Below are 144,179 nucleotides of genomic sequence, written 5' to 3' on the forward strand. Positions count from 1 at the left end.
AAATGTTTGACGATTTCTTTAACTTCAAACTGATTCTGAATGTTTAATATGTCAGCTAATCACAATCAGTGCTCTGCCCACCACCAAAATTGCCCCCAAAAAACCTGTGAATGAGTAAAATATTAATATTTTCTCTACTTCTGTTTATTACGATCGTGTGTTTGTTATTGTCGTTCTTTCATAAAAAAGATTGTATATTCTTCCCTTTTCCCAGGTCTTTCTCTGTGATTCAAAGGGCTGCCTTACTCCGAGGACATCAAAGACACAGCAGCCGGACAAGGTTCAAAGGTCAGAGGTGAGACCAGGGATAGACAGGCATGCTGAGGTGCATGGCGTCTCTCCCATGGACGTACACTCTCACCACCTGCTTTCTGCTCTGTGATTGAACAGGCGTTATCAGTTGTTATCACTTCCATAGATACGAGGCGGTAGGGCCCTACTCTTCCTCCCAGTTGGCTCAGTAGGCCGTTATCATCCATTGGTAAACTGGATCACTCATCAGCGTCAATATTCAACGCTCAGAGCAACTGCTCGACGTGTAAAGTAGCATTACTTACTCAGGCCTTACTTAACGTTTTAAACCAACGCCACAAACATTAGTATTTTACCTAGGGCTGCACGATATGAGGAAAATACTGTATGCAATAACGCTGTTGAATATCAAGATAACGATATTACTTGCGCTAAATGAATAGATATTGAAGTGTACTCAGTTATGCATTTCTTCTGCTTTCAGTATTGTGCTCTACAAACTGCTTGTTGAGTTTAAAACAAATGAAAGGGAATTATTCCCAACCTTCTTTTATTGAACAAATTGAACATTGAATTGAATATTAAAGGCACCACTAAAAAAAGAATGACAGTTACATTATAAAGTGCAGTTTTCTACCGATATTTTCTTTCATCTAACACAAAAAGAAAATCTGAGTGTCTTTCACCATATGTCGCAGCCTTTCGCAATGTGTGAATTGGGGCCAGTTGATATTGCGACGACGATTAAAAAAAAAAAAAAAAACGATATATTGTGAAGCCCTAATTTGAACCCAAACCATGATCTTTTCCTAAACCTAACCAAGTGACATTTGTTATTGTTTGAATTCACAACGGGACTCCCAGAGCGTTTAAGTGACACCAAGGGGCCCTGCAGGGGCCGTTACCATGTGAATAGATGATGATGCCCATTAGAGCTGGGCAATATATCGATATTATATCGATAAAGTGATATGAGACTAGATATCGTCTTAGATTTTGGATATCCTGATATCGTAATATGGCATACGTAGGTGTTGTCTTTTCCTGGTTTTAAAGGCTGCATTACAGTAAAGTGATGTCATTTTCTGAACTTACCAGACTGTTGTAACTGTTCTATTATTTCCCTTTACCCACTTAGTCATTATATCCACATTACTGTGGTGACTGGCCACTGTGATGATTATTTTAGAATAATCTCATTGTGTAAATATTTTGTGAAATATCTGCATATTTTCTGCATATTGCCCAGCCCTAATGCCCATTTAATGGAGTGATCAAATTCAAAATGGTGCAGCTGCTGCTCCTCTTACTCGTGTATTCGGTGCCGTTAAAAGACTCTCATCCCACACAGAGGCAGCCGCTGCTGCGTATACTATAAAGATTATTACTATGATTAGGGTTTCTCAAACATGCTGATTGTCAATTCCTCTGGTTTAATTTTCCCAAACAATGTAACGTAGTAACTTGCTCCCTTCAGACGAAGCTATATGAGAACAGGTAGAGCAAACCTCAACTGCAGACGCTTTTCACAAAGTCTGTCAATCACGACATGCTCTCATGGAGACTTCCGCCGACACAGCTTTAAAATCTCCCATGCAGCCGGTCAAGGCATGACAAAACCCCTTAGTGTTTTTTTGTCTGATGTGGAACGACAGGTAACCAGCCACCCACAAGACACACAAGAGCTATGAGTAAGACAGCTGAGAGCAAAACGGGCTGTTTTTGGAACCAAAATGTTAGAAAACCTCTGCCCTCTCTCTGCTGCTGCTGCTGCTGCTGCGTGCATGTTTGAGTGCACAGCCCTGCATATTTGTCAGTCATGCATATCTCTGCAGGTTCAACTGAGTCCACGTGTGTGTTCTTTTTTGTGTGGCTGGCATGTAAACATGTCTCACTGCTCTCCAGATGGGTAGAATAGATAGCAGAGACAGTGATTCACATTAGCTCTTTCTATGCAAATAGCGCAACATTGGTTCTTTAAACGTAGCAGTGAAGGAATTACAATACTCAGCGAGAGTGAATTATGAAAGTGGTTGATTTATTTGACAACAGCAGCACAATATGTCTGAACAGAAACAAGCTTTTTCCACATTGTGATTATGACTTTTGTGCCGTCCAATTGGCTGAATACATTGTTAGAAATGTCAGAGGAAATCCACAGTTGTATGCAAATACATAAATAAATAAATAAGAACATTGTGAAATAAATAACCATAAATAATACTGATAAATACATAAATGGCATTTTTGAAAGTTTCTGAATTGGAAACTGCTTACAAATGTCTATCAAATACATTCAATTAAAATGAATCTAATCAGTAACAATTGTAGCAGCCCTACATGAAACGGTAAACCGCAGTCTTCATCTTTTCTTAGAGTTCAGTGTCATGAGGAAATTAATGTATGATTTAAAAGGGTATTTGCCGGGCGAATGTGTGTTGCTCAGCACCATTGGGCATTTGTGATCAGTCTGGAAGAGAAACAGAGAGAGGGTTCAGGATTATATCTCATCTGGATACCACTACTGATGCAGCGGTCACAAAGTAGACAGTAAGAACTCAGTATCATATTTCAAATCACACATTGTTGGCTAACCTGTGGATGTGGGAGAGCCTTCAGGTTTGCCTTGAGTTCTACGAGAATAGTCTCATTCTGTTTGGGTACCGTCATATTGTTAAGAAGGTGCTTCAGTTTCGTGGCAAAAACACTCACACAGGAAGACTACAATGGAAAAATGACAAGGCCTAGTCAGGTTATCGCGTCATACAAAACTCATGTATCATCGTGAAATAAGCTCCACGTAAAAAGAAGAACAACCAAGCTTGATCTAGACCATTCAGATTGCAGTCTTGAAGAGATGCAATACTTACCGCATTTTTGTGGTCATCAATCTTTGACAAACGCACCATTGGCTATAAGGACAGAAAATTAATTTATTAAGCACTGGATATTTTAAGTGTCAGATTGTGACATTAGCGGTCATTGAAACACATGACAGGGAAGCCATGGTAAGCAGCAAGTGTGATAATATTAAACCATTATACTTACTAATGGGATATGGACTTTTTTGCCTTTGTAGAGTATGTTGAGTTTCTCCAGTCTGCTTATCATCTCCCCATTCAATGCTGGTTTTACCTCGTAACTGGAGCAGAAATGCAACAGGACAACAAGGGCCAACACAAACTTCATCATACTGCAGCGTTGTCTTTCTCTGTTCCGTAACAGCTTCTCCTCGTTGTGTTAAGTGTGAGAACTGATGTGATCGATATCTGCACATGCTTTTTATATGAGGCTAGAGGGGAAGTTACTGATGTCACTGCATACTCCTACCTGGAAATGCAATTTTTTTTTATGTAATGTGATGTGCAAGCTGCATTTTAAAAGTTAGGCCAATTAAAAAAAACATTCTTGAAAAGAAACCTCTAATTGTATGGCAAAAGATTAAGAAACCCCCACTGGACTAGCTTCCATTGCAAGAAAAATCCTTTCACCTCTGTTGTGAATTTGTGGCAACAATCTTGTTTATCTGCCTTCTGTAAGAAGACAAGTACTTTGTTACCTTGCAAGTCCTTGCAAATCCTTTCTGGTCTAGACATAAAGAAAGAAAAAAATATGAGGGTCTTCAATATTCTGTTATGAGATATTAAACCTGTAAATTAAAATGTACTGAATACAACAGCCACAGATGGTGCCATTTTGAAGCTTATAATGTTCAATTGTGAGGTTATGTTTAGCAATATCCTACTGCGTTCATTTGTATGGCACAGTGAATTTAGTTTTTTTCAGGATGGAATATACAGTAGCCTCTTGAACAGTTCACATGGTCACTGACGAGACCAATGACTATTTCTTGATATAATGTAATGCAGAGAGAGCGCCCACCCTCTTACCACACAAACATTACGGCAAACTGATCAATCTGTGAACTTTCTACATGGGAGAATCCAGTTGACAAAAAAAAGTGTGAGTTTGTCAACAAGCTTGTTGGTGAGTGCAACCTACAGTACCACTGAATATTTATAGATACACTGCATGCATCACTTCTGGACCACGTGCAATAAACTAACAAGTACTTTGTTACCTTGCAAGTCCTTGCAAGTCCTTGCAAGTCCTTGCAGGTCTAGACATAAAGAAAGAAAAAAATATGAGGGTCTTCAATATTCTGTTATGAGATATTAAACCTGTAAATTAAAATGTACTGAATACAACAGCCACAGATGGTGCCATTTTGAAGCTTATAATGTTCAATTGTGAGGTTATGTTTAGCAATATCCTACTGCGTTCATTTGTATGGCACAGTGAATTTAGTTTTTTTCAGGATGGAATATACAGTAGCCTCTTGAACAGTTCACATGGTCACTGACGAGACCACTGACTATTTCTTGATATAATGTCATGCAGAGAGAGCGCCCACTCTCTTACCACACAAACCACACAAAAATTACGGCAAACTGATCAATCTGTGAACTTTCTACCTGGGAGAGTCCAGTTGACAAAAGAAAGTATGAGTTCGTCAACAAGTTTCTTGGTGAGTGCAACCTACAGTATCACTGAATATTTATAGATACACTGCATGCATCGCTTCTGGACCACATGCAATAACCCACAAAAAAAAACAAAAAAAAAACTAACCCTTACACCCATACAAATACAAAATATACTTCAGCTCATGTTCCTCATGTGGCAGAATAAAGGGAGTGAGTTATTTTGATAAAAGGACTACGACAGAAACTCAAATGACACATATTTCTTCATTCATGCAGGGAAATGGGTGATAAACTGATCACTGTATCTGTTGTCACCAAGAATGAAGAAGTGCAGCACAGTGATAGTGTTTGTGAAGATTTTCTGGTACATAAGACAAACACAAAATCCCAGGTAGAAAGTTCACAGATTGATCAGTTTGCCGTCATTTTTGTGTGGTAAGAGAGTGGGCGCTCTTTCTGCTGACATTAGATCAAGAAATAGTCAGTGATCTCGTCAGTGACCATGTGAACTGTTCAAGAGGCTACTGTATATTCCATCCTTTTCTCATTCACCAGCACTGGAGGTGATCCAATTCAATTCAATTCAATTCAATTTTATTTATAGTATCAAATCATAACAAGAGTTATCTCAATACACTTTACAGATAGAGTAGGTCTAGACCACACTCTATAATTTGCAAAGATCCAACAATTCTAGTAATTCCCCCATGAGCAAGCATTTAGTGCAACAGGGGCGAGGAAAAACTCCCTTTTAGGAAGAAACCTCAGGTGGTGAGGAAAACTTCCTTTTAGGGAGAAACCTCAGACAGATCTCAGGTTCTTGGTAGGCGGTGTCTGACTCTGCCAGTTGGGGGTGTGATGAACAGTGGCAAAATGTGGCCTTATGGCAACAGGAAGCTGTAATCGTATTGCATATGATACCTGCCCTTTACTACAACTGTTAAAAATGAGCTTGGTGAAGAAAAATATAGCACTCTCTTAGAGTAAAAGGAAGTACTTTCTTGAGAAGTAAAATAAACTGAGATAGGCTACCCTTCTGCTTCCGTCTCCAAATGCCTTCGCACACAGTTTCTGTGGTTAGAGATTGTTTTGATAATTATGTTTCAGACAACACTGTAACTATTTACTGTGGGTAATTTCATAGTTTCAGTTTGTCGTTCTCCATGTCCAGTGGATTAGAAATGCTAATGACGCATGATGGCAGGTATAGAACAGTGTTGTTAATATTGGTACAGTTTCACTGGGAAATGCCTTATTTTAATTTTTATATATATATATATATATATGGCCATTATTTATTTAGGGAGGGCCAATTGAGAGCAAGCTCCCATTTCCAATGACACCCTGATTACAGGACATATAAAATTACAATACATATAAAAATTACTGAACATAATTAATATACAGTATACAGTTGCAATACACAGTACACACATAAAACAATTACAGTATGTCAAACAACTCGCAGTACATTCAGTATACATGGCTTCACAAAGAAGACATTTAAGTGATTAAATGAAATCAGGCTGTTCAATTTCATTAGAAACGGCAGGTTATTCCATTTATATGGAGCATAATATTCAAATGCAGTTTTGCCTAATTCTGTCCTAACAAATGGAATATTTAGGACCAAGGAATCACTAGTGCGAGTGCCATAGTGATACAATTTAAAATTCAGCAAGCTTAAAAGATTTTTTGAGGTCAAAGGTCAATGTTAGTGTGACCTAACAAAACAGATTTTTGGCCATAACTCAAGAATTGATATGCTAATTACGACAACATTTCACACAGATATCTGGGATAAAATGATTAATTTTTTTATATCCAGAAGGTCAAAGGTCAACTTTACTGTGACATCATAATGTTCTTAAAAACTTTTATTGGCCATTATTCAACACCATAACTCAGGGAGAGAAAGACGGTGATATGGTCGGAAACTGAATTGGTGACACTAATCTTGGGTGCCCACCTTAAAACTGTAGTGATACATTTTTTTACACTTTTTTATTAGATAGTGTAGAGACAGATATTAAAGGTCCTATGACATGCTGCTTTTTGGATGATAATATAGGCCTTAGTGGTCCCCTAATACTGTATCTGAAGTCTATTTCCTGAAATTCAGCCTTGGTACAGAATAGTGTTAATTTCGCAGACGAGACGAGACTAAATATGTTCGCCAACCACTCTTTTCCATGACTAAGACGGGACGAAGACGAGACTGCGCCAATGTCCAAAAACGCTGACTAAGACTAAATTAAGTAAGGGTTAATGCCCGACGAGGTGTCCATTGTCAGGTATTAATGGATGACGGCGAGGCGGAACCGGCGTGAACCGGTTGCCTCCGGCCCGCCATTAATACCTGACAATGGACACCTCGAAGGGCATTAACCCGCTTATACCATGGTCACTTGCCAAATAACACATTTTTAAACATTAGTTCATATTTTAATTAGTTTTACAATCAAAATCTAAAGTTTATCCAAACAATAACTCCGTTTCCCTGGTTACGCCTGACGGTTTGACTAATACCTGGAACAATCATTCCCATCCATCAGGTTCTTATGCAATGCAAATGTTGTTCTCTCCACCGGAATTAGGAAGAACCTTAGATACGACTTGCTTCCCCTTAGCAACCGGAGATATTTATATAGTCCGCTCAGCTGGTAGAACCCTTCAGTTTAGCTACGAGCCAGAAAGCTAACGCCATGCTAGCAAGATCCAAAGTCAATAACATTGTGTACAGTTGGAAATCAGTAAAAAAACCTGTGTTTTAGCACCATCCTGTGGTGTTCAGAGGACGAGTTGGAAATAATAAATCCACATTTCCTTTTTGATTTAATGTAGCGCATTCATTTAGAACAGTAAACAGTCAGTTTCACCGAACTCCTTTACTAGGTGTCCTACATCACTTTTTAATGGACAACCTGCAGCCAATCAGAATCGAGTATTCACCCAGACCATGGTATAACATGCATTATTGTTGAAGAAAAAAGACGAGACTAAAATGTTTTGCATAAAATAAAAACTAAGATAAAATCTCTCTTCATTTTCATCTACAATCGTCTCTACTTTTTCATCATGAGATAGAATATTCAGCTGTTACTGAGACCCGGTGCTACGGCACCGACAGGTGCCCTAACGACCGTTATCTACCGGACCGAATAGCCTGCGCTTCTCTCTGATGCTCCTAAACGGACGTTAGAGTCAACCGAAACATCGCTGCACGGCAAAATGTGGCCTTATGGCAACAGGAAGCTGTAATCGTATTGCATATGATACCTCCCCTTTACTACAACTGTTAAAAATGAGCTTGGTGAAGAAAAATATAGCACTCTCTTAGAGTAAAAGGAAGTACTTTCTTGAGAAGTAAAATAAACTGAGATAGGCTACCCTTCTGCTCCGTCTCCAAATGCCTTCGCACACAGTTTCTGTGGTTAGAGATTGTTTTGATAATTATGTTTCAGACAACACTGTAACTATTTACTGTGGGTAATTTCATAGTTTCAGTTTGTCGTTCTCCATGTCCAGTGGATTAGAAATGCTAATGACGCATGATGGCAGGTATAGAACAGTGTTGTTAATATTGGTACAGTTTCACTGGGAAATGCCTTATTTTAATTTTTATATATATATATATATATATGGCCATTATTTATTTAGGGAGGGCCAATTGAGAGCAAGCTCCCATTTCCAATGACACCCTGATTACAGGACATATAAAATTACAATACATATAAAAATTACTGAACATAATTAATATACAGTATACAGTTGCAATACACAGTACACACATAAAACAATTACAGTATGTCAAACAACTCGCGTACATTCAGTATACATGGCTTCACAAAGAAGACATTTAAGTGATTAAATGAAATCAGGCTGTTCAATTTCATTAGAAACGGCAGGTTATTCCATTTATATGGAGCATAATATTCAAATGCAGTTTTGCCTAATTCTGTCCTAACAAATGGAATATTTAGGACCAAGGAATCACTAGTGCGAGTGCCATAGTGATACAATTTAAAATTCAGCAAGCTTAAAAGATTTTTTGAGGTCAAAGGTCAATGTTAGTGTGACCTAACAAAACAGATTTTTGGCCATAACTCAAGAATTGATATGCTAATTACGACAACATTTCACACAGATATCTGGGATAAAATGATTAATTTTTTTATATCCAGAAGGTCAAAGGTCAACTTTACTGTGACATCATAATGTTCTTAAAAACTTTTATTGGCCATTATTCAACACCATAACTCAGGGAGAGAAAGACGGTGATATGGTCGGAAACTGAATTGGTGACACTAATCTTGGGTGCCCACCTTAAAACTGTAGTGATACATTTTTTTACACTTTTTTATTAGATAGTGTAGAGACAGATATTAAAGGTCCTATGACATGCTGCTTTTTGGATGATAATATAGGCCTTAGTGGTCCCCTAATACTGTATCTGAAGTCTATTTCCTGAAATTCAGCCTTGGTACAGAATAGTGTTAATTTCGTCAGACGAGACGAGACTAAATATGTTCGTCAACGACCTCTTTTTCCATGACTAAGACGAGACGAAGACGAGACTGCGCCAATGTCCAAAAACGCTGACTAAGACTAAATTAAGTAAGGGTTAATGCCCGACGAGGTGTCCATTGTCAGGTATTAATGGATGACGGCGAGGCGTGAACCGGCGTGAACCGGTTGCCTCCGCCGAAGTCCATTAATACCTGACAATGGACACCTCGAAGGGCATTAACCCGCTTATACCATGGTCACTTGCCAAATAACACATTTTTAAAACATTAGTTCATATTTTAATTAGTTTTACAATCAAAATCTAAAGTTTATCCAAACAATAACTCCGTTTCCCTGGTTACGCCTGACGGTTTGACTAATACCTGGAACAATCATTCCCATCCATCAGGTTCTTATGCAATGCAAATGTTGTTCTCTCCACCAGGAATTAGGAAGAACCTTAGATACGACTTGCCTCCCTTAGCAACCGGAGATATTTATATAGTCCGCTCAGCTGGTAGAACCCTTCAGTTTAGCTACGAGCCAGAAAGCTAACGCCATGCTAGCAAGATCCAAAGTCAATAACATTGTGTACAGTTGGAAATCAGTAAAAAAACCTGTGTTTTAGCACCATCCTGTGGTGTTCAGAGGACGAGTTGGAAATAATAAATCCACATTTCCTTTTTGATTTAATGTAGCGCATTCATTTAGAACAGTAAACAGTCAGTTTCACCGAACTCCTTTACTAGGTGTCCTACATCACTTTTTAATGGACAACCTGCAGCCAATCAGAATCGAGTATTCACCCAGACCATGGTATAACATGCATTATTGTTGAAGAAAAAAGACGAGACTAAAATGTTTTGCATAAAATAAAAACTAAGATAAAATCTCTCTTCATTTTCATCTACAATCGTCTCTACTTTTTCATCATGAGATAGAATATTCAGCTGTTACTGAGACCGGTGCTACGGCCCGACCAGGTGCCCTAACGAATCGCATTCTACCGGAACGAATAGCCTGCGCTTCTCTCTGATGCTCCTAAACGGACGTTAGAGTCAACGCAAACATCGCTGCACGGGCGCTAGTTAACACTACACTTGGCAGCAGGTAACGTTAGCCCACCGTTGCTAGCAGTTGGATTTAACACAGTTAAAATGCTGACAGCTAAACGCTGTAAAGGTTTGTCTCTATTTCCAACACGAGACGGCACACACAGTCTGCAGCTGCCGTTGTCTGAAAAAACACAACATGTTGCGTTCACTTGAAATACCGCCGCCAGTTTCGGTGTCGTACTTATTTTATTGTAAAATATCCTTTCCCCATGCAGTGGTTGTTTTTGTCGTTTACTGGTGAAATAAGGAAGAGGCTCAATATTTATATAACTTTAAAGCATTTATTTATTTTTATAACTATTTGACTGAAATGGTTATCAGAAATAATTTATTTAAAAAAAGACTAAAATGTTTTGACTAAAACTTGACTAAAATGGCGAGACTTTTAGTCGACTAAAACTTGACTAAGATACCTTGAGTTCTCTTTTGACTAAAACTAGACTAAAATGATGAGACTTTTAGTCGACTAAAACTTGACTAAGATACCTTGAGTTCTCTTTTGACTAAAACTAGACTAAAATGATGAGACTTTTAGTCGACTAAAACTTGACTAACAAAAATTTTTGGCACAAGACTAAGACTAAGACTAAATTAAAAATAGGTGACAAAATTAACACTACTTGATGATTAACATGCACCCTTTAACAACAAATGATTTTCAAGTATAAGCTGCAATGTAACCAATTTCTCCTCAGTCTCATGTGCGTCTTCCCCGGTCGTTCCTGGAGACTCTTGTTTGCAAGCAATAAATCTGCTAAGGCAACCCGTTCTCATTCCAAACTCGTAAAACACGGACGCTTGGGCAGTGGCTGTCAGCGTCAGATACGACGCAAAAAGCACCCTCAAGCGTGTGTGTAGAACACACCGGGGAGAGCAGCAGCTACACGGCGCTTGAAGATGACGTAGCATTAAGAGCGACTACGGTAGCGAGTAGTAATTAGTAGTAAGTAGTAATCCGCAGAGGGAGGTTGGTTGAGGTGGTGGATGGGTCAAACAACACAACCCAGGAGAGCGGGGATCGTGTCCCGCGTGTCACGTTTCCTAAACCCAACTCTCGCTTTCTTCTTATCCTAAACCCAACCATCCCGTTATTCTTTTCCTGAACCCAACCGTCCCGTTCTTTTCCTGAACCCAACCGTCCTGTTCTTCTTTTCCTAAACAACCCAACCGTCCTGTTCTTCTTTTCCTGAACTCAACCATCCCGTTATTCTTTTCCTAAACCCAACCGTCCCGTTCTTCTTTTCCTAAACCAAACCGTGCCATTCTTCTTTTGATGAACCCAACTGTCCCGTTCTTGTCCCGCGTGTCATGGAAACGTACGTTTTTTATAAGCCCACCCACGACCTTTTCTTTAACCTAACTGCGTCAAAAGGTGACACGTCCCGACCTAGCGTGTTTAGATAAAGCGTATTTAGATATGACGCTAAAGGAGACTTTTAGTGTCAATAACAACGCCAAAAGGCACCTGACCAAGCATCCGTATTTTACGCGATGGGAGTGAGAATGTGTTGCCTAAGGACTTCTGTAAGACACACAAACAGATGTTGTGTTTAAGTGTTTAATCGCTTTAAATTTCAAATAGACGCAATGGGTTGTGTGTTTAAAATGACACAAGTGAAACCCAATTTAGCTATTTTAATTGTTTACTTTTATTTCCTAAATCAAAATGTGGGTCCAGACCCTCAAGACAAATCCCGTGATTTATCCAAAAGAATGGCTAATTGTTTGAATGAGTTTGAATTAATTTATTTGTTGTAGTGTTAATTTCGTCAGACGAGACGAGACTAAATATGTTCGTCAACGACCTTTTTTTCCACGACGAAGACGAGACGATGACGAGACTGCGCCAATGTCCAAAAACGCTGACTAAGACTAAATTAACATGCATTATTGTTGAAGAAAAAAGACGAGACTAAAATGTTTTGCATAAAATAAAAACTAAGATAAAATCTCTCTTCATTATCGTCTACAATCGTCTCTACTTTTTCATCATGAGATAGAATATTCAGCTGTTACTGAGACCCGGTGCTACGGCACCGACAGGTGCCCTAACGACCGTTATCTACCGGACCGAATAGCCTGCGCTTCTCTCTGATGCTCCTAATCGGACGTTAGAAACATCGCTGCACGGGGCGCTAGTTAACACTACACTTGGCAGCAGGAAACGTTAGCATACCGTTAGCTAGCAGTTGGATTTAACACAGTTAAAATGCTGACAGCTAAACGGTGTAAAGGTCTGTCTCTATTTCCAGCACGAGACGTACGACAGTCTGCAGCTGCCGTTGTCTGAAAAACAACACATGTTGCGTTCACTTGAAATACGCCTCGCCAGTTTCGTGCTGCATTTAATTTTATTGTAAAATATCCTTTCCCCATGCAGTGGTTGTTTTTGTCGTTTACTGGTGAAATAAGGAAGAGGCTCAATATTTATATAACTTTTTAGCATTTATTTATTTTTATAACTATTTGACTGAAATGGTTATCAGAAATAATTTATTTAAAAAAAGACTAAAATGTTTTGACTAAAACTTGACTAAAATGGTGAGACTTTTAGTCGACTAAAACTTGACTAAGATACCTTGAGTTCTCTTTTGACTAAAACTAGACTAAAATGGGGAGACTTTTAGTCAACTAAAACTTGACTAACTAAAAATAGGTGACAAAATTAACACTAATTTGTTGAGATGCGGATGACTGAGGCTTAAAAAAAGACTTAAAAAAATTCGTTCAGATAAGTTATGTTTTGTGCTGCTGTGATGAATAGAGTGATAACACAAGATATTATTAAAATGGAGGAAAACAATATTATGAATGGATTTCCCCTAAATACAGTATTACCTTTGTCATTTTTAGATCTTTGTGGAGATGCAACTTCATGACTCATACTCTATCTATTGTGGGGATGCTGTTGCAATAGCTATCATCTCATCATGGAAGTTGTTGGGGTGTTTTTTGTCTTTAACACGATCAGAGGATGAAGAATCAGATGAGTGTGCAGGTGTCAATTTGAGGAGGATTGAGGGGAACATCAGTGTTCTTCCGCGCACAAGAGGGAAATCTTTGCAGAGAGGGGAAGTATAGTGGCAGAAAAATGGCAGAAAAGATCTATCTCTCTATATGTATGGGTAAACGCTGTTTGCTTTAATGGTTAATATTGAGTTAGTAAGTCCACTCACAGACCTAGATAAAGCTTGGAGCCGGCTGCTCAATCTATCAGAGTTACAGATGTTGTGAGATAATTGGTACCTGGGCACTGATGCTTCAAAAGCCTCCCTTTGACCTCTTAACTAATCCATCCATGGTGATGGCTGTGGACAAACACAAATGCTTACGCAGTGCTTGTTACTGTAACACTGACCAGTGACCTCACCATCACAAATTGATCACGGATGATGTAGGTGGTTGGATTTCCTACTCATATGGGTAACATTTGCCCCAGTTTGCTCCTGTGTGTGGTAGAGATGTACAAAGGAAAACTGAGTTACCTTTGAAGGGATGTGTGCATTATAAGCTCATGGAAAGAAGTGTGTGTGTGTGTGTGTGTGTGTGTGTGTGTGTGTGTGTGTGTGTGTGTGTGTGTGTGTGTGTGTGTGTGTGTGTGTGTGTGTGTGTGTGTGTGTGTGTGTGTGTGTGTGTGTGTGTTGGACCTGTATGTTGCTACTAAATGTTAAGTAAGTGGGTGAACCTGAGACTGCTGACTATGAGAGCGGAAAAACTTTGGTCAACTCATGAGAGATTGTGTGCTGATAAAAATGTGAATCGTACGTTTCCGCTGAGATGACGTTTAACCTTGAGCTTACTCTCAAAACTTAACTTCTCATCATCAATTTCAAAGATAGAGATATGTATCTGGAAGCGCAGTTTTGTAAATGTGTTAATGGTAAAACATGATTCTTGTAAAGTCTGCTTCACACCTTACCTGTCTGCAGTGTCACAAAAGGGCATGATAGTAAGCTTACTTGCTGACAATGACAAAGCAATAACCTGAGAGTGTGTCTGTGTGTGTGCAGTGCATGTGCATGTGCATACCTTCAGAGAGTACTTTTCAGAAACAATTTAGCCTAACTTTTTTTTGTTCATGATAATGTCATTGATAGTGTCATTTTAAGGATAAAAACGCCAAAGGATTACTTTAATAATGAAGGAAAGGAGCATATGAGAGTATATTACATACAGTAAGTGATGATATAACAACGGGGTGTCCTTTCATGGGCGAAGGCCACATGGCGTTTCCTCTGCTAAGTTATTGTTTTCTATGTCAGGACTCCTTGGGGTGTATCATTGTACTTGAATGATTGTCCCTCTACATTGACTAAAGCTGTGTTTTAAATGGTTAAGCATTATTTAAAGTTTGCATGCTTGTTTGTGCAGTTGTTTCACTAGTGAAAGTCAAGGTAGCATGAATCAACGGTGCTTAATGAGGAGTTCAAATTTAGTCCGTACAGGGATAAAGGACTTTTTGCTTTTGATCTGGGACAAAAAAAACAGGAAAATTAGAAAAACAATGAAAGGAACCCTTCTTTTTTGTTACTAATGCTAGTAGAATTTAGGCTAGCTGAAAAACACGGTACAATAATAGTTTGTTACATCTCTTTAACTTTGATGAAACACGTTCAAGTTGTTTGGTTGAGTCAACAAGTAGCTCCAGTAAATCCACAATGGCCTTGTTTAACTATATTTGTGGGGTCCCAACAGCTTTGTGGGGCCAAAATGCTGGACCCCACAAGTTTAAAGGGCTGTTTGAGGGCTAATACTTGGTTTTAGGATTATGGTTATAATTAGGTTATTAAGGTTAGGGTAAGGGGCTAGGGAATGCATTATGTCAATGACGGGTCCCCACAAAGATAGTGCTACAAACCTGCGTGTGTGTGTGTGTGTGTGTGTGTGTGTGCGCGTGTGTGTGTGCGTGTGTGTGTGTGTGTGTGTGTGTGCATGCATGCGTGTGTGTGTAAAGCAATGAATAAAGTGATCAAAAACACAGAAAATGTAGCATCTAAGGCAAACCAATAATAAAAAAACTTTTACTTTAAAGTTCAGTTTGTATTTGTATTTAAGTTTCTAAATGTTTTCTTATTGTTGGTTTCTATCTTAATTGAACTGGTTAGGAAGGTCAGCTCTGTCCTGGGATGCCCCCTCCATCCAGTGGAGGTGGTGAAAGAAAGGGGAATGATAGCCAAGCTATCATTTCTATATTTATATTATGTCTTAACTGTTCACTGCTTCTTTTTTATTTTTTATTTACATATTTATTATTATATCTTGCATTTTGATTATTGATCTATTTACTATGCTACCGTTATACTGCAAATGTCCCCACTGTGGCACTAATAAAGGCTCGTCTTAGCTTAGCTTTACTCGTGTTTTAGGTGTTATCATACCATCTTTGTGGCAAGCTGCGTGTACTGCCACATACTTCCTTTGAAGGCATAATTGCATGGCAGATCGTGCTTTTATCTCATTTTAAGGCAAAGATAAACCCTTGTCTTATTTCAAACGTTGTGTGATAACATAACAAATAGAAAGAAGAAGAAGAAGAAGAAGAAGAAGAAGAAGAAGAAAAAGAATTAGGATCTGTAATACTGTAGATATGTCAACTGCCTTGGGCCTCATGCTGATGCTTTTAGATCTTTTTGAAAGTGTGACATGTTATATGTAGTCAAGACCCTGGCTACTGATTTTTACTGTAAGAATGAAATAATCCAAGTGATTCGAAATACTGTACAGGCTTGTGTTGAATATACAATTTGTTAAAAGAAAGTTCTATTTATAGAAAGGTCCAATCACTTTATTCATTCAACATTACCATTGCTCCATGACGCGAATCAGAAACCTCGTTCAGGAATATTAAGGTCACTGAACAGCTGCACTTGCAGCACACGCTGAGCAGGACTACATTCATTCTCTCTAGCCCCACCAAGTGTTTTAACATCTTATTTCAGCACTACGATGTCTCTCAAACATGGAAGGCCTGGTGTCCGTATTAACAGCAATTGCATAAATCGCTTCACGATCAAGGCACTTGTCAGATATGTAAGTGGTTCAGCTGCTTTGGTCCCTTTATTCACATTGTGGCCCATTGCAATGTAAGGTTTTTATGTTCGTTTTTAGCCCTTTTCCTTCAGTGCTTTCAGGGTGATTGTCAATCCTCCAGCATCGCAGAGCTGAAACTCCTCCTCCACTGCATCATCATGTGGCTGCGGAGGAGCAACTGTGTGAACTAAGGCCGCTTCATCCTCATACTCTTCTTCCTCAAAGTCATCTGGATACTCAACTTGTTCTAAGACATTAGGAGCCTCTGGAAGTACTGCAAGAGAGAAAGAGGGGTTGAAAGCTTTTGTTAAAGTTGTATAGTTTTGATGCTAGTAGGAAATGTTCAATCCCAGATTGATAGCACAATATTAAACAAGTCTTAAGATTTGGTTAAAAAGAAAAAAATGACTTTCTCGGTAGGACATTTTGAGGCATCCAATATTTGAATTCTACAAGATCATTTTGAGCATATCACAGCTAGCTGTTTATCATCAGCATGCACCTGAAATCTTCCAAAATGAGTAGCATATCAAATACATTATTTAAAGATATATTGTAAAATGTAAAGTGTGTGTACAAATGTACAGAATGAATTATTGATTTTAGGAAACAGTGCCCCCCCCACTATCATTGAGGCCAACCTGTTGAGACAGTACAAGAATATAAGTACCTTGGCACAATAATTGATAGCAAGCTACGTTCTGAACCACACACTGATGCTGTTTGTGCCAAAGCCCATCAGCGTATACACTTTTACCGAAAACGGAGGAATTTTAACATCGACCCCACTTTTATGAGAATGTTTTATTCCTGCTGCTTTGTTGAGTCTGTTTTAACCTTCTGTTTCATCTGCTGGTTTGGTTCTCTGTCCATAAAAAAAAACAAAAAAAACCGACTAGAGAGTAGCGTTAGGACATGTGGCAAGATTGCAGGCATCAACTTCCCCACTCTCTTCCACATCTACTCCAACAGAGCGGCAAAGAAGGCCCAATCCCTTGCTGCTGACCCTAGCCACCCTTTTGTCCTGCCAGTTTAAGTTACTTCCCTCAGGCCGTAGTACTCCGTGCCCAGATGCGGGTCCAATAGACTCAGAAACTCATTTATCCTGACTGCCATTTCCATTTTAAACAATTTGCCAGAGCTGTTTTAAATGTATGTATTTTATTCACTATTGTGTTTTAGATACTGTGGGTATTTTATGTTTTGCTGTATTGTTGTGTGTCTTGTCTTTATGTCTGTCTGCTGGCTGTACAAATAATTGCCCCTCGGGGACAATAAAGTTACCTTGACCTTGTAAAACTAGCTTCATCTCGACCAGTTGCAACAGTAAAATTACCCTTGTGCAGTGATGCATATGATAAAATAGCATGCTATTGGTCTGCAGAATGAGTCATTTATACCTTTACATAAGTAGGATTTTTGAACGAAGGACTTGAGTATTTTTACACAGTGTTGTGAGTACTCTTTACTGAAGTAAAGGCTCTATGTGCTTCTTTCAACACTGCTAAGAAGGTGTTTCACTTTACGTGAGTTACCAGTTGGCTCAGCAGAATCGCTGCTCATTGGCGACCCAGAGTGCTCACTGCACTCCTCAAGAGAGGACACACTTTCGTCTTCATCAAAGTCCTCAGGATAGTGCCAGTCACAGTGGTTTTGTCCTCCAACACACAAAGCACCATGATGTTCCTCCTCCGCATCACTGGAACACAGGTTGTGTTCGTTTTGTTGGGGCTGACTTAGAACATCTGGTTGAAGTGTGGTGTCTGTGATTTCTTCTTCCGTAATGTCACAGCTTTCCACAGGAACATGGTCGGTCTCTGTGTGTTTGGTAGACTCGAGGTGATGTTGCATATATGTGCTGTCCAGGATGCAGGCAGCCCTTGGCCTGTTTTCTGGGTTGAGGCAGAGCATTCTCTGGATCAAAGAGGAGACGTTGTCAGAGTAGATGCTGGGCACGGGGTCGTACTCTCCTTTGGTGATCTTGTAGAACAGACTCAGGAGGTTCCTGGCTGCAAACGGAGGCCTGAGAGCACAGATCTCATACAGCAGACAGCCAAGAGCCCAGATATCAGACTTGGTGCTGTACGGGACATCCCGGCACAGCTCAGGACTGAGGTAGCTCGGTGTCCCAACACATGTGGAGGCCATGTCAGCTGTGTTGGCCATTACTCTGGATATCCCAAAGTCCGCTAACTTCACCAGGCCTTGCTTTGTAAGCAGTACATTGGATGTTTTGATGTCCCTGTGTAGTATCTTAGCCACGTGTATGTAATTTAAAGCCACGGCGACCTGTACAAACCACCCCATCACAGTGTCCTCGGTGAAAAACTCCCCGGGGTTCCTCTGTTTCACCTTGTCATCCAATGTCCCTCCGTCGCAGTAGTCCATCACAATGTAAATGAATCCATCACAGTTCACAAAGGCGTCGCTGCACTGGACTACGTGAGGGTGCTCCAGCCTTCTGATGATCTTAGCCTCTTGGAGAATTGCGCTTTGGGTTTTGGTTGTCCTTGTGTCCTCTATTTTGATCCTCTTCACCGCGTGCAGGCTCTTGCTCTCTACGTGCCTCATCAGGAACACGTCCGCTGCCCCTCCCCGGCCCAAACACAACACCTTCTCGTACTTGTCCATGTTTTGGTCCGGAGCCGACGACAAAAAGGATCTTTTTAAATCAATAAAATAAAAAGAGAAATAACAACAAAAACAGTGTCAAGGTAAGGAGCGCACAAGACAGCTGTCATACAGGCTAACAGGCCACGTCACGGGAGCGTTTGTGTTCACTCTCGTTGCCATAGCAACCACACCGGCTCTGACGGAGTGAAATTTGTCAGGAGGAACAAGTTTGGACTTTCTTTTTTAAGGGTTAGTAGTAGCACTAGGGTTCAAAATGTAACTTTTTTGTCCAAATTTTACCAGCCACTTAATATAGGTACCATTGTTGTTGTTGTTTTGGCTGGTGTGTGATTTGGATTTGTACACTGAACTGAGCCACTTGTTAGAAGTGAAATGTGAAATCAAAGAAGTGAATTTTCTTAGTTGTGAAAAAACGTGTTTTACTTGATTACTTGTTTTAAGTATTTTCACCTAATACAGTTAAAATAAAACGAAATCAAGTATAGTTTTTAGCAAAAATGATATCAGCCTAAAAATAAATCGATTCTCTTGCTATCTGTTTATCTTACTTAAATTTTATAAGACCAATCATTTTTGAGTGACTCCAAAATCAAGTGACTGCAAACCTTTTATATGCTAGGCTACTTCAAAAACTTAAATGGAGCTGGTTGGTTTAAATAAACATTTCAAAACCGCACGTCAGAACAACCCTAAACAACCAAAAACTACCAAACGGGAACGTTGTGTTTCAGTAAGGTTTGTTCCCTTAACGTTTTTTGGTTTGGTTCGAACTAACCTTTAGTTTAACCATAAACTAACGTTCCCTAAACGTTCTGTGTTAGTGGGGTACCAGCCACTTGCACATTTTACCAGCATTTGGCTAGTGAACGGTGGTTACTAGGCTATAACATCAGTCCAGGGACTAACATAACAATTGAAGTCAATTACAGCGATGGATGGCCATTAATATCATGTCGCTGCTAAATAAATAACATGTTAAATAAGTCATTACAGAAATACACTTTAATGAGGTCTAGAATATGCTATGTGTGTGGGCAATATTATAGACTTAGCTAGATTGAACTTGGAAATGCCCGTAAAAGGAAGGAGAGCGAGAAAAGTAGGGCCCATTTCTCCTTTAAAAATAAATAAATACATGTAGATTAATAGCCTAACCGCAGCATTGTATCATTTGAGACTGCGCACTCTGGTACTTCCCACTGGGTGGCGGTATGGACGTTGAGTGGCTACAATCTGCCATTAACTAGCTAAAGAAGAAGAAACACTTGAGCAGTCGGCGCAGGGGTTTCTGCGCATGTTAACCACAACACAGCATGAGCGCATGCTATTGCCGTTTTCTCTTTTTCATCATTACTTCAACATTTCAGTAAACGTTCATCTAAAATGCCACCAAAGGGAAAAGGTGGCAAGGGTGGTAAAGGTCAGTGGTCCATCACTTGCCAGTTGTTAATCACGTGTTGTGAACTGTTAGCTTTAAAGTCAGCCACGTTAACTAACGTTAGCCTGTAGCAAACAACTGTTAACACACACTTCCATGTGATGATGATGATGATTTACTCGATTACATTATATATTGCTCGCTACGATGTCATTGTATGTTATGCTTTTTCATTGGTTTAACCATTGTTGTGATGTCATTGGTGCTTAACCTCGTCACTGTGTAGGAGCGGCTTCAGGAAGTGCAGACGCTGACAAAAAACAAGAGAAAGCCCCAAAGGGAGGCACTGCTGTCAAGGTAACCTTAATTACACTTATCCAAAGCTGCACTGCAAAAGTCAAATGTGACATATAACAGGGGGATTTTTACAACAACAGAAAACGTTGCCTGCCCTCGTCTCTCCCTCCTACCTCAAAGCCACTTTTGGATGAGTTGGCTGGAGGGAAATGATGAGTGGTTGAGTTGGTACTAGGGGTGGGGGGAAAAAATCGATACCATATAGTAGAGTTGGGCGGTAATATGGTATACCGCGGGGTCTTAAAAATAACAATGGTATCAGTTTCAATACCGTCATAAAAAAAAAATGCAATGCACTTATATAGGAGACAAGGATTAAATATTAAATATAATTTATGTAATTATGTGTGGTTGTCATCACGTGACAGTGTGGAGAAGAAAGTAGTTTTTTTGTAAGTTGTTATGTTATTATTGTTTCAGTATTAGTGTTTGGTATTCAGTTTCTGAACGGTGCACAAGCCAACAGTTTGGTGACGCCGTCTGAGCCTTACGTCATCATTTTTAATTAGTCACGTTAATACCGTATACCGCGGTAAAATAGGGAGGAGGTTTGACAGTATCAAAATTTGGATACCGCCCAATCCTACAGCATAGTATCGCGATATTTTTCGTGGCAATAGTGTATCAATACACAGATGCCAAGCATCGATCTTTTATGATATATGTGTTGGTCAGTCTGTCTGCTTGACAATCCCATATTGCAACATTTAAAATTGAAGTGAGATGAACAAACAGAGAAATGTATCTTTTTCGATGAAACTAAAATGACAACATTTTCCTTTGGGGACATCATTTGAAATTGGGAAAAATTTGAAGTTGGAAAAAAGGTAATACATTGCAATATATCGCAGAATATTGCAATATGTTTAAAATCACAATAATATCGTATCGTGGCATAAGTATCATGATGATATCGTATCGTGTGGCCTCTGGTGATTCCCACCCCTAGTTGGGACCATCTTTGTCACTAGAAATCTGTAACAGTTGAACAGTTGACATATGTGATGAGCATGGCATTCCAACTGGCAGTTGTGTGGAAAAAAGGTTTAATACTAATTTAGTTAAATTCAGAGCTACAGTTTGTTTTCATAAAATATTTCAAGCATCTTGTTTTATCTCTAGGCTATTACTGGTAATAAAAAAAAAAAATCTGCTTTATGGCTGCATAAACATCAGCTTTGGGTCACAGAGAAGAGGAAGCGCTAGTGCCGGAAAGCATCAAGGAATTTGGGAGCTTTTGGGACACATTTCATAACCTTTACAGTATAAATGACCTACTACTGGGATGCTTTATCTGTGTTCGCTAAGCACGGTGTCTGATACAGTGATTTTAAGTAGTTCTAGGCTGCATCCCAACCACTGTTTATTCCTTGAATTCTAACCGCCTTTATCATCTGTGCTTTTCACCAGGTTCGACACATCCTCTGTGAAAAACATGGGAAATGCATGGAGGCAATGGAGAAACTGAAGGCTGGAGTCCGTTTCAGTGAAGTAGCGTCACAATACAGTGAAGACAAAGCGAGACAAGGAGTAAGAACACGCACCCATGATCACTTACTGGAGCTGGGCAATATATCGATATTATATCGATATCGTGATATGAGAATAGATATTGTCTTAAATTTTGGATATCGTAATATGGCATAAGTGGTGTCTTTTCCTGGTTTTAAAGGCTGCATTACAGTAAAGTGATGTCATTTTCTGAACTTACCAGACTGTTGTAACTGTTCTATTATTTGCCTTTACCCACTTAGTCATTATATCCACATTACTGATGATTATTCATCAAAAATCTCATTGTGTAAATATTTTGTGAAAGCACCAATAGTCAACACTACAATATCGTTGCGGTATCGATATCGAGGTATTTGGTCAAAAATATCGTGATATCTGATTTTCTCCATATCGCCCAGCCCTATCAGTTACTCAGTACTTTTGTGCTGCCCTTTTCTTTTACTGACTCAACTGAATCAAGCTATAAAAAAAAGCCTGTGTTGGCTTCTATTGCTTGATTTGAATTATCCCATAGTATTGACTGTAAGCCCTAACTGTCTGTTTATGACTAATCCTTATGTGTGACCTCATTTTTAGTGAAGGTGAGATGAAGCTTCATGAAGCATTGACGCTTTTGAGCAGAACGGTTGATTTCTCGAGGACTCGTGCTCACAAAACCACCTGGTGGTCAAAGAGTGTAGAAAACAGTCAGATATTTTACAGATGATCTAAACCATCTGGTTTAGATCAAGCCAGTAAAGGCTTGGGAAAAATGACTGCCAACGACTGAACACTGAAAAAAACAATCATTTTCAATGTAAAGCATTTATAGTCAAAATAGTGTCTATTTTCTGATAAGTAGGCCTATGATTGTATAACTTAACTGTGTCTTGTGAGTAATAAAATAATGGCAGGAGGGGCAATATTAGTGTTCTAAAACTAGAAAGTGGCAGTGGTTTAACCGATCAGAGGGCAGTGGATTTGCTTATGTAACTAGGGAAATGGCGTAGAGGGGAGACTTTATTGATTTTATTCAGGAACAATAATTTCTCAGCTGTGTTAGGGCTTTGGGCGTCATCAATGATGTCATTTTTCTAAAATGATACAAGCCTCGACACGCCCTTTACAAACTCTGAAGCCTCAGCACACCACGTTACATCACTGCTAATTGCGCCTGGTAACTGAAGCCATACAAAAATAAGTGTTTCAAGTTCCTGCATTGCTCACAGTAGTTACTATTTTCAGTACAGTGAACCATTTTGCCTTTGTGTTGCTCACGTGCACTCACTCGTATTATTAGGTGTATATACTATGTGTTCTCTTCATGAAGTTTCTATTCGTGACAGGGTGATCTGGGGTGGATGACGCGAGGATCGATGGTTGGACCTTTCCAGGATGCAGCGTTCGCCCTACCTGTCAGTTCCATGGATAAACCAAACTACACAGACCCTCCTGTCAAGACCAAGTTTGGGTACCACATCATTATGGTAGAGGGGAAAAAGTGACGTGAGGTGGCTCACCACTTGGAATTAGGACCTACAAATTCTACAGTGTGCTATATTGTGAAACTGATTATTTCCTGATCTTACCGTTTTGATGCAACGTTTGCTTTTTATTCTACAAAATGTTTAAGAATAAGAAAATGAAATGATCCCTTTTGTTCAAATGTACACTACCTTACTGACAATTCAACCTGAGGGAATATTCTTACACGATTAACTTTCACATTTACATAATTCGCTGGATTTTCTTTTTGAGTTTGATAAAGATTGTGGGAATCAAACCACGAACGGCCAAATAAAAGAATTTCTTTTCACTAGTACAAAATGTGTAAGGTTTGTTTATGTGTGTATGGGAGAGTGACAGAGAAAAGATGTAATAGAAAAGGTGCTGGCCTCACTCCAAGAAACTTTGCTTTAAAGTCTTTCAGAAAGGGTTTTCCTTTCAGTGTTCAGCTTGTTTTCCTTAATTCCAGAAATATAACTTGTGTTTCTGGTGGCAAAACCAAAACTGTAAATATCAATTCAATCGGTGATAAGTTAGTGCTTCTGTTATTCTGTATTCTGTAGATAGGCAGCTGTTAGTGCTAACTGAAATAACTTTTTTTAGAGTTAGTAAATATGAATGGAGGACTAAAAATGACATAAGGAAAAATAAATAAATAAATGCAGAAATATAGTGAAAATAAATACATTTTGGTAACATAAATGGCTATTTCTGTATTTTTACATGTATTTATTTATTTATTTATGCATTTCTGTATGTATTTATACATTTATTTATATATTTATGTATTTATATATTTATTTATTTATTTATTTTTCCTTCTGTCATTTTTAGTCCTCCATAAATATGAGATAAAACACCAATGATATGAACAAAACTGACATTTACCAATTAGGTAACAATTCTTTCATTGTTTAGTTTCATTTTCATTACCAATGAAATCAATTGATTATTTTCGCAGTTAATTCTCTGGTCTATAAAATATAAGATTTTTTCAGATTGCTTGTTTGCATGCCATCCGCGGTTACAGTTAAGGGGGTCAAAGAAGATCCGTGCAAATAATACAATCAATTTGATAGATTATTGTGGACAATGACAATAACCCAGAGCTCTGACGTGCTCATACGGGTTACATCCAGAGAGCTAGGCGGCGGTAGCCCGCAGAGGCTCAGAGCACAGCCCGCATCAGGAAAAGACAGCTGACGTTGTTACGCCTTGCTAGATGATTGGCGAGGTAAGATGGCGGCGCCAGAGGAGCCAGAGTTGTCTCAGGCGCAGACTGAAAAACTCCTTCAGTTTCAGGTAGAAGGCCTAATCCACACTAACACGTGTCCATTTGAAACCTCATATTAATACACTATCGTTGATACAGAGTCACTGTACGTAGGTGGAATTGTCCGTGTTTAAACGCGTTTTGCACAGTCAACTTACCCCAGCCCCCTAACGCTAACGTCAACTTGAGTCAAAGCTAACGTAAGCAAAGCTAGCTAACGTTAGCTAAGATATCTAACTAGTTAGCAGACTTTTAGGGCTATGGGTGGACTGAAATAACCTAACGTTTGTTATATTTTAGTCAAAGGCTTATAACAAATACCACTTTGTTAACCAACATCACTTGTTTTTAATATAATAGTTTTGGCTTTACGGTAACTTGGCTAACAGAAGGTGTCAACTGACGGTCCCACTGAACACTTGCTGAGTTAGCTAGCATCATAGATCTTCGAGTTAGCATTAGCAAAGCAGTGATGATCGAACTGATGTTTCTCCGCGACACAACTGTTTCCAGCTATGCTGAATTAAATTGTTGGTTTTATGATGATACGAGTGATGCAACTTTCCTCCCCCTTTTAATATGTAGCCTGTTCCAGCTATCTTCACTTCTATAACGTTAGCTAGCTAGCTAGCTACAAATGGGGAGCTAGCTAACATGTAACGTCATCCTGCTTGGTATAACGTTGAACTGTGCATGTTGACGTTAATTTTGCTGCTCAACTCAATAGTATTGTTACTTTAATTATTTCATTCTAACTCTTTGACAGCCGAGACAGTTTAGTTTTGTACGATTAAGGGCTGCACAATATGAGGAAAATATGCGATAACGTTAACGTTTTTGAATATCGCGATAACTAGCTACATTACTTGAAATGAATAAACATACCAGAGCCATCTCTATCACTGACAAATACGTTACACACTTCTGCCTTTCTGTTGTACTGCCAAAGTACAACAAATTGCTTGTTGAAATAAAAAACATTTATAATTATTTCTTATTTCTAGCATTATTTTATTGAACAAACTACACAAAAGGCACCATTAAAAATGGGGTGATAGTTAAAAGTGCAGTTTTCGACTGATACTCTTATAACTAACAACAACAAAAAAATCCCTGATTATCTTTCGCGATGTGTTTATTTCGCTAGTTGATATTGTAATGACATTACAAAAAAATTGTGCAGCCCTAGTTCAATTCTTGCTAACTTTTCATGAAGAACTTGACACAGCAAACCAGTAGCCTGTAAGCTACTGAAGGAAACCCTGACTCTATACAAACTTGACTTTGTGCTTTTATGAGTAACGTGAGGCCTTTAGACTGACTTTCTTTTTATGTCTAACAGGACCTAACTGGTTTGGAATCAATGGACCAATGTCGTCGAACATTAGAACAGCACAACTGGAACATAGAGGTAAGACGGACATGTTTTTTTTTTTTTTTAACGTTTCAGAGGATTTTACAATTGGATTTTCATGGCTCTGTTTACATTTTTATTCCTATACAGATTCTGTGAACTGTGCTGTCTTTCTTTGAGTTATGTCATTGTTTTTCTTTTGGTTTATTGAAGGACTTGACACAAGTATGATGGGCTTAAATGTATGTTTCAGGCTGCAGTGCAAGACAGACTCAATGAGCAAGAAGGAGTGCCCAGTGTGTTTAACCCTCCACCATCCAGACCATTGCAGGTCAATACAGCAGACCATAGAGTATATAGTTACATCGTCTCAAGGCCACAACCCAGGGTAGGTCTGCAGGTTCTTTTAGTGTTTGTGTTTTAGGATGAAATGTCTGCAGAGATGTTAAATATTTTCACTGAAGCTCCAGTCTAAGAGGTTTTGTTTTTTAATTGATTTTGTCATTTTCAATTGTACTTTAATGACACAAAACATATCTTGGAATTTTCTACTGTTTAAATATAATAGACTGTTTTTGGTTCTTCTTTTCAGGGATTAATAGGATGGAGTTACTACTTGATAATGCTACCTATCAGATTTACATATTACACACTTCTGGACATATTCAGGTAATTCAAGCACGTTGACTTAAACTCTGAGCTGCTGGATAGCGCAAGGTAACTGATCGCCACAATGCTCCTTTTTTTTTTCTTCTTCAAGGTTTGCCCTGCGGTTCATCAGGCCAGATCCTCGTGGTCGTGTGACAGATCCTGTCGGAGATGTTGTGTCCTTCATTCATATTTTTGAGGAGAAGTATGGTCGGTCACACCCTGTATTTTACCAGGGAACATACAGCCAGGTGAGTTCAGACAGCAGATGGCCAATTACTAGCACATATTGTAATGCTTTAGTTGGTGGATAAGGTGAAATTGCAATATGTTGCTTTGCTTTTTGTTCACCCTGAAACATGTAGGCACTGAATGATGCCAAACGGGAGCTCCGCTACTTATTAGTGTATCTTCACGGGGAGGATCATCAAGACACTGACCAGTTTTGCCGGTATGATACTTGCCTACTTCACCAGAGACATAGCACCTGCTGTTGCTCAGTGACACTGAGCAACAGCAGGTGCTATGGAAGGACATGTGGTTGCTGTCCTTTCAATTCAATTTTATTTATACTATCAAATCATAACAGAGTTATCTTGAGACACTTTACAGATAGAGTAGGTCTAGACCACACTCTATAAATTCCAAAACCCCAACAATTACAGTAATTCCCTCAAGAGCAAGCATTAGCAGTGGCTATTGCGACAGTGGCAAGGAAAAACTCCCTTTTAGGAAGAAACCTCGGCAGACCCAGACTCTTGGTAAGCGGTGTCTGACGGGGCCGGTTGGGGGTGTGATGAACAGTGGCAAATAATAGTCACATTAAAGATAATGGAACAGTGACTTTGAAGGTCATCGTAGAAGTCCTTCAGTTGCTTGAGTTTGTCTTCACTCAAGCTGCAGTCTGGTTGTTATGTTATGAAGGCACATAAGCTCTAGTTTGATATTAGTATATTTATGTGTATTTTTATATCCATGTGCACATGAAAAATGTGTTCCCTTATAAGTTGTTTGTTTTGTGCTTCTGATTTGTCACTTCCTAGCTCCACGTTATGTACAGAAGAGGTCGTAACCTTCCTCAACACACGAATGCTCTTTTGGGCATGCTCAACCAGCAAACCTGAGGGCTACAGAGGTATGCAAATGTATTGTTATTTAACCCACTATTTTTTGTGTAAGCTGTTTAATGATTATGTAACATGGGTTGCTCTGATCATGAAAAATATCTGTTTAGTATCACTAACACATGTAAGCACACATGCATCCCCTGTAGGGTTGGGCCATATTGACCAAAAATCATATCTCGGTATTCTTAGGCTGAATGGCGATACGAAGCCCATATTAAATAAACACACTATCACTAAAAAGATTTCTTCAGTTGTTTTCTATAACAATAACGGAATACAATAACAGGTTTTAGTTTCCTGCTTAACAGTGAAACCTACACTGTACTGTGACAACTTTACTGTGAATTCCTCCTCTGCTCCGATAGCCAGCAGCTGTCTGCTCTCTCAGCACATCCACCATTTCTCTCTGGCTCTCTCTCTCACACACAGTAGGCTACACACTGAGCTATTCCTCAAAGGAGCTACGTTCCAACACGAGTCATCATTCTCAACCCAGTTGTGTTTTTCCTCCCAAGATGCAATGAATGTTATCTTGTGCTTCAACTTTTATGTTGTTTTAGGATTGAGCACCCGATCATCTATGAAGTAAACAAACCTATCTCTGTGTTCCTGCTGTAAGGAAGTCTTGGAGAGTATAGCAGACACATGCCTCTCTCTCACTTTTTTGAGCTCGGGCACAATGGGACAACTGTCTGATTGTATTTTCTGGTCCAATGTATGTTTTTACTGGCTCCAGGGCATCGGGCAATTCTTATTGTTCCCTGTTGTCAGCAAGTGAGCCGGGCAGACGCAGCGGGTGGTTACGAGAGAGATGCACTGGCATGGCTTTACAGAAGAAATTAGTCATTTAACGCAACATCAAACTATCTTGATAAAAATCAGAATGATCTCAGCTTATATCTCGTTATATAAATAATAAATATATTGATATAAATTTAAAAAAAAGTCGATATACAGCCCAGCCCTAATCCCCTGTATGAAAGACATATGAGACAAACTCAAACTGGTGGATTTGAAAGTTGGTAAAGTGCCCCTCCTTATGTTTAACCTGAGGGGATTGTTCTTTTTATTGGGTTTATAGTCCCAGGTTTTGAGTTCCTCATTGAGACTTCTGTCACCCTAATACAAGGAACTTAAGAGATATGTGTGTGCTGTGAAAATCATGAAAAAAAGGAAAGCAAGTCCTGTGGATTATACTTAGTAACTGGGAGATTGTTTCTGGAAATCTGGAAACTCAACATGCCCATCTAGACATGTTGAGAATGTCATGTCAAATGTAATTGGTTGGCAAACAAAATTCCATTTACCTTTTTGGGTGGCAATGGCAATTGAAGTCTCAGTGGAGAACTCAAATGTGTGTGTGTGGGTGGGGGTGGGGGTGGGTGGTAGCACCACTGTTGAAACAGGGAGATTTTGATGTGTAATATTTGGGTGTGCTTTAGTGTCCCAAGCATTGCGAGAGAACACCTACCCATTCCTGGCCATGATAATGCTGAAGGACCGCAAGATGACAGTGGTGGGCAGGCTCGAGGGTCTCATTCAGCCAGAGGACTTCATCAATCAGCTCACCTTCATCATGGATGCCAACCAAACCCATCTGATGTCAGAGCGCCTTGAACGGTAAATAAATTCATAGATAGATTGCTCAACATAAGACATCCCATCAACATTTCCATTGGTGTAGACTGGAAGTTCCATTCCATTGTTGAAGCTCAAAATGTTATGGCCTGGAGTTGGTGATTAAGCACTTCAATTCATTTTCACTCACAGTTACAGTCCAAAATATGTAAATATATATCAATAATGTTGAATTAAAAAAAGTTTACATTGATTCTTAGTTTAAAATGAGCATTCCACTTGTGATTAAAGTTAATATTTACTAATCAGATTACATTGTTTTTATAGGCAGAGGTCAACTGGTGTTTGGCTCAAAATTATTTTTTAGATTTAATGCAGAAACTATACATCTGTATGCAGACTAGTATCCTAGTTATAAACACTTACACCATGAAGGACACTTCCTAAACCCAGGCAAACACACTTGGCCAAAGCGCCAATGACAACAATCAATCAATGGCAGAAGCTCAGTCCGTAGGCAGTTCGATTGGGAATCGGAGGGGTCGCTGGTTCAAGTCCCCGTGTGGACTGAAGTACAGAAAGATGCCAGTCACCTCCTGGGCACCAACCGCTCAGGGCGCCTGCTTCAGCCCACTCACTCAGACATCTCTACCTTAGTGCATTTCAGGCCTGTGTGTAATAACGGAGTGTAAATTGGAATTTCCCCATTGGGGATCAATAGAGTATAAATTAAATTAAATCTTTCTCTGTTTAATGGCACACTCTGCTAGTATACCCGAACAGTTTCACAGTTCATAAGGACAGATCATACTTTGTTTCAGGGAGGAGAGGAACCAGACCCAAGTGCTGAGACAGCAGCAGGACGAGGCCTACCTGGCCTCCCTTCGTGCCGACCAGGAGAAGGACCGAAAGAAAAGGGAGGAGGAGGAGCAGCTGAGGCAAGAGGAGGAGAAGGTCCGGCAGAGTGTTCTTGCTGAGGAGCGGAGACGACAAGTGAGTCTTACTTTCCATTTTATTATGTTGTACATGCCCATCGATACATGGAGACCTTAACTAATAAATTACTTTAAAGAGACGGTCGTCTCTTTAACATATTTCTTAACACAATTCTTTATTTTTTGATCATGTTGTCAATTTTTGTTGTGACTCCAGACACTCGAAGAAGAGAAGGAGAGGAAGTCCGAATGTCTTCCCCCAGAGCCACCTGCAGATGATCCAGAAAGTGTCAAAATAGTGTTTAAGCTGCCCAATGATACACGAGTAGAGCGACGATTCCTCTTTGGGCAGTCTCTGACGGTAAGCGCCACTGTTTCAAGAACCTGTGTACACACCCGGTTGACCCTGACTGATTTACCTTACAGTGGTTTAGAGCAGATTTGACAGTGATATTTACTAGTTTGTTCAAATAAATTTAATCCACACGTTTCAAACAATGTGCTATGTACAGCTCCTCCTGCTGCCCCCAATTAGAAATGTGTTAATCTAATGCTACTTGGTCCACATATGAACAAAATATTTCTTTCAGATACTGTAATGGATCTCACATGAAGCACATCAAAAAAAAAAATTAAAGCTATATTTCAACTCTTTTTTTTCAGGCTGCTAATTAAAGCCATATTGTAACTCTTTTTCAGGCTGCTCTAAAAACATTATAATAAAAACTCATTATAAAGAATTTCTTCTCTATATCTACTACCACTCGTGGTTATTTAACAATTCACTTGACTACTTTTTTCTTTCACAGGTAATATACGACTTCCTCTTCTCTTTAAAAGAAAGCCCAGAGAAGTTTCAGATAATTACAAACTTCCCTCGCCGAGTCCTGCCCTGCCTTCCGACTGAAGAGCAGCCCAACCCTCCCACACTGAAAGAGGCAGGACTCAGCCGCTCCGAGGTCCTTTTTGTTCAGGACCTTACGGACGATTAATAGATGAAATACCTCCTGTACATGGAAACTCCTTTTACCTCCAATGCCCGCCCACCCCTGTTTTTTTCTTCTTTTTCTTATTTTGTTAAATGGCCATTATGCACAAGGGATCATTGAGATAAAATCCTAACCTGGAAAAATATACCACCCTGCATCCAGTCCAATCCTTGTTTGGTTGTGTTAACAGGGTTCCCAATAGCCTGGAAAGTCTTGAATTTTATCAAATAAATATTTCTTAAACTCAACTTTGTATCCATGTGGACAAAGAAGTTTGTTTTCCATTGTCTGTACTAGCTACCAGTTAATTATTGTCCTTCCTCACCAGTAACTGTTGCAGCAAATAATTTAATCATCTACTGAAATGTACTGAAACTGACATAGCTTTGTGCAAAACCAGAACCATATCCCAAATTACTTCTGAGGAAGGCAGGTTGTATTAATACCTATGGATGCAGCATGGAGAAGGTTGGATTTCTATGATGGTGTGAATGCCTTGGCTATTTTGATGTTAAAGACCTGATATTTGATCCATGTGTCCTAATTCAACATTGTTTTTGCCCTTATGTTTGCACGTTTCCTCCACTGATTGTCAAGCACAGTACTGGTTTAAAATGGGGGGGTTGACATTGCTACGATTGTGAAGTGTGGAAAGCAAATGGTGCAGGTTGGTGGATGTGGGCATAAAGGAATTATGGGATCCCTGTTTTAAATGAGCCATGACCTGTACATAAGTTAGATATTTAAAACCCCCAAATTTACCTTACAGTTTTTTTGACTCCCCTGTGTCATAAAATGACCAAATGCAGGTTGGTAACTATGTGAAGCAGACTGCCTCAAGCTCATGAAGTTTAAACATACAATATTTAACAGAGGCCACAGCTTTTCCATGTGGCGTTATCTAGTATAGTACGAGTCTGCCCATATTGTGCCTGTGGTTACTCATAGATGCCTGTTTTGCCTGTAACATCTAAATGGGCTCATGTAAAGATGTAATTTTCCAACTATAAATTAAAAACATTTTAAAAAATGTGGGTTTATTGAGAATGTACACTTGTAAAAGAATCACATAAGCAGCTCTTTACAGTGTGCCATGACTTGATGAGTGAGAAAACACGGAGAAACAAATTTTGTGGAGTTTGATATTTTAGGTGGTAGATAGTTTTTAGAAGGACATTATTTTTACTATGATGACATTAAAAGTACACTGAGGCACATCTGTAATCACCTATTTAACATGGTGCATTCTCAACCAGGTCATTCTGCATTCTCAACCCGGCCCTCCATTAAGTGCATTAGCTCAGTCCGTAGGGAGTTGGGTTGGGAACTGGAAGGTCACTGGTTCAAATCTCTGTACAGATCAAAGTACGTAGTTTGGACTGCATCCTGGCAATTCACCTTGTATAGCATGCTTAAAAAAGTCATAGTGTATTATGTAAAAAAAAAGTATAAAAAATCATAGCATAATATGTCAAAAAAACTAAATTGTCATAGTATGTCGAAAAAAGTCATAGTGTCGAAAAGTATAAAAAAGTTATAGTATAGTATGTCAAAAAAAGTAGTAGTGTATGTCGAAAAAAGTCATAGTATACTATGGCGAAAAAAGTCATAGTATAGTATGTCGAAAGAAAGTATAAAAAGTCATAGTATGTCAAAAAAAGTCATAATATAGTATGTTGAAAAAAGTGATAAAAAGTCGTAGTGTAGTATGCCGAAAAAAGTCATGGTATAGTATGTCGAAAAAAAGTCTTAAAAGTCATCGTATAGCATGTCAACAAAAGTCGTAGTATGTGAAAAAAAGTATAAAAAGTCATAGTATAGTATGTCGGAAAAAAGGTATAAATTGTCATAGTACAGTATGTCGGAAAAAAAAGTATAAAAAAGTCATAGTATAGTATGTTGAAAAAAGTGATAAAAAGTCGTACTGTAATACGTCGAAAAAAATTATAGTATGTCGAAAAAGTGATTAATAAGTCACAGTAAAGCATGTCGATAAGTCATAGTATACTATGGTGAAAAAAATTTAGTATAGTACATTGAAGAAAGTCATAGTATAGTATGTCGAAAAAAAAGTTAAAAAAGTCATAATATAGTTTGTTGAAAAATAGTGTAAAAAGTCATAGTATAGTCTGTCGAAAAAAGTCATAGTAAAGTAAAGCAGCACAGTGGCCCAATGGTTAGCACTGTTGCCTCAATAGTATGTCGAAAAAAAGTCATAGTATAGTATGTCGAAAAAAAACTCATAGTATAGAATGTCGAAAATTTGGAAAAAAACTCATAGTATAGTATGTCGAAAAAAGTCATAGTAAAGGAAAGCAGCACAGTGGCCCAATGGTTAGCACTGTTGCCTCAATAGTATGTCGAAAAAAAGCTTACAAAAAGCAAAGCCATGTATGTATGCCAAAAAAAGCCATAAAAATGCTCACAAAAATCCATAATGTAGTGTGTGAAAAAGTCATAGTATAGTATGTCGAAAAAGTCACAAAAAGGCATAGTATAGTATGTTGAAAAAGTCACAAAAACATCATAGTATAGCATGTCGAAAAAAAGTCATAGTATAGCAAGTCGAAAAAAAGTCATAGTACAGCATGTTGAAAATTTTGAAAAAAAGTCATAGTATAGTATGTCGAAAAAAGTCATAGTAAAGGAAAGCAGCACAGTGGCCCAATGGTTAGCACTGTTGCCTCAATAGTATGTCGAAAAAGTAAGAAAAACCCATCAGTGTAGTATGCCGAAAAAAGCCATAGTATAGGTAATATTGAAAAAATTTAAAAGTCATCGGTGGCACACAAAAGTCGTAGTATGTGAAAAAAAATTATAAAAAGTCATAGTTATGGAGTATGCGGAAAAAGGTTATAAATTGTCATAGTACAGTATGTCGTAAAAAAGTTATAAAAAGTTATAGTATGTTGAAAAAAGTGATAAAAAGTCGTACTATATCGTCGAAAAAATGATAGTATGTCGAAAAAGTGATTTATAAGTCACAGTAAAGCATGTCGATAAGTCATAGTATACTATGGTGAAAAACAATTTAGTATAGTACATTGAAGAAAGTCATAGTATAGTATGTCGAAAAAAGATTAAAAGTCATAATATAGTTTGTTGAAAAATAGTGTAAAAAGTCATAGTATAGTCTGCCGAAAAAAGTCATAGTAAAAGTAAAAGCAGCACAGTGCCATGATTAGTACTGTTGCCTCAATAGTATGTCGAAAAAAAGTCATAGTATAGTATGTCGAAAAAAAACTCATAGTATAGAATGTCGAAAATTTGGAAAAAAACTCATAGTATAGTATGTCGAAAAAAGTCATAGTAAAGGAAAGCAGCACAGTGGCCCAATGGTTAGCACTGTTGCCTCAATAGTATGTCGAAAAAAGTAAGAAAAAAGCCATAGTGTAGTATGCCGAAAAAAAGCCATAGTATAGTATGTCGAAAAATGTCACAAAAAGGCATAGTATAGTTATGTTGAAAAAGTCACAAAAAACATCATAGTTATAGCTGTAAAAAAAAAGTCATAGTTATAGCAAGTCGAAAAAAGTCACATAGTACAGCATGTTGAAAATTTTGAAAAAAAGTCATAGTATAGTATGTCGAAAAAAAGTCATAGTAAAGGGGAAAGCAGCACAGTGGCCCAATGGTTAGCACTGTTGCCTCAATAGTTATGTCGAAAAAAGTAACAAAAAGCCATAGTGTAGTATGCGCGAAAAAAGCCATAGTATAGTATGTCGAAAATTTGTAAAAAAGACATGAGTATAGTTGTCAAAAATTGTAAAAAAAGTCATGTTTTAAAAAGTAAGTACAAAAAGGCATAGGTATAGTATGTTAAAAAAGCCCCAAAACATCATAGGTATGTCTAAAAAGGGCATAGTATAGTGTGTCAAAAAAGTCACACAGTAAGGAAAAGCAGCACAGTTGCCCAATGTGTTAGCACTGTTGCCTCAATAATATATCGAAAAGAGTAACAAAAAGCCATAGTGTAGTATGCCGAAAAAAGGCCATAGGTATAGTATGTCGAAAATTTGTAAAAAAAACATAGTATAGTTATGTCGAAAATTTAAAAAAAGAGTCATAGTATGAGTATGTGGAAAAAAAAGGTTCTAAAAGGCATAGTATAGTATGTTGAAAAAAGTCCACAAAAAAACATATAGGTATGTAAAAAAGGCATAGTATAGTGTGTCAAAAAGTCATAGTAAAGATTAAAGGGCACAGTGGCCCAATGGTTAGCACTGTTGCCTCAATAGTTACGAAAAGATAATAAAAAAAAAAAAAGTAAAAGTTTTATGGTGCAAAATAATGAAAATGTATATAATGTATAGTATAAATTATATGAAAAATTAGTTCATGGTATGTTAAAAAAGTGAAAAAACATCATAAATATGTCTAAAAAAGGCATAGTATAGTGTGTCAAAAAAGTCATAGTAAAGGTAAAAGCAGCCCAATTGTGCCCAATCGTTAGCACTTGCCTTCATAGCATGTCGAAAATTTTGAGAAATAAATCATAGTATAGTATGTAAAAAAGTAATTATAGTATGTCGAAACAAAGTCATAGTATAGTATGTTGAAAAAGTCACAAAAACATCATAGTATAGCATGTCGAAAAAAAGTCATAGTATAGCATGTCGAAAATTTTGAAAAAATGTCATAGTATAGTATGTCGAAAAAAGTCATAGTAAAGGAAAGCAGCACAGTGGCCCAATGGTTAGCACTGTTCTCTCAATAGTATGTCGAAAAATGTCACAAAAAAGCCATGGCATAGTATGTCGAAAAAAAGCCATAGTATAGTATGTTGAATATTTGTAAAAAAAAAAAGTCATAGTATAGTATGTGGAAAAAAGTTACAAAAAGGCATAGTATAGTATGTTGAAAGAAGTCACATAAACATCATAGTATAGTATTGCTACAAAAAGTCATAGTAAAGGAAAGCAGCACAGTGGCCCAATGGTTAGCACTGTTGCCTCAATAGTATGTCGAAAAAAGTAACAAAAAAGCCATAGTGTAGTATGCCGAAAAAAAGCCATAGTATAGTATGTCGAAAATTTGTAAAAAAAAAGCCATAGTATAGTATGTCGAAAATTTGTAAAAAAAAAAGTCATAGTATAGTATGTTGAAAAAAGTCACAAAAACATCATAGTATGTCTAAAAAAAGGCATAGTATAGTGTGTCAAAAAAAGTCATAGTAAAGTAAAGCAGCACAGTGGCCCAATCGTTAGCACTATTGCCTTCATAGCATGTCGAAAATTTTGAGAAATAAATCATAGTATAGTATGTAAAAAAAAAGTAATTATAGTATGTCGAAACAAAGTCATAGTATAGTATGTTGAAAGAAGTCACAAAAACATCATAGTATAGCATGTCGAAAAAAAAGTCATAGTATAGCATGTCGAAAATTTTGAAAAAATGTCATAGTATACAGTGTTCGAACTATACCGTGACCTTCGGGAGCGGCCCACTTTTTTCCGCGCGAGCGGTGACAGCTTGCAACTTACAATGACTTACAAAGATACATAACAGCTAAAAGTGTATTCACTATACAGGATTTACCCTACCATACTTTATCGACAGGAATAGATAGGGCAAACAGCCACCCACAAATATATAAACAATAAGAAGAATACCAGAATTCCTCCGTTCAATTAGACCATAGCGACGCACCCCAAGCTTCCATCCTTAACAAACAGCCATGTATATGGGCTCTTCCAGGCTCTCCACTGCTGGCTGTTCCAATTTAACGGGAGAGAGGGGCGAGGGGTTAGGATCAACTTCAGCCAGAGAGGACATTATTTCTTCAGCTTCTTCTTGCGTTGTCACCCCGGTGGGAGGTGTGCTAACAGGGCTTGCAGCAGGTGAATTAGTCGTGCTATTAACGTCATCGCTACACAATTTCTTAGTAAAACCAAAATTAATTAAACTGCCTTGTTTACTTTTTGCCATGGCTATATGATGCTTACTGCAGAATGGATTTCAAGGACTTTGCGCACCGATTAATGGCCTCCAATGTTTATATTTTTTCTACGAATCTTTGAGTTAACATGTAGCCTACTAAACATGAGTTGGATTTGCACCGCGAACGCGCCGGCCTTTGATGCTCATAACAAGAATAACATGTATAGTTTTCTTTATTGAAGTGAATTGGGTTTAAATCACCATCACGCATGAATTATATTTTTGCAGTTTTACACATTATAATTCACGATGATCCCATTACACAAAACTGAAATTGCACGTCAAAATGACACATTGTCAATATTTTTAGAGACCCCCCAAAATTTCACAAATCACGTTTTCAGGGGAGCCCATGTCTTATTAAGGGGAGCCGAGCTCCCCCTAGCTCCCCCGTAGTTCGCACCCTGATAGTATAGTATGGCGAAAAAAGTCATAGTAAAGGAAAGCAGCACAGTGGCCCAATGGTTAGCACTGTTGTCTCAATAGTATGTCGAAAAATGTCACAAAAAAGCCATAGTATAGTATGTTGAAGAAATTCACAAAAAAGTCATAGTATAGTATGTTGAAGAAATTCACAAAAAAGTCATAGTATAGTATGTCGAAAAAGTCACAAAAAGGCATAGTATAGTATGTTGAAAAAGTCACAAAAAGGCATAGTATAGTATGTTGAAAAAGTCACAAAAACATCATAGTATAGCAAGTCGAAAAAAAGTCACAGTACAGCATGTTGAAAATTTTGAAAAAAAGTCATAGTATAGTATGTCGAAAAAAGTCATAGTAAAAGAAAGCAGCACAGTGGCCCAATGGTTAGCACTGTTGCCTCAATAGTATGTCGAAAAAAGTAACAAAAAAGCCATAGTGTAGTATGCCGAAAAAAAGCCATAGTATAGTATGTCGAAAATTTGTAAAAAAAAGCCATAGTATAGTATGTCGAAAATTTGTAAAAAAAAAAGTCATAGTATAGTATGTTGAAAAAAGTCACAAAAACATCATAGTATAGTATGTCTAAAAAAAGGCATAGTATAGTGTGTCAAAAAAAGTCATAGTAAAGTAAAGCAGCACAGTGGCCCAATCGTTAGCACTGTTGCCTTCATAGCATGTCGAAAATTTTGAAAAAATGTCATAGTATAGTATGTCGAAAAAAGTCATAGTAAAGGAAAGCAGCACAGTGGCCCAATGGTTAGCACTGTTGTCTCAATAGTATGTCGAAAAATGTCACAAAAAAGCAATAGTATAGTATGTCGAAAAAAAGCCATATGTCGAATATTTGTAAAAAAAAAAAAAAGCCATAGTATAGTATGTCAAAAATTTGTAAAAAAAAAAAGTCATAGTAAAGGAAAGCAGTACAGTGGCCCAATGGTTAGCACTGTTGCCTTCATAGTATGTCGAAAAAAAGCCATAGTATAGTATGCCGAGAATTTGTAAAAAAAAAAGTCATAGTATAGTATGTGGAAAAAAGTTACAAAAAGGCATAGTATAGTATGTTGAGAAAAGTCACATAAACATCATAGTATAGTATGTCTAACAAAAGTCATAGTAAAGGAAAACAGCACAGTGGCCCAATGGTTAGCACTGTTGCCTCAATAGAATGTCGAAAAAATTCATAGTATAGTATGTTGAAAAAAAGTCATAGTATAGTATGTCGAAAATTTGTACAAAAAAAAGTCATAGTAAAGGAAAGCAGTACAGTGGCCCAATGGTTAGCACTGTTGCCTTCATAGTATGTCGAAAAAAAGCCATAGTATAGTATGCCGAAAATTTGTAAAAAAAAGTCATAGTATAGTATGTTGAAGAAAGTTACAAAAAGGCATAGTATAGTATGCCGAAAATTTGTAAAAAAAAAGTCATAGTATAGTATGTGGAAAAAAGTTACAAAAAGGCATAGTATAGTATGTTGAAAAAAGTCACAAAAACATCATAGTATAGTATGTCTAAAAAAAGTCATAGTATAGTGTGTCAAAAAAAGTCATAGTAAAGTAAAGCAGCACAGTGGCCCAATCGTTAGCACTGTTGCCTTCATAGCATGTCGAAAATTTTTAGAAATAAATCATAGTATAGTATGTAAAAAAAAGTAATTATAGTATGTCGAAAAAAAGTCATAGTATAGTATGTTGAAAAAGTCACAAAAACATCATAGTATAGCATGTCGAAAATTTTGAAAAAATGTCATAGTATAGTATGTCGAAAAAAGTCATAGTAAAGTAAAGCAGCACAGTGGCCCAATGGTTAGCACTGTTGACTCAATAGTATGTCGAAAAAAGTCACAATAAAGCCATAGTATAGTATGTCGAAAAAATCATAGTTTAGTATGTTGAAAAAAGTCACAAAAAGTCAGAGTATAGTATGTCGAATAAAGTCACAGTGTAAGAAAGCAGCACAGTGGCCCAATGGTTAGCACTGTTGCCTCACAGCAAGAAGGTACAGGGTTTGAATCCATGAAGTATAGAACAATATAAAAATTTAAAAAAGTCACTAAACACATCATAGTATAGGATGTATACATTTTAGAAAAAAAGGCATAGTATGTCAAAAATGTTGATAAAAAAGTCATAGTATAGTATGTTGAAAAAAGTCATAGTAAAGTAAAGCAGCACAGTGGCCCAATGGTTAGCACTGTTGCCTCAATAGTATGTCGAAAAAAGTAACAAAAAAGCCATAGTGTAGTATGCCCAAAAAAAGCCATAGTATAGTATGTCGAAAATTTGTAAAAAAAAGTCATAGTATAGTATGTTGAAAAAAGTCATAAAAAAGTCCTAGAACAAGAAAGCAACACAGTGGCCCAGTGGTTAGCACTGTTGCGTCACAGTAAGAAGGTACAGTGTTCAAATCCATGAAATATAGTAAAATATAAAAAAAAAAGAAGTCACAAAAACATTATAGCATGTCGAAAATTTTGAAAAAAAGTCATAGTATAGTATGTCGAAAAAAGCCATAGTAAAGGAAAGCAGCACAGTGGCCCAATGGTTAGCACTGTTGCCTCAATAGTATGTCGAAAAAAGTAACAAAAAAGCCATAGTATAGTATGTCGAAAAAAGTTACAAAAAGTCATAGTATAGTATGTTGAAAAAAGTGACAAAAAAGCCATAGTATAGTATGTCGAAAAAAGTCTCAAAAACATCATAGTATAGTATGTCGAAAAAAGTCACAAAAAAGTCATAGTACAGTATGTCGAAAATTTGTAAAAAAAGGTCATAGTATAGTATGTCGAAAAAAGTCACAAAAAAGCCATAGTATAGTATGTTGAAGAAAGTCTCAAAAACATCATAGTATAGTATCGTCAGTCACAGAGAGACCAGTGAAGAGCCTTGGGAAGGTCTTCAACTGCAGCCTGAACGACAGAGACTCCATCAAGGCAACCGGTGCTGACCTGGAGGGATGGTTGAGAACAGTGGATAAGTCTGGGCTCCCTGGAAGATTCAAGGCTTGGGTTTACCAGCATGGAATCCTCCCAAGAATCCTCTGGCCTTTGCTTATCTAGGAGGTCCCCATGACTGTGGTGGAAGGTTTTGAGCAAAAGGTGAGCACCTATCTACACGGATGGCTGGGTCTGCCGCGTAGCCTAAGGAACACCAACAAGCTCAGACTCCCTTTAAGCTCAGTCAGGGAGGAGTTCATTTTTGCGAACGGCACGGAACACCTGCAGTACTCTGGATCCAGAGATGCCAAAGTGTCCGGCGCAGGGATTGTTGTGACAACAGGGAGGAAGTGGAAGGCCGCCGAGGCTTTCCATCAAGCAGAGACTCGGCTGAAACACAAGGCCATCCTTGGAACAGTGGCGCAAGGCAGAGCCGGACTTGGGAGCTTAACAGCGACCCGATATGACTCTGCCAGCGGAAAGGAGAGGCAGAGGCTGGTACAGGAGGAGGTGCGAGCTTCAGTCGAGGAAGAACGAACTAGCAGAGCAGTGGTCATGCGGCAGCAAGGCGCCTGGATGAAGTGGGAGCAGGCGATGGAGCGAAGTGTTACCTGGAAGGACATCTGGAAGGATCAAATTTTTGATTCAGGGGGTCTATGATGTCCTTCCAAGTCCATCCAACCTGTGCACATGGGGCAAAATAGAGACACCTGCATGCCCCCTTTGTTCCAAAATAGGAACATTAGAACACATCCTGAGCAGCTGCTCCAAGGCGCTGGGTGAGGGCCGGTATCGATGGAGGCATGACCAGGTCCTCAATTCCATCGCTGAGGCAATCAGCAAGGGGATCAAGGACAGCCGATACACCAAAGCTACAACCAATGCCATTCACTTCATCAGGGAAGGACAAAAGCCAGAGAAGACACCGAAAAAACTGCTCTGTAGGTTTGCTCTCCACGGCCCGAGACTGGGCGATGACAGCCGACCTGGAAAGGCAGCTGAAAATCCCGACACACATCGCCCAGTCCAAATTGAGACCTGACATCATCTTGGTCTCTGAGGCCACAAAACAACTAATCCTGTTAGAGCTGACAGTGCCCTGGGAGGAAAGGATGGAGGAGGCACAAGAGAGAAAGAGGGAGAAATATCAAGAACTGGAGGATTGTCGGAGGAACGCATGGAGGACCAGGTGTACGCCAGTAGAGGTGGGCAGTAGGGGGTTTGCCAGTCACTCCCTGAGCAAGGCCTACGGCATGCTGGGCATAACAGGTGCTAGCCGAAGAAGAGCCATAGGCAACAACGTGGAGGCAGCAGAAAAAGCATCCAGATGGCTCTGGTTAAAGAGGGGAGAGCAGTGGGGGCAGTAGAACGCCACTTGGACACAGGCCGGGGTCTGATCAGCCTTGGTCGGGTCGCCAGGACGAGGATGTCTGTTGCAACACCCGAAACACCCAGTGACTCCTGGAAACAACACTGATGATGTGTCCAAGGTTGTGCATCAGAAGATGTTTTTGTAACGGTCGAAAAAAAGTCATAGCATAGTGTGTCGAAAAAAGTCATAGTAAAGTAAAGCAGCACGGTGGCCCAATGGTTAGCACTGTTGCCTTCATAGTATGTCGAAAATTTTGAGAAAAAAATCATAGTATAGTATATCGAAAAAAAGTAATAGCATAGTATGTCGAAAAAAAGTCACAAAAAAGCCATAGTATAGTGTGTCGAAAATTTGTAAAAAAAAGCCATAGTATAGTATGTCAAAAATTTGTTAAAAAAAAGTCATAGTAAAGGAAAGCAGTACAGTGGCCCAATGGTTAGCACTGTTGCCTTCATAGTATGTCAAAAAAAGCCATGGTATAGTATGTCGAGAATTTGTAAAAAAAAGCCATAGTATAGTATGTGGAAAAAGGTTACAAAAAGGCATAGTATAGTATGTTGAAAGAAGTCACATAAACATCATAGTATAGTATGTCTAAAAAAAGTCATAGTAAAGGAAAACAGCACAGTGGCCCAATGGTTAGCACTGTTGCCTCAATAGTATGTCGAAAAATGTCACAAAAATGCCATAGTATAGTATGCCGAAAAAAAGCCATAGTATAGTATGTCGAAAATTTGTAAAAAAAAGTCATAGTATAGTATGTGGAAAAAAGTTACCAAAAGGCATAGTATAGTATGTTGAAAAAAGTCACAAAAACATCATAGTATAGTATGTCTAAAAAAAGTCATAGTATAGTGTGTCAAAAAAAGTCATAGTAAAGTAAAGCAGCACAGTGGCCCAATCGTTAGCACTGTTGCCTTCATAGCATGTCGAAAATTTTGAGAAATAAATCATAGTATAGTATGTAAAAAAAAAGTTATTATAGTATGTCGAAACAAAGTCATAGTATAGTATGTTGAAAAAGTCACAAAAACATCATAGTATAGCATGTCGAAAAAAAGTCATAGTATAGCATGTCGAAAATTTTGAAAAAAAGGCATAGTATAGTATGTTGAAAAAAGTCACAAAAACATCATAGTATAGTATGTCTAAAAAAATTCATAGTATAGTGTGTCAAAAAAAGTCATAGTAAAGTAAAGCAGCACAGTGGCCCAATCGTTAGCACTGTTGCCTTCATAGCATGTCGAAAATTTTGAAAAAATGTCATAGTATAGTATGTCGAAAAAAGTCATAGTAAAGGAAAGCAGCACAGTGGCCCAATGGTTAGCACTGTTGTCTCAATAGTATGTTGAAAAATGTCACAAAAAAGCCATAGTATAGTATGTCGAATATTTGTAAAAAAAAAAAGCTATAGTATAGTATGTCAAAAATTTGTAAAAAAAAAAGTCATAGTAAAGGAAAGCAGTACAGTGGCCCAATGGTTAACACTGTTGACTTCATAGTATGTCGAAAAAAAGACATAGTATAGTATCCCGAGAATTTGTAAAAAAAAAAAGTCATAGTATAGTATGTGGAAAAAAGTTACAAAAAGGCATAGTATAGTATGTTGAGAAAAGTCACATAAACATCATAGTATAGTATGTCTAACAAAAGTCATAGTAAAAGAAAACAGCACAGTGGCCCAATGGTTAGCACTGTTGCCTCAATAGTATGTCGAAAAAATTCATAGTATAGTATGTTGAAAAAAAGTCACAAAAACATCATAGTATAGTTTGTCTAAAAAAAGTCATAGCATAGTGTGTCAAAAGAAGTCATAGTAAATAAAGCAGCACAGTGGCCCAATCATTAGCACTGTTGCCTTCATAGCATGTCGAAAATTTTTAGAAATAAATCATAGTATAGTATGTAAAAAAAAAAGTAATTATAGTATGTCGAAAAAAAGTCATAGTATAGTATGTTGAAAAAGTCACAAAAACATCATAGTATAGCATGTCGAAAATTTTGAAAAAATGTCATAGTATAGTATGTCGAAAAAAGTCATAGTAAAGTAAAGCAGCACAGTGGCCCAATGGTTAGCACTGTTGACTCAATACTATGTCGAAAAAAGTCACAATAAAGCCATAGTATAGTATGTCAAAAAAATCATAGTTTAGTATGTTGAAAAAAGTCACAAAAAGTCAGAGTATAGTATGTCGTAAGTAACAGTGACAGTAAAGCAGCACAGTGGCCCTAATGGTTAGCACTGTTGCCTCACAGCAAGAAGGTACAGGGTTTGAATCCATGAAGTATAGAACAATATAAAAATTTTAAAAAGTCACTAAACACATCATAGTATAGGATGTAAACATTTTAGAAAAAAAGGCATAGTATGTCAAAAATGTTGATAAAAAAGTCATAGTATAGTATGTTGAAAAAAGTCATAGTAAAGTAAAGCAGCACAGTGGCCCAATGGTTAGCACTGTTGACTCAATAGTATGTCGAAAAAAGTAACAAAAAAGCCATAGTGTAGTATGCCCAAAAAAAGCCATAGTATAGTATGTCGAAAATTTGTAAAAAAAAGTCATAGTATAGTATGTTGAAAAAAGTCATAAAAAAGTCCTAGAACAAGAAAGCAACACAGTGGCCCAGTGGTTAGCACTGTTGCGTCACAGTAAGAAGGTACAGTGTTCAAATCCATGAAATATAGTAAAATATAAAAAAAAAGAAGTCACAAAAACATTATAGCATGTCGAAAATTTTGAAAAAAAGTCATAGTATAGTATGTCGAAAAAAGTCATAGTAAAGGAAAGCAGCACAGTGGCCCAATGGTTAGCACTGTTGCCTCAATAGTATGTCGAAAAAAGTAACAAAAAAGCCATAGTATAGTATGTCGAAAAAAGTTACAAAAAGTCATAGTATAGTATGTTGAAAAAAGTGACAAAAAAAGCCATAGTATGTTATGTCGAAAAAAAGTCATAGTATAGTGTATTGAAACTTTTGAAAAAAATCATAGTATAGTATGTCGAAAAAATTTGAAAAAAAGCCATAGTATAGTATGTTGAAAAGAGTCACAAAAAAAGTCCTAGAATAAGAAAGCTACATGATGGCCCAATGGTTAGAACTTCTGCCTCACAGCAATGGTACAAGGTTCCAATCCACAAAGTATAGTATAATAAAAAAAAAGTCTGAAAAACGTCATAGCTTAGTATGTCGAAAAGATGTTGTAGTATAGTATGTTGAAAAAAGTCATAGTAAAGGAAAGCAGCACAGTGGCCCAATGGTTAGCACTGTTACCTCAATAGTATGTCGAAAAAAGTCACAAAAAAGCCATAGTATAGTATGTTGAAAAAAGTCTGAAAAACATCATAGTATAGTATGTCTAAAAAAGTCACAAAAAAGCCATAGTATAGTATGTTGAAAATTTGTAAAAAAAGGTCATAGTATAGTATGTCGAAAAAAGTCACAAAAACGTCATAGTATAGTATGTGGAAAAAAGTTACAAAAAGGCATAGTATAGTATGTTGAAAAAAGTCACAAAAACATCATAGTATAGTATGTCTAAAAAAAGTCATAGTATTGTGTGTCAAAAAAAGTCATAGTAAAGTAAAGCAGCACAGTGGCCCAATCGTTAGCACTGTTGCCTCAATAGTATGTCGAAAATTTTGAGAAATAAATCATAGTATAGTATGTAAAAAAAAAGTAATTATAGTATGTCGAAAAAAAGTCATAGTATAGTATGTTGAAAAAGTCACAAAAACATCATAGTATAGCATGTCGAAAATTTTGAAAAAATGTCATAGTATAGTATGTCGAAAAAAGTCATAGTAAAGTAAAGCAGCACAGTGGCCCAATGGTTAGCACTGTTGACTCAATAGTATGTCGAAAAAAGTCACAATAAAGCCATAGTATAGTATGTCGAAAAAATCATAGTTTAGTATGTTGAAAAAAGTCACAAAAACATCATAGTATAGTATGTCGAAAAAAGGTCATAGTAAAGTAAAGCAGCACAGTGGCCCAATGGTTAGCACTGTTACCTCAATAGTATGTCGAAAAAAAGTCATAGTATAGTATGTTGAAAAAAGTCACAAAAAGTCAGAGTATAGTATGTCGAATAAAGTCACAGTGTAAGAAAGCAGCACAGTGGCCCAATGTTTAGCACTGTTGCCTCACAGCAAGAAGGTACAGGGTTTGAATCCATGAAGTATAGAACAATATAAAAATTTAAAAAAAGTCACTAAACACATCATAGTATAGGATGTATACATTTTAGAAAAAAAGTCATAGTATGTCAAAAATGTTGATAAAAAAGTCATAGTATAGTATGTTGAAAAAAGTCATAGTAAAGTAAAGCAGCACAGTGGCCCAACTGTTAGCATTGTTGCCTCAATAGTATGTCGAAAAATGTCACAAAAAAGCCATAGTGTAGTATGCCGAAAAAAAGCCATAGTATAGTATGTCGAAAATTTGTAAAAAAAAAGTCATAGTATAGTATGTTGAAAAAAGTCATAAAAAAGTCCTAGAACAAGAAAGCAACACAGTGGCCCAGTTGTTATCACTGTTGCGTCACAGTAAGAAGGTACAGTGTTCAAATCCATGAAATATAGTAAAATATAAAAAAAATGAAGACACAAAAACATTATAGCAAGTTGAAAATGTTGAAAAAATGTCAGTAAAGGAAAGCAGCACAGTGGCCCAATGGTTAGCCCTGTTGCCTCAATAGTATGTCGAAAAAAGTTACAAAAAGTCATAGTATAGTATGTTGAAAAAAGTGACAAAAAAAGCCATAGTATGTTATGTCGAAAAAAAGTCATAGTATAGTGTGTTGAAACTTTTGAAAAAAATCATAGTATAGTATGTCGAAAAAATTTGAAAAAAAGCCATAGTATAGTATGTTGAAAAGAGTCACAAAAAAAGTCCTAGAATAAGAAAGCTACATGATGGCCCAATGGTTAGAACTTCTGCCTCACAGCAATGGTACAAGGTTCCAATCCACAAAGTATAGTATAATAAAAAAAAAGTCTGAAAAACGTCATAGCTTAGTATGTCGAAAAGATGTTGTAGTATAGTATGTTGAAAAAAGTCATAGTAAAGGAAAGCAGCACAGTGGCCCAATGGTTAGCACTGTTACCTCAATAGTATGTCGACAAAAGTCTGAAAAACATCATAGTATAGTATGTCTAAAAAAGTCACAAAAAAGCCATAGTATAATATGTTGAAAATTTGTAAAAAAAAGGTCATAGTATAGTATGTCGAAAAAAGTCATAGTATAGTATGTCGAAAAAAGTCACAAAAAAGCCATAGTATAGTATGTTGAAGAAAGTCTCAAAAACATCATAGTATAGTATCGTCAGTCACAGAGAGACCAGTGAAGAGCCTTGGGAAGGTCTTCAACTGCAGCCTGAACGACAGAGACTCCATCAAGGCAACCGGTGCTGACCTGGAGGGATGGTTGAGAACAGTGGATAAGTCTGGGCTCCCTGGAAGATTCAAGGCTTGGGTTTACCAGCATGGAATCCTCCCAAGAATCCTCTGGCCTTTGCTTATCTAGGAGGTCCCCATGACTGTGGTGGAAGGTTTTGAGCAAAAGGTGAGCACCTATCTACACGGATGGCTGGGTCTGCCGCGTAGCCTAAGGAACACCAACAAGCTCAGACTCCCTTTTAGCTCAGTCAGGGAGGAGTTCATTGTTGCACGGGCACGGGAACACCTGCAGTACTCTGGATCCAGAGATGCCAAAGTGTCCGGCGCAGGGATTGTTGTGACAACAGGGAGGAAGTGGAAGGCCGCCGAGGCTTTCCACCAAGCAGAGACTCGGCTGAAACACAAGGCCATCCTTGGAACAGTGGCGCAAGGCAGAGCCGGACTTGGGAGCTTAACAGCGACCCGATATGACTCTGCCAGCGGAAAGGAGAGGCAGAGGCTGGTACAGGAGGAGGTGCGAGCTTCAGTCGAGGAAGAACGAACTAGCAGAGCAGTGGTCATGCGGCAGCAAGGCGCCTGGATGAAGTGGGAGCAGGCGATGGAGCGAAGTGTTACCTGGAAGGACATCTGGAAGGATCAAATTTTTGATTCAGGGGGTCTATGATGTCCTTCCAAGTCCATCCAACCTGTGCACATGGGGCAAAATAGAGACACCTGCATGCCCCCTTTGTTCCAAAATAGGAACATTAGAACACATGCTGAGCAGCTGCTCCAAAAGCGCTGGGTGAGGGCCGGTATCGATGGAGGCATGACCAGGTCTCAATTGCCTCGCTGAGGGCGGGGATCAAGGACAGCCGATACACCCAAGCTACAGCCAATGCCATTCACTTCATCGAGGAAGGACAAAAGCCAGAGAAGACACCGAAAAACTGCTCTGTAGGTTTGCTCTCCACGGCCCGAGACTGGGCGATGACAGCCGACCTGGAAAGGCAGCTGAAAATCCCGACACACATCGCCCAGTCCAAATTGAGACCTGACATCATCTTGGTCTCTGAGGCCACAAAACAACTAATCCTGTTAGAGCTGACAGTGCCCTGGGAGGAAAGGATGGAGGAGGCACAAGAGAGAAAGAGGGAGAAATATCAAGAACTGGAGGATTGTCGGAGGAACGCATGGAGGACCAGGTGTACGCCAGTAGAGGTGGGCAGTAGGGGGTTTGCCAGTCACTCCCTGAGCAAGGCCTACGGCATGCTGGGCATAACAGGTGCTAGCCGAAGAAGAGCCATAGGCAACAACGTGGAGGCAGCAGAAAAAGCATCCAGATGGCTCTGGTTAAAGAGGGGAGAGCAGTGGGGGCAGTAGAACGCCACTTGGACACAGGCCGGGGTCTGATCAGCCTTGGTCGGGTCGCCAGGACGAGGATGTCTGTTGCAACACCCGAAACACCCAGTGACTCCTGGAAACAACACTGATGATGTGTCCAAGGTTGTGCATCAGAAGATGTTTTTGTAACGGTCGAAAAAAAGTCATAGCATAGTGTGTCGAAAAAAGTCATAGTAAAGTAAAGCAGCACGGTGGCCCAATGGTTAGCACTGTTGCCTTCATAGTATGTCGAAAATTTTGAGAAAAAAATCATAGTATAGTATATCGAAAAAAAAGTAATAGCATAGTATGTCGAAAAAAAGTCACAAAAAAGACATAGTATACTATGTCGAAAAAAAGTCATAGGATAGTATGTTGAAAATTTTGAAAAAAATCATAGTATACTATATCGAAGAAATTTGAAAAAAAGTCATAGTATAGTATGTCGAAAAAAAGTCACAAAATGCAAAGTATAGTATGTTGAAAAAAGTCACAGTAAAGGAAAGCAGCACAGTGGCCCAATGGTTAGCACTGTTGCCTCAATAGTATGTCGAAAAAAGTCACAAAAAAGTCATTGAGTAGAGGTGTCAGAAAAAATGCCATAAAATGTCATAGTATGTCATAACAATCTCATTAAAAAGTCATATTATAGTATGTCAAAAAAATCGCATAAAAAGTCATAGTATGGCATAACAATCTCTCTCCTCTCTCTTTCCACCTGTGAGCATTCATGTCCCAGTAATGCTTGTTACTAACAGCTCAGGGGAGTTCTGCTCAGTGCCCTGCTATGCCCCGCTACAACTATTATATCTAGGCATAGTTCTATTATCTTTATTGTTACTATAATTGCCATTGTTCATCATGTTCACCAACTGCTATAATTATTATGAATCATATTTCTCAATATCTGTATATCTGTATCAGTGTCTCTGTGTCTCAACCGGCACTGGCAGATGCCCGGTGCCTAAAAGGACGTTTTTCCTTTTGCACTAAATGCTTGCTCTTGGGGGAAATGTTGGAATTTTTGTGTCTTTGTAAATTATAGAGTGTGGTCTAGACCTACTCTATCTGTAAAGTGTATTGAGTCAACTCATTATGATTTGATACTATAAATATAATTGAATTTTTTTTCAACAAGGCAGCGCGGTGGCTCAGCGGTTACTTCTGCCTCAGAGTAAGAAGGTTCTGGGATTGAACCCAGGTCGTCCCAGCCCTTTCTGTGTGGACACTTTTATCACTTTTTTAACATACTATACTATGACTTTTTTTAATCACTTTTTTGACATACTATACCATGACTTTTTTTTTTTTTTTTACTTTTTATCGAAATACTATACTTTGACTTTTTATCACTTTTTCGTTTACTTTTATGACAAAGTCATAGCATAGCATGTCGAAAAAGTCATACTATACTATGACTTTTTATACTTTTATTCGACATAATATACTATGACTTTTTTCTGCATACTATACTATTACTTTTTATATTTTTTTGACATACTATACTATGACTTTTTTGATCACTTTTTTTGACATACTATGACTTTTTTCGACATACTATGTTATGACTTTTTTTTATAGTTTTTTGACATATATGATGACTTTTTAAACTGTTTTTTCAACAATACTATGACATTTTTTCTAAATTTTAGACATGCTATACTATGATGTTTTTGTGACTTTTTTTTATATTGTACTATACTTCATGGATTCGAACCCTGTACCTTCTTGTTGTGAGGAAAGAGTGCTAACCATTGGGCCACTGTGCTGTTTTCCCTTACTATGACTTTTTTTCGACATACTATACTATGATGTTTTTGTGACTTTTTTCAACATACTATACTATGGCTTTTTTGTGACTTTTCTCGACATACTATTGAGGTAACAGTGCTAACCATTGGGCCACTGTGCTGCTTTCCTTTACTGTGACTTTTTTCAACATACTATACTTTGCATTTTGTGACTTTTTTCGACATACTATATTATGACTTCTTTTCAAATTTCTTCGATATACTATACTATGATTTTTTTCAAAATTTTCGACATACTATCCTATGACTTTTTTTCGACATAGTATACTATGTCTTTTTTGTGACTTTTTTTCGACATACTATGCTATTACTTTTTTTCCGATATACTATACTATGATTTTTTTCTCAAAATTTTCGACATACTATGAAGGCAACAGTGCTAACCATTGGGCCACCGTGCTGCTTTACTTTACTATGACTTTTTTTGACACACTATGCTATGACTTTTTTTCGACAGTTACAAAAACATCTTCTGATGCACAACCTTGGACACATCATCAGTGTTGTTTCCAGGAGTCACTGGGTGTTTCGGGTCTTGCAACAGACATCCTCGTCCTGGCGACCCGACCAAGGCTGATCAGACCCCGGCCTGTGTCCAAGTGGCGTTCTACTGCCCCCACTGCTCTCCCCTCTTTAACCAGAGCCATCTGGATGCTTTTTCTGCTGCCTCCACGTTGTTGCCTATGGCTCTTCTTCGGCTAGCACCCGTTATGCCCAGCATGCCGTAGGCCTTGCTCAGGGAGTGACTGGCAAAGTATAGTGGAACGTCATGGATATAGACTATAAAAAAGAGTTTAGAATAGCATAGTATGTTATAAAAAAGCATAGCAATGTCATAAGTCGTAGCATAGTATGTGATCAACAACGCCATAAAAACATTATAGCATGACTTTTTATGACATTGTTGATTACATACTATACTATGACTTTTTTACAGCATTTTTTATGACCTACACCATGACTTTTTTATGACACACTATACCACGACTTTTTACAACATACTATACTATGACTTTTTCATGGCATTTTTGGGGGTCGTGGTCGTGTGAATTTCTCGTGATAGCTTGAGATACGGGTGGAAGCTTGTGTCAGCAGTTAACTTCTATTCGCAGAGCATAGACCCCCCTCGGACCCAGCGTCACTTCACTGTTCAGCTCATATATTATTATACAAAAATAAGGTCACAGATTATGTTATCTATGATTCTAAGTATCAACTTTTATATTTAACTTTTAATAGTTTGAGTCAAATAAGTCAAATGTGATATTGGTATACGTCATACATTTATTAGTGAACAACCCTTTCAAATCAGCCACAACAGTTAAAAAAAAATATGATTGCACTACTTGGTAAAGCATAACTAGCAACTTTCATTTAAAAAAAGTACAAATCTTAAAAATTTCAAACAGTATACAGATGTATATATAATACAGTAACTAGTTATGTTAAATGCTACAAACAATATGATTCCAATGGAATGAAAAATTATAACATTAATAAGAACCATTTCCTATATATAATATATATTAGTTGTTTTCTCCCCCCACCCCACCCCCACCCCCAAATACAAACATGGAAAAAATGAGGTAACTGTAAATGTGCAAGTACCAAAGCAAAATATCTGCCTAACACAGAACACATGCCCCAGGCTCTGTTGGCGGGTGGGTAGTCTGGTGTTCAGGCAAGGACCCCTAGAGGCCAGGGAGAGTAAGAACAGTAAACCACTATCCCACCACAGCAAAAAGTCATTGGTAAACAATAAATGGCATCTACGGAGCAATCAATCACAAATCCTAAATAAATTTTAGCTGCTTATCGGAACACATTTTTGCACCACACAAGCTGTGAGATTATTCAATAACTCTTAACAGAAAGACTACAAGACTCTATTCTCAGTTGTCATTAAAAGTTACCTCATTACCTAGGCCTTAATGGGAGGTTCTTTTTTATTTAATAGGGTAGCTGGATATTGTTAAATATTAACTCCAAAATAAGAGTGCTAACATTAACATGAAGGTATCTATATGTGAACAATATATTTTAAGATATTGATACACAGAGCAAGAGCCTGATATGCAGGTACGATACTACACTGAAATAAGTATGACAACACTTGAGTCTTTTTTCATTTTTTTTTTTTTTTTTTTTAAATCCCTTAAACTATATTGATTTTCACGGACATTGTTTTAGGGGTATTAATATAACATGCTTTAAGAATACATGGGATCCATGACAAACTATTGCATTCACGCAAGTGAGTTTTCATACCTAAAAGCAGAACATCTAGCACCTTTTCACTATGGCTTTTGATAAACTACAGTAGTTTCAGAGCATGTCATTTTCAGTCGTTAGGGCAAGAACAGTAACACAATGTATGTAAGAATTTCTGGATTCAAGACCAGGTTTTTTTTTTCTCTCTATAAAATGAAGTTAGCGCAATAAAATCTTGTAGTCATTCAGTTCTATTACAAATGTGTGCAGTACAATGCATGGCAGTTATCAGCTGAGCATTACGATCCAGACCCCCAGAACCCAAAGCCAACTAGAGCTAAAAATCAGTTGGGATCTGGTTGACAAGCATGCATATTGTGCACCATTAAATAGGTCCCCACCAGATTTTGAGATATCCTCCACTACAACACACTTGTTTTACCCCCTTTTTTTTTTTTCTCCTTTTTTTTTTCCTTTTTTAAAGTCATGCAAAACACCTCTGAAGTAGATTTGGGAGTGAATTAGGTAGGATAGTGTGCCTCATGGCACATTTAGAAATGGGATCACAACCGCTATGTGAAACATATGGTTTGAGTAATATAACAAAAGTCAAACAGGTTTGAATAATACACTTGTAATGAGTTGCAGTGTACATTGCCTTGTTTCAGTGAATATTAATAACGTATTTACTCATCTTTTTTTCTTGCATGCCCGTCTTTAAATGATGTATTATCTACTATTTCCGACAAAACTGAATATTATAATTGATTACATTAAATCATTGGCGGTCTGAGGAAAACAATCACGCTAAATTCAGATATACCCTTTTGATGGCATCCTTTCCATTTGAAATGGACTGTTCTCCTTTATTTTTATATACCAAGAGGCCCTGAGTGATTTTTTTTTTTCTTTTTTAAAACTTACAATATATGCCAGCGAATAGATATGTACACATAGGTTAATTCTCAAAGCTGTGGGTTTAACTCATTAAATGGCTTCTTTTTTTCTTTTGAAGGTGGCACACACATCAAAGACTCACATTCACTTAAGAAACAGAAGTAAAGAAAAAGGCAAGAACCCTTTACACATCAAAGCAAAAGGTTACAAGGTTGCCTGTTAGTGCTTACTGGGCAGTTTAGGGACAAAGCAAAAATCCATTTGTTGCTCTTCTCCCTCCCATCCCAAATGTATCCTTTTTTTAGTGTGAATACAAGCAGGGAACTAGAAGTCTTAACAGTGTTTCTACACTCCTGAACACTCCGTCCGGACCACCGTGGGACACATTTAGCCTAAACGTGAGTGTCACCAGTGACTTCTACAAGGGTTTTCAACATTCGTCTGTCTTCAAACATTTATCTAAAAGCATTCACACTGAAGCTATACATACAGTTGCTCTTTTACAACACCATTACCATTACCATGACCTGACCAAGTTACCAGATTAAAACATACATTATACAAAGATGTTAGTGCTCCAACTGTTTCCTTCAATGTATTTTTTTCAAGAAGATAAAACCAATAAATAAACTTTTTTTCTTCTCTCTTTTTTTTTTTTTTTTAAACGCCATACTTTTAAAACAAGTGGAAATGATGAAGGTATTTTCAGGATTAGTAATAGGTTTGTGCTTGTCAAGGTCATAAGAAGGCAGATCTGAAATGTTGAACAGTGGGCTATGTGTGTATATTGGATTTGGCTCACAAACAATGAAATAAAAAGCCCAGTCTTCCTAAAAGTGGAAGAAATTTCATTTAAAACTCGCCACTCACTGCACATATTGCTTTCTGCACAGGCCTCCAGAGCTTTATGGCATTAGCACAGCCTTCAGATGAGGACTCCCATCCTAAAACGCAGTCAGGTTGGAACCACATGCTAGTCTTCCGTCATGGCGCTCTCTGAATAAGCAAGCAGTTCTCTATTAGTATGCTTCTTTGTCTATTCTTTTTCTTAACATTCGACAATTTTGGTGGCAATGCTTGATTAAAATATTGCTCGTCTGAATCAACAGTTCATGCAAATCCTAGCATGCTGCCCTGTATCCAGTGGTTACACAATGCATTGGCTCTGTGAACAGGACAAACACACACACACACTCACTCACACACACACACACTCACACACACACACACACACACACACACACACACACACACACACACACACACACACACACACACACACACACACACACACACACACACACACACACACACACACACACACACACACACACACACACACACACACACACACACACACTATGTACACACACATACACACTTGCCAGAGGAACAACGCTGACGTGGAGGGTGGATGTAGCACTTGTGCAGTTATGCCAGATGACCTCAAAAAAGACGCAGTCCATTAATCCATGACCGCTTTTGTACAGATCTGTGTTGCAGAGTGGATAATCTGGGGCAGAAGAAACTCCACAGTTGCATGTCCCATCGCTTGCAGTCCATAACCTCAGGCTCAACAGAATCTGCATTTAACCATAGCAAGTCACACTTTCACAACAGAATTGGCAAATCTAAAACAAATTACGGGGTAAAACTGTGAAATGATCAATACATTATTGCAGAACATACATTATTAACAAGTCACTTTGCCCAACACCTACAGAAGCATGCATCTATGATGGCCAGGCGTCGCCTCCAAACACAGATGCACATGTCGAAGTATTCCTATTATTTTTCTGCTAATTGCACAAGGCGTCCAGCCTATCATCCTCCAGGCTCCCGACTCAACTCTTCCGATGCAGGACTCCCACTAGTCATGAACACCACAACCAAATCCACTAAGTAAAAATGAAACCCTGTAAACAAAAGCAGCAAATAATGCATTGTTGGGGAAATCTTTGGAATCTGCAACGAGGGGGCAGAGAAAGAACTGGCTGGCGATCCCAGAACTCTGGCTATAGGCTGCGATAGGCAGTGGGTTTCATGAGACTCGGACAATGAAGCACAGCAGAGGTACAACAGGCTCCAGTAAACAATCCTGGATTGCTTATTATTTAGGAAGGGGCAGGAGTGGTGGGTTGGTAAGCTATATCTACTGGAGGACGCAGGTTAGGTGGCAGATGTCCCCAGTTTTGGGACAGACTCTGTCTGGCGTGTGCAAGCTTTCCAGTTCAGCACTCAGAGACAGTTCTCACTCCACCTCCCGGTGTACATCCGAGGCATCGGCTCGGCAGATGGGACAAGTGCGATTGGTCTGGAAGTCAAGCGGAAACGTGAAGACGTTAAGCGCAACATTTCAAAAACATTCACACAATCTATGAGGACACTATGACATCATGTTTTGTTCAAACTGGCATCAACTTACTTTTAACCATTTGTCCACACACTTTGCGTGGAATTCGTGGTTACAAGGTAATACCCGAAGTAGCTGCCTACACTCAAAGTCGCTAAAACAAACAACACACCTAAGGAGAAGAAAGGATTGAGTTACCAAGATATACATACATCTATATTGACTGAATATAAGCGACTTGTTTATTAAAAAGGGTGAGGAAAAGGCTTACAGCGTTTGTTCAGATAGATGATTCTCTGAGTTGAATCTGTAGGACGGAAGTTGCTCTATATCAGCTTTAGTGAGTCCACGTGGTTTCGCTTCACCCAACCTCTCCGCCAGATTCAGTAAAGCCTAGACAGACAGACAGACAGACAGATCACATTGAAAGCAAAATACTATACAGCCACCAAAAAATTGTAATCACACCTATAACCTTGGAGATATAATATAGTGAAAAAAGGAGTTAACCTTTCCCTAGCTTTTAGAATTCATGGCCACGTATACGTGACGTTTTACATGAATTCTGCAATGTCAGAATTCATATACGAGTAATTGTAGTACTTTTTGTACGGTTCTAAATACTTAAATATTTCAAATGATGGTAAACCATCAGTATCTTTATATGAAATAGTAATTTCCCAGTCAATTACAATGGATTGAACACTTATGACCACACTAATGGAAATGAAAAAAGCTCCAACCCATATATACCGTGTATTCAAAGTGTAAAGAAGAAAAGAAAAAAAAAGAAAAATGATTTGCTTTTCCATTAAGCATCACAGTAACCTCATAGTTCTCCATCTCCACATCATCCACATCTAGGTCTAGACTGATGGCTGGGCCCACTGCTGTTGGAGGCACAGGAAGCATCGACCTGAGCAGAGAGAGGAACATTCACTCGTTGAGTGTTCACACAATCACTGCAACTTCACTCCACTACAAGACGTTCAAAGTAGTCCGTTCGCTGTGCTGTTCACACTAATCGACTTGCCTTCACATTGACTGACTGGGTTATTAGATCTTTTACCAGTGGAAATCTCCAAGTCTGGTCTCCGAAGAAAACACAAACGAGAAATGACATGGGACATGATGTAATACCATACACAAGAGAGGATTTTGGGAAGTTATTAGTGACTGATTTGCAGCGATAAAAAAAAAAGTAATGGTTTAGGGGGTGTTGCTGTTGCACACCTGTTCACAAAATAGCCTGTTTGCCACACTTCTTTACTATTTATAGCTTGTTTTTTTCTAGGTGTAACAACTTTAGACCGTGTTGCATTTGCAACACGTAGAGTTTAAGTTTAATTCATTTATATAGCACTTTAAAAGCAAACAACTTTGCACAAAAGTGCTTCACAAAGTATACAACAATAGATATAATGGAAATACAACACTATTCAAGTAGAAATAAGTGAAGAAACAAATTGAAACTCGTGAAATCGCATAAACAGATAACATTTATACATATACTGTACATACAGTACAGGCCAAAAGTTCGGACACACCTCATTCAATCCGTTTCCTTTATTTTCATGACTATTTACATTGTAGATTCTCACTGAAGGCATCAAAACTATGAATGAACACATATGGAATTATGTACTTAACAAAAAAGTGTGAAACAACTGAAAACACATCTTATATTTTAGATTCCTTAAAGTAGCCACCCTTTGCTTTTTTGATCACTTCACAGGTGTGCCTTGTCAGGGTTAATTAGTGGGTTTTTTCCCCTTATTAATGGGGTTGGGACCATCAGTTGTGTTCAGTCAGGTTGATACACAGCCAACAGCCCTATTGGACAACTGTTAGAATTCATAATTATTGGCAAGAACCAATCAGCTAAGTAAAGAGAAAAGAGTGGCCATCATTACTTTAACAAATGAAGGTCAGTCAGTCTGGAAAATTGCGACAACTTTGAATGTGTCCCCAAGTGCAGTCGCAGCAAAAACCATCAAGCGCTACAATGAAACTGGCTCACATGAGGACCGCCCCAGGAAAGGAAGACCCAAGAGTCACCTCTGCTGCTGTGGATAAGTTCATCCGAGTCACCAGCCTCAGAAACCACAAGTTAACAGCAGCTCAGATTAGAGACCAGATGAATGCCACACAGAGTTCTAGCAGCAGACACATCTCTAGAACAACTGTTAAGAGGAGACTGTGCGAATCAGGCCTTCATGGTCAAATAGCTGCTAGGAAACCACTGCTAAGGAGAGACAACAAGCAGAAGAGATTCGTTTGGGCCAAGAAACACAAGGAATGGACATTAGACCAGTGGAAATCTGTGCTTTGGTCTGATGAGTCCAAATTTGAGATCTTTGGTTCCAACCGCCGTGTCTTTGTGCGATGCAGAAAAGGTGAACAGATGGATTCTACAGGCCTGGTTCCCACCGTGAAGCATGGAGGAGGAGGTGTGATGGTGTGGGGGTGCTTTGCTGGTGACACTGTTGGGGATTTATTCAAAATTGAAGGCATACTGAACCAGCATGGCTACCACAGCATCCTGCAGCGACATGCCATCCCATCCGGTTTGCGTTTAGTTGGACCATCATTTATTTTTCAACAGGACAATGACCCCAAACACACCTCCAGGCTGTGTAAGGGCTATTTGACCAAGAAGGAGAGTGATGGAGTGCTGCGCCAGATGACCTGGCCTCCACAGTCACCGGACCTGGACCCAATCGAGATGGTTTGGGGTGAGCTGGACCGCTGAGTGAAGGCAAAAGGGCCAACAAGTGCTAAGCATCTCTGGGAACTCCTTCAAGACTGTTGGAAAACCATTTCAGGTGACTACTGTTACTCCTAATAAACAACGTTTAATCAGTTCAGACTTTTATTAAGTGTCCAGCTAGCTAGGACACATATGTCTGCCATCTTCCACACAAACAACTACCCCCCGTCCCACGCATCTTCCGTAGTGAACAGTGTAGAGGGGGGAATAACATGTTAACAATCTCCCTATACTTTAAACAATTAGGAGAATACAAAGAAATGTTCCATTATTTATTTATTTAATTTATATTTATATATATATAAATAAATAAATAAATAAATATATATATATATATATAAATAAATAAATATATATATATATAAATAAATAAATAATGGCATATAACATGTTATTCCCCCCTTACACTGTTCACTACGGAAGATGCGGGACGGGGTAGTTATTTTGTGTGGATATATATATATATATATATATATATATATATATATATATATATATATATATATATATATATATAAAAACAATAGCCATAGTTACTACAACTTAAAATAAAACTGTTGTTACAAATGCAAATGCAATGTTCAGTTCTTTTAAATGTCCTTAGCTTTGTGTCCACAGTCCTTTAAATGAGTGCTTTCAATAGCACCACAGTCCCTCACTGAGAGCTTTTAACAACACCAGAGCTGACGCTCCCTTTTTGGTAAGACAGTCAGCGAGTTGAGTTTTTGTGTCTGACCAGAGCACTTTCTTTATTTTCTTACTCTGTACAAGCTCCTTGATGCTGCTTATTTCCAGCCTTAGTCGTTTTTCAGTGACCCGTTTTGTTGACTTGAGGGCATCAAACAGAGTGATTGTCCGTCACACAGACCAACGGAGGAGCATTAAGTTCAGCATTACCACTTGTGAGCTCAGAAAAGAGGGTAGCCAGAAAAATAGCATTGTCTATTCCATCTGACATGGCCAGAGTTTCGCCTGCCAGAGTACTCCTCACGACACATCTAATCCTCTTAGATTGCCAACAGAGAGGAGAAAACTTCCCTCCTTCTCCCATGAGTCCGATCAATGTACCCCCCTGCGTACCCCCATCAGGGAGATTTCCAAGAGAAGCATCACTGAATACAATAACGTGTAGAGCATCACTGTTTCCCAAATGGTGAAACCTGAGAGACACTTTTTCAGATTTAAGCTTTCTGAGGACCTTATTTGTCTCATGAATAGACTGGACTGTGGCATCTTTTATATTGGATGCTAGGTTGCTTGCATCAAACATAATGTCTGGTCTAGTTTGTTTTGCAACCCATAGTATCGGTCCTATTTTTGACCTAAGCTGCTCTTTTTCAGTTTCATTAAGAGAGGCATCTCTCTGCACTGCACGTGCTGCTTGCAGCTTGATAGGCTGTAGGTTTTCAACGCAACTATGCTGATGTACGTGAATTACACCATCATTACTAACAAAGTCCATTCCCACATAGCAGAAATTTTTATGTTCCTCACGCCCAACATGGAAAGCAGACTTAAGCGTAGTTGAGAAAGTGTCCAAGCCTGCCCAAAGAAAGTCATCAACATGACATGCGAGTACTCCAGTCACTTTACACTGTTCATCCAACCAATAAAAAACTGCTGGATCTACTTGAGACATTTTGGGGCCTGTACTAAGCATTATTTCTTTCACCTTGTTGTACCAATACAGTGATGCATCTGCAAGTCCATAGACACATTTGTTAAGTTTCCATAGAATATTTTCCTTTCCTGCTTCAGGAGGGGGCCGGACATAAATTTCTCTGGACAACTCCATGCCCTGTAAGAAAGCGGACTTTACGTCCATAGAATGGACTTGCCACTTGTTTTGACAGATGACTGCTAATAATAACCTGAGAGATTCAGAAGCACAGGTTGGGGAATCTTTCTGCAGCTCGTGAATATTAAGCTCTTCAAAACCCCTGGCTACGAGTCGTGCTTTTGGCACTATACCATTAGGAGTTTCTTTGAGAGTGCAGACCCACCTGGTAGAGACACACTTTTGACCTGCATTATTAACTTCCTCAAATACATTGTTTTTGTACCAACTCATTATTTCGTCCTGTTTGGCTGCATCAAATGAAATGTCTTTTGTTATGAGTACATCAGTCTCCATTTCAGATTCAATGTTAAGATTATCAACACTTGACATATCAACTGACTCCTTTGCCCATCACTGCCATCAGGTTCAACATGTTGTAGATTAAACCAGTTTTTGAGCCTTCCAGAAGCCTTGCCTGCTCTGCCTAAAACCTTGGCTCTCTGTAGGCGACTATCATCAGGTTTCTTAAATGTTACAGTCTGTCCTGTTTTTAACTTTACACCAGCAGAAGAGACAGAGTTACCACAAACATTGTGATCTGTTTCCGTTTGTGTTATTGTAGGATGAACCACTTCTCCTGTGTTCTTCCCCCTGTCACCGGTGTTGCCCTGTTTGCTGTCTGGGTTTTCTTCACTATCTGAGCTTTCTGCTACATTGTTTAAGCTGCCTATGTTGCTTGCTGTCTCTATGCTGTCTTGCACAGTTGGCTTATCCTGAGATTCCTGTGTGTTTACCTTACAGAGCCTGGATTGGTGCACTCTAACTAGAATCCCCCCATGTCTTACAAACACAACAGCTCCATCCTGACCAATAACTATACCTGGTCCCTTCCACTCAGGACAGTCTGCTCTTTTGTAATAAACCTTGTCTCCTGTCACATACATGTCATCTGTGGGCCTGAGCTGCTTCCTCATTGCCCTTCTTATCCGCTCAGAAGACTCGGCCTCTGTGAATGCTTTCCTAGAAGCATGTAAAGCTGAAATGTGTTCTCCTACTCTAGCACTCATGGTGGTACCCTCTAGAGCAGGTAGTTTATCAACTAATACAGATGGAAGGTTAGGATTCCGTCCAAACACTAATTGATATGGACTGTAACCCTGAACATTCAGCATACTGTTCTTAGCCACGAGGGCCCAGTCAAGGGCAGTGTGCCGGTCACATCCATTCTCTCGTTTGACCTTCTGGATGATCTCAGTCAGTGTTTGGTTATGTCTCTCGAGTAGTCCGTTGCTCCAGGGACTGTATCCTGCTGTAGTTTTTGTCTCAATGTTAAAGTTTTCAGCCATGTCTCTGATCTCTTCATTGTTGAATTCTCCACCGTTGTCACTGTACAGCCTCTGAGGGGCGCCATGGACACTAATCCAAGTATGAATGAAAGAGTTGACAATTTCAGATGACTTCTTTGTTTTCACAATGTTTCCTGCGCTGAAACGTGTGAAGTGGTCAATGATGTGAAGATACCATAAACCTGGTTCCAACTCATGCAGATCCATGGCCACCGTCTCGTTATATTCCGACGCCAAGGGCAGCCCCACAGCAGCATTCGGCTTTGTCTTTTTGTACTTCTGGCATACATCACAGTCATAAACTATTTGTTGTAAGACAGTAAAGCATTCTTTGTCTTTATTTCCTGAACTGTTAATGAGCTTCTGTAGTCTGTCTGCAGATGCGTGACCAAACTGTTTATGGAGCTTCAGAAGGAGTTTACATTTCTCATCTGGAGACATATTTTCTGTTAGGACTTTCTCTTCAGTTGAACCTTTTTCAGTTTCTCTGTCTCTGACGTCGACACAGTAATGTCCAGAACTAGTGAATTCAAGAGGTATGGATTGTTTGAACATCACTGCACTGTCCTTTTCCATGTCCAAAATGGTCCCTGCTTTTTTAAGAGACGTTTTACTCAGCAGGAGCGGAATGTCAACCTTGACAACTTCAGTTTCAATGTGGCATTTTGTCAGTCCTATCTTAGCTGGTAGTTTCACATTTCTTGTGGAATACACCAAATTGCCATCTCCAAACCGAAAAGGTCTGCAACTGGGAGTTTCTGTTTGCATCAGTCTGTTCACCTGATCTGGGGTGAGGTCATCAATATAGCTTTCCAGACATTTCTCCCCACATACAGTACGGGTACAGGCAGTGTCAATAATCGCAGATCCCAATGATTCAGTCATAAATATCTCAGCGTTTGCAAATAGCACATCTGGACCTCTTACCGAACTTATCCAGTGGATTAGTCCCCAGTAATGGCTGCTTCAGTTGTCCACTTTGCCATGTTGCGTTCCGTTTTCCTCTTCCTTGTGGTCTTTGTTCTGTGAAAAATGCCACGTCCTGATTCATTTGTATTACGTTTAATGAACCTGTCGTTTTCCCTCCTAAAATCCTTTTTAGAGCCGACTTCATGGAGGAGAACTTCAACTCCGTGCAGGCCGTCAGTGCTAGCTGTCTGCTTTTCTCATCGAGACAGGCCGTGTCTAAAAGCTTAAAAGCCAGCACAGCATCAGGAAGCGTCATATTATACTTTTTCATCCGTTGTATCGCTGTTCGAAGTCAATTATGTAGTCCGCCGCAAGAAGCGGCACTATCTTCGTTATGCCATCAAAATAAGAATAGGCTTCATATCGCGGTCCTTTTCCTCCTTTAGGAACACGCCGTCCAGCTTAGCAAGCAAGGTTTTCATACCGTCTTCACTGTCCAAATCTTCCGCGGGTATTTCCATCGCTGTTTCACGGGCTCTCCCCTCAATCCCCAAGGCAACAGCAAGGGCTTGTTTCTTTTTGTCGAGGTCGGTAACCCTCGTCCAGATACTGACTTCATTTTTCGTATGGCCTGGCTTCATCAAACTTTGGCGGAACTTTATAACTAGCTGCCATCTTATAACCATCCTCTGCTACCAATGTTACTCCTAATAAACACGGCGTTTAATCGGTTCAGACTTTTATTAAGTGTACAGCTAGCTAGGACACATATGTCTGCCATCTTCCACACAAACAACTACCCCCCGTCCCACGCATGCGCTAACCTCACAGCACACACACACACACACACACACACACACACACACACACACACACACACACACACACACACACACACACACACACACACACACACACACACACACACACACACACACACACACACACACACCTTCTGCCGTAGTGAACAGTGTAGAGGGGGAATAACATGTTAACAACTACCTCTTGAAGCTCATCAAGAGAATGCCAAGAGTGTGCAAAGCAGTAATCAGAGCAAAGGGTGGCTACTTTGAAGAAACTAAAATATAAGACATGTTTTCAGTTATTTCACACTTTTTTGTTAAGTACATAATTCCACGTGTTCATTCATAGTTTTGATGCCTTCAGTGAGAATCTACAATGTAAATAGTCATGACGTACGTACATACGTACATACATACATACATACAGAGAAAAGTAAAAGTGTGTCTTAGCAGGATATTCCAGAGCCGAGGAGCCGCTACAGAAAAGGCCAGTTAATTAACTGGCCTTTTTACAGTAAAATTCCAAGCAAGTTAGAGGCCGTGTCTTGCGCTCTCATTGGCTGTCCACGGCAGAGCTTCCGACAGGTCCAGATATTTATTTATATCTAAGGCCAGTAACTAAGTAGAATTAACCACATGATTAAAACCACTACACTTCATAAACTTTAAAGCAGGTACTCACAGGAAGTAAGGAAGGAAGCCTGGGTAGTAAGATGGAGGGGGAGGAGGAGGGGGGAGAGGTTGCTGCAAACGGTATCTTTGTCCACTCACTCGCCGGGGCAGCATGTGGGGATATGGCTGAGGAGAAACACACAGAGATTTAGGGAATTACGTAAAACAGAAGTCTGTGATTAAAGTGCACTTAAAAGTAATAAACACTTTATAAATGATAGAAAGTTTAAGATAACCGCATTAGAAGTACATTGTTTTCGAAAATAAGACAAGCTTCTTGGTGAGCCAAAAAAATCATAAGAGCAGCCCATGCAAGAACAGTTTTACAGTAATGTGACAATTGTCAGTCCCTCCAGGATTTTGCAATGTCGCGATTGAACAACAATTCACTGTTGCGCATCGCAAAATCCTGGAGGGACTGTCCAGTGTACTCATCCATTCCACAGAACAAACCCGACACAAGGGGACAACGTCTGTTGCTCTCATCCACCGCGCTGTTTTACACAACTACAGCATGCTACTCTGCAAATCGCGATGTTTTACAAACAATTTAAAATGAAAGCTTCCGGTTTGTAGTCTAGCTGTTTATTAGTTTGCTACTAATCTTGAAATTTGGACAATTTTTTGTAAACTTAGCTGCTGCCGGAGACAAACCAGCCCCTCCCCCCTGGGCGGTTAACCTCCTCATGGCTACTTAAAGCGCCCATATTATGCTCATTTTGAGGTTCATAACTGTATTTTAAGGTTGTACCAGAATAGGTTTACATGGTTTAATTTTCAAAAAACACCATATTTTTGTTGTACTGCACAGCTCTCTCTAACTGCTGTAGATCCTCTTTTCACCTGGTTTCTGTTTTAGCTACAGAGTGAGACCTCTTTTCTTCTTCTTCTGTACTATCTTTGATTGCACTCGCACATGCGCAGTAGCTCAGATGTAGATCATGTCAGCTAGCTAATTCTAGAGACAGTAAAACAAGTTACAAGGCAGGATTAGCTGGGAGACTTCTAAATGAGGGCGCACATGTAAGTAGTTCTTTTGTAGATTATGGTGAACTTGTGTGTGTTGTAGCGGTGCTTTGCTATTGAGAACGAGGTAGCATGCTAGCGTTAGCATGCTAACGCTAACGCTACGAGCTAACGGTTGTGGTTAGCCAGCTCGTGATGGATTTTTTTCAAAGTTTGTATGTGTGTGGAAGCACCAGAGACACAAATTAACACCCCAAATCCCAGAAAAAGTGTTTTTTTTTCATAATATGGGCACTTTAATATGCACGTGAATGACGTCATCGGACCAGGTGATGTCTGCATTCTTTATTCTTTCTCCTCACTCAGTATTGGGCTTCTTAAAATCTGTCCCCTTGAACAGTACAGTTGAATGGACCTGCTGTAAGCTTTGTACCGTCACATTTACCTGGGCTTAGTGAACTGCTCTTTTGCATATCCAGTGCAAAGAGCCAGAGGCGCTTAAAAATATTAGCATCTATCCCGGTTATTGTATGCAATTTGGCAATACATTTTTTTTGCTTTTTCTAAAAAAGGAAACCTCTTTTGTACATTTACTATTGCTGTTTTTAAGTATTTCTTATCAGATTACTCGATTAATCAATGGAATAATCGGTAGAATACTCGATTACCAAAAGAATCGATAGCTGCAGCCCTAAAGTCCAATAAGTACTTTATCAAACCGTATGAATGTGTGTCCCAGGCCAAGATAGGAAATTAACTAACAATGTAAAGATAAACAAGACTGACACATATGTTCAAATTTGATTCATTCAATAAATTATAATTTTTTTTCTTAAATCCACCAGCCATTTTCATATTATACCAACATTTGCAGCATCCTGAGCCTTTTTTGGGAAGGTTACTGGGAAAACTCTAGCCTGAAAACTGTCCTGATCTCGCAAGCTCCAGTGTTCCACTCGCAGATCAGCTACGTTGAGTTATACTGACATAAATGCTAGACTTTACCTAAACTGAGACTTCTCAGACAAGGATACTTTATATTATTATAACTATGTGCTATGCTAGAGCAAGATAAGCTTTTGCGTTTTTGGGATTTAACTGATGCGTTTGGTTTTTGAGCTAGCTTTTCTTTCTTTTTTTCCCCAGCAAAGGTTTGTCCATCTTAAACTCTAAATGAGATTTAGCTTTACGCATAAATCAGAACACTTTTTATTTCATTTCCAAAATTAATTAATTAGACCCATACACCTTTTACACTGACATTCGGACCGGAATCCATCAACAACACTACTAAAACACCCACATACATTGGTTTTCAGCTGGTTTAGGAGTTTAGGTACCAGAAAGCTCCATCTATTTTTTATGACGACATCACTTTTCCTTCCATTTAGGTCTGCACCACAGGCAGTCTAGTGTCACCAATGGGTCAAAGTTGGCGTTGCATCCATGCAATTAACTTTTTAACCGTATGCCCGATTTTGAACATTGAGATATAGTTGGAATCTTTGGATGACGCCAAACTCAACGCACCCCATGATGTCAATATCCGCCATATTGGATTTGATCCAAAACACTAAAAAGTTTTCACAGGTCACAAAATTTCTCCGATTTTTACGAAACTGGGCACAGATGATCTTCTGAACAAGCCGCACAAAAGTTATTCCATTGCGCACTGATATTCGAAAGCGTTTGCCCGTCACAGCCAATCGAAATAGACGGCGAAGCCGCTAAACAGGAAGTGAACTCATATCTCGGGGAGGCTTTCACGTATCAAACACCAATCTCAATACTCATGACCCAATTAGGAGGAGGCTCAAGAAATTTGGTGACTTTTGACTATTATGGGGGCGCTATAATCACAGGAAGTAGGCTCACATCTCAGCAACGCTTTCACGTATCGAAACGAAACTTGGTACATGGACTTGGGACCCCATCCTGAGGACGCACAATCAATTTGGAGTCTTTTGACCACTGGGGGAGCACTATAATCACAGGAAGTAGGCTCATATCTCAGCAATGCTTTTACGTATAGAAACCAAACTTAGTATGACTTAGTAGACTTGGGAGCCCATTCTAAGGACACACAATACATTTGGTGACCTTCAACCACTAGGGGGGCGCTAGAGTTACAGGAAATGAGCTCATAGCTCAGCAATGCTTTCACGTATCAAAACCAAACTTGGTACATGAACTTGGGACCGCATCCTGAGGACGCACAATCAATTTGGTGACCTTTGACCACTACGGGGGCGCTATAATCACAGGAAGTGAGCTAATATCTCAGCAATGTTTTGATGTATGAAGTCCAAACTTGGTACAGGGACTTGGCACTTGATTGTGAGAACACACAAGGACATTGGTGTAATTTGGCCTCTAGGGGCACTGTAACAAAGTAAATGAGCTGATATCTCAGCCATCCTTTATCCAATTGCCATCAAAGTTGCTGTGAGTGCTTGCTCATGCCATGGCAACGCCATTCCTGCTAGTGTACTGCTTGGCCCCCTCATTGCTGCTTGCAGCTACATTTTTTAAATGTCTCCTGACAGCCCTCAATTGGACACAAACATTTTATAACTAACATTACTGCTGAAGGCCGGCAAGAAAAAATATTTGACTTTTTTAAAAACCTTTTAATATCTCTAAGGCATTCTTTAAGGAAGCAAAGTTCAATGCTTTTGAAGACTTTTCAAGACCTGCAGATGCCCTGTGTGCTGGACAGCCACCAGCTGTGAATGTGTGAATATGTAACAGGTGTGAAGCAGGTCATGCTAAAAATAAGTCATAAGTGCACGGTCCATTTCCCAGGAAAATAAAGGACTGAAAATGTCTCAGAGGCTGTCTTACCACTCCAAAGGGAAGCTCCTGGTGCAAAGGCTCTTGAGGAAGATACTGTAGGGGCAGAGAAGGAGGCAGCGCTGGTGGGTGATGAGAGGGAGGGTAGGAGAAGGTACCTAATGGGTGCTGGTCCCCTCTTAGGTCAACTTCATTGTCTACCCTCTGTAGAGGCTGAGAGGAGAGAGAGATGTACAGAAAAGGGTTACGGTTTGACTAGACATACAGTATGTATGCAAATCAACAACTAGTGGTTAAATTCTACGTTCACTGTGCTGTGCGTTCATTAATGAACATGTGTATGTCATGGACTACTCACCATGCGTGGGTGCTGAGGCTGTAAAGGGACAAATTGGCTCAAAGGAGTAAGGTGCGGCGGCTGGTGGGGGGTTACAGATGGGGTTGGGTGCAATACAAAATGTTCGCTGGAGATCAGGGGTGGAAAGGCTTGATAAGACACTGGCATATGCTGCATGGTACATGCCTGTATGAGCTGAGGAGAGATTAAAAACACACAAGAGCAGACATTAATTTAAGTGTGTCAGTTTTATTTTTTAACTTTATTTATGTCAACAATAAAACGTAACACTTTGAAGCAGCCACCGCCTAACCACAGCAAATTTGCTCCTTATAGTCGCAGTAAGGTAGTTATAATGAAAGCATGTTGTAAGCGCGTCGTGAACAGAAGCGATGCATTACATAAAGTCACAGCACTGACAACACACTAATTATCATTTTAAAGTCTGTTTGTTTCCACACAAACCAAATATACAACAGAATCATATTTTATGTTGCTTAACGGTTTGTCAGAACTAAACCAAATATCCTGCACAGTAACAGCAGCAGCTTATTTGTTAGTCATGAACAGTGACAGATTGCATGGCTGGTATGGTGTGCTACATGGATGCCACTGACATTTGGGCTCTTCCTTTTCAAACTCACAGGAGGAGGAAGGCAGCAGAGCAGAGAGAGCTGTCCGCTGAACATTACCGAGCATGCTGGGAGCTGCTGAGTGTTGCACCCTGGAAGGGGCTGCCCGGTGTGGATGGGAAATCCGTGGGTCGTCACCGTTGTAACAGTGTATGATATTGGAACGGATCCCTGGTGCATCTTTTAAGAAAAGAAATGGGGGGGGGGGGAGAGACATGGGATGACTCCACAATCTGCCTGAAACAGAAGCCTGTCTGCAAAAAGGAACTCATTATATACTTATATACCAGACTAGACAGCAAATCATGTTTCATAAATGTTGTAACTTCTTTAGCCATCAACTTGTTCTTGTTTGGTTACCTGGTCATGTAGATCCACCATGATGGGGCTCTGCTGGGGCAGGTGAGCAGCAGGGTGAAGCATGCGTGGTGGTGTGCTGGTGTGGCTGTATTGTCTGGACTCATCTAAAGGAACCGGTTGGTGATGTTGGGAGAAAAGCAGATGATGGAAGTTCTCATCTTGGATCAGGGAAGTGTGCAGTACAGGTCTGTCTCGTCTCCCCCACTGGTGTCTCACTGGTGGGCTGAAACATCACACAGAAAGAAAAAAAATGCCACAGATAGTTCAATATATTGTACATCCAAATAAAAGAAGTTGCATATTTCTTATTTTATTGGCATTGATGTTAGGTATTTGGAGCATATGTCAGTAATTACAAGCATACACTTGATACACACAATGTAGCAATATTTTTTCCCTTTTACATTTTAAATATCTTAGGGGGTGGGTGAACCAAACAGGTCATACTTTTGAGGTTTTGTTTAGTGTATGTTGACATGCAATCCAGCGCTTTAAAATCAAGAGACAAAAAAAAGTCATCGCATGACCCTAACTGTCTGGATAATTTAGTCGAGGCAAATTTGAAAGGGTACGTAAACCCCTGGGTTTCTTTTCTTCTACTTTTGTGTTTATATACAATGTGGCGGTCTATTTATTCTGTCAAAATATAACATTATATGCCACATTTGCATGCAATAATATTTTTGTTGTAATGATAATATCTGATGACTCTCTGTCTTCAGTTCTAACAAGTGTGTTTATTTTAAAATTACATTGAGAGAAAACAAAAAGGGCATTTGACTTTTTTTCCGCCTGCGGGTACGGCAACATGAGTCACACACAAAGGTGACATTTCGTTGATGTTGAAATTATCTTAATACTTGTTAATAAATAAATACAATGTACTTTATAGGAAAATTGTCTTAAGGAAAGACCAGGCAGAATTTTTACCTTCTCCTGAGATACACTGGGGCGTTGCAGGGCTCTCCAAGGAACCTCCTCGGGTTTAAGGGGGCTGTTGGTGGCAGCCTATTTACTGCTATTTCCCATGGTCGCATTGGTGACGTCGTGCAGACGAGTCACGCTCTGGGAAAGGAAACTGTACAGTAGAGGCACTTCTATGTTGCCTCTGATTGTCCTAACCCTGCAAAAACACACCCATTGACAAAATCACAACCCTATTATGCTACAGAGCTTATATATATCCTTTGGCTATCACAGTCTGATCAATACAACAACAAAATGAGGTAAAATAGAATACTGATAAGCTAGTTTTACTTTTTACAACAGAAATATACCAGCTATCAAGTGAAATGTGTACAATGCCAGTCAATCAAATAAATAAATAAAATACACAAAGATTTTCAGATATGTGTGACACCACACACCCAAGTGGGATTAGATATTAAGTTGTAAAACCAAATTATACAATTAAATGTTCACAAAATAGGGGTTTAAATAATCGTAAATTTAAATTGGTCATTTCTCAGAGGACCACTCAAGGTATCTGGACCCCAAGTTGGTGGCAACTTCTCTACTTTGCAGTTTAGGTTAAATAAATAAAAAATCCATCTTTAAATTGACTGTGCTGTAAATCTCTTAAATTAGGAATGTGAGAAGTTGGTATGAATCATTTGAGAAAATGTGTGACTTCTTTATTTTACTGAGGCACATTTAAAGCTTTTGGGTAGGTGTTTTTGCTCAGGAAGTTCCCTGCTACATTTGGTTTCACTGACCTTGGTCAGCCCTCTCTTATATTTTATATATATTGGAATGGTCTAGATTACAATCACTGTAGTTAGGCACTATTTAAATCTTCTGGTTATTTATCAGGATCATATTTAATTCCACATTGCATTTTATCTCTTGTAAGATGGCATTTGCCTTTCATCATGACTGTTGGTTGTTTTAAATACCAAATGTATATTTACTATATTTCATATACACTTACTCCAATATCTCAGTAGCACTTTCAATTACGGCTTTATAAAATACACTTGAAAAAGTTCATGTTTAAAACACATAATTATAACAAATTATAAGACAAATAACATTATGATGTCCGCTACTGGTGCCTAATTAACTAGACTGATCAAGATTTATGCCATTTGTAACCAAATTCATGTAATTTCGAATAAAGAAATAAAGTCACAGGCGTACGTCAGTTTAGGTTATACACATTCTATAGTTACAATTTCAACTGTAGGGTATTTCTTGTACATGTGTATTTACTAAAATAGAGTAAATGCATAAGCTGGCTGTGGAATTAATGCAGTATATTCAGGGACAGAATAAATAGGGGTCGCTGTAGCCTGCCTGAACAAAAACACGGAAAGCCATGTGCTCAAAAGACAAAGCAACAACAAAAGATGTGGAAGGCAAACAGGACAGCTCGCTGCTATACACTTTAGAAGGCAACTGTGCCGTTATACAGTTTCTTACAAGTATAACGCAAAGCCCCACAAATGTCACTGCGAAAATTACAAACATTATCGTCGTGGCAACTGTCGGTCAGGGCAAATTCGACGTCCCCTATTGAAGGAGAGTAGCTAACTTTAGCCAAGCTAGGCTAACGCTTTGTCCAGAATCACCAGCTGCGTTTAATTGCTGTTAGCGAGATTTAGCCATCGTGCTACTAGCTACATGTCTCGGACATCTGCTCATTTATCAGTGGTTATTCTACCCATGTAACATGTTACACCATAGACCAGCATTGTATGGACAGGTTTAGCTAGCTAGCTATGTGAGTTGGCCAACAACATAGACCACATCTTACTTTCTTAGCTAGTTTGCTTGCTCGGTGAGAAGGGGAGATGGCAGGTGTTTCAGCCTCCGAAATGTCGTGTCCCATCAAGTTATCCTGGCACGTAACCGCCTTTAACGGAATAACGTTACCACCACCCGATAGAAACTAACGTTACAGACTGTTGTTTTCTCAGACAGATTTCTGACAATGTCGGACGGAGCTGTTAGCTTGCTAACGCTTGTCAGCTAACACAAGCTTCTAACTGCTGCATAGGGAATCCGTTTTCTCCAGAAACAGCAAAATGGTCTGTCCGTTAACGGCAGCGTTTACTTGAGCAGGAAATACCGTTAAACGTGTGAAAAGGTAACGTTAGCTACGACAGGAAACATTCCTTGGCGCGTGTATGTTCCTTGAAATGCATTGTTATGACGAAACCACGCCTCCTGTTCTGAGTAACCAATCAGCGCGCAGCAAATACAGACAACAGACAGCTTTGCTACAATGTATCAAAACAAACAGTTCCTGTTAATTGTAGCTGAGCCTTGAGAGGTTGCAGGGTCACCAAGGTCACCACTTGTGAAAAATATGATTTAACTAAATATCCCTAACCCTAATAGTATGCCCAATGACAGACCGAATAAATAATCTGACCTTCTTTCATCCCCTTTCCTTACTGTATTTTGCCATCTACAGCACAGCCAGCTATGCAGTGCTTTTTGAAATAATAGTGGTGGAAAGTAGCAAGGTACATTTACCCAAGCATTGCACTTTAGTTAATTTTGAGGTACTTGTACTTTATTTTCTTTGATATATAGATGCATTTTATAGCTAAAATTGCCCAACAGTATTTAATAATATTGTAGCTCCACCCAACATATTAATTACATGCATTAGTAATAATGATCCAGTAATATTTTTCATTCTGCATAATGAGTACAATAATTTAATTTTCTTCCCACAGGTTAAACTCTCTCCAAATGAAGAACCTGGTCTATTTACTCAATTGAGCATTGCTGACCATAAAAGTTTAGGAATTTCCCAAATATAGCATCTCTCTTGTGGCAACCTGTCTCACTTCAAAACATAAGTGATCATCAGTGTCGACCAAAAGTAAAATTGCATTTTAATTAAATAGCTTTGTAGGAGACATTGCCTTTGGGTCTAAAACTAATGGCCCACAGTCTGTTTTAACTCTCACTGGAGGCCACAGTGTCCTACTACACTACATAGCCAGTTATGTAATATTGCACTTGCATGATCAAGTGAGAAACCCCCCTTTATCAGCTTTTTGTACGAAATTTCTCAGTTTTTGTAGGTCAGCAAATGGAGCTGAAAAATACTTTATGTGATGCTGCACTTAAAGATTATCAAGCTTTATTGGGCCTAATAAACTACCTATCAGGCCCACTTTGTCCAGTAAGGCTTAATCTCTTGGTCTGTTTTGAATGCTCCACTGCAAAGCATTGAAGCGTATCTAGTCTTTTGAATGCATCCAAAAGTATGCACCTAATGAAGAGAGAGACTAAGGAGGGCAGCAGTGGTATGCAACATAGACTAAATGTAAACATTACAACATCGCACTCGGTAGCAGCAAAACAAGGAGGGGCTGGAGGTTGAGCAGGATGACAGCCCTAATAACCCGTTTAACAATCTCCCGTAAACACGCACCGTAAATCTCCAAAATACAACCGAGACAAAGCGATAACAAGAGCAGCAGTGTAGTTACCTGATTGTTAATATGCAAACTTCTGATCACTGATATTTCCCTTGTAATGTTCACATCTCGTTAGGCTAAGTGCGGCATCCTACGGTCAGCTGTTCCCGTGTGGAACATTCCGTGGATTTCACCACTGCTATAAAAAAAGGTGCTAAACATTAGACGGTCATTTTATCACCGCATTTTGTCTGTATGTTGTGCGGGTTTCTGGTTTTATAACCGCCGATATTTTTTTCCGTAATCGCCACTTTTTGGTTTTGGAAAAGGGAATCCAGCCCCACGGTTGCTTTGAATTTGTGCAGTTCCCTGTTACACCCCCATTTCTGCGCATTTCCAGAGCAGAGAGCACACGCCATGCTGCCATTTTTACCGTAATGAACAGAATAAAGTGTGTCAGTTTGACTCGAAAGTTCAGGGTCGCCTATGAAAAGCGTTCATTTGTATTCTGGGAGTGAAAGAGAGAGAGAGAGAGAGAGAGAGAGAGAGAGAGAATATAGGCTTAATTATAAGGTTACATATTTTCATAATATTGTTTTTTGTGTTCTGTCCGAATATTTGGAGAAATTTAAATTTGATGCTTTGGCAACATTGCTATTGAAGTAAAAGTTGTAATACTAAAATATAAATACTGTTACAAGTAAAAGTTACCTATTTGAAATCTTAATATGCAAACTATTAAGTATAGCTGTCAGATAAATGTAGTGGGGTCAAAGTCAAAAGCACAATATTTCCCCCAGAGTTGTAGTGGAAGTATAAAGTAGCAGGAAATTAAGGAAATAAAGTACTTCAAAATTGTACTTACAGTTTTGAGTATACATACACAGTTACTTTCACCACTGCTTCTCAGTTATGTCTGTGTGGAAGCCAATGCTAGTTGACTTTAGACACCATGCAGGATTAATATGATTGTCTATAGCTTTTTTTATACACAGGACATTCTCCTTTATTTTCTCACACCCGCTAAAAAACATGGAGCCATTAGAATAGATTGTCATTGTGTATTCTCTTCTTTTGACTGTGTGGTGAGAAATGTCTTTACTAGGAATCCGTTAACACACTGATTTAACCCATGTTAGATCTTGATGCAGTGCACTAGACTACATTTTTGTGAGCAGTTATTTATCAAATTTTTGGTATTAACACAACCAAGTAAAACAAAAAGATGTACACTAAGACACAATTATTTCCCCAAAAACCCAGAGAGACAAATGTCCTCAATCATAAGAAAGTGGTTAATATAGAAAAAAAAAATCATAATTCAGTATGATAAAGTTTCTTTACCGGGAAAACAAGGATAATGAGTCTGTGAACTGGAAGGAAAATAGAAAGACACTAAAGTGTAGAAAATACAGGGACTCCAAACAATTCTAACCTAAAAGAGAAAAAGGAGAGGAAGAAGGAAGGGTAAGCTAGATTTTATAAATTATATCAGACACAGTGATTTTATGTGAGACCTTCCAGCATGCTTATGTATTGGCACAAGTGCATTTTAATTACAGTCTCATGTCATTTTCATCAAAAAAGTTTCTTAATTAATGAGTGTGCCAGGATTTATTTTATCATCTAAGACAACACCCTGAATAACCCTTGGATCATTCAGTCATTCATTCATGGGTGGTGGCAGTAGCTCAGTCAGAGTCGGAGGGTTGTCAGTTAAAGTCCCCATACGGAAGTCCCCATACGGACCAAAGTATGGTGGTGGACTGGTAGCTGGAGAGGTGCCAGTTCACCTCCTGGGCACTGCCAAGGTGCTCTTGAGCAAGGCACCGAACCCCCAACTGCTCGGGGTGCCTTTCCATGGGCAGCTCCCTCACTCTGAAAACTCTCCATTAGTGCATGTAGGTACTGAGCATGTGTGTAATTCAGGCCTGTGTGTAATAACAACAGAGTGAAAACATTGTAATTTCCCCTTGCGAGATTAATAAAGTATACATTTTTATTATTTATTCAATTTAGTTTTTTACCAGATGTGACAGCGACAAATGACACAGCGACACTGTTTTCACTTTGTCAGTGTGTGTGTGTGTGTGTGTGTGTGTCTTCATGGCAAAATGTGGTCCTGGAGACACCTGTAGCGAGTTGTTGAGTACTTTGCCAGGTGTTTACATGTCTGTCAGATTTTGTCACTGTGATAGCATCACAACCGAGCGAGATTAAAATGAAGGCCAAATTCAAAGATGGGTGTGACCCCTTTGCAAGCTGGTCTCTTGTAAAGTGGTTTCTGTTTACTGGAATTGCTTTGGTGACGTTCCCACCTATTTCTATTTCTTTATTGCCTGGTCAAGAGTGCAAGTGTTGTGTTCAATACTGTAAATCATAAACCAAAGTCTAATTGGATTAGATTGTAGGAACAGATTTCTGGGATGTATGTCATCAAACCAAGTTGATTTTCCTTATGAACATGTAAATGATAATGTCCTGTGGTTTATTAGCACATGCCTTTGGTTGTTTACTTCTTTAGAAAATGTCACATATTCTGGCCAACTAACTGAGTGGTTTCATCATGCACGCTGATCTTCATCTCATAAGGTACTAATTAAAGCCTATTCAATAATCTGACCCACTTTGATACTTTTTCTGACATTTGAAACACAATAGGTAATTTAAACAAATTAGCATCATAATCCTGTTTTTAGATATGCTAGCAGTATTGGTACAGGCACTGCAGGCACTCATGTCACCCTAAAAATGAAATCTAATAACTTTGATTATCCATTCACATCTTTTACCTCTAGCAGTCAGGTCAAATTTTAATTTTGTCCAATACTAGCAAATATTTAAGACATTCCCAGCAGCCTCAGCTGTAGGCTACTTTGTGTTAACTGCTAATTAGTAAATGCTATGCTAACAAGTTAAACTAAGACAGTGAACATGGTGAACACTATACCTGCTAAGCATCAGCATGTAAACATTGCCATTCTCACCATGTTAGCAGGCTGACATTAGCATTTAGCTCTGTTTCTAAACCTGACAGAAATGCAAGTGTTGCAAGCGCCATTGTTAAAACATGTGTATCCCTATTAAAAAGGCAATTCTCTCTCTTCAGAGCAGTTAGTGTAACAGCTCAATATTTTACAATTAATAGCAAGTACCTTATGGTACCTATGCTTTTCATCTGTTTTATAACAGAAATAATTACTTTTGTAGGGAATCTTTCAAAAGGGAATCTTTCTAAAACCAAAGATTCCTGTCTGACTAAATAATAACCGTTTTGTTTGGAACGTGCACAACATTTATTGTATACATGCTTTCCAAACATGTTTTCATGTACCTCCATTCTAAAGACTTCAATGAATCCAGTGGGTAGAAGAGAAGATAATCCTTTGTGTGATGGCTTTTAATTAGGACAGGCCAAAAGGGTGGGATTACTGGGAAGAGCTCATTAGTGAGGAACATGGATCTGTGTTTTCTGTAAAAGGCATTGGTCCACTGATTGGTTCTCATGAGCCACGTTTTAGAAAGGCCCCTGGTCACATTGGGTTTTCTCAATGAAAGCAAAGAGACTGCTGTTGTTGCCATGATAACAGAAGCACCCATTCAAACAAAATAGCTCCTGGGTTGGGGTATGGGCACTGGTGACCCAGTATGGCATGATGCCATGTATTATCGGTGACAGGGCTGGCCAGCCAATGATGAGGTGAGGACTACCCAGGCTTACACAGCCATAATGTAGCCATGTGTGAGAGCAAGCAACAGGTGGATATTTAGATTAATTTCTCTTCAGTGAAATGCTTTTGGGTGTCTGTTTTGTTCTAACTAACACACACAGGGAGATTTAGTGCTGTGTTATTGGCTGTGCGTTTCTTTTTCATGTTAATCATTTATTTTTACAACTACAAGAAGATAATCACTAGGAGGAACCAGAGCCAAAGGTCTCATATCGACATCATTAAAGGAGAAGCTCCTCTGGGAATGTCATCCGGTAAGTCGGACTGCTGCGTTTTACATTCAATTTACATTTTTAAAGTGTTAGTGCGATGCTTTTAGTTACCACATTGTTGGTTAATAGTGGTAAAATGTGTTCTGCTCATAATGAATAGATAAGTAAGAGGAAATCTGGGCTGCTCTCTTTAATCTGACATAGTAAAATATATTGTACTGTAACCGTAGGGTACATTTATAACCTATATTTGTCTTTTGATAGATACATATTCAAATTAAACAATTCTCAGAAGCATGGAGATATTAAAGTGATTCATTCTCCGAAGTCCCAGCATTAAAAATCTGTTCTCATTTTATTAATGATTGATCGTTAATAACATCCAAAAATGCAGATTCAAATTCTTTTCAGTCTTCACACAAAGTAGAAACAGTGGCAAAACGCCATAGAAAGACTAATTAACATAAACTCGTTAAATCCTTAAAGTGTATTATTCCTTCATGAGGGTTAACAAATTTACGGCTATCATTAATGTAAAGAGCAGAGAGCAGTTTTCTGCCATTTTGAATATATCTGGTTACATCACGTTAATTAAATTAAATGATGTTGGTATTTTACCAAGAGAAATAAAATATGAATTAATATCAATAGGCTGGTCCACCACTTTGGGCCAAAACAAAATATATTTTCTCATGTTATTCAACTATTGAATGGATTCATCAACAATTCAATAGTTGTTATATTAGCCTTAAAAATTTGCTTAGACAATTTTCATTTTCTATCGCCAACATGGAGTTAACATTTCTGGTTTTTAGTGAACTGTCTTGACAACCATTACATGGATTGTTGCAAAATGTGGTACCAACAATCACAGATCCCTTTGTCTTTTATCTAGTGCTTCAGGTCAAAATGCTAATTTGTTATGACCAAATACTTGTAAAACTAATGACATTCCCATCACCCTCAGCTGTACTTTGTGTTTAATGCTACTTAGCAAATGTCAGCAGCCCTAACCATGCACACTAAACTAAGATGGTGAACAAGGTAAACATTATGCTGACCTTAGGATTTAGTTCAAAGCACCACTGTGCCAAAGTATAACTTTTACAAAACCACTAGCATGGCCGTAGACTCTTATTGTCTTGTTGCTCGATAATTGACAATTAATTGTTTGTCTATAGTTGCCCACTTGTTTTCTGTTGATTGACTTATTAATTAATAGACTAATTGTACCAGCTCTACTAAATAGATTGCTCTTTCTTTTTATTTGCAGACATGGAGGGGATCACAGGAAGTATATTACTGTTGTGCCTTATCGGCTTCGCTAATGGTGAGTATTCACTTCATTATATTGTAATTTTGTCATTATGACTTTACCTCACTACATAACATTCTACTTATACTGTGTTTCTACAGCAAATACCAGTCCTTCAATCATCCCTGGTGTTAAGGAAGTGTGTGAAGACACCCCCATAGGTATATATGTGCGCTTTTGTACTGTCACATTAAAACTCAACAAATACTGCACACATTTATGTATGTTCCTCTGATGTTATTTTCATAGGGGCCTACGCCTTTACTATAAATGCAACAGATGCAGAAAATGACCCATTGACTTATTCACTCCGTGAGCCCAATGCCCAATACTTCACTGTTGAAAGAAGCACTGGGAGAGTATCAGTCAAAAGGAAACTAGATAGAGAGGTATGGTGTGGTCAAAGTAGAGACTCTTCAGTATTTAACAGTATCATTTTGATTCTGTATGTTCTTTATTAATTTCACATTTTCTTTTTTAATGTTTTTATTCTAGGCTTGTGATAATTGTGATGTATTGCCTCTTGGAGTTAGTGTCTCTGATGGTCCCAATCCTGTAAGTGACCTTTAAGTTAGTGTTAATCATCCATTTCATATCAGTTTTTTCATGATGTTCAAAACGTACACCATGCAATGTCTTACAGGTAGACGGCGAATTAACTATCATATTAAGAGATGCCAATGACAACCGACCCATATTCCGGGATTCTTCATATGATATTGAGATCCCCGAAGTAAGTCAAACATATAATTATTTTAACATTTTGTTCATCAGTTTCTCTACTCCAGCATACATTTTCGTAATCCATCATCATTATATCCAAATTTACTTAAACAGTTGTTAACACTGAGAAACATTTTTGTGTCTCTGTTTTTTCCCCATCCAATTCATCAGAATACCACTGTAGGTACGTCTCTGTTTAGGGCGGTGGCCACTGATGCGGACACTTCAAACGCTGGTATTGTTCGATACAGCATTGATGAAGTAAGCTTCCTTTGTAAACCATGTAATTGATTAATATCATATTCTGATGTTCCATAAACCTCATTAAAGCATAATATACACTGTGTTGTATAGGTTACTCCAAATGCTGGATTCAGTCTTTTTAGCATTGTGCCCACAACTGGTGAAGTCAGATTAAATGGACGTCTGAATTTTACTGGATTAAGCACTTACTATCGGCTGAAGATCAACGCAACGGTAAGTATTATAATATATATATATATATATTACTACCCAGAAGTTATTGTAAATAAACACTGTGATTGGGTCTATACTTTGACTTTTTTGGAAATGCACTTATTTGCTTTAAGCTGTTTTCAAAGTCATAACCAGGAGGTTGCCAGGCAACCAGCAGAGATTCCAGGAAGTCACTGCTTCTGGCCAAGAAATAGTCCGACACATAACATATCTGTTTTTTTAGATCTTGGATTTGCAAGACGTAAACAAATTAGAGATACTGTTTTAAGTTGTGAGCTTTAGAGGTTTCTGTTTGGCTGATTTTGTTAGCCTACCTTTAGACAGAGCCAGGCTAGCTGTTTCCCTCTGCTTTCAGTCTTTATGCTAAGCTAAGCTAACCGTCTCTTGGCTCTAGCTTTATACTAAACAGACAAATATGAGAGCAGTGTCAATCTTCTCATTTATCTCTTTGCAAAATATTTAATTAGCATATTTCCCTAAATGTTTCAATTGTCCAATATATGGGACAGTTCACTTAATAAAGCATTCATGTATGCAATATTATTATCAATATTTTATTTGTGCATTATTTATTTTATGTGTATTCTGCGAGTACTGCATATTCAAATGTTTAGTCTGTTTACTTTTGCATCTACTGTTTACTGCTTTTTTGACTACTTTTTTTTTACTGTTTACGAATTTGATATTATATCTTGCACATGCATTATTCACTGATGCCTCTTGTTTTTGCACTATCCCCTTTGCAGCTGTTACACTGCAAACGGCCCCATTGTGGGAGCATTATCTTATTTTATCTTATCATAATAGATTGCAGACTGAGAAGCACTGTAACATTTAGTTGGTTCTTGGTCTGTTAGGTATTGAATTCATTTGTTTTTACCCACTACATTTATACCTTAACCATAACATAAAAAAATTAAGTGGCTTTAAAAAAGGGTTCTGTTCCTTTGTAAATGTAAGGCAAAACAGATCCCTGACGTGATTCATTTGATTAATTATGCATTTGACACAGTACAATTTTTTATTTTAACAAGCCAAAAATATTCATTCTGTGTCATACTCAGTGGTTATACCACTAAATGTGTAGATAGAGTTCCCTGATAATTTTTAAATGTTTGTTTTTCAAATATCACTTTATTTATTATATAATTTTTATGTAAAAAATCTCTCAAGGACAAGAGACCTAACATTTTTGTATTTCATCATCCTTGTGTGTCCCGTGACAGGATGGTGGAGGCCATTGCTATTTTAATGAATCCAACTACTTCTCAAGCGCTGTTTTTTCCTTCGTTACGGTTGTGGATGTCCCAGATCTCGACCCAATATTTATTGGTATTCCCTACGTGGGAAGAGTTGAAGAGAATTCTCGTAAGGTAAGTGCTGATGCATTTTATATGAGTGCCGCATCAAAAAAATTGCTCAACGGAAGGTTTTGCGTTAAAGAAAGTTTTACTGTCAAAATATCCAGTTTATTCCACCATTCAGTTACTACACACTTGTTGCACAGTTATGACATCTGCTTTTAACTCTGATGTACACATGTTCTTGTGTGAGTCCAGGCTGTATATTTTAGGTCATTTTCCTGACAAAGCTGCTGAAAATCATGCTGTAAATGACACAAATCTACAGACAATGAGCATGCTTTGAGTTGTGTGTAAATGAGGAGACTTTCAACTGCTTCTGTTTTTTTTTTTTTTTTTTGCCAGGGCACGTCTGTGTTCAAAGTGACCGCCATAGACCTGGACACAGGAATCGACGATGCTATGATCTATAGCATTGAAAGTGAGCCTAATCAACTAAGTAACAGTTTGTAGTTCGCACTAAGTGAATAAGTAAGAAATTATTTTGTTTCTTTCCATATTTTTTGACAGATTCCACAGTAGATGGCCTGTTTCATATCTCAAGAACTGATGGCGTCATAACTGTATCATCAGATATTGACAGAGAATTTATTGGTGACACAGTTAGCCTGACTGTAAAGGTACAGTTAGTACATCAATTTCATCCTCCAAATATAATTTTACTCTGTCTTGTATGCATTTACTGTAGATATACATTTCCATGGCGATTTTCGGTCCCTATAATTTTAGTTTTAACACATACGACCATGATTTAAAGGAATGTTTTAACATTTTGCAGAGAGTGAGATAAGAAGATTGATACCACTCTAATGTGGGATTAGCTTAGCTCACATAAATACTTGGAGCATGATATAATAGCTAGCCTGGCTCGGTTTCAAGGTTTAAAAAAAATCTTCTCATCTAACTATATTAGATGTATTTTCTAAAATTTTGATTTCGCCAATCCTCTCATTGTTCTTTGATTATCATTCACATCACAGAGAACAAAGCCCAAGCTAATACACCAACAGTTTTGTTTTGCATCAAAATTAGGCTACAAAGTAAAAGTATTTTTGTCACCTCAAAGAACACGACATCACCAGTTGTCAATGAGGGGATGAGTGCAGGTCGAATGGAGGTGTCTTGGTGAGGAACCAAGGGGTTAGACTCAGCGTGGCAGCAGTGTCTCGATGAGGCTTCATACTGTAGCTTCATCCTCCCTCCTGTGGCTCCTGTAACGAGAGAGAAGCGGGCGAGGAAGCAGAAAAGGGTTTGTGAGGGTTGTGAGAACAGGGTTAGACACACCTGTAAAGGTACACAGGAAATTAAACTAGGCATTTATTCCTGAACATAACTTAGGCTATAATAACTTCCTTCACGTTAGAACCAGCCCTCTCTCAATCACAGCCCATGAGCACCAAACCAAAGAAAGATGCCTGCTGCAGTCTGTGAAATATAACAGAAATTCAATTGGTTGTGTCTTGAGAACCTTGTTTAATTGAGAACCTTTATTTTGGAAAATGTTGAGACAGTGAAATTATTATATTTGGTTCTATTTTAGGCTACTGAGTCTAAACAAAACATCCACGGGGACTCTGCCAGCACCACAGCAAATGTCTTGATCAACATCATCGACACCAATGACAACCGGCCGGAGTTTTACAAGTGTGGACTCTCCTGTGTGATGGAGAGTCACTTCACAGGAGAAGTCGTGGAGCACTCACTCGGCTCTGTTTCCTTCAACATGACAGTCAGAGATCTGGATAAGGTGAGAAGAAATCCCCAAAGAAGAGAACATTCTTCAACTAAAAGATACAATTTTGCTGTATAACGAGTGAACTAATGATCAAGCATTAATCATCTTTCTTGGCTTTTCACAGATATCCAAAACGGAACTAACCCTGGAGGGAGAGGACAAGGATGTGTTTTCTTTGGAACCTGCATTTACCATGTCAGACAGCATCGTTCAGCTTCTGGTCAAGCAGCCCCAAAAACTGGATTTTGAAATAAAGCAGCAAATGATTCTACAAGTAAGAAAAATGAAAACCAGCTCATGAGTCTGTGATAATAAGTGTGTGTATCAGTGACATCTTTTGGTCATCTGTGATTCTTAAAGCACTCTACCAGTCTGAGGTGTTTCCTGTGCTTGTGTTATGGTGCAGGTTATTGCCACAGATGAAGAAAATAGCGCTTTCCACTCCACTGCTACAGTTACTATTAACATCAAGGACGCCAATGACAACAGCCCCAAGTTCCAAAAGGACACGTATAAGTTAAAGGTGGCTGAGCACTCTCCAGTTGGAACAGTATTGGCCAACATTACTGTAAGTCCTTTACTATCTTGATTGTTACTCAGACAATTTGAGCTTGCATGTAAGAAACACTGGTGGAGCACACATTGTTTTTTCTCCCCTCCAGGCAGAGGATCCTGACACGATGGATCAAGGCAACATCACCTATAAGCTTCTTCCAGAAAGCATGTATGCCAAACCAACTATTCTGCTTATTTGAATGCAGCCGCTGTGCAACTTTTTCTCTCATGCTAACAGCCTGTATCTGTGTTTCAGACTACTGTATTTTGATGTGGAGCCACAAACGGGCACAATTTACGTGAAAAACACAACTCTGTTGGATCGTGAGGTCAGGTCTCTGTATTCGGCTACGCTGCAGGCCAGAGACACAGACGACAAGCCAGGCACCACAGTACTGGAGATCACTGTGACTGACATCAACGACCACGCCCCAGTCATCAACAGAGACTATTACCAGGAGTTTGTTAAAGAGGGTGGAGAGCTTGAACTTAAGATAGAGGTAACTGGGAGAACAATAAGAGAACAGTATATTTCCATCTTTGTAGGTGTTGCTGCTATTTTTAACAAGATTTCTGATTTCTTTAATTCTAGTATCAATTCAATTTTATTCAACTTTATAGTATCACATCATAACAAGAGTTATCTCAAGACACTTTACAGATAGACCTAAGACCTATAAACCTAAGTCCACATATTTTGTTAATTGCAAATTTAAAAAAACACTCGGTTGTGTCTTTACTTTGGGAGGTAAAAATACTGAAAGTTGCAAAAAGCTATTTGAAAGCCAAAACTGTTGACTAATTTCCATACTTTTACGGATGGAGGATGTGGACACATTTTTGTTTTCTTTGAGACTTCAGATTTTTTTCACAGTATTTTTAATTAAGAAACCTTTTTAAGAAAGCACTTTACACTATAACATGGGGGACAGTTTTTATTAGAGATATACACTTTTTTAATTGCAAGCTTTCTTCCTTGTCAAAACCTGGGGCCTACCTACATTACCCACAATGCAACTTGACCGCCAGTAGTTTGGTTGAAGATTAGGTTGTGTTATGTTAGTAGTGGCTGCTAGCCTTGAGCCTGTAGCCTCAAACAGAGATGAGGAGTGTGCTACAGAAGCTCACTTATTTCCAACTCCACACTCCTAGTTTGGTGTGGAAGAACTTAACCGGCCTGCATAGAGTCTCAACCCTGTCTTACACCTTTAGGATAAACTAAACCAGCGAGCCAGGCCTTATCACCCCCCATCAGTGCTTGACCTCTCTAATGCCCCTGTGGCTAATTGGGAGCAAATCCTTACCAGATTCCAAAATCTTCGAAAGCCTTTCCAGAAGTGAGGAAGCTGTTATAGCAGCATAACAATGACCATAGTTTTGGACTGAGATGTTAAATAATCACATATGGGTGTCAACATATCTTATTCGGGTGTTCACATATTTTTGGCAATGCAGTGAACTTGCAATATTAAGAAAGAAATGTAGTTTCTTAACCATTTCTTCTAATATTTCTTATTTGGACAGGCAACTGATGCAGATGACTCTGATACGGAAAACAGTAAAATCGTGTTTGGAATTGAACCGAGCAGGTACAGTGATAACTTCACCATCGACCCTAACAATGGTGTGTTAAGAAACAAGGGTGAGCTCGATCGTGAGGCCCTGGACCCGAAGCTGAAAGGGAGGATCGAGCTCAACGTAACAGCTACTGACAAGGGTTCTCCCCCGTTGTCCACAATGGTTACAGTTATCATCATTGTAGAGGTAAGTCTTCGGCCGTTTGTAGCCAAATATCGTAGCTGTGTTGCGACTGAAGCTGCCACTCCTGTGAGGATGATAACGGTCAATGTTTTCTTTTGATGCATCCCAGGATGTCAATGACAACACACCACAGTTCGAAGCCTCCGCATACAACTTCTCTGTCAAAGAAGGAGAATTAGGTCAGTATTTAACTTGTCAAAGCACTTTCAAGTGTTCATACCTATGTGGATGAAGTTTAATTATATCATTCAATCCATTCAGGTGCCTTTGTGGGTTCTGTTCAGGCTGAGGATTTGGACCAAACGGCAGAATTTAACCGCATTTCTTTCAGAATCATTGAAGGAAGCTTTGGCAGCTTCATCATTCGCACCTTTGCAGAGGAGCGGGGTTACAAGGGGAACATCACCGTGGACCCCGACATTGAGCTGGACTACGAGAGCGCTCGCAAGCAGTTCTGCCTAAAGGTAGAGGCAACAGATCTGGAGCAGAAGATGGCTGTAGTGTGGGTGGAGGTGGACGTGTTGGACGTGAATGATGAGAGGCCCGAGTTCAAGCCAACAGCGCCTGTGACAGTAAAGGAGAACACCACCATCAGCGAGGCTGTTGGGCACTTTACAGCACAGGACAAAGATGGAAACCACTCGCTAGTATACGAGCTGGAGTCCATCAAATGCAGATGCAATGGCTCTCTGACACCCTGCAGCTGGTTCATCCTGGATCCAACGGGGGATGTCAGAGTCAACCCGGAGCAAACAATAGACTACGAACGATGTGACCAGGTGCTGATAGAAGCTCAGGTGGTGGACGAGTACACAGAGAAAGGAGAGAACAACAGTGTCACAACAGGTCAGCACTGGGTTGTTGTATAGATAACAAAAGCATAAAAGCATCAAGTAAAAGCAGTAAATGCATGAAGACATAGGTCAAATACAGACTTACAAACCCAGATATCACGTCACTTTACTTAATTTGTCTTTTAATTATTCCAGGACAAATGGTGATCAACATTGCAGACATCAACGACAACGCTCCCGAATTCATTTTCTCAGATTCTGTATTTGGTGAGTGTGGAAGCAAATTTGATCTAAATCTGTGGGTTTTTTTGCCATGTGACCCCTTGAACTAAATTCCATGCTGTCATACTCAACTAAAAACACACACAAGTCATTTAAATTAAAAAAATTAACTTTTGAGCAATTTGTTAAATCATTTTTGTCTGGTTGTCAACATTATAAAGTTTAAAATTGTTTCCTTTTTTGGATTTAGTTGTGGTGTCAGAAAGTGCAAGTAAGGGAACATCGGTAGCAGCAGTCACTGTGAGTATGAATGAAAAGCAAATAACTGACATGATTTCATCTTGGAAATAAGATATGTGACATGATGTTTTGACATTTTTGCTTGTGTCTCTCTCGCTGCTCTCAGGCCACAGACCGTGACTCTGGACTAAATAGGCAGATTGATTTTAAAGTAACAGCAGTCCAATTTAAAGACAACAACAATCAAATAACTGACATGAAGATTCTGTTCGATGCCGTCACCACACAGCAAAAGGACATTTATGTTGGAATTATTCAGTGAGTACAAAATCATTCTTCAGCATCATACTGCCATAGCTCATTCTGCTCTACATATGTGTTTGGGTTTTTTACTGCTGAACTCATTTTTGATTTTTGAACAGAACCTGGACCAGAGCCTTTCTTTAAATATTTCTTGTTGGAAAGTAAATTTAAACAGCTCAGAAATAACTACAAAGAGATGCAAAATGACTAGAAAGAGACACAAAACAACCGCAACAGACTCAAAACGGCTAGAAAGAGACTTAAAACAACGACAAAGAAACTCAAAACGGCTACAAAGAGACGCAGAATGACTACGAAGACACTCAAAACAACTGCAAAGAGGCTCAAAATAACTTTAGACTTAAAACAACTACAAAGAGATGCAAAATGACTATAAAGACACTCAGAACAAATACAAAGAGACTCAAAACAAGTGCAAAGAGGCTTGAAATAACTGAAGACTTAAAACAACTACAAAGAGACGCAAAATGACCACAAACAGAAACTAAAAAAATATACAAGGACTCATACAATGACCACAAAGAGACACAAAACAACTACAAAGACATGCAAATTGAACAAAAAGAGACACAAAATGACAACAGAGAACCAAAACAACCAAAAGAGACATATATATACGCGCTAACACAGACGCAAAAAACGACTACAAAAAGAAACAAAATTGCCACAAAGACACACACAAGCCAACCACAGATGAAAAATACAAAGAAACACAAAATGACTAGAAAGACGACTACAAAGAGATGGAAAAATGACAAAAAGAGACAAAATTACCACAACAGCACAATATGTCTGTGCCAAGGGGCCTGTTGTCTCATAATCTGTCCATGGCTGCACATTAATGACTTCCCAAACTTTCCACAGAACTTCGGAGACGCTTGATACATCACTGAAAGGGAAGTATCTGGTGACAGTAACCGCAAAGGACACCGGCGACCTCTCCACCAGCACCGTACTGGAGGTGGGCGACTCAAATCTTCCAGCTGGATTTTCATTCATGAAAACACCAGGCAGAGAGTAAGACGGCAGCCAGTGTTAACGCTTCTCTTCTTTTAATTTGGCAGATTTTCGCAGTTGATGACTCATATAAAGTAGAACTTGAATTTACAAGATCCCAAGCCTTCGTTGAAGAAAACCTCAATGAAATCATCAGGTACATTTCTCATGCTATACTGTGTTTTATAAAAAAATATATATATATATTTGAATCTGATCATTTGATCGAAGACTTCTTAACGTTTTTTTTAGTTAACACTTATATCTATCATGTTTCTATCGGGGACTTGATATTTTCTCTGATCCCTACATATCCAGGGCACTTATGACTGCCACCAAGGCTGCTGTTGAAATTGCTGCAATCAGGTCTGACACTCCTGAAGCATCCAGGCAAGTACCCTTTTCTCATCACCTCTAAATTTTAATCCCCATACATAAAAAATAAATGATGCGTTGTGTGAATACAGATACACATCATAAATCATTGCCTGGTGTCGACAGGAACTCCGAAATATGTTTACATACTTGCGTACACATAATGTTGTCCACTAGGTGGTGCCAGTGTTTCTGTAAACAACCATATTGATGAGGAGAGAGTGTTTTGCTGATAATTGTAGATGATAATTGCAGTGACAAAAAAGTGATTGATTTTAAATGTAAAACAGCTGAAATCATTAATTTAGGTTCATTATTTTAGGTCTGTAAGTTAAGTTGTATTCTTTTTTCAGGGCTTCGGGAAAAACGATCATAGTAGCATATTTTGTCTACTCCAACGGGACAGCTCTTACCTCTAATGAAGTGGAAAGGATGATTTCTGACCCTCAACACTCTCTTGTACTTATAGAGCTCGGCCTTGCGGATATTGTGAGTATGAGCAGTTTTAGAGTTGAAGTTTTATTTTCTGAAAGAGTCTCTTTTCTGTCATGTTATACTTTCTTTAACAAAAGCAGCATTACATGACCCTTGTACGTTTTTGGCGTAAGTTTCCTTTTTTTTTTTCTTCCACTCCTGTTGATGCATAACTTTACACTGTTCTAGGAGATACTTTATTTTATATGGGACAGTGAGTGAGTCCCTGAAAAAGAAATCATAGCAAGAAACATATCAGCACTACTGTCTGTGTTCTGTTTGCCAGCCTCGCCTCTGATTTACAACACAGAGAAGACAAAAATTCCAAATGTCAAAATCCCTGATCCAGATGAATTAGAGAAAGATTTTCCTATTAGAAAAATTTGCTGCAGGACACTAATGAGGAAATTGTTTTTTTGTTGTTGTTGCAAATGTGTAAAATACAGTATTAAGCTAAACTACAAAATATTGAGCTTCATTGGAAGCGTAGGTTAATAACAATTTCTTAAAACGTATTGCTGTGTAGTTATAAATTAATTGTATCTGAGAAGAAACCTAAAATAAAGATTAGTTTTATTATGACAGTACAGTATACTGTAATCATTGTATTTTGCGTCTAATATTTGTTACTGAACCGACTGTTAATCTGGAACATAGGTGCAGCCGGGTTAACGGGTTTCAGGTTGGAATCCCAAAATAATTATTACAGTTGTATGAATCATTACTATAATTTACTTTATTTTCAGAATTTAATGACAGAAGAGTGTAGTGCAGAATAGCAAGATGTCGCTGAACTGTCAGTTTGTTTCATTATAGTGTTTTTAATTTGACTTACAATTTAATGTAATTTATAATGGATTGTGTCCGACAATGAATGTGTAAATGGAACCTCATACGTCCACAGACACAATAATATACTGATATATATATATCTTACTTGTGTTTCAGGGGAAAGCTCCTGTGATCGAACCCGAAACTGACCCATTGAGGTACATCCTGCTGGGGATGGTGGCAGGCCTCGTCGTCGTGCTGGCTATCCTCACCACTTCACTGATGTGCACTCGCAGAAAGTAAGAAAAAGAGGATTTTGGAATAAAGTTAGGGACATGATAAGACCGGACAATTAACTATTCACCACCGTTCTGTTTGTCCAAGAAAAAAAGAATACACCACCGTTTGTTGAAATAAGGCTTATCACGGTCTCCCCTACCTTTAGATGGGTGGGCCAACGCATTTTTTTTAGTATGGTGCAACACCGGCAGCGCCACGGCTAGTTAGCTTAGCATAGTGAATGGAATCCTATGTTGCCGGTTAGCATGTTGTGAGTAAAAGTGACCCAACAAAAGACAAAAAAAACAACCTAATTACTTGCACTGAGACAAAAAATGCATTGGCCCACCTATCTACAGCTAGGGGAGACCGTGATAAGCCCTATTTCAACAAACGGTGGCGTATTCCTTTAAGTAGCCTACCATTGATCTAAAAACATCCATGCAAGGCAGGCTACTGTGTCTGTTTGTGCTAATCAACTCACTTCACACTACAGCTACAGGAGGAAGCTGAAGGCAGCTAAAGCCATGAACTCTGCATCCATGGTGACGTCCAACAACCAGAAAAGTGGCCCTGTGGTGCCTGGAACCAACAAGTACACCATGGAGGGGTGAGGAAACAAGCATTAACAAGATAAATGGCATGAAAATAACACACGTGTTCGTCATCCTATGTATGTCATTATTCTCAAACAGGGCTAATCCTGTTCTCAACCTCAACATCGACACAACCATGGTGCTGGACATGGACGAGGAGAGCTCAGATGTGGACAAAGTCAGGTAAAGAAAGCCTCTCCGTGACTATCTCCACCATCGTAGATAGCAGCGATTTGCTCGGGCCACAAGGTGGTGGCTCACAGTGACGCATGACCTCGCTCTCCATTCTGCAGCAGTGCTGGTTGATAAACTGGGAATGTTTCCAGGTGGACATTTTGTCACAGTGGGCTCTCGAGCGCACGTTGTGATGGAGAGCTGGCTTCCTTCTTTCCAACGTTGGCATGTGACCTTTATTTCAATCAAAAACCTGAACAGTGATTTAAGAAAAAAAAGCCATATTTCTGAAATGATTAAGGGGAGACTCTACAGATGAATAGGGAAAATATTTTAACTAATAGTTAATTTCACCATGAAACTTCCCCAGTTGATTACTTACATTAAGACAATAATTTTTTCTTGTTACAAGTTTTTGGAAATTGTATGTTTAAATATGCAAATATGAGGCATCATTTTGCCACGTTTTAGGTAGAAAATGTTACATAAATCAGGCTATAAATTATATGTAAACAAGCCCCCCGTTAACACCTACAAAATATACAGTAGATAGGAATGAAACTGCAAAGTTTGAAAAGTACTACTGAAGTGGAGATTTCTGGCTTAGAGTATGGGAAAAAAACATTTTGAGATAACGGCCTTTAAAGATATGTTTTGTAAAATTCATACACTATGCAAGATACTACAGGTGTATGGGGCGAAACATTTTAAACTAACAGATATCACCATGAACATTATCCAGTTGATTACTTACATTAAGACAATTCTTTTTTGTATTAGACATTTTCTGAAAAGTTGTGTGTTTAAATATTCAAATGAGGCATTATCGAAACTTTTGGTGAATTTAGGACAATCTACAGGCAAATTAGGTATTTTGGATGTTTTTTTCCCCCACTACTCTGAAAGAAGACATGTTAAACTGAATAAATGAATAGCGCAAAACCTCAAAATTTAATATGATGTTATGCCTGTAGTGTCTCTCTTATTTGTGCATAAGGAGATTGCTTTGATCACTCTGTTTTTCTTTTATCACAACAGCCTTGACTCGTTGGACGACAGTCAATACATGACCATGCCTGAAAATGATAGATCAATGGTGAGTATACAATGTAGAGTCCATCTTCTTGTGTAATTATATAGAATACTATACAAAACGTGTCTGCTCCTCCTTAGCAGATGATCCAGGAGGAGGACGAGGAGTATGACAGCCAGCTACCGGCGTACATTGAGCCTTTGGGTGCAGCACTGGCCCAGCGAGGACAGAAGAAAGGCTCTGACAATGCTCCCGTGGGTTTTAATAACCCTGCATTCAACACTACAGACCTGTGATGGAAATAATGAAGGGAGAGACACTTACCAGAGGTCTCAGATGGACGTTATGTCGCTTCTTTCTAATCAGGCTGACCAAAATTTCCAGTCAAACACATTGATGGTGTTGGATGTAGTCCTTGTGTCTTCAAGTAGCCTTCTGTTCTGATCAATAATAATGTATTATGCCTTATGCACAAGATCCATGGCATCTAAAGGGATGACCTTTCTTTGTCTAAACATTCAATTCAAAACCCAAATGGCAAACGTTAACAATATGAAGTCTTGATCTCATAGAATTTGGTTTGGTTATTGAATCGACTGTTTTGTTTTTCCAACAGTTACAGGAATAGTTTGACATTTTGGGAAATATGCTTATTTTGCTCTCTTGCAGAGATTCAGATGAGAAGATTACTGTCATATAAAGCTGCAGCCAGGAGACGGTTACCTTAGCTTAGCATTAAGATAGGAAACGGGAAAAACAGCTTTGCTCTGTTCAAAGTTTAAAAGCACCCCAAAAGCTCAGCGAGCTGTTTCCAGTCTTTATATGCTGAAGTAAGCTAATTGCCTGCTGGCTGTGGATTCACATTTAGTGCAAAGACATGAGAGTGCTATAAATAAATAAATTAACTCTCTCGCAAATAAGTGGATTTCCCCAAATGACCTCTTCCTTTTAAAGGTCCCATGGCATGAAAATGTCACTTTATGAGGTTTTCTTTTAATAGTAATATGTGTTCCCCCAGCCTGCCTATGGTCCCCTGGTGGCTAGAAATGGTGATAGGTGTAAACCGAGCCCTGGGTATCCTGCTCTGCCTTTGAGAAAATGAAAGCTCAGATGGGCCGATCTGGAATCTCCTCCTTATGAGGTCATAAGGAGCAAGGTTACCTCCCCTTTCTCTGCTTTGCCCCCCCAGAGAATTTGGCTCGCCCATTAGAGAGAGACATCATGGCTTGCAAACAAGCAAAGCATGGCAGTTGGTCAAGGCCACACCCCCACCCTCCACCTTGTCCCCCCCTCTCTCCTCCTCAATAGCATTTAAAGCTACAGACACAGAAATGGCACATCCTAAGGAAAGCTCATTGTGGGACTGGCTCTAGTGGCTGTAATTCTGCACCAAGGCTATTAGCATTAGGGGACCACTGAGGCCTATATAAAAGCATCCAATAAGCAGCATGTCATGGGACCTTTAAAATTGTCTTCACATTAACCTTATCTAGACAAAGGAAAATTGGACAGAAGCACAGGAAAAACAAGTGTTTGTTGCACATGTTGATCACTTTATTTTAGTTAATACTGTATATTAAGCGGCGGTTTAAAAACTGTTTGGTTTGCTTTGAAACAAACTGTATTATACATTATGTCAACATACAATGTTAATTTGTGTTGCAGCTGCTTCTATTAGAAATAACAAATTCAAAAAGAAGAAAATATTGCATAATATCAAAGTATGAATGAATTACTTATTTATGAACGCATGTCAGCCAAAAGGGTTAACCTTTTGCCTGTTTAATTTGTCATTGATTGCTTTGAGTTTGAGATACTTATTTAAAAAAAAAACTCATGCAGTGTGACTTCCTACAAGCAGTGGATTAAAAATAGTATTTCACTGTTTACTGACATATAAATGAATGTATCACAAGTGCAACGTGAATAAAAATCAATTTCTCCAAATGTGGATTTAAACCCGCTTTTATGAACTCAACGTATGAACACCAACACCACTGGCACTGTAACAACCTTTGAATTAAAACACAGTTAAAATAGGTTTCATCACATCTTTTACAACGGAATCACTAATCAAGGCATTAAAATACATTAAGTAGTAATGACTAAAAATATCCTCATCATATCAGGTGTTGATTGTGCTCGCCATTTGTACATTTTTTATACTTTCACAATACAAACAAGTCAAAGCATTGTGCCAAATCTAAAAGCAGAATACAATACAAAAGCCTGCACTAATGGTAGGGAGACACACACGCACACACGCACGCACGCACGCACGCACACACACACACACGCCAGGGATCAATTTTAACTTAATATACATTTGAAACAAAATCACATTATAAATCACAATCAAAAGCTGTCACTCCTCTCCCACAGTTAAAGCTGTGTTAAGCTTGTAAGCAACCAGCAGAAGGATTGCCATGGCTTCATATTGTCTGAGGTGCATTAAAAAAAAAAAAACAGAAAAACATCAACAGCTAAAATGACTCAGTGGACAATTGAATGGTCTTGGTGAAAAATATTAAAGGAGAAGAGCTAACGATGGCACTGATCGTTTTTCTGAACATGGAACTCCAAGAAAAGGAGAAAAAAACGATACCCCATCTTCTACGAGCTGGTTGATTCTTAATGCTCTTTTATAAAAGTTGGATATTAAATGCTTTTGTGCTTCTTTTTTTGTCTGTCTGGTGTGAGGTGATTTCCTTCTCACCATTTTGAAGTCTCGTTGAAGTAAATCACTCTATCGCAGACACGTGTGTCATGTGATCAGGTGTTCCTCCAACCAGCTGTTGTTTCCTCGACGGGATTCTCGTGTCACTCCGCGGTGTGAGCTCTGGAGCAGCAGTGAGGCTGCTGCATGTTCTCCATCAGCTGACGGAAGGGGTTTCTTCTGCGTCGGCTCACCTCCCCATCCCGCCCTCCCCTTTCCCCCGCCCGGCCCTTACCCGAACCAAAACCAGAACCCCCGCCCTGGATGCACTCGGGAGTGAGGGGCATGGCGGAGGGGTTGAGCGGAGGAGGGGGAGGCATGGAGGGCTTCTGCTTCTTCACCTGTTTCTCCAGGTGTTTCTGGATGGCCGAGCCCAACACTGCCACTTCCACCACCGCCCCGTACACCTCCCACGTCATCCCCTTTTCATCCCAGCTCACTTCCTGCACCGGCTCCTCGCAATCCGGTGCCTCCTTTGTGTCTTCTTCTTTTTTCTCTCCGCTTACTTTCTCCTCCTCTTTGTCCTCCGCCACCTGCGCCTGTGTGTCCTCCTCTTCCTCCTCCACTATCTTCTCCTCTGTGCTTGCGTCCTTCCTGATCTCAGGAAAAAACGTGACGGTGGGCGTCCTCGGGGTCATGGGCGCTGTAGCGACAGAGCGAAACTCCACCTGCTGACCCACCTGCAGCTCGGCGTCTTTGGTCTCCGTGCCGACCCCTCCACCTCCACCTCCACCCATCCCCAGAGAGCTGGGGAAGTAGAAGGCTTGGTCGCCCTCGGGAGGGGTCATAGGGCTGGTGGCCGCAGACTGACACTGCACCACCTCCAGGCTCACCTGAGTGCGGATGTTGTGGCAGCCGAAGGGGGCTGGAGATTCAGGGACGGGAGGCTTTGTCGCGTCTCTCAACTCTCCGCACGCACCTTTGGTTTCTCCCGCCTCTGAACTTTCAGCGTTCACGTTTGTCTTTGGTTCGTCACAAGCGGACACAGAGGATTCTTCACAGTTGGAGTTTGAGGCGTCTTGTACATCAGGGGCAACCGTTCCTGCGGAGATCATTTCCATTCCGTCCTCCCTCTTTACATCACCGCTGTTCTCTCTTAGTTCCTCATATTCGTCTATTTTGACCATCTCTGGCTCAATGGTAAAACAAGATGATTCCGACTTCTCTCCCTCTTCCTCCTCATTGTTGCCATAGTGGGTCACCAGAATGGTGATGTCTTGGTCCATACTCCCCATCCTCTGCTGTTTACACGGCTGATTGCCATCCCGCAGGGTTACAGGTGAAACTACTAACCCGGCAGCAGCGCAGCTGGCGGAGATCTCTGGAGACGCATTTGAGCTGAAGCCCTCACTCGGCTCCTTTGACGTGATACTTCCCAGAGCTCCAGTTATCTCGGGCTCGGCCTCTTGTAGACTTTTTGTCACGGGGAAACTCTCTTGTTTGTCACTCTCCCTCTGCGCGTCACTCTTTTTCACATTCTCCCCCTTCTGCTTCTGCGCCGCCTCTCTGTCGCTGAGCTCTGGGAAAGCTGTGGTCGAGGGCGTCTTAGGGGTCATGGGGGACGTGGCCACGGAGCAGAACTCCACCTGGTGACCCACCTGCAGCTCAGCGTCTTTAGTGACGGCACCCACGGCTCCTGGCTTCCCAAAAGAGCTCGGGAAGAAGAAGGAGTGGCCGCCCTCGGGAGGCGTCATGGGGCTGGTGGCCGCAGAGCGACACTGGACCACCTCCAGGCTGACCTGTGTGGGCATGTGGCGCTGGCCACAAGGAGCTGGGGATCGTGGATCTGAGGGGCCCGGACTTGCTGGCACAGGCACCAATATATTTTCAATGGCTGTCTTTTTTTCTATTTCATGAGCCACGTTTTTATCCCTAGACGTCTCTTCCTGAATTTCACCAACTCCAACTCCGTCACCCGGGGACTTATTCGAGCCCGCCGTGTCGTTATGTGTAGCTGCTGCTGCTGCTGCTGCTGCTGCTGCTGTTTCATCGTCTTCAGTGTGTTGTGTAAGAGGGACGGTGTCAGTCTGCGTAGACTCTTTAACGCAACCCTCTCCTGAAAGCTCTCGATCTTTGGATTTTTCACTCTGGTCTCTCTCTTCAACGTAGCCGGGGTTCATGTGAAGTTGTGGCTGACGAGTTGCTGACTCTTGACTCGTGTTTGTCTCAGGTCCCTCAGGCGCAGCGCTGCCGTCGGAGCCGCCCGGACGCTCTCCATCGTCCGTCTTCTCACAGGACTTGCGGTCCTCTCTGAGACCTCTCATCTTGTCCTTCAGACTTCCCATTTTGTCTCTGCATTTAAAGTGGTGGAAGCACCTGCAGGGCACAACACAGCGCTGACTGCTTAGTGCAAATTGTACGAACGTAATCAGTAACTATAACAACAAGCCCCAGCACGAGGATAAAATGAAGTCTTCGTCTTTTGTTGATAAAAAAAGACTCTGTCATGCGATATCGATATCAAGTATGCAAACACTGGCATGAAACCAAGTTACATCATTTCTACTATTTGATAGAAACTATCAACATGCCGATTTTGTATCATGGGACACTGAAATCAGGGATATTTAATATTATCAAACAAATGTTAGATTTTTTTTTTTTTGGAACATGTGACTGTTGGATTATATATCAAATTCCACCTTTCGACCTAAAAATGTATCCCCGTAGTTAATATTCAAGTTCTGTTTGAATCCATAATCACATAGGAAACAGTCACGCACAACCCAGAGCACTTAAAATTGTAACTATTGTATGAAAACAGACAGGATAAAACAAATTGCATGGAATCACGAGTAAGGTATACATACCTCAGCAGTCCAAGTCAGACTGAAGTCTCTTCACAACTCTCTCTCTCTCACATATGGGACAAACATCGCAAAATCTCACTGTTGACAGAGACCCACATCTGTCCGTACAGTTCCACTGTTGATTGATAGGGATTGCAGTGGCTGCAGGTTTGTCCCTAGAATAATCTATGTTAGGCAATCCTCGCTCTCTTAGCTGTGGCTGTGTCTATAGAAAAGCTTCACAATTTCCAGTTTCCCTGGAAACCACGGTCGGGTTCTGGCAGTGAGTGGTAATTTAATGGCAAAATCTCTGTTCAGCTCTCCAATCATCAGTAAATCACAGTAATTAACTCCAGCTTCTCATAGCAACAACAATGGCAAACTGTGTGCAGACAAATACACCTTTAAATTAGTGAAGTGGCTTGGGTGGACTTTTTTTTATTTGTTTTTTTAGAGGAGGCAAGATTTGGAGATAAAAGCTTTTATGTTACTACAGATGATCAGTGTGAGGGCTTCTGGAGGGAGGGTGAAGTCTGCAGAAGAGGGATTTCTCTTCTTTATAATGGATCGCTACTTTTAGGTAAGACGAAAAAGGCACTTCCTCTTAACCAAATTGTGTTTTGTCAAGGCAGCTCATCGCATGCTTATGATTGGACCAGAAAGGCAATTCAAACTCAGGTGTTATATGCAGAAGATTTGTGAAATATAAGTAGATGTGAGCGTTCTGCTGCAACAGTGAAAGCGCATGAAAGACAGCGGGGGATATCAGCTTAAGGAGCCTGGAGGAAGAAGAGCTACGCCTCCCACACAAGCACACACTTGTAAAACCCCCACATCTTTCATTCCCGTTCCTCCCTCCAAATCTCTCCAGTTTGCAACATATATTTCTCCTGAGCCTCGGTGTGGGACCGAGGGTGTTTAAATTTTCATTTTTAAGAATCTTCTTAGTTCTGCTGTAACGGTGTGCTGCAGCTTGGCCAGGACAATATGTACTGACAGTGGTACTCTCACCATTAATTCAAAGGCCTCCACCAATCCCCGGCCGCCACAGAGTGCTGTTGCCTAGCAACCACTTAGTGTGAAGCAGGGAGGTATGCTGCTGAGGGCCAAGGTAGACAGCCTTGATCGTATTCTCATCAGGACCCATCAGCTTGCCAAATGCCATCTTCTCAGCAATGTGTTGGCTAATAATGACCGTGATGATTCGTTAGTGAGCACCAACAGGATGCAGCACACACAGCTACTGACAGTGTTATCTCTAGCAGGATATCAAATTATTTAAAAACCTGACAAACAAGTTGGTATCAATTTTTATTTCCCAAAATAGTCACATATAATGAAATCTATATTAAAGCAAGAAACACAAATGGAAAAAGGTGAGAGGAGAATAAGAAATAAAAAGACAATTTATAAAGACTTCCTTTGGAATGTTAGCTGTGTATATATATATATATATATATATATATATATATATATATATATATATATATATATATATATATATATATATATATATATATAGAGAGAGATATATATATATATAGGAGATATATATATATATATATATATATATATATATATATATAGATATATATATATATAGATATATCTATATATATATATTCCTATATATCTATATATATATAATAGATATATATAGGCTATATATACCCTATATATCTTTTTTTAGGTTTTCTGATGCCATCATACTTCCATCCCAACATTATTACTTGTCTAATATGGATGATGAGACAAGTTGGCTCCAGTGCTTTAGCTAGAATTGTTCATTTTTTAGGGATCATTTGGTCTCCAATTTCTGTCCAAACTCCTTGATGGTGTCCGTGGCCTTGTCCGCAGCTTTCCCTATGGCTGCCTGAGTCTGTCTGCCAGCCTCTTGAGCAGCTTCAGAGTCAGAGTGAAGCAGAGGAGAAATATTTAGGATGTCATCTTAACTATTAAACTGAAGAAAGTTGTGCAGGGTTAAACCTTTGTTATCAACTCACATGCAAACGTACTAAGTGTAAGCATATACCTGTGCATATGAAAAGCTCATATCCAACAGATTTAATTTATTGTAACAATTTGAGGATTCAGTATATGAAACCAAATTCAACCATGCTAAGGTGGTGAGTGAATTTGTAGTCCTGTCTTAACACACAGTGTTAGGTTAAGTGAAATATGAGGTCATTTTAGGAGCTTATCTTACATCGACTAATGAACATTTCATTTGGGAGCAAAGTTTTTTCATCCCCTGCCCACTTGTTTGCTCAGAGTAATATATCTGTATGATTATAATGCTCCAAAGACAGAGGAGTGTGCACTTTACCTGTGTTGGCTGTTTCTTTGGAGGAGTCTGCCACCTGCTGCACAGCTTCCTGAGCTGCCTGCACTGGAAAACACACAGACAGGGACTTACAGTGACTGAAAAAAATATTGGTTAGAAAAATATCCTTGCTTTTTAAGAATTCATTTCATAGTAAATGATTTACTCTTCTACGATCTCAAAGTCATTTACATATAAAAGATCATTTTAAACAGAAAAAAAAGATTTCAACCAAGAAAGACAAACCATTGTGAAAAGAAAAAGCCTTTTCTGTCTACCAGACCTTACACCGGCCCTGCCTGCGGTGTCTTACAGCAGTAGTTTTGTACCTGCAGTGTCTGTGACTCCCTTCGCGGCCGAGTGGCTCGTGCCTTTCAGGCTCTCAAAGGATTTCTTGAACGAGGCCATGGCTCCTGTCTCTGTCCCTGCAGCGTCCACACATCCGTCTGAGCCGGCAGCAGCGGGAGAGGCTGTTTAATACTCTCCGTTTGAGCCCAACACCAGCGAGCCTGCACGTTCCAGCCGGATTAACCCAGACAAAACCCACCCAAAAGGGGCCCGATCAGACTGGCATCCCAACTATGGCAGCGTCCTGCCAATTGCCAGAGCCCGCTCAGCAGATTTTACACATCCTGTAATCACACCCCCAGACAAGAGTGAGCAAAAAGGAAAACATGTGAGGACGATGCATAATAGAGCCTCAATTAGATCAACTGGCAGAAAAAAAAACAAAAAACAGAATTGGTTACAAGAGGTTTAAAATCTAATAAGTGATCAATGCCAAAAGCGAGTATAAAATTATCAAACAACACTAACAAATGCTTTCTTTTTTTTTTACTTTTTATTTACAGAGGAATGTATGTCTGGCTTAACACATAAACCTTTATACTGACAAGTCCTGCAATTTAAAGCACATATTGATATGACAACCATTATGATTTCAAGACATAATATATTGACTTTAACTTGTTAAAATCTTCAGTACACACAAACACACGCACACACACACACAAACATGTATACTCTGTCAATTTCTAACAGATTTACTGGAATGATTTCACGAGCAACTATAAAGATACAATGTAAAAAAAAAACTCTTAATTGAAAAAAGTTCAAAGAAATTTCCAGAGAAATGCAGAAAAAAAAGGAAAGAATCCACAAACAGGCATTGTCGACACTCAGGAGGATATTATTGTTTTCATATCTGCTTGCAACCGGACATATTTATTTTTTCCCACTCCCAATGTCTCATTGGAAGAGGATGAACATCTATTGCACATTTCTTTTAAATACAGATACACACAAGCACAAAGTCACTAGCCCTGGCTCTGGTCTCATTTCATTGGGAGGGAGTCAAGGAAATGAGACAGAGAGGACAACTCCTACATCTCAATAAATACCTACACTCAACACATTACATTAATAACATGACATTTACAATATATAATAATAAAAGTTTTGTCTTGAAGGAAGAACATTTTTCAGTGGGAATGCTTGTCTTTTTGTTGTGTTTTTTTGCAACAGGGTATAATTGTAATGGTTTCAGCATTTGTCCTTTTTATTGTTAGAAATATTATTGTGCTGCTGGTTGGTTGGTGGCTTGGACTGGTGCTTTTATGCTTCTGGCTCGTAGTCCTGGCTCTCCTGGGGAAAAGAAGAACCGGTTTTAGGAGACAGGCGGGTCAAATCTGCAGCACAGAGAAGCTCAAGGTTAAATTCAACAGAAAGACTTTGATTTAGACTTAATCGCATTAAAATCGTCTTCTATCGGGTTAAGAAGAATATACATGACAGAGGCCTTATTGTAACGCATGATCTCGCTGTGCTGAAGGTAATGATGTCACTCCATCACCGCTGTAAGCTCCTCTGCTGCTTCAGTGCCTCTCTGCAGCCTGCAGAGGGCAGCACAATCCTATACCAGCTTCAAGGACGTGTCGTGATCACATTCCCAGCATCCTTGTAACCCTGCACACGCCTCCTCCACGCACATGATAATAATGAAAAAAAAACGCGGCCTCCAGGAATGTGCAATAGGCTTAGGTCATCTGATGTGTTCACAAAACCAAGAGTGATACTGGATGAGATGGATTTATATCTCCAAATCCTCCCTAAGAGGGCTTGGTTCACTCTGCAGCACTCAGACTCCATGTTCACAGCAATGCAAGAAGACCCTGACATTACCCACAATGCACGGAGGCATAGAGCGTCATCACCACACCCATTCCGACAGAGCTTGCACATCGCTGGTGTAGCAAAGGGTGGGGGGAGGGGAAAGCGATGCGGAGGAGAGAGAGATGCAGGAGGACATGGATGACACAAGCGATACTGCCTCTGAGAAATTCACTTTTAATTTGCATCTTAGGGAATTTCTTAGTTGTATTCCTTTAAACTGATGCAATAATCCACTGACTGAGGCTGCAAGTGGAAATGGAAAGAAAATCCAACTAAATGCACTAAATAAATTAAACATTATTAGAGATCATGCAAAATCTCTCATTAAATCTTTTAACTGAAGCAGAATATTGTAAAATTCTCTGACAATGTAACAATTTTCTGGCTAAAAACATATCTAACGCAGTATTTAAATCATATATACTAGTAAAATTATCTTTTTAACATTATGTGCATTGTGGGATATTTTTATTCACTCTTGGCTATTTAAAAACTGGTTACAAAGCAATAGGTTCTGCACATTTTGTCTCGCCCTGACGGCCAAATTCCAAAAATAACCATCTGTGTCAGACTAGCATCCTTCCTCCACAAACGCACACACCCAACGCTCAGTGTAGGTAGCCGGTGCTATATTTACTGTACTCGCTATGTGGCAATTGGCTTGTTAAGCGCTCTGTTTTCATTCCCAGAGAAAAGAAGGATTACCTCAGCGTATGCTGTAGTGTTTGAGTGGGACAGAAGTGGAGGGTAAGTGTGGAGTGCTATTGAAATGCAATACAGCTCAAATGTGTAGCTATACAATGCTGGTGAACACTGATGAACCTCCATCTACTTTAACTGTGACTGCAGTCCCCGACTTTACCGGTTTTTTTACAGGCTTTTCCCAAAACATACAAAAAGCTATTCACTAAATAATCAAATAGTTTGATTTGAACACGGAGACGTGAGCTACATTTTGTAGAGCCCAGACATGTATGACATGTGTGTCGTGTAGGCTGATTACCTGCTGGGACTCATCATATGTCTCCCCTTCTGGCTGCAGCATTGCATCTCCCTGGCCCTCCATGGCCTCCTGCCCGTACTCCTCAGGCTGCGGAGACAGAGAAAGGAAGATGGAGACGATGAAGAAAGAAAAAAAAAAGTAATAGAAGCAACTATACATATTCCTAGTACATCATCATTACATTCGAGTCACAGAGCTCAGCATCCTTTTTTCTGAAAAATACCTGATGATCTTTGTGGTACAGTACTACAATGTGATGTGCAACAATATGAACCCCTGGAATGCATTTTGAATGAATCATCACCCGATATCAATCTTTAAAACAACAAAACAGTTACCGCTTATTTTAACCCTAGAATCTATAAAGACTCTCACAGACTGTTGCACAACAAAAAAGGTTTTTTTTAACCCATTTCTTTAGTTGCAGGGGCAGTTCCAAATCCAGGAAACCTGTCATACAATATGTCCTTGCTCTTTTTGTACAACACGATAAAATTATGAATGCTTTATTTTGTATGAAAATATTAAATAATAGAAGGGAACATCAATAGCCACAAATGTAAGTGATAGAGTTCTTAAAGTCTGGTTCACATCGTAGAAATGAAGTGTGGAGCGTTTGGAGAAGGTAACAGATTTGCAATTTTTTTTTTGATTGTGCAGGGGACAGAATATTCTTTCATCTAGATGGTTAGAAGAAGATTATGGAAATATCTTCAGAACAATGGTAAGTGTTGATAAAAAACCTTGGGTTTTTAGTCATGCTAGCAGCACGTCAGTCCATCCACCGACAAAAACAACTGATAAAAGAAAGGCCAAAACTGGGGCTAGAGCCCAAAACCAACAAAGCCTTAGTCTGTCTCTCAGCATTTCTCTCACCTGTCCAGTCTGTGGCACTCTGCCCAAAGCACAGTGGCTTTAACTGAAGACATAAATCTTTAAAAATGGCTAACAAATATAACATTTCATGTCCCAAAAAGGAGAAACAGTTTCCTAAAACAGCTGGGCACTGTGATTTTCAGCCAACATTACTCAAGCAGGAGGAAATTGTGCATTTATCTGGGACTATTTTCAGCTGTGGACTAAAACACATTTGGTGCTCTGAGAGTATGTATTTACAGCAACCGAAAAATGTAGGTTAAATTAAAACTGACTTTATTGGCCTGTGTTAATTATAATAAAGGAACATGTCACCAAATGCAACAGTGTGGCTTAATGACATGTTTTTAAGCGTTTTTGGACTTGGACAACAATAGAGGCACAGAGAAGTATAGGTTTCATTGACAATGAGAGAAATATAGAGTACCACCAGCCTTATCTTTTAAAGGGTGCGCTATGCAGTTTTGGCCATTTCTTCGCTGTTTTCTCATTTTTTTTGCTGGCAGGTTTCTCTATAGAGCCCCCCCTACAGCTTCGGAATATATTTGGCAGCTCCGATGTTTACTTGTGTCTGACTCCTCGCTCGGTCAGTCTGCCGTTTCCTCTTTCTCTGTTCCTCCGACAATGCCTTCCTAGTTTTCTGCTCCTTTTTTGCCGGCTCAGCCATGACGATAGTGTAAAAAACTCCATCGCTACCTTGTTAGCCGGTTCCTGAATGGGCGTATGTGTGCAGTGCCATGAAGCAATTTGTTACATCGCGAGACCTGATATCATGCCGCCGGCCGAAAGTTGCAAGGGTGGTTTTTCTGCTCACAGGCGCTAGGGGGGGGGGTAGCGAGACGACCACCATTCAACTCGAAAAAAGTCATGTAACCATTCCAATGACTCCGAAGCTGTTCAGTTAAGGTAAAGTAAGCTAAACAAACTGCATAGTTCCCCTAAAGTGAAACTGATATTTATTGATTGATATATTGACACTCAGCCTTGACCTCAGCAGGTGTAAACAAACTGCATCTCCTTTTGAGAGCTTTGTGAAGCAGACAGCGCTCCATCATTGCTGCACCTGCTACTACGAGCCCTTAAAACAAAGCTAGTGGGTCACCACACATTTATTTTTAAACCCAGCACTAATCAAGTTAATTAGGTCAGCGAAGAACAGGCCATAATCCTATGGACTGTATCAAGCTGGTGTTATTGCTTTAAGCCCGCCAACACGATTAGCATGGCCTTAAACGCTGCACAATGGGAAACCACCATAAAGACACACCTTATCAGATGGATCATTGCCTGGGAAAAAGTGAACATGGAAAAGGCTCTTTAAGTGATTGTAAGAGAAGGAAAAAGGTCACATGTGAATTCAGTTGAGACTCAAGCACAACAGAAGCTGTTTAGGTCTCTCTTTAAGATTATTTGGTAACACTTGACTTGAAGGTGTCTACATAAGAGTGACATGACAAAAACCAAATGACACTTACTAAAAAAGGCATTATGTCATAAACGTTTATGACTTGTTTATAATGTTTATGACATGTTCATGACAGTGTCATGTCACTCTTATTTAGATACCTTCAAGTAAAGTGTAACCGATTATTTTAAGTATTCTAAGTGAAATATTGTATTCTATAAATGGATTATGTAAATGCAATTTTAATGTGCAGAATACTGGCAATTTTGTTCTTGAAAATATCTGCAGGATACAGTTAAACAGAGTGGATGTACCGCCCAGCATGTGCTAGTGAAGCTAAGCTACAACTGAACAAAAAGGGCATGTGTTAAAAATGTCAACAGTTTAACAATCTATTTTCAGGGTGTTGAAATGAGTAGTTTTATCACTCAGATAGTGGCTCCGAGAAGCCTATTAGAGTAGGCTGTCAGATTTATGAGATTAGCGAGTCACTGGAGAGGGTCCAACCCTGAGGGATGAAGGCTTCGGACCTCCCCGTGTCACTGACAGCGAAAGACAAAATGTTAACATACTGACAAGGCACGGACAGGTCAATTTAACAAGCCAAAAACAATGAATAAAATGTGTATCACTCAAATGTCCAAGCTTGGCTATATGTAGATTTTTCCATGTTCTGTGTTTGTGAAAGTCAAATCTGTTCCACCTCTCTCCTCAGATCGAAGTGTGTATAAACTGATATGAGAGGAGACAGTAAGTGGTGACATTAGCAGAGGTCTTCAGGGGTCAGATTGTGTTAAAGAAAGCTGATATTCCCACAGAGAGATTGGACAGTGAAATAGACTGGGAACTGAAGCTTTGTCAAAGAGTGAAAGCAGCTGCCTGTGTAAAACAACAATTCATCCTCAGGAACTCTCAAGTGTAAAGCTGTCAATCAGCAGTTTACCCATTTACATTTTACATTGTAAATGTTGAGGAAAGCTGAATCATGCTGTGGAGAGTTTTATTCTTGCAAGTGCTGAGAAACGTGTTTAGAACTTAAATACACAAGGAAACACTCGTTCTCAAAAATATTATTTTTCCTCTGGTTTGAGACATTCAAATACAGCAAAGTTCTGTGCACACAGCAGAGGCATAAAACAGATGCCGACCAGTAACTCTATATTGAAGTGACACGCAAATTCATCAGCCCGTGTTTATCCCTGCTGTCTAAATCTGGCTCCGCTACAACCACAATCCTGTACAGACTTTAATGAACACAACTTTTAGCAAGTTGCCAACTGTAAGTGAGGCTTGGATCTGGAACGGAGGTTTCTTTTTATCGGTCACGTTTTCTCATGCACATGTGCACAAACATAAGTAGACTCAATCAAGAATAACAGTAAACTGTTTGTTTACCATGCATATACAAGGCAGTTTTTAGTCATTTCATTATATGCATGCATTTAAAAAGGGGCACTCCATTGATTTTACATATTTAATTTCGTTGTCAGGAAGAGTGCTACTCAGCCTGTGAAAACACTCGTATAATATCTTTTGTGGCTCTGAAGGAAGTTTTGCAAATAACCCCAAAGACACTATTGGGTTGCATTTTGGGAAAAGTATGATTCAGTAATTTAGGGATTAAAGTCAGGATATATCAGGCTCAATGGGGTTTTAAGCCCACAACGTCTCCTTCCAGGCAGCGCTGCGACCGTTGACTTCAAGGCACCTAATCCTAACCCTAACCATTGCCTAATCAACTTCAAGGCAGCGCTGCGACCATTGACTTTAAGGTACCTAACCCTAACCACCCTAACTATCCAGCGGTTCTTTTAACCTTCTTTTAATATCTGGCAGTCTTTTAAACAGCCCCCTCTTTTATTATTTAACCGAACCCGTTTTTTTTAAGGAGTTTTTTAAAGTGTTTTATTCACACCAGTGGTCCCCTTGTGCCCATGCCCCTTGTAGCACCCTTTCTGGGTGCTGCGTTTTAACCCAAACCTAACCATTGCCTAATCCTAGTGCCTTCCAGGCAGCGCTGCCTGGAAGGAGACGTTGGGGGCTTAAAACACTGATAAACAAGTATCAGCCACCACTGCTTCAATTTTGGCCATTCTCTTTTAAATCTGTATAGTGTGAGTGCCAAAACTTTGTGGAAGTGAAATATTAAATTGGTGGAATATCTCTTTAAAAAATTTTTTTCAATTTGAAGTATAAAGGGTGTCATTCAATGCATTTTGTGTAAGGGCCAGGGGTTTTGGTAAAGGTGTAAAAATTATTTTGTACGGCATTACCTAATCCTACCCTCTGATCATAATCAAACTATTAATGAAACAATTACTCAAAAAATGTAATAGCTAATTAACAAAAAATATAAAAAATATTTGAGAGTGATTAGAGTTTTTATCAAGAATTAACAGGTTCCATCTCCTTAAATTGTGAGGATTTGCTGTTTTTCTGTGTTTAATATTATTGGAAATGTCATATCTTAAGGTTTCAGACAAAACAAACAACTTTCAAGACGGCATTTTGAGCTCTGGAAACGTATGATATAGATACTCTTATCATACATCATATAAAGCTTTTAAATGTGCATTGCAGTTTTCTTTCCAATCGGCTTTGATGTCATTTCACAGTTAAGGGCCAACTGACTGTATTACTGGAACACACTGAAGAAACTACAACAGTGTGTTACGCATCTCTATGTGTGCTAGCAGGGAGCTGATGGTGACTGTAATGGCGTACATACATTCATGTCAGCAGGAAACTCGTCCTTTTTCCCGAGGCCAGTGGCAGCGACAATGTTCCCGTAGGCTCCAGTGGTCTTCTCAGCCACTGTCGGTAAAGACACACAAACATCATGTACACACAACACACACACACAATGTAACAATATCTCAACTGATTCAGCAGACAGATTAAAAGCATGCACATGATGTCCGCCCTCTTTTGTTTCCTAATTGATTATTGTACAGTACACAGTGACCACTTACACATTCCCCCTGCAACGCACACCCCGCCCACCATCACCATAATGAATTTGCCATTTCCCATTTAGAAGTGAGTGTCTTGTCACTGTAATGAAACTGAGCGTGTTATTGCTACAGTAATGATGTTTCGGTTTGACTAACAGAAGGAAAACTCACCTGTGCCCACGCTGTCTTTGGCCTTGTTACCTGAATGAACAAAACCAAGAAAATTGTTAGAAAAGTTCCTTCAATTACCATTTCATATTTTGCCTTTCAAGTTAATGATCTTATGTGTATAGATATGGGAACTTTCAACTTGCTAGAGATGGTCCGATACCATTTTTTGCTTCCCGATTACGATTCCCGATCTTGTGTATCGGCCGATACCGAGTACCAATCCGATACCAGTGTGTCATATATTTTATTATGTCTTAACAGCTGTACAGTACGATCACCGTGTGTGAGTGTGTTATGATTTCTACCTTTGTTGTACAGCCTGGCTCAGGTTAAACTGTTTGTGAAACATGAACAAGCACAAACAATGAGCGCAATAGAACTTTCTTTTACCGTTCAGTTTGACAGGGAGTCAAACGGAAAAAGAACTACTTAAAAGGTAGATTTTCTTCATAAACTCCAGCACTTCCCGATACCAGCATTGTAGGCAGCATCGGAGGCTTTTCCGATACTGGTATCGGTATTGGAACATCACTAGTTAAAATGCACAATTTCTAAGCAACTTGCTCTTTCCCACCTTGACAGGTCAAATACCATCTACCTGACAGCATGATTCATGACACACTGATGCTGCAGACATGATGAAAAGTGGTATTAATTCAAAGACACAGCACTGCAGCGTCCTGTTCATCACTGCTTACATGATGACACACTGTCACTCACAACAAATCGGTTTTCACATGAGTGATGCCATATCAGTTTCTTTTTTATTCACAGTTTTTCACAGCTCCAGAGGCAATAGAGAGAAATCATGGCTGCAGCACTCGGGTTGCTTGGTACTTTTATTGTGAGGAGTTATTAAACTTTGTGGTCGGCTGAAATCAAAACTACCAATCAATTCTCTCACCTTTGGCAGACCTCATCCATCTACACTAAGGGTGTTATGATTTCGATTTGAAATCGACCAAAATTAAGTCACAATCTTGAATTTCGAGTAAAACAAAATTGAATCATCGATGCTGCCACGCCCCCATGTCACGTCCGGTCGGCTTGCCAAGCGGAAAAAAAACAAACCCGTGTAGCCTGCTCGAGGTAGTCCATTTCCTGATTGATTCTACCACCACTCCAGTGGAGGCGCTAATGAGCTAGATTACTACACACAGTAGCAGAAGAAGACAAGCTACACACAACGGAGCATACACCGGTCGCACTCAGCTTGAGCGAAGCGCTGCCAGCACGAATGAGGTAAAAAAAACAGGAGTGAGTCGTTCATTCTCCCGGTTCAGTAACACTACTCGGGTTAATTAACCGGCTCTTCGGTCAGTTCGTCAACACTAGTGTTGAAGTGCTGCGAGTCAGTCAACTTCCTCTAACTGAGCTACAGACAGTCAAAAGATAGCATGGCAACTGCAGATGCAGGAGACCCATCAACACTTCTTTCACTGAAGTGGAAAGTATTTTTGTATTTTCAGTGAGTTATGTTGACAACATTTGCGTTGTCGACAAAAAAGCCAAGGTGGAGGGTGGGGGTGTGGCCTTGACCAACTGCCACTTTGCTCATATGAAAGCCATGATGTCTCTCTTTCTCATGGGTGGGCCAAATTCTCTGGACGGGCAAAGCAGAGAAAAGGGAGGTAACCTTGCTCCTTATGAGGTCATAAGGAGCAAGGTTATCTCCCCTTCGACCCATCAGAGACCCTGTTTACACGTACATGGTTATTTTTACAAACGGAGACATTTCCCTTCTTTGTACCCTTCGTTTACACGCAAACGGAGAATTTGCCTCTGAAACCGAGTCTTTCTAAAAACTCTGGCCAGAGTGGATATTTCTGAAAACTTCGTTTGCACGATTGCATGTAAACTGAGACAAACGGAGGTTTAGACAGCCGAGAGAGAGAAAGAGGAAGTGATTGGTTGCTGTTGTTGCTATTTTCGGGATTCTGATTGGCTAACGTGGGCTTGAGCTTTTCGTTACACCGCCACCTACAGGTTTGGCATGCTCTTGGTTGCATTGACGGCATATATATACACGGGTACATGTAAACGAACACTTTTCTGAAAACTGACAGCTGTGCACGATGTTATTTTTGAAAACGGAGAGGAAATGTCCGTTTATGAAAATAGCCGGCCACGTGTAAACGTAGCATGAGCTTTCATTTTCTCAAAGGCAGAGCAGGATACCCAGGGCTCAGTTTACACCTATCGCCATTTCTAGCCACTAGGGGACCATAGGCAGGCTGGGGGAACTCATATTAATGTTAAAAAAATGTCATAAAGTGAAATTTTCATGCCATGGGACCTTTAACACACTTAATTGTTCAGAGAAGACTATGGACATGGCTGTTTTATTGTTTTTTGTTGTGAACTTGAATGTCATCTTCTGTGAAGAAGACTGCAGTTACAAAAGAGAAACTAGATGGCAAGTTATAGATATATAAGTTATTGTTACATTATGTTGTTAATAAATGTTTTAAATCTGACAATGTAGCGTGATACATTGTGAACAAAGGTCAGATAGTATATTGCATAAAAGTCTAGTCTAAAAAGGCATAGCAACCTGTGCTTTAAAAATAAATAAATGTAAAAATCTAACCGTGACCTTAGAATCGAAAATGTAATCGATTCGAGAATTTGGAGAATCGTGACAGCCGTAATCTACACTGTACTCCATCAAGCTATTTGGGCAATCTACAGTGTGCCCACGGGTCCTGATCACTCAGGCCTTTTCAACCTCTCTACTTTGCAGCAGTAGAGAGGCCTGTGCCTTATTGGTCCCTGAGGGCATTTAAAAGCCAACAGAGGAGAGAAGAAATGATGATGAAGTATAGAACAGTCACTACAAAAGGCGAGCCTCAAAGCAAAACATACATCTAAGATGGGCATCCATTTAAGAATCTGCTCTGGTGAAGTGCATGCTACCGCACTACGTCTACAGTAACACGAACGGATGATAGTCGTGGGTAAGAATTTAGAAATATTAATAATTACAAATGACTTGTGCTATTTTGAAGCTTATTATTCTGCAGGAAAAAAACCTTAGCGTCAAATGAGAAAATGTTTTCTGTAACAGTTTCCTTTAATGAACACAAATATATATATATATATATATATATATATATATATATATATATATATATATATATATATATATATATGATTTGATTATCATTTTTGGGAAATGTGTTTCAAGCCTGTGAAGTGAAAAGGATGTAAAAGATTACAGTCACCTTGGTAGTTATAAAATACCAGACTAAATCTTGTCGCAAATGAATGTGTCTTGAGGACAAAAAAATTAGTACATAAGGACAAAAAGACTTGATGAACCAACACAACACAAATTAAGTTAAGTTAAGTTAATTTCACATGTGAACTCTCCCTTAAATATATACAATTATTACCACCTAAAATTTGATAATGCATCAAACTAATGATATAATCGAAACAGATTACTAAGAGTGATAATATTTTATAATGCAGTTTCAGGCTGAAGCTATGATTTAGCAAATGCTGGTTACAGAGATAACTGTAGAAAGGAGCTGCCATATACTGAGACAGCCATAGTAGGATACAGCAATGCTCTATGAATGAGGCTATTAGTTGTGACATTAAATGGCATCTAGTACAGCAGAGTTTTTTTTCATTTCCGCCTCCCCTTCTTGCCTTACTCAGGCTGACTGCTCAGCTCAGCTGGGTGGGCGTGCTGCAGCAGCTGTCAAAAGGTGGGCCACAGGCCAATCGGATCGCTCTTACCCCTCCTCCAAGAGGGGCCTTCAAGCAAATCATACGCAGCTTTCTAGGGCACCGCTATGCTCAACAAGCAGCACGCAGAAGCACGGAGATGCCTTACTGTGTACCACAGGCAAAAGGCATGAAGGGACGCAGCATGGAGAAGACGGAAATGAGACTGCACGTGTTTTGACTGCAGATTGACATGTTTGGTTCTGGTGATGAGTGAGAGGGACACAGTGCTAAATGTAGGGTAATTGGATTCCATCTAAATCCAGACACATCTGACAACTTATCCTGGAATACCCAACGTCTCTTCAATGCACCCTAAACTGTCACCGAATCAATGGTACGAGCTGGGAGATTGTACAACTACCAGCAGGTGTGTCACGGGAAATTTGGGGCCCCCTGACAACAGCTCAGCAACTGACCGAATACATATCTGTACTGACTGGTGGGTTCCAGGGCCCGTGTCCAGCTCTGAGTCTCCTGAGTGATCTGGCCCTCCCCCCCCCCATTCACACCAACAGACCAACTGTAAGCTGACCAGCAGAGCTGGCCAATATGGTAGAAATTATTCATCTTAAACAACAACAACATGGGGTCTGTCAGTACAGATATACAGTTGGTGAAATATGTGAAATCACATTAAATATAATAAAACAAGTGATGTTTATTACACTTAAATGTGTGGAACATTACAGTAATTTTTCCAGCAAAAATGCCAAACTAAATTTCTAGATCCAGCCTCTCAATCATCGTTGTAGACAGTAAGTCTTTGGTTTTGAACTGTTGCTTGGACAAAACAAGCGGTCTAATGACAAACTACTTGACCAATTGTATGATCAAGAAAATAATATTCAGATGAATTGCTAATGAAAATAGTTTTGAGTTGCAGACCTAGACATGTTACAACCAAAATATACAACTCCAATAAGGTTCTGGAAAATATAGTTGGTATCATTTTGTTTAACGTTTGAATTCATTGAGCTTGGAATTATGATTTAAATGATGAATTATGGCCCACCAAGACAGATAATTAAATAATGTATAGCACTGCCTTTGCAAGTGAAGTGTAAAGCTGGAATGTGACAACTGTGAAAGTTGGCCTTTTTTAATGTTAATGTCATTTTGATCACAAGATGATCAAAGAGATCGAGACAATGTTTTTTTGTACCTTTGACCAGCTGCATGTGTCAACGCACCTCCATGTCACATGTGTTTATTTGAATAATGATCTAAAGCAAGTGAAACTGATTGCGCCAATAATCTAGGGAACATTTTTGGCAATTGCACTTTAAAATCAGGCAACGTTGGAACTGATCTGTGCAGATATCTGCAATGGTGTCCATTACAAATTAAAGGGCACTGTTAAAGACAAAATCAGAGGCCTTTAGTCTGTTTGTCTCCAGGAGGTGACCGCAGGGATGAGACTGTTTTGCAATCTGCTGCCGTCCAATGCACTGACATGTGGCAAGAGCTGCTCCCACCATCCTGCTGCCCCACCCCCACCCCTGTTCCCATCCCCTGCCTGGAGCCCAGTCAAGTCAGGCGAGAGGGCACGAGGACATTCAGATCCTCGTATAACATCATGCACCTCAAAATAACTCCTTATACCACTGCATCCTTTTTAAAAACTACTAGTAAATACTGGATAGTGTACAAAGGGTAAAATGGCTGATTATTTAAATACTGCATCAGCCTATATAAGTAAAACAAAGATATCGACAAACTGTCAGTCTGATTTATTTATTAAATTACTGCTGCCATCATTTTTTTCAAATTTCAAGGAGTGTATTCAGTTGTACTTATCATGCTATACACTTTAACATAACTTACACCAATAAAACAAGTGTATTTTAGCGTAAACTGTGAGGAAACCATGCCGTACAGGATGCATGCTATGTATTATTCAAATAAAGAACGTTATTGTATAATCTAACCATTTGTTTCAGGACATATGAGGATGCTGCAGGAGCTGAATGATCAAATATCCTCTCTGCTGATTTGTTGCTGCTCCTGGAGATAGGAGGAACATTAGCAGTCTCGATGGGCCTGTGTATGATTTCCGTGTAAATTCACCTGCGGACAGATTTGTGATTGTCTTACCTACAAACATAACTCCTTCTCTAGTCTTTTCAGCCGCCACCGCAACTCCTTCCTTGGTCTTCTCCGCGGCCACAGCCATCCCCTCTTTCGCTTTAGACAAACCCTTCATAAAGACATCCATCTTGGCCGAATAACTGTGGAGAGATGGACCATACCTGCTGTCATTCACCGTAATTGCTATCACTGGGTACAAATGTGAATTCCATCTTATTTATATGCATGTGTGCATAGCTCATATTAATAAGCAGTTTTTGGTATATTATTTCTATCTATTTCTACAAACCTCTATGGATATCAGTGTATTATAGCACCATATGTTTTTATTTAGTAAAATAATGCAGCACCGCCTCCTATGGTGGATCCTGACAGCTGCAGTCCAGCCATCAGGCTGTAGTAAAACCACTCTGTTCACTCATGCATTCAATCCCCATGAATATGAAATATTCAAAAGGCAAAAACAAAAAATGTTTCAATGAAATGGTTAATTGTGGAGGGGCTCATTAATTATAGCTCGCCTGTAATGCTACTCTCAGTGGCAGCAATGGCAGGGCTGCGCCTGGGCCTTTTTAAGTGACTGTACATCACATTATACTAGAAGGTGGCATGTATTGCACGAGCTACACATCGTTGCTGGGGGAAGGGGAGCACGATCTCCACTATCACATCTACACGCATCACGGTTTTAACGTGGAATCGTGTGGATGTAATCTGAGTTTGTCCGATCACACGCAGCCAGGGGAACATTTAAATAAAACAGAGACGAGGCTGCAGACTAACAGCTCGAATGATATTCTTGCATTACACATTAACCCTTCAGAGTCCCATCCTGGGTGTTGCAGGTCAAGCCTTTAATTGCCACATGCATATAATTTCACGATGTCGACCATTTCTCACGTTTGCATCGGTGCCTGACTGTATTTGCCACTGCATTATTTTCCAGACACGATTTGATGATAATCTGATACAAAAAGCAGGAAAATTAACACATAGGCTATGTATATGCAGTAATATTGGTCAGGAGCTTTAAGTTGTTTTAGGCACGGTGCAAACCAGTGCCTTCCAGTGACGACGCTCACATGCATGGTCCTGAAACGGTGACATCTATATGCTTAAAAAAAGAACACTAATAAATAAATGCCAAGAAAAAAAAAACGAGTCCTTACCTATTTACAAATAGCCGTCGACTTGTCCCCTTATGATTCCGTCGCACAGTCGACTCACACTATCTCTAAATGGGAGATATTTTTCAAATGATCACTATAGGTGGGCCTACCGCGGGCTGATTTCCTCCAACAGGGACGGCCCCCTCCACGGTGCGGCTGAGACTATCACGTCCGCCCCCGACCCCTCCTCCTTTACTCCCCGCCCCTCTCTCTCTCGCTCTCTCTCTCCACCATCACTGCTTCCCTTACGGGTACAGCAAGGAATATGACCTCAACAGACACACCTCGACCCAGTGTCCATAACGAAAAAGCATGTAATATGGCTGTAAACTACCAATATGAATACTACAATCTCATTAAGTGCATTACTGTAGACTCTGGGTGCAATTATGAGCTCTCATTTGTCAACATATCACAACTGAAATGATGCTAGGACAAGCTTTTTATTTAGACTACCTGACCTACTTGACTAATGGTTTCTCATGGACTCCATTTTGGATTTTACTTTGCTACTGCAACCCCACATTGCACTAAAAACTGGTACAATTTGTATTGCCTTTCATTATGAAATATATCCCTCATCCAATATAGTCTTATGTTAAATAGTTTATTGCATATTTATTTTTAGCTGCCCCAATTAGCCATATACCAGTTGTCTTAAAGGGAAGACTATAGACTCTTATGAGGTGGAAGATGTTTGACACCAATAATCCCCCTGTGTAGTGTGCCAATACTGACATGCATGAAACAGGAGTGTGATCTGAGGGTGATACCATGTTGTGAAAGAGATGGGGGTGGATTGATTTAGCATTAAGGCTGTGCTTCATATTGACTTTTTTTTGTACCCGCTAGGGAAGTTATTGGGTGCTTTGAAAAGAAAAAACACGTATGAAGGCAGTCAATATAATTATTTCATAACCTTAAATAATTCAACAGACGAGTTATTTAATGTTAGCATATTTTGCACGCTGATTATTAGTCCTTATAAAGTCACAAGGTGATTTCTGCTTTGCATATTCATTGAAATTCAAAGCTAGCGGTCACAAGCCTGTGAGTTTATCGCGTCTTAATTTACGAGCACGCTGAACGTGCCTCAGCCAATCAGTGCAGACGATGACCTCAGATCGACTCATGGTAGATTGTCGAACATTCCATCAGGTCACGATGCTTTCTAGCGGACCAAAATAGAACAGGAGAAGACTAATTGCGCTAATAATGCTTTCGCTGGATACTACACGTTTCCCTAAGTTTCATTGATGTGCTGGATTTACAGCCTCGGCGAACCACCCCCTCCTTTTTTTTTACCCCCTGTCTGACGTACATACAGTGACGCCATCCTCTTTAGGAGTGGGTGAGTGATTATGAAATCCTCTTTCTTCCCCCCAACTCCCCCCTCCAGTTTGAGGAAATCCCAGATACCTACATCTCCTTGAAATTGTCCTGTCGTCTCATCTGGTCTCGGTGAGCATGAGTGGGCAGGCTATGGACATATGGCCATTATGTGCCATGTCCTGCAAGGAGGTAACCTAGTAAAGTATTACCACCATACTGTAAAATAGCGCCTTATGTGCTGTACCAGCCCAAACTACAACACTCACCTCCCATGTAATAGTTTTGCCAGGAGAGGAAATGAACTTTGAAGATGTGTATTTTACATATTTGGTATATGGCTTTGTAGGACAACATAGAGTAAACAATCGTGACTTGATTTTCAATCCTCCTATCAATTACATATTAGTGTGATTTGTGAGTAGTAGCTTGCAGTAAGTAAAAAAGCTTCCTCCTCCACTGAGACAGGCGCTGTCCAGGGTCCTGAATGGATGTATGTCTCTGTCCATGGTGCTGAACAGCTTCAGCCAAAATCCAACAGTCCTGTAGGATAGGATGCACGATATAAGGGGTTAAAAATGCTATTAGAAAACTTAACATACAGTTAACCGAGTTGTATTTCAAAGCTGCTTTTAGCCAAGCGGTGCAGTACATCAATTCAGTATCTTGGTTTCCTCACTGACTGTTTGTATTTGTAAGCCACATCTGCCCTCTTGTGGTCTTTTGTGATAACAGCATGCTAATTATTTTTCAGTTGCAGCATCCTTTACTGAAATTGCACATGAATATTAAATGCAGGGGTTGTTTTATGAGACCACACCATTATGTTCTTATAATAACAGAGACACCCTGTAATTGGTTGTTATAGCAAACATGTAGTGCCTACATACGGTATTAGCATCTTTTGTTTAAAATATATAAAGCAAACTTACCAAATTCATCTAATTAATTAAAACAACAACAACATTAATTTCAATTAAACCCAATTCAGGTAGAGTTCCTGGACAAAGTGAGATGGCGGATGTTTGCACATGCATTTGGATGTAAAGCACATTCAGTTCACTTTTAATGAAAAGTGCTATATAAATTAAATATAAAAAAAATGTTCTTGCCTGGACCAGAGCAACGGTTTGATTGTTTTTGAAACATCTCAGAAGTATGACACCCTTATCCCCACTCTCCCATGAACGTTTTTTTATTTTCTTTTTTTATCAAGAAAAGCTAACTTTTTTCTATGGCTCAGAGGATGGAAAATACTTTTTAGCAACAGTTGTAATTAAAATGTCATTAACATTACACATAATGTCAGCAACTGATTCATAAGTAAAGGCACATTTCAATTTTCTATTTCAATTCTTATTTCAATACTGTATTGCCATGTCAACACAGCTGATAGGAATTTGCTGCAGTGCAGCTCTTAAAACCAGAAAACACACACACACACACACACACACACACACACACACACACACACACACACACACACACACATACATACATACAGTATAAGTAAGTAAAAATATGTAAAATAAGATCAGCAAAAACAGTTATTACATGAATATATTCAAACATACATAATACAGTAGATTGTAATTTTACCAAAGGACCTACTTCAAATTCACTGATAATATGAAATTGTTAGAAAAATGATGATTTACATACTTTTTCTCTTGTTATTATTAAACTGTTTGCATTAGAAATACCATATTATAACATGGAGCCACTGCGTGTCCTTGTCTGAGCACGGTGTGATGCTGAGGAAAGAACATGCACTCTCTGACCAGATAGAGGAGACGACATCGACTCTGACCAGATAACAACTGACGACATCAAACTGTATTTCACTCATAAATAAGCCGATGTAGAGGGCTTCCAGTTAAGACATTTTCTGTACTATGCTGTAGTGCTGAAATTGGCTCCTTGAGTTCGCAAGTAAAAAACGAACTTGAAGATATCTTCAGTGTCTCTGTCTATTCTTGATAATATAACTATCCTAACAGAAAGGAAACAGTAAAAGTGACAATTGGTATAACATACATTTTCACTGTAAAAATACAAACGAAAACAAATCATTATTTCAGCTAAAAACAAAACTAGGCAAGCCTACTTCAGGTGGTGCTCGTTCCCAATCACAGGACGCCTTTGAATCACAGCCACAGCAAGCAGGAGGTCAGCAGATTCACCGAGCAGTAGGCTACTCTCTCTTCAAAGTAAAGTACTTAATGTATAGCCATACAGTTGTTAGATATGTTGCCAGTCTCCTTTTTTGAAATCCCTAAAGGGGTCTGAGAAGTTGCCAAATCTAGTGACACATGCTGGTATGTAATATGGAAGGTTTCAGTCAGTTAGCATTCACTCTCCTGCACTTTAAAAATGACTAATCGAGATAACATACCAGGCTCAATACACATAAAAGGTATTCAGCCAACAGCTGTTATGTGATACTGACTTGTCAGATTGGTTTTCAGTTACAATAATTCTCTCAAGAAGGATTTTCAGATTTAGTTCATCATGTCGCCCACACCCCGATCAGAACAGCCACATTCAGACCAGTATTAAGATAGATTTCATTTTTGCGGTCGAGGTGACTAATGACTGTGGGAGTAAGTATTGAAATGGATAATACAATCTAACACCCATGACTCAGCTAAGACGCATACATGAAAAGACCCACAACAAGTCTCCATCCCGTTACTTCATTCTGGAGTGTTAACCCAAATACAATGCATGCTAGGAATATTGGACAAAAGGAAGTGCCAAATTAAAGTTATGCAAAGCTTGCTAATAAGCTAACAGACGCTTCTAATGTAGTCATGAGTTACATTCTTGTGATGTTAATCCTCCATCGTTTACACAATCAATTTATTCATTAACCTACTTGGATAAGTCTGTCATTTTCAAGTTCTATTTGTCGTCGTCAACACAATCATACAAAATTCTGAACTAATTCTAATCATTGGTTAAAATCTCGTAAATGGAATAATGATTTGAATAAATGCCCGAGTTCTGAAATGGCTTTCAAAATGAAATACGTTAGCCATCAAGGATCAATTGATTTCATGATATTGATTATGTGAATTTACAGTGTTCGTCTACTCTTTGACTACTTGTTCTGAGATTGCCCATCTTGTTTATAGATCATTCACAAGACATAATTATAGGCAATTAAACTTTATCTTAGTTCTAATGGTGAAAGTTTCTGCAGCTTTAAAAAAAATTCAGATTCATGGGACTCAACCTAATTCCAGAAAACATTTAATAGTTGGACTTGGTCCTGATTGGCTCCCCTCAGTGAAAAAAATCTTTCAAGCTAACAGCTTTCTTAATGAACGGTACCTTGTATAGCCTCCTCTCAGCGGGTTTACCTTATGTGAATAGGAGGAGCTTGCTGTTTGCTAAATAAGAGTCTGGTGTTAAGACTTTGAGGACTTGGTTTTCCAATCCATTTAACAAATACCCTGTTACTACACTACATTAACTTGCACAGCACTTTAAAGAAAACAAGTTAAAGCACAGCTAAAATCAAAATCAGGGCAACTGAATAATATCAGCTTCTTAACGTCCACGTTTTTGCAGAAGATATGCTCAGCGGTTCACAGCAGAAGACTGTGGTTGCACAGGTTGGTGTTAAAGTGGGAATGAGGGGTAGTAGACTGTGTAAACTCCACAGTCCCAGCATCAGGCCAAAAATAAAGGTGCTTCACCATGCGTTTTATCCTGGGAAATAAATTGTGAAATAAAATGTTCCCTGTGTGCAGTTCCAAAACCGCTAGCACAGTCAGATTTCTCAGCCGGCAGTGGTCCTTTCAGCCCCCAGTGAGCCCGCCTTTAACCATCATGGCGTCTTTACGACCCGAGCTCCTGCACGATGCTTTTCCTTTTACAGATCCATTGAGTGGAGTCAGTCAGTCACAGCAAGCATTATATAATTCCAATCAATCTGAGTTATAAAATCTTGACATAGGTCAGGCCTAGCTACAGCAGAAATTTACAGCTGTTTAGATTGCAAGTAATTTCCCTGTGGCATGTGCATACACACTGCATCTGCCTTCCAGAGCCGAGTGAAAATAAAACCCTGCCTGAGAGGGACTTCAAATCTGAGTTTTACTCCCTCTTTAAAGCAATCATGAGTGATTGGATACATTTACCGTATCAGGATGCATTAATATTCTTTAGTCTGCCATAAACTGTAAGAAAAAAAAAAGGAGGGGGAGTGCTTGCTGCAGGTCTCTGAGTAGAAAACATTCTTGACGTTTTTAAGAATGATGAATAAACAAGCAAAGTGAAGTAGCCCCTTAACACCTCTAGGTGGCAGCAGAGACTGTTTATCCTCTCAAGGAGAGTGATTACTATTCACAGCACTAACCAGGGTACATATCAACCCAAGACATACATGAATCGATTCAGTTTAATGTATACCCACACTCGCACAGAATGAAATATTTACTTGTATATGACGCTCCTCCGGAGGTTGAGTGAAGCTGTAGTTAGACGTTGCAGGATGCTGCTGTCATCACCTTAACCAGTCTGAGCTCTCTCTGTCTCTATGCATGTCTGAGACCAGCAAGTTTAGCATCGACATCCAAAATGGCTCAAGATTAACTTTCATCTCACATTTAGGATCCTGATGGAAAAGCAAAATGTGTATATGTGTTTTTATTACACATAGTGTAGCCTAGTGTCAGTGGGGATGTCATAATGTGCCGGAGGGTTTGCGCTCTGTTTGTTTATGACACACGCCTGTATTGTCATAAAGAATGTCGCTGTGACCTTTCCATATCTCTTAAGAATACACCAACGCTTTTCATAATGTGTGTTAATTTATGTAACACTTGTTGTTAACATATTTGTTTAAGTGTTCTTTATCCACTGTATACATTATACACACTGTGGGCTTGTCTATAGTCTGCTGATCGAACTATCCTTTGGGTATAATAACGGATGTACTAAAATTAAAGGCATTATGTAAATTGTACATACAAAGTGCTCAAAGCTATTCTCCATCTTCTTTATGCATGCAGGCTTAATTCAATGAATCTGTGTGAGAGCACTTTCACCAACGGTTGAACTCGATATACAGCACCTGAATGTAAGCCAAGCTATACAGATTAACAATTTTTTTTTTTTTTTTTTTTTTTTTTTTTTTTTTATTTTTTTTTTTTTTTTTTTTTTTATATGATATAACAAAGATATTACAATTATTTCCTGTTATTTATCACTATTGCCTGCTATTAATGTATCATAATTGCATTACATAATGTGTTGTGCTGTCTTTTAGAGGAGTCAAACAGCTGTGGCTATTGACTGTCTGTGCTGTGGAAAGAGTCAAGCACTCTCCTCCAGTACCCCACCAGACAACTGCCTAATCATAAATGGGAGCTGTCACAGGTCATTGTCAATTTCAAGCCATATCAATGTGGCTTTTGTAACTGCCACAGCCCTTCAATGTATTTCATCAACGAATTGTACGATTTAAGGTCCAGAGAGATTTGATTCATTTATATTCTTCTATCAGGCTGCCACTGATTTAAACACAGAAATCTTACAATGTCATCAGTGACAGACAGAGAAATCAATCTCTGTTATAGAAATAGAGATAGGAGAGAGAGAGAGAGAGAGAGAGAGAGAGAGAGAGAGAAAGAGAGAGAGAGAGGACGAAGGAGAGTCGAGCATTTGCTGCGACTGGCTCGGCCTGTTGGTTCCCCAGCAGATGGTAGTGCAGCATCACAGAGGAGCATCTCTCAGAACAGGATGAAAATGGTGCAGGAGACGAGCTGTCGGAAAATGAACGCTGCAGATTCCGAGGTACGAACCTTAATGGGATAATAGGGTAATATCTTACCTACACCATCATAGTGCAAGGCAGCACATTTAAAAAAAAAAAAAAAAAAGAATGACAGCAGTATATCTTTTAACATCTCCCATATGTTGTACCCAGGGGGACGATTAAAAGTGGAGCACATTGATAGCCGGGGTGCAATGAACGTATGTGCGTATGGCTGCAGTTTTGAATCCAGTCACTTACGTAAATGAATCCAGGATTGAGTGCAATCATATTATTCAAACTGCAGATTAAATACTTGATATGGCAGGAGCAAAGACATTCAGCTGGGTTAACAGAAAGCAAACAAGCAGCAGAGCAAATATCAAATGTGCTTGCATGCGATATGTCAAAAGTGTTCTCAAGGGCTTCGTTTGCATCACATATGGCATATTTTACAGAAGGATTTGTGACTTTTGTCTCATCAAACATTGCTTTGTTGGGTGAGATCATAGGTATTTTCTTGTCACATATAAAGCACTCTCTACCTGTTACAAATCTGAAACCTTTGCTATTTCAGATTTGGCCTTTTCAAATTTGCCACGCTGTAAGTGCATGTTGAAGCGGGATCAAACTGTCTGATTCATCCAAATTTCCAATTGCCTCTGCCCCTAAACACAAAGTCAAGTATTGTTTTTGTATTGCATGCCTATCTTGGCTGTCTTTAAGCTCTATATTGGATGGGCACAGATAGAGTCACACTTGAAGGTGAAAGTGGGGTGAAGGAAGTTTGTCACACTGTAGCAAAAGCACCGAACAGGTTCAGAACAGCAGGTGGCCATATATATGAATGCAGCGTTTTCTGTGCTCACCAAAATGGAAGTAGAAGGCAGGATGCCGTGCTCTCGCGATGCAGGTTCTGAGCCAAATGTATTAACAAGAACAGACGAGTCTTTAAGGTGAAACATATCACACCATATATGTTCTGACAAAATACATCAGTGTTGGAAACATCGTCCAGAAGTTCTAAGGCATAACTGTATCCTTTGAAGTCGTGCAAATTAGCTCTCATCAGATGAGAGCTCTGCAGACTGAGACATCCAGCATATAAAAAAATTGCTGTGATTGGAAACCTGGTAAGCTAATGAGTTTGCACTTCTATCTTCTCAATTTGTACAGGCTTTTGTGCCAAGGCCTTTGAGGCTTTTCTGTGCCAAGTCTTGTAATAGTGTTCTCATTGTTTGCCTGAGAATCTGACACTTTTTTTTATGAAACTTTGGGGGAATCCATCTCCAAACTTTTTTCACATGGGAAAGACAAGGAGGCCGGGAAAATCACTATGAATTATGGATATTGCTGCAGTGAAATTAAGATGACAAAGGAATGGCATAAAAAAAAAAGAATCCTGTCTTAAATGGCTCACAACTGCATCTAAGCTGCAATGCGGCGTAACAAGTCATGAGTAGTTCTTGTTAAAGACTTATTAAACCCTATTGTTCATTCATCCTTCCCTATTGTCAGCCAGAGAGACTGAACTCCTGCAATCTTAGAGGCAATAACCATCTGCAACTATTAACTATTGGCTCCTCAAATAATGTGTATATTAGAATCTCATTTCCCTGTCCGAGTTGTTGCTGTAGAAGGGAAATAATTTAAGGCTGGTTGTGTGGTTGTCACCCCCCCACACACACACACACACTATCTCTCTCTCTCTCTCTGTCTCCCTCGTTCTCTTTTGGTTTGTCTCTGTCTAAGCAGACCGCGTATAACTATCTGATAAATGAGCTACAAATGAGAGTTTTTTGTTTTTTTTTACACTTGGGAGTTGTTCAAATTATGGGAGGGCAGTGACCACAGTGCTTATTTGAGCTTAAGATGCAGGCTGTTGAGATTTGCTGGGAGCAAATCTAGAGGCTGGTTGAGTCTTCAGGCATGTCCAATCCTATCCATTCAACCATTAATGCCTGAGAGTAGACCAGAGGAAACACTACAGCCCTCAGATCAACTCGGAAGTAAAGAGACCAGGGTCCCTTTTCTCCTCGAACTCACTGCTTCCTTTGCCCAGCCTCGGTGAAAATTCAATAACTCTTACACATGACAAGACAGCGCAGAACACGCTCCATATCCTCCTCCTCACTATTTTAAACTACTGTACACTCAGCAGTTTAGTTTTTTAATCATAGTTACTTCCCATGCAATAATCAGCCGTCTGGAGAGTTCCGGATAAACAAACAGCAATGAACAGACAGTGTATTTTATTATTACATAAAACACATTAACCACTTTATTATGTATGTAAGGAGCTGTTTTCTCACGGATATTCTATAGGTCAAACTGCTGAAGAAGATCAATTTAATGAGATATTGAAGAGAAAATTAAAACAAATGGCTCCACCAATATGAGAGTCGGAACTCCTCTGTACAGTCTGTACAGTGCACACACCTCTATCTCTCTGTGTAATTCTCACACACACACACACACACACACACACACACACACACACAGTAATTCTATGAGGCTCAAGGTTGTCGTGCTTATTGAATATATCAACTTAACCACTGATGTCATTGATCAAAAAGCCAATTCCAGTTCTATTATTGCGTTAGAGGGTAAAACAATTGCCAAATGACTTTGTAAGGTGCACTCACTTGGTAAACAGATCTGAGATCCATTAAAGCCTTGGAGATTATCAAGCCTCAGTCCAACAATTTGTGGAGATTGCTCTAAACAACTTGCTGGTGACATTCCTCGTCCAGTTGAAAGTCAATGGGAAACGTGGCAAGGAGCCCACCAGCGCCACAAGCGCCCCCTGCACTTTAATTACACTGCACCTCAATGGCTGGCTATTTCCTCGTCCCCTCGCTTCACTTACATAACCATGTGTCCCTATCAATACCCCTGACCCACCTTTATAGTCCCGATGTGCCATAGGCTTAATAGCCCTCACTATACTGCCGGACACACTTAATCAGGGTATCTTTGCTCCATGATAGATATGGCATAGCATGAACACCATCTCATCAATATTAATGTCAGGATGTTACTCCATGCTGTGCCTTGTGGTTTACCGTAGATGCCTCTCTCTGACCTCTGAGTGAGGAACGTGGGTGTTTTCCATGTGCTTAATCATAATGCACAGTGCCTACTGCATTGATAGGTTAATGTACCCGAGAGGATCAATGCAGTCTTGAGGACGTCTAGTACAACAGACATTTAAAGGTTCGGGGAAAGGCTTTAACAATGAGTGCAGTCTGTCCATGTTAAGATCTCAGTGCAGCTTAATTAAATGGGGTTGTGTAAGGTCTGGTGAATGGTGAGGAGTTACTGTAGATAATTGGCTAAACTAAAGCAACTGTTCTAAAGAATGCAAATTTAACCGAGAGCTCATTACGAGCACATACACAATATTTTCTACAACTAGTTTCTAAAGATCAGCGTCAGTTCAATACTTTCTGAAAAACAGGCACAATAATGAATGTTTGCAACCTATGGGGGTCCTAAGTCAGATTAAACTCAAAGCATTCTCGATGCGTTTTCCATCATAGTTATATAATGTACTGATATTCAGGATATTTGACGATATCTAAGCCTGATCCATGAATAACACTGACTGGCAAGGGATCAACAGTCGAAGCATTGTTGTGCTGGTAATCTCCATAAAACTTCATGCAAATCTGCCAAAAAAAAAGGGAGAGGCTTTTTGCCTCACATAGAAAAGTCAGCAATAATTGAAAAACAAGTCAGAAACTATTTTCATCCCTCTGTGTCAAGATAATGTTTTCAATCTAGTATTTGCAGTGAGGGTGTATGGTGTGCAAACATGAAAACGTGTTTCTTAAGCTCTTTTTATATATATATATATATATATATATTTAAAATATTACCTGAATTACTGTATCTTTCTCCTCTGAAGAGGAAAAAGCCTATGCATGGATACAGAGAAAAACATTTGCTCCCAATGAATAAATAATGAAAGGAAACGAGGTGCTTGCATTAATTTGCAAAGCAAAAAAATGCAGAAATGTTCAGTTCAAAGTTTTAAGCCAAGGTTTTGGGGGGAATCATTTACCTCACAGCGGGGTGTTACAATATGCAGCCAAATATAGCAACACTTTGGTGAGGAAACTTTAAAAAATGCAGTGTTCTTGACAGTAAATGAAATGGAAGACATTCTACAACCGTTTAATTTTAAAAGGGCTGGTACAGAATATAAAAGCAAACTAAGAGGAATAGCCGAGTATGCTTTAAACTGAAAGATAAATGGTCTAAAAGTCATTTCATTTGTATATTTGGGAAATATGTGATTTGTATTCTTCCTCAGTGCATCTTACCCTTTTTCTGAATCTGCCCATGGTAAAATATATACCTCCATTGACATTAGATACACATTTTAACTGTAAAAACAACACGCTTATACACGACAGCGTTACTGAAATTCAGTGACACTGTAGCTCCTGCACTGCTGCAGAGCTGATGAAGACAGTATGCTCTCAATTTACAGAAGACCACTGAGCATCTGCAGGCCAAATGTGTCTTTTATTTCCCAGTTTCTGGCAAACCATAGCAGAGCTTTTCAGTCCAGGAACCGGGAAGCTGCTGCCTTTTGTTGGTGCAGACCTGAAAGCAAACACAGCCGTGTGCCAGTGACTGGCTGGTCGTTTATCTTTACAGGACAAACCATATTGTAAAACCGACTATGAAGTAGTTAAATTAGATCTCTTGTTAAACAGCTCTGCAGAATAATAATTAATATGTAGCCTTTGGCTTGTGTCTCAGAAGGGGTCCCCCACCTATGGTGCCTGTGCAGAAATGCCCCAAGCAGACCTGAGTTCATTTACCTCCAATACTGCATTATCTCAATCTAATCTAAACAACATGCTTTGTTCCTGTACTTCAGTCTCTGAGGGAAATCTGATAAATGTACGCAAACATTTTAACATCATTTTCTTGGCAAGGATTTGAGCCAGCAGAATAAATAAGAGCAATGATCTGTCCCACATGGAAAATTATTTGTGACTATGAGGTATTACATCACTTAACAGTAAGACTTAGGAAGAAAAAAAAAACTTAATTAGCACCTCCAGAGAGCAGAAACAGATCCAAGATTTCAAGGGTAACACTCAGCCAAAACCTCAGCCAATATATTATCTCTCACATTAGTCGGTACCCCGCTGCAAGTTCCATTTAGACATATACAATATGGCAGACGCTGATGAATAAATGTAAGTCCTGGTCGCAAGCCCAAATATTTTCCATGTTTAATAAACCAAGCTGCCATCACGCTACTCATACTCTACTTTTACCTGAGTGAGGCTTGTATCGTACCACCATAATGAGTGTATGGCTGCATTTCATATCAGACACTCAAGGAAGACGGCATCTTTGGATTTCTTTTATGTGCAAGGGGATGAAATGCTCTGGTACGTGCTGACCTTTTCAAAGGGGGAGGGGGGGGGGGGACCTTCTGTGGCTTCAATGTGTTTCAGACATGTGAAATATGATTGAGCCAAACAGCTCTTGGTTGGAGCCGAAGGTCTTAATTGGCATGTGATTGCCTGTCATGAGTCATCACAGGGATGCTGGATGTGTTTCAGTGTCAGCGGCTGTGTGCAAACACATGGATCCAACAGATGGCAACATTGTTCCTCCGTCGCCAGAACAGGTTACTTGGCGATGTGCCAGTGAGGTACGGGTGCTTCGACAAAACCCTCCAAAATAAAAACAGCCATCAAATACAAGTGTGGGCGATGACGATGTGACTAATTGTTGCCATGGTGATCTGGTCTTTGAGATAACGTCTGACGGTAAGGGAAAAGGAGCGACTATATAGAGAGCAGAGGAGAAAATGAGAAAGTGAAGAGGAGGAGAGGAGGAAATTAAGACTGTGAAAGAAAAGGAGCAGGAGAAAGGAGCGACACGACCCTTAATGTAAGGTCAATTCAATGTCCCCCAGTCAATCCAGCGATGTAAAGACCTTTCGACTCATTTATTCAAGAACCGGCCTTCATCCTCCGAGTATCACTTCTCCTAGTGTTCAAAATGGATTTGAACCGATCCCCACTCCCCATTACCAAGGTTATTGCTAGTAAGGGTTTGTATCTCTGTTCCACTTGGGAGCATGTGTCACAAATTGCTCAGATGAAAGAGGTTCTTTTACCCATGTTTAATTATGCTCCGATCCCTCTCGCACCTCTTCTAAAAGTCGAAAATGACATGCTCGTGTGTTTCTATCTGAGAAAAAAATAAATAAAATGGAGCTGCAGTTTGTAGGATGTACTTCAATCATCTCTAGGATCCTTTCATCATCAAGCTTTGTCTATGATCGAGGTAGCGTGGCTGGCACATGTGTTGTTTGCTCAAGCTGTGTTACCCCACAGTGAGTGCCGAGTCAGTGTCTGCCGTGTTAACGTTGTGCCAAGGGAGAGACGCCTGGCCACAGACTGTTGCGTCAGCCCTTCCTTTTGTTAAACAGGACAATGAACACTAGTAAATGCAAGACAGGGAAAGTGAGGGAAGAAATAGAGAGCATCAAAAGGAAGAGGCTCTTCATTTCAACAGCATAACATCATCCCGTCGCTTAAAGAAATCTGACTAATCCAGTTTTCCCCATGGTCAAGGTCAGCTCTTTAATAAGGCAGATATAAATCACCACTGGGTTCACATTTCCCCTCGGTGCTATCTGAGACCCTGCAGTTCTGTTGTGTTACGTATTATCACATGGGAGCTGCCAGTGGTGTGGCAAACTATGCTGAGCTGTGGCTTGTCACCGCGCTGTGTGTCATATGTGACAACCTGTTACCTGGCAATAGTTTCCACTGGGGCTGAGCGATAAGAGCGGCGCTGCAGATAAGATGTCTCCTATTCTGGATGTGCCAGGAGCCCATGCCATTTACAAGGCAGGATGGAACAGATCATTTTTAAAGAAGTGTTGGTACTGCCAGGACTCTGTTTCACCGAGTCCCCCGGCACAAGCTCGATTTGTTTTTCACAGCATGAAACTGCCTTTGTAGTGTGCTCAATGCCACTCACCGAAATGTCATTAACGACAGAATTGTTTTGGTGAGGACTGGTGAATAGCAGCCACCACTGTACGTGACTTATGACTCACTCCTCCGACTGCAGTGTGCCTGATAACCACGCAGGAATGTGGATTTGTCTTCACTCCCACACGGGCTGCTGCTAAATGACAGTTAAGTGACGAGTCCTGACGATTGTGACATGATACATGTCGTCCTTCGCCGAGCAGAATTCATCAGTAACATTCTCCTGCTACTCAACGCTGTGCCTGTCACTGTGATGTTACAACAACAACAAAAAGAAAACGACCCCATTCCCTTTTTCCCTACATTTTTCACCTCATGTCCTCCTCATGTCCAAAAGGCTATATTTTGTACATTTTCTAATGCAGGAAAATTGGTGCAAATGTTTTTCTCCAGCCACATCATGCTGTGAGAGAATGTGTTGTTTTTTTTTCATGTAATGCACCGCTGGGTGTCCTCTCTGCTCTCTCCCTCTGTTTACAGGACAATGTGTTTCTGCAACAACCTCTCAGCAGGATTGTGTTAAATTAGTGGGGTCCGTGTGGGCACATGTGCATTAGGCTGGATTTCGGTGTATGTGTGTATATATGCTTTCTTGTGTGCTTAACGTAAGCTTAGAATAGGCAGTTGCGAGGAACTCCACATATTAGCAATCAGCTAAGGCTTCATTAAAATGTAAATTCTACTCGAGGCTCTTGTGAGTCTTTGCAGTGCTTCCAAAATAACTGAGCGAAGGCCTTCTGGGGACTTAACGTATGATCTAATCTGTGGGTCTTATTTGAAACCTCCCTCTCTCTCTATGCAAGCAGAATTGGAGCGCCCCGTCTGATTTCGGGGGAACAGAACACTTAGAACCGATGCCTGGCCGGCTTTCAGACTGTCCCGCTTTCCTTGTTTGTTTACTTTTCAAGAGAAGCACAAAGCTAATTAGACAGCTGGTGTTGAGCCAATTTGTGTCCCTCAGTCTGTTGTTTACCCACTTTTTGCATAATGCAGCCAAGATTGTTGACATTGTATGATGCTGCTACATGGTCACAAGTGGCCATTTGGTTTATTTTCCTTGGTGGAGCCTGAGTGGCAGGAAGCGGGGCTACTTGGTTTTAGGAGGCACATGTGTGTCCATTGTCTGTCTTTGTGTCCAAAGCACTTATCTTTTTGCAATGAAGACCGATACACAATTAACCGCCATCCAGAGATTACACTGCCATTACAGGTCAAGTAGCCACAGGAAGCCAACTGAGGTCACTTACCCCTCCGATTCAAACTAGCCAGTTTTCTGCACTCAAACTAGAGCTCGATTAAAATCTTGGAAGCAATCTTTAGTATTTTTCAGAGAGGAATAGTGTATTGCTACTAGAATATTATGATAAAATAATACAACTTCAAATGCAGCTACATTTCTGTAAGTTCTTTTGGTATCAATATAACAATATCAAATATAATATAATATTTTATGATTGATAATTTTCCTGAATAAATTCATTCAAATGATTCTGAAACTATTCTAGACTAATGATTATAAAAACAGTTAACATTAAATTAGTTACACATACATGATTTGGCAAAATGTAATAAGCAAGAAAAAGAAGAAAAATTGAGCTAATACTTAACTTCCATTCTACTACATTTCTAAAGGAAAAATGTACTTTCTTCCTCACTACATTTATATATATTTATATGCAAATCAAAGGAAATTCATGGTTTTCTCACGAAGAACATTCAGAAGAACATTGCCTACTGTAACCTACATAGCTCTACTTTCAACAGATCTAATATTGAATGGGTTACAGAATACAAGTATCATGGCATCTAGCTCAACAACAAATTAGCATTCAATTAAATACCACATCAGAAACCTTGTTTGTAAATTATGATTGATTTAGATTGGCTTGATATTCATAAATAAAACCAGCTTTCCTCTGATCTATCGTAAGAGGATCGTTCATTCGGGTTGTTGAATCAACTATCCTGACAATTTTGGATTATGGAGATGTAGTTTGCAGACACACTGCTGCCTCCACACTAAAGGCCCTTGGATTCTGTTTTAAACTTAGCCCTGAGGTGCATAACGGGTGATAGCTACAATACTCACCACAGTATCCTTTGTAATAAGGCCAGTTGGTCTTCTCTGTTTGACTTGGAGATCTTATAATCACTGGTATCTGGATACAGTATCTTTAAAGCCCTGGTGGGAATATAACCATCATATATTATATCTATGTTGTATTGGAACCCTGTTTCGTTTTAACTCGCTCCAATGAACGGCCGGTTCTTGAGGTGCCTTCCAGGACTGAACTTGGAAAGACTTATTTTAGTATTAGCGCAGCAGCTTCACTTCTATATCGCTTGGATGCTTTAGGACTTTACTGAATAACCTTCCACTATCAACCTGTAACTGTTTGAATTGATATTTTGTAGGATTGTATTCCTATTTTAATTGATAAGTATTATCAATTATGATGTTATTGTTTGTTCATGCTCGGCATCATTGAAAATGAGGGTCTCCCTCAATTGATTCCCCAAGTCTTAAATAAAGGTTTGAAACGAAAACATATGAAAAATTATGATAAAACCACAATAGTTCAAATACTTCAAATTATACAAAGTCATTAGAATTAGTACCAATTACATCATGTAAGTGCTGCTTACAGGCCAGTGCATCAATATATCACTCTAAAAGGGGCCAGTCTGCCTAATGAGTTGATACTTATTTTTGAGCTAATATTATTTTTTACTTTTAATAAAGTAACATTTAAATTTACAGCATGTACCAAAAGATAATTTTTCCATGGTGATATTGCTACTTTAAACTGAGTAAACACTGTAATACATCCTCCATCTTCTGTACTGTTTGCGTACAGTAAACTTACTCTGTGTCTGTGTGTGTGCCAAAGCCTCTGGATTAAATTTTATAAACATTGCTAAAATGCAGTCAATAAGAGTTGGAAGGAATAAACATTTGCTTGACGTTTTAGGTTTAACAAATTACAAGTAGTTTTTAAAGCTGGTAGTAATAACCTAAGAGGATTATTCAGTATGTTTTATGCACTTACTGTACTGTATGTTTCTCAGATTTACAATGGCTCATTCACACCTGATAATTTAAGTAGCATTTACGGTAAGATGTAGATGTTGGTAACAAAATATTTGTACAGACTTTCATTCTTTACTTGAAATGCCAAAGTTGTATGTTTCTTTCACAAATGACACAATGCTTTTACTTGACATGTTTGAGTGATGTGACCCTTAAGCTCCTGCGTCTCCAGCCTCTCATTAATATGAATCAGATCAATGCACATTGACATGGAACAGCCATCAATCCATCTTGTATATCTGCTAATACTGTTCTGAGCTGCAGCCTGTAGGTGTTGTAGACTCTGCGCAGGTCACCAGTCTATCACAGGGCTAACACATGTAGACAAACACATTCACAGTCACGTTCACACTCACAACAGGAAATTAAGAGTGTCCAATTCACAAGACCCGCATGTTGTGTTGGAATGTAAGAGGAAGAAGGGAGCAACAGGAGGAAAACCCACGCAAATACGAGCAGAACATGCAAACCCCACACAGAGGGGCCCCAGCTGGTCGGGTCAGAACAAACCTCTGAGCAATCCTCTCGCAACCAGCAAAATAAGTTGTTCACTATATTTCTTCTTTATGCAAAGTTTCAGACTTAGTTGGGGGAGAAATGTTAAATGGACTTTATTATGTCAGAAATGCACAAAACTACATGCTACGGAATGCTTAAAGCTATAGTGCGTAGTTTCTGTCGCCCCCCCCCCCCATGATGAATTCGAAGTATTGACAACTAAACTGTTGGCGCATCCACCTGATACAAGCCTTCCGTGATTGCGCACCACCCCCACCCCTCCTCCACGCAGTTGCTAGTAGATAGTAGATGGACTCTTCAGAAGAAGTAATTATCTTATTATTACCTTAACACCATTTCTGAACATAGCCATACTGAGAAATACAGAGAGAGTTTTGTGGAGCTGATAGTCTTAATTAGCTTTGTATCAACTCATTTGGCAATAACTTGAATGTAACGGACATTAATTAATATTAACGTAAGGCTTTAATGTATGAAAATAAACAACAAAATACCTCATATATTAAATTAGCATTATTGTTCCTGGTTGTCCTTTTTCCAGCTGGTTCTTGTACCATGAATCATCACTCGGACTGGACCAATGATGTAATACCATTTAAACGGTTTGCAACATATAGTAATATTTCATTTTAAAACAGTAAAACCATCACATTTCTACTTTACCCATCTCCTCAGTTACAAACTGGGCAGAGGCCTCAGTGAGTTCGATTAGAGGAGGACACCCCTTGGGAGTGATTAAAGTTTGATGAAGCATGCGTCTGCCCAAAGATAGAAATGTTGTTTTGGGGTCGTTGCACTGGTTACTCTGCCAAAGTGACACAAAAGTATTTTTTGTGTTTTGAATATAATAACACGTATGTTGTATTATACATACTTTATGTAATGTAGCATACTGTATATTCAGTTTATCCCTGTATACATTTTTTCATTTATTCAGACAGTGACCTTCGGTGAAAAGAAGCAGCAGATACTTGAATAAGAAGCAGGTTCATTTTTATTAAATATGAGTATTATCTTAACTGCTTTCAATCATGTTCACTTTATGTGAAGATCTCTGAAGAATGCTTTAGAAAAGAGGTATGACAGGGGCGAATGAAAGAGAAATGAGAGAATTCAACTAGTTGAATCATATTACCATAATAACCCAGTTTCCCTCTGTTATCATTATTAAGAGTACATCCGTTCATAAGAATGCTCTGTGTAAGGTGAAGCAAATAGTTTCTTCTATATTATATTGAAGGCTAGCGTTGAGCGATGGGACAATATAATATATTTGTCTACCGTGAGAGATTTTGCCAAAGCGTTGCCAAATACTGTAGTGCCCATCCCTTTAACATCTCTGGGTGTCCTCCATTGGGTCACAGTGTGCAATGCTGTTTAATGGCAACCTTGGATTTTTATGAGTTCATTGGATTTTTATGAAGTACGTTTTCTCAATTGATTTTCCAGAAAATGTATTATAACACAATCTATATCGTGACATGAAATTATATACTGTGATGAAGGATTTCATTCCACCCCTATTTCTGGCAGGGATATAGTCATTGTCTTGAAGAAATGTAATCCTGTCAAGCTGCCTTAAAAAGGGGCCATAACAACATATATTTAAAATCTTTCAAACACCTGTTTAAAAGAATACAAATATGTAAGCTATACGGATAGAGTATTACTAAGTATCATAATCATCTACACACCCGCTGAGACTGTCCTGTCAGACACCACGCTGCTAGGTGGTTCAAAATTGGGAATTTGTGACAACCCAAGCTAAATATGCGTGCAGGTTTCTTTCCAGTGAAAAGCTCAGTTGCATCAAGGCAGAACAAGAAGGCTCTTTCTCTCAAAGGGATTCATGCTGCAAAACCACAAGAGGCTGTTGAAAGCAACAGAAGTAAGTGCATGTAAAGTATTCCTTTTGCGATATGCAGCTTTTTATTTGGTGTAGAACACCACTGTACCACTATCACTGTATTTTTCGATTCCAACCTACATGACAAACTCTCTTTCTCTGTATCAAGACTGAATCAGGTTTAACTGTGATTAATGAAGCGCAGTTGCACTGCATTTATGTAACATGCGGCATGAATACACATAGCGTGAGAATGCATAATGTATTTACTGTATTTAGGATGATACTGTAGGTAGTCTCCTGTTTGTAGTGCCTGACTGCTGTCCTGCTGGACCAAGTGAACCAGTTAAGTTAGTTGTTTGTTATTTGCTTCACTGCCCCAAACACAAATTCACATTACGTTCACATTACTGCACTCGAACAAACTCTCTCAGTGTTTTCTAAATGCCTATTATTTCCATAAATCCAATTGTGCTTGAAAGGACGGTATATTTGTCAGCAACAAAACTTGTTTTTTGTTATGTATGAGATTTAAGATGAAAGAAAAATCTAAACTGAAAAAAAATTGTTAAAGAGGGAATAACTACTGCTCTAGACCAAAGCGTGCTTGGATAAAAGTTGGCATATCGAGCTGTGGAAAAGAGTCAGACAAGGGAGTAATTGGTTTCTTAGGGACACGTGGCAGGGTATCAACTGAAAGGTTACAACAGGCCATCAGATGTGCAGCTTCTCACCCTAATGACCATTTTTAAGAAGCCCTCATCATTTCCCAATCATCACGTTTATCATTATATCAATACACGGACCGTCCTCACCCAGAAAACGACCATATAGATCTATAAATAGAGTGGTCACATGAAAAAATAATAACATTTTTACCGCAGCTACGAGTTATCATCACATGTAACGACCATTGTGCCGCCTCGTTTGCTCTCGAGATAAATACTACAGTCAGGAGAGGTCGTGGCCTAGCAAGAAATGTAATCATGAGCCGCTTGCATAACGGTCGTATATGTCGTTTTGGGAGTCTTGACAATCAACCTCTCTATCGTTTAGGTATGAGGATGTGTTATAATACACGTGCAGGTAGCTTGGCAGAAATGAATGCTTGTATGATGCTTTTAATTTCTGTTTGGCTTTAACATTTAAATATAATTTAGCATAAAAGAAAGATCAAAAGGAAAGAGAATAAAAGTTAATGCACAGTGGGGTCAGAAGAAAGAAAAAACAATAACCCAAAGTAATAAAGGATGCACTGCTCTGAAAGTGGGTGTTTGCTGATTTGTTTGTGCTTTTGGGGCTTATGTGCATAGTGTCCTCTCATGCATCTCACAGTCAGACTGAATGAGATGAAGTCTATGTTTGGATGGCGAGCTATTTGTTTAAATGTGACTCTTTATTTCCTTTGTCAGGGGGAAGTCAGATCGCGACCCTGTGCTTCTGTCAGTCATCCCTTCAACCCCGAGGGGAACAGCCTGTCTTTATCACGCAGGCCTTCCATCCACTGCTGTCTTTTTGTTTCAGACTCTATTCATAGATCATGAAAAGAGAGACGTCTTTTCTCTCTCTCTTTTAATCCTATTTTTGTCCTTGCGCGACTTGATTAAGTTGTCATGTGTGAGGCTGTATCCTCTTGCAGCCTATTCATCCTTGCAGTGTAATAATTATCAGAATGGATGCATCTCACACAAGCGCACACGCACACACACACACACAAACACACACACACACACACACACACACACACACACACCACCCTAGGGGAGGCTACAGGTGGGGAGCTCATGTCTCTTATGATCAAGAAACCAAATCAATCAGTGATCACGTTCTCAGGGCGCGTCCTCTTATCAAAGTGGGGCAAAAATGGGCATTGTGTGATTCATGTCAAGCATGCTAAAAATGTCCTGTCTATATTTGCACACGTGTTCATCTAGCTGCCTGGTTGCACTGTATGCATGCATGAGCCATGTACAGTATCTGCTCCCAGAGTACTTAGCCAGAGGAGCTGTCTACTGTTTGAATAAGGGCAGTCAGTCACCGGCACTAAAGAGAACATTCATCAAGCACTTTCACAGCTTACACCTGTTTCTGCTTGCTAAGACAGACAAGCTGGGGCGGCTGCGGTGCCACATCACTCTCCACGCTCTCTCAAGTGTTCCTGAGGGGGCTACAAGCACATATTGTTCCTGATGCTTTTCGCATTAGCTCCCCGCAATGACCATCACCATTTATAGGTAAATAAAGCTAACCTGCGCTGGCGTGACACAGAGCGAGCGAACGAGGAAGCAGTTGTTGTTAACGTCCCTAAATCACAAACACAAACCTGCATCTCGGCGGTGCATTTCAAACAACATACGGTGTCGTCATCCCTTACGGTTGACTTATGCTTGACTTAACCGGGGGGGGATGTGACCCGTGAGGTCTGCCAGCGCTTTGATACAGTTGTTGCCAATACCAGTAGGCATGGACTCAGCACTGTTAAACTGTAGGACTATAGCACTGCATAATTTCCGACTAATATGACAGCCGTGTTCTAATTCTGATAAAGGGCTGACTGCGATGCATGAGGACCCAGTGGCCTCACCTTAGTGCTCAAAGCATCGCTCCCTTTCACTACTCTGCTGCATCATACATAATTGCCTAACTCTATTCTAACATGGCCACTCAGTGGAATTGGGCCTTTCTAGCTCCACATATCACACTCCTCTCGTTTGTGAGGTGTGTGCGTCTGTCACAATTTTTTTGATGCTCACTTCTGTGTGCATTTCCTTATATGACAGGATATGGGCATTATTAGTCTGATCCATCGGAGGATATGCGTCACTCCTTCATATTTTCTTTTTCCTCCTGCCTCAGGTTTTGATATTACACTCTTATCTTCTTCGCGCTCCTGTTGTCTGCCGTAGTGCAGAGGAGAAAAAAAGCTCCTCCACTCCTCTCGCATGCAGTACACATTCAGTGCTTTATCGATTTCCTTTAAAATTATATTTGCAGAAAACAGGAAGAATGTGGGCTTTAATATTTCCTACTCTCTGCAACACCTGGTCTGGGGTTGCTAGGTAACACGTTGCACGGCAGGGCTTGATGTGTGTGTGCTCTTTGCAAACTGCTTTGATCCTTAGCACACTGACAGACTCTCTACAGAGTTGCCTTCCCCTGGTAGTTTTGGCACCTCATCACACCCAAGGAGACTAAAATGTATCTGAAAGCTCCCAAGTGAAATGGAATACCTACCTTGTTAGGCAAAGTAGAAAAGGGAAGCTGTCCAGAAAAGTTTAAGCTTAAAACTCTTTTCATTAAGGAAGCTACAGGATAAGGCAGGCATTTGCGCGACAAAGGAGACCGCGGTTCTCTGAAAGCAACAGATTGCATTATGTTATGCACTCATCATCAAGAAGGCAAAAGACGCTGTTTATTATAAGAAACATCTAAAGGAAACTGCAGTCGGTTGCATTGAAGTGATACAAAGGTCAGGATCCTTTCAATCTAATGAGATGTGGGATCTTCAAAGTGAGACTTTCCTCTGTTGCACGTACAGTAATTAAACACTTTCTAAAACACTCCCGGCGTGACATTTTACTTCTACACAGTGACATTTTATTTTTTCAACGTACTAAACTCTCATTCTCATGCAGGCACAGGAAAATGCTTTGTTAGGGAAAAAAACCTATCCTTTTATAACTCACTTCACTGACGGTTGAAAACAGTCAAATTTATTGCTTGAAAAAGCACACGTTATAGCATCTGTTTTGAAGCTGATGGGTAAAGTGTTACTGGAAAACCCATTCAGAAGATAATCAAATGTTTTTAATGCATGATTTATCAACATTTTTTTCAGTACCGGCATACAAATCTGCATATAAAACAGTCCCCCTCTCTTACTGCTGCTGTAAATAAGGCCGGTCTTGAAGATCCAAGTTCATTTTACAATTTATGCAAAATCATTTATTTATTGCCCACCAAAGCGAATTACCTAAAGGGTAACTTGCAGTCTGTGACGAAACAAAAATTCAAGATAATAGAAAGCGTAGATGTGATAGGATGTCAAAGTCCTACTGACCCGATTGTTTTGTTACTTAATGACGACTCTGAATTACATCTGCTTGGGAGACAGAAGAAAATTTGGCTCGCCGGCTCAACCGCAACCAAGAAAATGATAGCTCAATGCCGGCTTTGGTTCTTGTTTGATTGTATTTGTTATTTCTGTATGTTTTATGTTCAAAAATATAAAAATAATAAAAAAAATTGGTCATAAAAAAAAGAAAGCGTAGAAATGACGAAAAAACATTTGAATCACTAAGTTGGATCTCACCTTTAATGTGTTTGCTTAGGTTTAGACACTACAGGCAAAAACATTTTTTTTAAATGGACTAGTCAATTTTGAGATTTTGGGCTATTTTGCTTCCATAACATTTCTTCCTTTAGCCTATTACACACACAAAAACACCTACAAATACACATGTATGTGTTTCTTTATCCTTAATTCACCACAGGTTAGCATTAGAGATTGCCTAATTTGCACATTTAAACAAAATTCCAGAAAACTTGTAATACAAAAACTGTCAACTGGGGAAGTTTCATGGTGATATCTATAAGTTGAAACTTTTGCTCCTTTCACCTAGTCATGTGAGCTAACTTTAAAAATGTAGTTTCATATTTTGAAATAAAATAATCTGAAATAAATCATACTCCGTTTGCTATTTGCACACAGACCTGCACAACACTTTGGGCCAAAGGAATAGACAGAGAGAGAGAGAGAGAGAGAGAGAGGAATGGGGGTGTGCAGCGGCTGGCCATGCACACTGGTGCATTCGAGGTTGGGTGAGGTTATTATAGGTTTGATTATTGAGTTCCACAGGGCAATTGGCTCAAATGAGGGCTGACAGCGTTGGAGGGCAGCAAACAGCTGGAGAGCTCATCTCTGCCAGCAGCCATATTAAGACCATTTCACTCCCAGGTGCATCGGCTGCTATGATCTGTGATTAAGGCATAACTAATGAAGAGCTGATGAAAGTAATCAGGTGCCACTGCATCTGCAGATGCTTTCAAGATGCGGGAACTCTATCCTCATAGCTTTACAGAAAAAATAAACAGGGAGGATGTTAATAATGACACTGACTTTAAGGTGGGATCCAGAATGAAATCTTCCCTAAGACTAAGCACGGCAATGAGCTCATGAGTCACAGCCGTACGAATAAATGCCAATATACTGTACGTCAACACAGCAACACACAAGTGTCACTCCACCGTATTTGGCTATTAATATCTGTAACCTAGCAACCAATCAACAGCTGGCAGCTAGGCAACACACTAACCAGCCCCACTGCTTTGTACTTCTGTGTGAAAACATTATGCATGGCACTCCCTCTTGTGTAATATTGCTTAATTGTTAACTTGAACTCAAATCCTAAACTACAGAGCCATAATGAAATTATTTTTTTCTTTGTTCCGGGCGGGGTTAGATTTGGCTGAAATCCAGGTGCATCAATTTTTGAGTGTTACACTTACTGCGAAACGATGTCAAAGCCTGGTGGAAATGAATTGACATAATCTTTCTGTAGTGCAATATGTATGAGCAACCACTCACCGTGGCAAAAGAAAATTTGGCCTAATGTAATGCACAGCGTGGGTGTTCGGACCCCCGAGCAACTTGTAATTGCGTTTTATAATGGTTATTTCTTCCTCCTTACCCTTTTCTCTTGCAATATGGGTGATAATGGGGCGCTGCGTAGAAAGGGAATGATAAGGTGTTTACCAGGTTCAAAAGATTTGTGCAATTTTTTTCCTGAAACTAGCATTTTGACTTTGATGTAAGCGAATACACAGGCAACCTGTCATTTGGCCGGTAGGGATCCCACGACACATGCTGATAGTAGCATAGGTTTCATTTATAATTTAATTCTTCGGAGATGTCTCATCAGCCTGTCACCTGTCATGCTGGCGGTAAACAAGAATGAATGATGAATAACAGAGTTCAATTAGGTGACAGCAACTGTCACAGAGGCTAGTTAAACTATTTGCGGTACTAATCCTGTAAAAAGTCTGCGGAGAGTCTCTGGCTTTTTTTTTTTTCCTTTTTCTTTTCTCAGTCCTGCTTGTGTTCTAGGCTCCTGTTGACAAACGCTACATCATTGTAGAGGACATGAAGCCGAAATTGCATCTCAAGGCTGTTTCCATGTAATATTCATTGTCATCTGAGAACACAGCGGCCTCAAGTTTTAGATCAAAAGCATTTCTATTCAGCAACAAGGGAAAGCACTTGAGTGTGGAGGAGGAATTCACAAAACGCCTTGGTCTGCCTTTGATATTTTTGTTTTCTATCGGACCTTTGGCAGTGAATGAGCTCAGTCCATGGACGGTCATGCTTCTAACAAAGAAATGAATCTTTGGGGAGTTACAGCATCTGGCTGCATGACACTGTAGGAATCATCTATCAGGTTTACTGTTACTTAAAGCAGGAATATTTTGTTCATGTTCAGCATTAATCTTCTTTCCTGGCACAGTGATGCTTGTTTGATGCCATTCCTTGACACAGACTTGCTTTCAACATTCCTCATGCTGTCATCCATTCCACTACAGTAATGCAGCTCCACATATAGCTGTGCTGAAGCAAAAATGTGTTATACTAATTGTAATCTTGGACAAGTAATCAATGTTTACGAACATGATACAAAACCTCAATGCACTAATCTGCCACCCAACAGATACAGTGAGATACAACTGGAGAACCAACAAGTGAAATATAGATTTACTGTAATGATTCATGTTCTTAATTTCATTTTGAATCATCACAATATGTGATAGGGGTATTTGGTGCACATTGTCTGCCACCATTCACTGTCAGCTGTCACTGTAGCTACCAGTCCTCAGTTTCGCTGACATTTTTCAAAAAAGTCTCCGCTGTTTTGCCTCAGGACTAGAGAGGAGGCTACAGTATGTGAAAACCATGTGAACTGTGGGATTACATAGTTAGTTTCTTTAATACCTTTAAGCCCTATTCACACGGGACTAGTATTACCTGGGGACCTCTAGTAATTTGTAATAATTGCCAAGGTTGCCTGTGATCTTAATCCCGTGTGAATCTGCCATGTCTGCAATTTGTCAAGTCAATAATTCCACCGCAAATTAACCACCAAATTTTGCCGAACACAGAGGTGGGGTAATAATATTAGTCCCGTGCAAATCTGCATCTCTGTGATTGCGGGTTGTATTGGAAATTATAAATGAAAGTGTTGACAGAGCGTTGACATCGTATGTGGGGGATAATGTCAGTAAATTCGAGTAAAATACAGACTTTGCTTATCCTGTGCATCGAATTTCTAAATTCGATGCACCCCTGGTAATACTATTCCCGTGCGAATAGGGCTTTAGGCTAATACCATTTAAGGCATATGCACGACTCTAGTACTCCTCAACAAATCATATCTTTGTCTCTCTGTAAAACAGAGAGACAAAGATACAGAGTCTGTATACATACAGTGCTATCACACTAATTTCACCCTTCATTGTAAAGCGTGATAATACATAAGAGGCATAAAATTCCCTTGTAGGTGTTGACATCAGATACTCGATGGTCTAATTTAAGACTGATGAGGAGATAAAGCACATTCATTTCTTGACCAACAGGATTTGCCTTCTACATCTATTTCTTCCTCCCACATATGTGCACATGTTGAAGTGATATATCGAAGTCCAACCAGTTCATTAATTATCCATTCGTAATTTCCTGAGCTTTACAGATAGTGAGCCTATTACATATTTAGTTGACTCCGTCACTGCACAGCACAGAAATCAATCTGCAGGGAGAAACAAGGTGCAGCAGCCAATGTGAGGACTCCCCATACCACATTTATACATGTTTACTTTTCTCCCACAATTGATCAAGAGCTCTTCCTATTAACATTTGGAGGACATCTTTTTTAATACTCAAAAAGGCATCTGAATCTGCTGGCAGAGAAGATGAATAGGTTCTCAAGTGTCATTGTACAAAGAGATACCAGCTCAAAGCTCAACTGGAAGATCAAAAGCCTCAATAATCTGATATAAGTAGGCAGGGATCCTTTACTTTGGACCCATTTGACACAACTACAAACATACTTTTGCATTTGTTTACTGTGCCACTGAGAATAGTTTATTCATTATTTAGACTTGCAATAATGATGCAAATGCTGTTTTTTGAGGTAGTGGTCAGAGAAATGCTAGAGAAAAGAAAAAACAATCATGAAATATTCTTTCAGATAGCATTTCCCAGGAGCAAACAGCCTGACATCATAAATTAAAGCGTCTTCACAAACCCATGTTTAAGCTCAGGAGGTCCTCAGCAAGAGGACACTAGCAGGAAAACTATACACCTTTTTGAAACTTTTTTCTGCATGCCATGATTTGCATTTCGAAGGAAATATTAATTTTGAGATCCAACAGTAAACAGATTCTACAGCAGTAAAGGCCAGTGTTTAAGCTTCTCTGAACAGCGCCATAGTGCGCTTGTCATGAATGAAGTCATCAACAATGCATTGCATTAGAGTGAAATGACATGACTTGTTCAACAATGGCTATACTGGGATGGGAAGACATATGACAATAGAGGTACATTACATGTTAAGAATAATAATTAACTGCAGGTGAACTAATAGAAAACAAGAGGCCTTATTATGATTTAGCTCGTGGAAAAGTCAGTCCATTCTTTTCAGACACACCAAGGTCTGAAGTAGTGATGATACTCTAAAGTGTTAGATTGATAGGATACTTAGTCCCTGAGTGAAACAGACCATTTATAACAGCCTGAGTACAGCATGTCCCTGACAGCACAAACTCACCTAATAATCCTTGAAACCTGGGACAACCTGACTACTGCGCTTCAATGCCAAATAAATGCTTTGGAATGGGCCAGAAACTACCTCATGGTTTTATCTCTTTTGATCTAC

The 144,179-nt window shown here is 39.4% G+C and overlaps 7 protein-coding genes, 1 long non-coding RNA gene and 2 pseudogenes across 12 annotated transcripts; 6 read left to right on the forward strand and 4 right to left on the reverse strand.

The window, feature by feature from the left end:
* Nucleotides 1-16,032: 16,032 nt before the first annotated feature.
* Nucleotides 16,033-19,147, reverse strand: nek12 (NIMA-related kinase 12). Its single transcript, XM_039812744.1, has 2 exons — nt 17,929-19,147; nt 16,033-16,667 (listed from the first exon to the last, which is right to left on the reverse strand). The coding sequence occupies exons 1-2, from the start codon at nt 19,022-19,024 to the stop codon at nt 16,468-16,470; spliced, it is 1,296 nt and encodes a 431-aa protein (XP_039668678.1). The 5' UTR covers nt 19,025-19,147; the 3' UTR covers nt 16,033-16,467.
* A 1,134-nt stretch (nt 19,148-20,281) lies between these two features.
* On the forward strand, nt 20,282-24,078 carry pin4 (protein (peptidylprolyl cis/trans isomerase) NIMA-interacting, 4 (parvulin)). Its single transcript, XM_039812574.1, has 4 exons — nt 20,282-20,447; nt 20,692-20,762; nt 22,173-22,292; nt 23,603-24,078. The coding sequence occupies exons 1-4, from the start codon at nt 20,411-20,413 to the stop codon at nt 23,759-23,761; spliced, it is 387 nt and encodes a 128-aa protein (XP_039668508.1). The 5' UTR covers nt 20,282-20,410; the 3' UTR covers nt 23,762-24,078.
* Nucleotides 24,079-24,917: 839 nt separating this feature from the next.
* On the forward strand, nt 24,918-32,696 carry faf2 (Fas associated factor family member 2). The gene is made up of 11 exons (XM_039813991.1): nt 24,918-25,064; nt 26,378-26,446; nt 26,643-26,777; nt 26,982-27,058; nt 27,150-27,288; nt 27,403-27,488; nt 28,081-28,172; nt 29,607-29,784; nt 30,564-30,735; nt 30,895-31,038; nt 31,487-32,696. Exons 1-11 carry the CDS (start codon nt 25,002-25,004, stop codon nt 31,667-31,669), a joined length of 1,338 nt encoding a protein of 445 aa, XP_039669925.1. The 5' UTR covers nt 24,918-25,001; the 3' UTR covers nt 31,670-32,696.
* Nucleotides 32,697-39,949: 7,253 nt separating this feature from the next.
* Nucleotides 39,950-42,328, forward strand: LOC120566518 (annotated as a pseudogene).
* Nucleotides 42,329-47,249: 4,921 nt separating this feature from the next.
* LOC120566519 lies at nt 47,250-49,095 on the forward strand (annotated as a pseudogene).
* A 6,205-nt stretch (nt 49,096-55,300) lies between these two features.
* On the reverse strand, nt 55,301-74,495 carry rnf44 (ring finger protein 44). 4 transcript variants are annotated; one of them, XR_005640448.1, is made up of 12 exons: nt 72,491-72,931; nt 70,666-70,858; nt 69,736-69,958; nt 69,388-69,555; nt 68,765-68,938; nt 68,458-68,619; nt 64,658-64,773; nt 57,196-57,283; nt 56,639-56,760; nt 56,440-56,539; nt 55,736-56,328; nt 55,301-55,597 (listed from the first exon to the last, which is right to left on the reverse strand). XR_005640448.1 is itself a non-coding variant. In XM_039813315.1 (11 exons), exons 2-11 carry the CDS (start codon nt 70,770-70,772, stop codon nt 56,266-56,268), a joined length of 1,323 nt encoding a protein of 440 aa, XP_039669249.1. In that variant the 5' UTR covers nt 70,773-70,858; nt 74,187-74,495; the 3' UTR covers nt 55,301-56,265. The 4 variants fall into 4 exon arrangements, 3 of the variants coding, with proteins under 3 accessions (XP_039669249.1, XP_039669247.1, XP_039669250.1); XM_039813315.1 differs by lacking the exon at nt 72,491-72,931 and adding an exon at nt 74,187-74,495 and having other exon boundaries at nt 55,301-56,328; XM_039813313.1 differs by having other exon boundaries at nt 55,301-56,328.
* A 3,338-nt stretch (nt 74,496-77,833) lies between these two features.
* On the forward strand, nt 77,834-93,330 carry cdhr2 (cadherin related family member 2). Of its 2 annotated transcripts, none has more exons than XM_039813317.1 (31): nt 77,834-78,099; nt 79,331-79,387; nt 79,474-79,533; nt 79,622-79,761; nt 79,868-79,927; nt 80,016-80,105; nt 80,267-80,356; nt 80,450-80,572; nt 81,799-81,945; nt 82,279-82,354; nt 82,444-82,553; nt 83,474-83,680; nt 83,793-83,942; nt 84,075-84,236; nt 84,331-84,392; nt 84,480-84,723; nt 85,748-85,987; nt 86,094-86,163; nt 86,246-86,830; nt 86,974-87,045; nt 87,251-87,300; nt 87,407-87,558; nt 88,429-88,525; nt 88,629-88,717; nt 88,879-88,950; nt 89,289-89,424; nt 90,358-90,479; nt 90,956-91,069; nt 91,155-91,238; nt 92,268-92,325; nt 92,403-93,330. In XM_039813317.1, exons 1-31 carry the CDS (start codon nt 77,988-77,990, stop codon nt 92,556-92,558), a joined length of 3,987 nt encoding a protein of 1,328 aa, XP_039669251.1. In that variant the 5' UTR covers nt 77,834-77,987; the 3' UTR covers nt 92,559-93,330. The 2 variants fall into 2 exon arrangements, with proteins under 2 accessions (XP_039669251.1, XP_039669252.1); XM_039813318.1 differs by having other exon boundaries at nt 92,406-93,330.
* Nucleotides 93,331-93,794: 464 nt separating this feature from the next.
* Nucleotides 93,795-98,051, reverse strand: LOC120567479 (G protein-regulated inducer of neurite outgrowth 1). Its single transcript, XM_039814459.1, has 2 exons — nt 97,789-98,051; nt 93,795-97,294 (listed from the first exon to the last, which is right to left on the reverse strand). Exon 2 carries the CDS (start codon nt 97,261-97,263, stop codon nt 95,083-95,085), a length of 2,181 nt encoding a protein of 726 aa, XP_039670393.1. The 5' UTR covers nt 97,264-97,294; nt 97,789-98,051; the 3' UTR covers nt 93,795-95,082.
* A 2,971-nt stretch (nt 98,052-101,022) lies between these two features.
* Nucleotides 101,023-115,826, reverse strand: sncb (synuclein, beta). The gene is made up of 6 exons (XM_039813768.1): nt 115,667-115,826; nt 114,504-114,637; nt 108,672-108,701; nt 108,275-108,360; nt 103,266-103,352; nt 101,023-101,734 (listed from the first exon to the last, which is right to left on the reverse strand). Exons 2-6 carry the CDS (start codon nt 114,622-114,624, stop codon nt 101,705-101,707), a joined length of 354 nt encoding a protein of 117 aa, XP_039669702.1. The 5' UTR covers nt 114,625-114,637; nt 115,667-115,826; the 3' UTR covers nt 101,023-101,704.
* Nucleotides 115,827-116,769: 943 nt separating this feature from the next.
* Nucleotides 116,770-118,949, forward strand: LOC120567003. The gene is made up of 2 exons (XR_005640505.1): nt 116,770-117,017; nt 118,693-118,949. It is a non-coding gene; the product is annotated as an uncharacterized LOC120567003 (long non-coding RNA).
* The last annotated feature ends 25,230 nt before the right edge of the window (nt 118,950-144,179 follow it).

This window comes from Perca fluviatilis, chromosome 10, assembly GCF_010015445.1.
Source record: "Perca fluviatilis chromosome 10, GENO_Pfluv_1.0, whole genome shotgun sequence".
In the NCBI taxonomy this organism is placed as follows: Eukaryota; Metazoa; Chordata; class Actinopteri; order Perciformes; family Percidae; genus Perca; species Perca fluviatilis.

Excerpts from the sequence above, each read along its gene's own strand:
- nek12 (XM_039812744.1), bottom strand. The coding sequence starts at position 19,024 with ATGGACAAGTACGAGAAGGTGTTGTGTTTGGGCCGGGGAGGGGCAGCG. Across the intron at positions 16,668-17,928 it reads CGATTCTGCTGAGCCAACTG|TACTTCCAGAGGCTCCTAAT; the intron begins GTAACTCACGTA and ends TCTCTCTTGCAG.
- pin4 (XM_039812574.1), top strand. The coding sequence starts at position 20,411 with ATGCCACCAAAGGGAAAAGGTGGCAAGGGTGGTAAAG. Across the intron at positions 20,448-20,691 it reads AGGTGGCAAGGGTGGTAAAG|GAGCGGCTTCAGGAAGTGCA; the intron begins GTCAGTGGTCCA and ends GTCACTGTGTAG. Across the intron at positions 20,763-22,172 it reads AGGGAGGCACTGCTGTCAAG|GTTCGACACATCCTCTGTGA; the intron begins GTAACCTTAATT and ends GCTTTTCACCAG.
- faf2 (XM_039813991.1), top strand. The coding sequence starts at position 25,002 with ATGGCGGCGCCAGAGGAGCCAGAGTTGTCTCAGGCGCAGACTGAAAAA. Across the intron at positions 25,065-26,377 it reads AAAAACTCCTTCAGTTTCAG|GACCTAACTGGTTTGGAATC; the intron begins GTAGAAGGCCTA and ends TATGTCTAACAG. Across the intron at positions 27,289-27,402 it reads ACCAGGGAACATACAGCCAG|GCACTGAATGATGCCAAACG; the intron begins GTGAGTTCAGAC and ends TGAAACATGTAG.
- rnf44 (XM_039813315.1), bottom strand. The coding sequence starts at position 70,772 with ATGCGACCATGGGAAATAGCAGTAAATAGGCTGCCACCAACAGCCCCC. Across the intron at positions 69,556-69,735 it reads TGGTGGATCTACATGACCAG|ATGCACCAGGGATCCGTTCC; the intron begins GTAACCAAACAA and ends TTTTCTTAAAAG. Across the intron at positions 56,761-57,195 it reads TGGAGATGGAGAACTATGAG|GCTTTACTGAATCTGGCGGA; the intron begins GTTACTGTGATG and ends CTGTCTGTCTAG.
- cdhr2 (XM_039813317.1), top strand. The coding sequence starts at position 77,988 with ATGTTAATCATTTATTTTTACAACTACAAGAAGATAATCACTAGGAGG. Across the intron at positions 79,928-80,015 it reads TCTCTGATGGTCCCAATCCT|GTAGACGGCGAATTAACTAT; the intron begins GTAAGTGACCTT and ends AATGTCTTACAG. Across the intron at positions 92,326-92,402 it reads CTGAAAATGATAGATCAATG|CAGATGATCCAGGAGGAGGA; the intron begins GTGAGTATACAA and ends GCTCCTCCTTAG.
- LOC120567479 (XM_039814459.1), bottom strand. The coding sequence starts at position 97,263 with ATGGGAAGTCTGAAGGACAAGATGAGAGGTCTCAGAGAGGACCGCAAG.
- sncb (XM_039813768.1), bottom strand. The coding sequence starts at position 114,624 with ATGGATGTCTTTATGAAGGGTTTGTCTAAAGCGAAAGAGGGGATGGCT. Across the intron at positions 108,702-114,503 it reads AGAAGGAGTTATGTTTGTAG|GTAACAAGGCCAAAGACAGC; the intron begins GTAAGACAATCA and ends TTGTTCATTCAG. Across the intron at positions 103,353-108,274 it reads AGTTTCCTGCTGACATGAAT|CCTGAGGAGTACGGGCAGGA; the intron begins GTATGTACGCCA and ends CTGTCTCCGCAG.